The 142147-nt window shown below is 48.4% G+C and overlaps 3 protein-coding genes and 2 long non-coding RNA genes across 16 annotated transcripts; 2 read left to right on the plus strand and 3 right to left on the minus strand.

Moving 5' to 3' along the window:
* Nucleotides 1-24855: 24855 nt before the first annotated feature.
* Nucleotides 24856-32495, minus strand: LOC109494830. The gene is made up of 2 exons (XR_002738426.2): nucleotides 32358-32495; nucleotides 24856-25538 (listed from the first exon to the last, which is right to left on the minus strand). It is a non-coding gene; the product is annotated as an uncharacterized LOC109494830 (long non-coding RNA).
* Nucleotides 32408-42422, plus strand: CE2H19orf12 (chromosome E2 C19orf12 homolog). Of its 7 annotated transcripts, none has more exons than XM_023245112.2 (4): nucleotides 32605-32733; nucleotides 34358-34368; nucleotides 37804-37973; nucleotides 41358-42422. In XM_023245112.2, exons 3-4 carry the CDS (start codon nucleotides 37814-37816, stop codon nucleotides 41621-41623), a joined length of 426 nt encoding a protein of 141 aa, XP_023100880.1. In that variant the 5' UTR covers nucleotides 32605-32733; nucleotides 34358-34368; nucleotides 37804-37813; the 3' UTR covers nucleotides 41624-42422. The 7 variants fall into 7 exon arrangements, with proteins under 7 accessions (XP_023100878.1, XP_023100880.1, XP_023100879.1 ...); XM_023245111.2 differs by having other exon boundaries at nucleotides 32609-32733; nucleotides 34358-34614; XM_006941471.4 differs by lacking the exon at nucleotides 32605-32733 and adding an exon at nucleotides 32830-33059.
* A 2537-nt stretch (nucleotides 42423-44959) lies between these two features.
* PLEKHF1 (pleckstrin homology and FYVE domain containing 1) lies at nucleotides 44960-82486 on the minus strand. Of its 5 annotated transcripts, XR_442052.5 has the most exons (3): nucleotides 69470-69659; nucleotides 61088-62161; nucleotides 44960-47060 (listed from the first exon to the last, which is right to left on the minus strand). XR_442052.5 is itself a non-coding variant. In XM_006941475.5 (2 exons), the coding sequence occupies exon 2, from the start codon at nucleotides 62142-62144 to the stop codon at nucleotides 61302-61304; it is 843 nt and encodes a 280-aa protein (XP_006941537.3). In that variant the 5' UTR covers nucleotides 62145-62161; nucleotides 82214-82486; the 3' UTR covers nucleotides 60515-61301. The 5 variants fall into 5 exon arrangements, 4 of the variants coding, with proteins under 4 accessions (XP_006941537.3, XP_006941538.3, XP_006941539.3 ...); XM_006941475.5 differs by lacking the exons at nucleotides 44960-47060; nucleotides 69470-69659 and adding an exon at nucleotides 82214-82486 and having other exon boundaries at nucleotides 60515-62161; XM_006941476.5 differs by lacking the exons at nucleotides 44960-47060; nucleotides 69470-69659 and adding an exon at nucleotides 70135-70157 and having other exon boundaries at nucleotides 60515-62161.
* A 15244-nt stretch (nucleotides 82487-97730) lies between these two features.
* On the plus strand, nucleotides 97731-103429 carry LOC123382257. Its single transcript, XR_006590357.1, has 3 exons — nucleotides 97731-98246; nucleotides 99949-100260; nucleotides 100978-103429. It is a non-coding gene; the product is annotated as an uncharacterized LOC123382257 (long non-coding RNA).
* Nucleotides 103351-112783, minus strand: POP4 (POP4 homolog, ribonuclease P/MRP subunit). Of its 2 annotated transcripts, XM_003997960.4 has the most exons (7): nucleotides 112587-112783; nucleotides 110536-110588; nucleotides 108475-108698; nucleotides 106973-107050; nucleotides 106745-106806; nucleotides 105037-105138; nucleotides 103351-103879 (listed from the first exon to the last, which is right to left on the minus strand). In XM_003997960.4, exons 1-7 carry the CDS (start codon nucleotides 112591-112593, stop codon nucleotides 103743-103745), a joined length of 663 nt encoding a protein of 220 aa, XP_003998009.1. In that variant the 5' UTR covers nucleotides 112594-112783; the 3' UTR covers nucleotides 103351-103742. The 2 variants fall into 2 exon arrangements, with proteins under 2 accessions (XP_003998009.1, XP_019675228.1); XM_019819669.3 differs by lacking the exon at nucleotides 110536-110588 and having other exon boundaries at nucleotides 112587-112782.
* Between the last annotated feature and the right edge of the window lie 29364 nt (nucleotides 112784-142147).

Consider the following 142147-nt stretch of genomic DNA (forward strand, 5'->3'; position numbering starts at 1 on the left):
TTCTGATAGTGTTCAAATGACTTCAGGGACAAGGACTGCCCAGAGGGGAGCAGAGTAAGTCAGTTATGAGAAGCTTCTTCGCTGTTAGCTGAAACAGCCTGGGGACCCTCACAGGGGGCACTCTGGCCTTGCTGCCAGGGACTGGGGGGAGGGGTGGGCAAGAGAAGGGAAGTGGGTGGGGAGGGACTGCATCCCTCCAGGCCTCCTTGGTGATATGAGTCCCTCTGAATTCATTTTCTAGGGCTGACATGATGAAGTGCCACAGGCTGGGTGACTTACACAACAGAAATTTATTTGCTCACACTTCGGCAGGAGAAAAGTCCAAGACTGGGTGTTGGCAGCCTTGGTTTCTACTAAGATCTCTCTCCTTGGCGTGGAGATGACTAGTGTCTTCATACAGTCATCCCCTTGTCTGTGCCTGTGTCCTGATCTCTTCTCGTAAGGATGCTGGTCATACTGCATTCTGGCCCCGCAATGACCCCATTTACATGTAATTAGCTCTTACAAGACTCTATCCCCCAATACAGTCATGTTCTGAGGTCCTGGGGGCTAGGACTCCAGCACATGAATTTTGGACGGGGTGCAACTCAGCCCATAGCACTCTCTAAGCCGGTCCAGGGTATGGACTTGTCCAGAGAGGGTGGTCCCTGCCACCAGGAACGCCCAGCCTGTGCGGTTAGTGTTCTTGTAGAACCTCAGCCCGCTCTCAGCCATGTTACCCCATGCAGCTGCTCCCTCAACGTGTCCTCATCAGTTGGAGGGACTGGGTCCTCTCCTAGTGAATCTGCAGTGCTCGTGTTTCTGTCCCCAGAGCACCAGGCAGCATTCTTGACTCCACCCTCTTCCCCCCTCCCAGTCAGCCTCTGTGTCTGTGACGCTGCCTTCTCTGTCCCATCAGGATCTGTCCTGGGCCCCTGACAGGCACTGCTCACTGCCAGCCCCGCCCTCTCTGCTGTTCAGTCCAGCACTGGGCACCCGGACTCAGGCTTCTGCCGGGCATTGTCTTCTCCCCTGACTGTCTCCTCCTCTGCCTGCCAGCCCAGGATGCCCTGCTTCCAGGACCCCTGTGAGCCAGGACCCCCTGTCAGGACCACAGCCCCAGGTCCACCTGGGGCGGGTGAGAGCCGGGTATCGGATTCCCCAGGACAAAGGCCCCCACAGTCCCCACCAGTGACCGAAGGAGTCCCCACACTGAGCACTGTGGAAGGAGGGCTCTGCTTTGATGCAACATTTGTTGGCTTTTTAATTTTTTTTTTTTTTTTTTTTTTTAGTGTTCAAGCTGTCAAAAAAGTATGTTTGCCGAGTCTGCATGTTTGTTTTGGATTGTTGTCCCCTAGAACAACATGGAAGGGGGTGGAAGTGCCTGTTCTGCACAAGCAGGAGGGTGGGCAGGGACGACTGCCCTGGCTGTGTTCCTGGAGGCAAGCACCTGGGCTTGAGGGACCGGGCAGCCCAAAGCTCACCCCCCAGCCCTGCTGTCTGGGCCTCACGACCAGGGTGTGATGCGTGGGGGCAGAGTGGAGCCTGGCAGTGTCCCCCCTGAAACCCACCGAGCCTCCCGCAGGCAGAGCTGGGTCTTGGTGGTGGCGCCTCCCCACTGCTCTTGCTTTCTGGCTGTTCTGCTTGCACCTACTCCCCTACTCTCTGTGGCAGCTGGGCTTAAGTGACACATTGTGTCATCAATTGTAAAAGAGACCATTGCCGATACCAGATTTGAGAGAATAAAAGAAAGAAAACCAGGTGCACGTTGATCCTAAGATGCACTGTGATTCCAGCATGTTTGAGGGTGGGAGAAAGAAATCTGGTAACCATCTCTTTGCTCAACACACACTGGCTGCCGAGGGTCTTGTGGCCTCACCCACCCCCAAAAGCCCAGGAGGGGAACGAGAGGCAGACGGATAGTCCCAAACTGGGGAAACGGCCAGACCTGCAGAGGCCACAGCCCCCAGGCCCTGTGCCCATGCTGGAGGGGACTGAGCTGCTGGGAGGAGGGCAGGCCTTCTGGGATAGTGGCTCCACGCTGGGTCCTTCAGCTCCTGTGAGGTGCAGCAGCCCCAGGGTCCATGAGGTCCCTGCCTTCCGTTCCTGATCCTTTTGAATAGGAGGGGATTTTAACGTCGGGTCCCTGCAGCAGGACAGCTACGCTAGTGGGTGTGAGGATGGCCAGGCAAACAGAGGAAAGCCAGGACATGTGGGAAACATGGTGACAGGGTAGAGCTCTTGCCCCAGGCCTGCCTGAAGCCAGTACTCCCCCCTGCGCTTTTTATTAACAGGAGCTAATATGTTTCTTTTATTGCTTTAATGTCAGTTTCACTTGGGCTTTCTAACTTGTAACAGAAAGCAATCCCACCCATGTACTGGAGTTGGATTCCCTTCTACCTTCCAGATGCCCTTCCTGAGTTTACTGCAATCTTCTGCCTCAGTTTCCCCATCTGCGAAATGGGGATGATGGCAGTGCGTCTGTCATAAGGTTGTTGTGGTAATTTCATGAGTTAATACTTGGGAAGGGTCTGGAAGAGTGCCAGGGCATAGTAATTGCTGCATAAATGGGTGTGATTACTGCTGCTGGTATGATCATTTCAGTGCCTCCAGGCTGCCTGTGACTCAGCCCCAGACAGCCTACGTCTGCTGACGTCTGCCGCGGGCCACACCTCCGGAACCACGATATAGAGAAACCTCTGAACTAGTGCTGGTTTAAATTCCCAATAATTTATCAAGAATCGAGAGCCAGATTTCCTCTGGGAAATACTGGTTCTTAGGTTTACAAAGTGTCTTGGTTGTAAATACCCATAAAAATGACACTTTGTTGGGCCATATTTATTCCTAAGCTGGTCAAAAGATATTAGCACATCTGACTGTGTAAATCTGCCAGCCCCTGAATTCCTGCATGGCTCTCAGCATGCCCTCCAATCTGGGCACGAGAAAGCAGGACGTCCCAGCCAGGGCTGAGGACCCTGCGTAATGGGGGCGGGGGGGGGGGGGAGGGGAGGGGCACTTACCTGGTGGCTGAGTCACGCAGGCAGAAATAGGGCAAGCTATGGCCTGGTCAGGGCAGACCTTTGCACGGAGTGGTCCCTGGGGCCAGGAGAGCCACAGTGAGAGGCCAGCTGGGTCTGACTGCCTGAGGGGGACTGGAATGGCTGGAAGGAGCCAGGCTTCTGATTGTAGCTGAGAATGAGCCCATGGGAACAGTTATAGGAGCACCTTTTGAGAAGCAGCCCAGAAGGTCCTAGTGTTCTGACCGTGACTGCCTTTCATTCCCCCACATGTTTTACCTCTAAAGACACTCTTTCTGTCTCTCAGATGCTGCCTCCATGGACAGTGCCCCTCCAGGCCTTTGCCTAGGCTGTGCCCAGTGCCTCGAATGCCCCCCTCTCCCCACCTATCCTGACTGTATTTACAGGTGGGATTCAACCCACGCCCTCCTCTCTGATCTGCTGTAGCAATAGTGACGCCACCCAGCGATTTCTTCTTTCTTGTACACAAGAACAAACACAGTCTCCTCCGAGGCAGAGCCTGGGCTGGAAATCTCTTGGCCCTCTGAGCACCTAGGACAGAGCTGGCACACAGCCTGTCACCTGGTCAGCGTGTCCCTGATGGTGAAAACCGACACGACAGTAATTGTCACTATTTTCTGCCTGCCCCACATTGAACTGTTGCTGGCTATGGGGTGGTTATACTCATTTTGGAGATGCAGAAACAGGCTCAGAGAGACTAAGCGGCCAGCTAGCGACTAGCAGAGCTGGGACTGAAATGTGGGCCACAGTCCCATCCAGCCTGGTATCTTCCTCTGTGGCTGTGTGCAAAGGGAGAAAACAGAGGAAATCGTTCCCGAAGTGACTCGGGTAATTCAGAGAGGGAGGGCTGCTGTTTAGGAAAACGGGGTTCGGCTGCTGACTTCAATCCTCTGTTTGAGTGTAGACATGGCTCCTGACATTGTGGCCAATTTCTAGATATTGATTTCTGCCTTGGGAAATACTGCGTTGTATGAAATGCAGAAATCTTACAGGCATCTGTAAGCAGCAACTGACACAGGTGAATGTACACAGTTGGCATTCAATAAAGACTTGTACATGGTATCAATTAGCGAATGACACCAAGGCCCACCGCTCCACGTGGCCTGCGTGAAAACAATTCTCAGCCTCGTATAAAGTGCCCTATAAGGGCATCTGTCTCTGGGAGGGCAGCAGGGTTTTTAAGTGCAAGAAAGAGATCAAAACAAGAACGGTGTTAAGGGCAGCGTTTGGGTGGCCTGGGGAGAGGGCAGGGCTACTTGGACACCAGGTTTCATAGATAAGGAGCCCAGCGAGAGCCATCGGAAGAGCCTGGCCCTGCCCATTTCTGTGAAAGCCTCACCTTCCCAGGTAAGCACTGCCCACTCTCGTTTGCCAGATTGCTGATAAATCATGAGTTCTTCCTCACACATAGACACTCTCTGCGTTTTTATTCCAAACATTTAACTTGCAGAGTTGACAGAAAGGCTATAGATTTCCCCCCAAATATCCATTTGCCTTGCCATTTATCTACTTCGATCTGAAATACAGAACATGATGGGTGCCCTAGGTAAATCAAGCATTTCCTGTCTTCCGAAATGGGTTTGCAAACGCTTATTTCATGCCATTACCATTTTTCTGTTTCTAACAGTAAATCAAAAAAGTATCGCCCATTCATCCACTTTAAAAGTAATGCCTTTCTTATGCGTGATTACACATACCCAGTGGAGATCTGTGTGTGTGCACTGTAAATCTACTCCTTTAAAAGGTTTCCCCGTAAGTACACTAGTGACATAAATTGGTGTAGAGCAAATTTATTTATTTAATGGGTTTATTCTTTTAACTGGTCTGATAACCATTACTGTTCACTGTTTGGTTTGGGGGGAGGAGGGAGTTCTTATTAATGTATCTGATTTATTTCCATGGCAGATATTTATGGAAAAGGGCTCCCCTGGAAATGAGGGTGAGTGTAATTTATTGGTTTAGGAGGGTTATTCTTAACTGGCCCTCAGGCAACCCACATGGTGTTCATAGAAATCAGGAGAGTCTCTTAAAGTAATTGAAGAAGGAGATGCTGCAGACCACTGGGAGAGAATTTCGGAAGGCTGTTTTCGGACAAAAGTTTTCCTAAATGCTAAAATAAAGGAGCACAAGTCATAAAACCTGAGATGATTAAAAAAAAAAAAAAAAGGAAGGAAGAAAAGAAGAGGAGAGAGAAAAACAGAGAGAGAGAGAGAGAAAAGAGAAGTGTCTCAATAATAACATCCCCAAAATGTTTTGGCAAATTGAAGAGAAAAGAGAATCTGCTAATCAGGCCCGTGTAAACTTGCTCGCTTTTGTAAATCTTGTTTGTAGCTCCTGATGGTGTTGGAGTGAAAGCAGACAGGCCCAGCTGGTGGAGGCGAGGGAGAGAAAAGCTGAATTTTTAGCAGATCAGGTTTATTTTTAGGCATTTAAGAGTATCTTTAGCTTCCCAATAAATGAGTCCATCAGAAGGCCGTATATGAAATAATCAAAATGTAAAAGTATGGAACAAAAATCTGAGGGCCCCCTGACTACGATGTGTACTACAGGACCTCTCCGGCCCGGCAAGGATGAGGACAGCCAGCTTCCTGCCCCCTAGCCAGGCTGCCCGACCTTGCCTGCAGGTGGCTGCAGGGGCTCATGGGCCCTAGGCATGCTGTCCTCTAACACCTGCTCTTTCTGCGTCCTTGCTCAAGGGCCAGTGAGCCTGGATGGAAGACCAGAGAACAGTGACCTTCTAGGAACCGAGAGCCTGGTTCGTGGGGGACGGGGCTGAGAGCTGCGTGAGTGACCGTGGTCTAGAGCTTGCCTGGGAGGGAGCGGACAAGGCTGGGCCATCAGGAATGAGCCTTTCTGGATAGGGAAGAGGGGCGAGTCTCAGAGAATCTTTGGAATCCGAAAAGAATCTGAGGTCCTGAGGTCCTGCCCAGCAGAGGCCCTGAGGCGGATGATCAGAGGTAACCCATTTGCTGGGCCCACATATTGAGTCAGCCCATCTGTTCATGCAGAACTGGGAGGCATATCAGAGCCTCCATTTCTTCTGGAACCTCCTTGGAACACAGCACGGTGCCAGACGCTGGGCAAAGCAAGCTGGCCTGGTCCTCACAGCTTTTTATTTGGTAACACTGACAATCCTTTATACGAGAAATCAATATGTAAGCACATGATGGGCCCTGTGCTGGCTTTGGCAGCAACACCTTTTTCAAACCACGCTTCGCTCCTGCCCCCAAAGTGGGCTCCATGTCTGGGGTAGACGAACAGCCCGACAGTGGCAAGGTGGGAACGTCTGTGACACAAGCCGGCCTCTGTCAAGTGCTGGGGAGGCCAGAACACTTCTTGGCAACATTCATCCAAACTTTTCTCTGTGACCTTGGGGCCAGGCACATGGTAGGTGTTTTTGTGACAGGCAGACCCAGTGAGGCGGGCAGGGCGCCGGGTGCCGAGGGTCATCCCTGCCCCACAGATGTGCAAAAAGGGACATGCTGAGAGCTATGTGTGTCCTCCTGCAGAGCAGCCTCGGCCCAGCCGTCCAGCCTCGCCCCGGGGACCACAGCCACTGCTGGTGAGGCCAGGCTCCATGTTGCTTCCAGGTGGCCCTGGAGGAGACGTGGTGCCCTCGTCCATGCAGTTTGGGCCCTGGGTGTGCACTGCTGCTGAGCGAGTTACGTTCCGTAAATGTGTGCATCAAAACACCAGATGGGTTACAATTACCAATAATAAAAAGGGAGACATTGTTAGGGTCCCCGTTCCTTCCCAGGGCCTGACCAGAAACTGCTTTCAAGCCTGCCGGGAAGCCCGGGATGATCAGATTCTTTCCTAAAGTCAGAGACTTAACGAGATTCCCAGGGTCCTGCCCTGTCCTGCTGAGGATTTAAAGGGGATGTTCTGGGTAAGAAGTAACAAACTACCAACTGGATGACTCTGCAGTGGTTTATTGTTTGTTTGCTTTAAATTATCTACTTTCTTGTATGAGCAACAATGTTGAAAATGAGTGGTATTTGCTCTTTGGACAGTCTCAGAGGCGCCCTGCCCAGCTTCTGCCTCTGGTTCCCCACGGGTGACAGGTCTGGGCGCCCTGTCTGCTCCAGGAGCCCTCGTCAGGGGATCAGCAGAGGACCAGAGAGCCCTGCAAGAGAGACCCAGCGGAGGTCCCAGGCTGCCCCAGAATGCCCCAGAAGCTCCTCCATGCTCTGTGCCTTTGCTCTGGCTGTTCCCTCTGCCCAGCCCTCTTCCCCAGTCCTTGCATGTCTCCTTGTCACAGATGTCACCTCTTCAGGGAGGTCTTGGACCGCCTGCTCCAAAGTGCCCTGCTTTCCAACCTCTCACCTTGCTTTATTTTTCTTGTGCCTGTGTTGTTATCTGAATTGTCCTCTTTGTCATCCACCTCTGTCAATGAGAACGTGGGCTCTGTGACAGCAGTGACCTCTCTCTGTGTCTACTGCTCAGATCAATGGCGAGAACAGGGCCCGACGCCCACAGCAGGAGCCCTGGTAGGTGTCTGCAGAACGAGAAGAATGAAGGAAAGACGTGCTGCAGACATCGGCCTTGCCGAGCACATGGCTGAGACAGGGAGCTGGGGCTCCTGGCCGCAGGACCCTGGACAGTTATGCAGCTGACCGCCCATATCTTGTCCTCACCCCTGCAGATGCGGATCTAGTTCACTGAGGTATAAGTGTTGGCTGGAGCGTGAGTTTTAAAACTTAGTGTTTTCATTGTGCTTGGCTTCATTCTCCAGTTTTCTGGGTCTCAGAGGCCAGGCCAGAGCTGTGCAGATCTCTCTCCTGCTCTGAGTCTTGGCGGGGGCTGCCAGCCCCTGCTTTCCTGGCCAGCCGCTGCTCGTCTTTCTTCTCTATCCCTTCCCCTAAGGGAGCGTGTTCCCTGCCCGGCACGGCTCGTTCGAGCACCCCAGTTTTCCTTTCCATCTTTCTCCACTCTCAGCCCCTGCCTCTTGTGTGCAGCCCACCCCCGGCCACAGTGGAGGCTTGGAGGAGGCAGGGGTCCCATCCACGAGAGGGGAGGACCCCATGATTTGAGCCGCAGCTGAGGCACCACGAGAACAGCTTCAGGGCAGAAGTGAGGCCCTGGATCGGGCTGGCCCTGCAACAAGCCTCCGCCATGGGCTGGCTTTTTGATTATCCTGGACGGGAATTTCCTTCCACGCTGACGGACGCGTGCCTCCCCGCAGCTGTGTTCTGTGCAGACATCTTTACCCGTGGACACAGAGCTTGGGTGGTCTTTGGCCATTCCTCAGGGAAGAGGAGCCCCTCCTCCACAGACGTGTGGAGTTATTCAGTGCCCGAGAATTCTGGTGTCACCCACTTTGGCCGATGGCCTTGATCACATACCCTCGGGGCCTCGCCACACTGTGTGCATGGCAGTAACGATGTCCATGAGAACCATGTGGGCAGCCAAGGAAAGAGGGTCCAGGGACCCCATGACAACAGAAGGGTGTGTGTGGGCCGGTGTGAGGAGGAGTTGGGGCCCACTGAGCCCTCTGGTCCGGGAGCCTTCCCGTGCTGCACCCCACTGCATTTGTCAGCCGGGTTATCAAAGTGGCCCCGGGGGAGGCAAATGTGACAGAGATGCCAACAATTAGGTTTGTAAGCTCCCTGTGTCAATTTGCTCTGAAAGCAGTGAGTACATCTTTGTCAGGGTAGGCCTCATCTTCACACTCCGAAGCTGTGGAGGGTAAGCATTTTAAGCCGCAAATATCGTTATTCATAATAGGTTGGCAAATATTTTCAGATTAAGCTAAGTGCCAAACTCTGGAATTATGACAGTGAATCCTTCAGCTTTCCGTGATCATTCTTCTTGCCCTGGTCTTAGGCTGGGAGGCCCCCAGAGCAGGCGCTGTCCTTAGGGGCTGTGCAGTCTGACCTCCCCACCCCCGTAGCAGGAATCTCCTCACCCTCTTCCTCCCCCAGACGGCGTCTGTGTGTGCTCTTGGACACCTCTCGGGGAGGGCCATTCATACCTTCAAAGGCAGAATGCATTCCACAGCTGGCCTGTTCTAACTCTCAGAAGATGCTTCGGGTTACGTAACCCAACCTACAGATCTTGTGTTTAACTATACCGATGGCATGCGTCTGTGTGTCACCAAAACCCCTCCTCACGTGTTTGCCAGGATTCAGAAGAGAAGAAAGGGTGACCCCTGCTCATGAGAAGCTCATCTCCATTGTTGTGGAAGTAGACAGAGCACACACGGCTCTCGGGTCACACAAAAGCGGGGAACAGAAGGGCTGAGCGAGTTCGGGGGAAAGAAGCGGGGACGCTGAGGCTGGCCACGAAGGATGGACACAGCATGAATCTGCAGAGTCGGGGGGGTGGGGGGTGGCTTGCAACCACAGGACCCTCCCCACAGAGGAGGACAGCCAGGGTGGAATGTGCTTACGCGGCAACATAGGTTGTGGGGAGACGGTTGGGGTAAACGTATTGAACTAAGAGCCTGTGAAGGCAAGGCCTTACCACAGTAATCCACTGCTGCTCTCTTCTGGGGGTGCCTCTGCGCAGCTCCCCACCGTCCCGCTGCCTTCCACCTCTTGGGCCTCTCCCTGACCAGACCTCTGATGTGGGGCATGCTCCAGGGCGGGAGCCTCCACAACAGAAGGCCACCCCCACCTGCTACCCTCCATGGACCCCAGCCCAGAGCAGACTCTGTCTTCCCTAGGGCTCCAGCTGAGACCTGGGAGACATTCCTGATGCCCCTTCTCTTCTGTCCCCGCATGCAAACTGTCATCAAGTGGGTCCATCAGTACAGCATGTGCCCCATACCCTGTCTGCCCCCCTCCCCACCTGGCTGTCACTCTGCTCCATCGTTCATGGAGTTGGAACCCCAGTTAGCTTCCTGTCTTAGCTCAGGCTGCCATACAAACAGACCACAGAGTGGCCGGCTTAAGCAACAGGCATGTATTTTCTCACAGTTCTGGAGGCTGGAAGCTACAGACGAGGGTGCTAGCATGGTCGGGTTCTGGTGAGAGCTCTCTTCCTGGTTCACACTCTGCCTTCTCCCTGTCCTCAGACGGCAGAGGGAGGCAGAGGGAGGCAGAGGGAGGGCCAGCACAGTGGCTCTCTTCTGATAAGGGCACTAATCCCATCATGAGGGGCCCAACCCTGTGACCTCATCGAATCCCAATCACCTCCCAAGGGCCCCACCTCCTAATACCATCACATTGGGCATTAGGGCTTCAACATATGAATTGGGGTGAGGGGAGGTACAGACAATCATTCAGGCCCTGACACCTCCCCCCAGCCTCCTTTACTCCCCTAGTCCCTGCTCCTCACATGGGGCCCTGTTTCAAAGTCAATCTGATCAGCTTTCTTGCAGGCCCCAACCTGCCCCCACAACCCGCCTAGTGGCCTGCTGTAGCATCTAGAACAAAGCCCCATGACCTAGTGGGCCCAGAAGGCCCTGCAGGCCCAGCCTGCCCCCTGCCCCACCCCAGCTGCTCCCGTCTCCCCTTTACCCTCAGGACGTGGAGGCACAGAGTGTTTAAGGGACTTGCCATAGTCATGCAGCTGCGGTAACAGAAATGCTGAAAACATGAATGTTGGGGCCCTGATTTTTTCTGCCCTCCCTTGTTCCCCTGTCCCCGACTCCCAAGCCATGACAGCCAGCCCTTGACCCCATTACTCACGCATGGCCTCTGCAGGCTTACTGCCCTGCCTCCCCAGCCAGCTTCTACTTCTTCTGGGCACTTCCCCTACCTCTTTCCCCACCATCGAAAGCTATCTCCTGTGTCCATTTCCTTTAGGACCATATGACACAGGCACCTAATCAAATAAATAAACACTCTGGGCTAATGGGCTGTTAGGAGCGAGTGGGTGACTGGGCTACCCCACCAGGTCACTCTTGTCTTTAACTGGGACTGTGGGGGTTACTTGGTCTCAGTGAAGGACTAGAACAATGGTGGGGTTTGGGGTAATTCATCAGACCCAACTGAGTGGTGGTATGTGATCAAAGGGTATTCCGCTGGCAAATCCTTGTAGTCTAAAGTCGATCTTGGTTACTTAAAGCAAAATAATGAAAGGAGACCTTCTTTGCCCTTAAATGAAAGTATATACTAGGAAAGATGGTCTAATGAGAGGGCTGGGCTTTGTCTCAATACACCCAAGTCCCCAGTGAGGCTCTGAGAGGCAGGGCCGAGCAGCAGAGCAGCCCCTCTGGCGGGACACCTTGGAGTCTAGACCTGGAGGGAATTGACTGCGTTGCAGGCAGGCACCTGTCGGGAGGGAACGGGTGGGGAAAACCAGGCAGGTGGGGGTAAAACTGGCCTAGTTAATGACTCAGCGCAGCAACTAGCTGTGTGACTGTGGGAAGTCGTCTCCCCATCTCAGCTTCATTTTCACCTCTGACAAAGAGTGAGGGGTGGCTGCCAGAGGAGACTTCCTGTCCATGCTCAAGGACTCCCGAAGAGCGATCCCCCAGATCTAAGCTAACTAGCTAAGTAAGCCTGCCCTTGAGGGTGTTCTGTAACAGGTGCACAGTGGAACAGGAACTGCAGGGCTCTGGGTGAAAGGACTTTTCAGCCACCTGTTTGGCAGCACAGCATAAAAATGAAAGGGGAGGCCAGTTGGGAGGGGCATGGCTAGCCCTGGGGCACAGAGGAGGGCAGCCCCAGAGCCCATGTGGCTCTGTAAAGTTTGCAGTCGCCTTAGCTCTCATGCCCAGGACTATTTCTAGTATCAGTGATGCCCATGGATGTGCATCAGAAGCAGTTAAACGTCCTGTTACCTGGAAGTCTCCTCGCTCGAAAAGCAAGGACGAAGGTCTGGCTTCTCAGGCAAGTCTGTGTCCAGAAAAAAGGATACTGGCCACACAGAGGAGAGGATCCTGGTTTGTGAGATGGTTATTTTCTTGCTACCCAAGGGGAACTTAACCCTGTGCAAATAAACCCTGGGCTCACGTGTGGGGTGCTGAGTATGAGGGGGTTAGTCACATGGAATGACTGGGGTGCCTGCAGGAGGAGGAGCAAGCACCCCAATCCCACCTAGGTGCGCTGAGCTCAGTACCTGCAGGCGCAGCAGAGGAAGCCACCCCGGGGAGGAGCCAAGAGGACACAGCCATGGGTGCAATCTTGGGTCAAAAGGTGGAGGACACCAGAGTGTCCTGAGCACAGAAGCTGGCAGGGACTGCCATGGAGTGGGTGTGGGAAGAAAGATGGGGGCCTGTGACTACCTCAGTTCCCCGCAGTCCTCTCAGAGTGACGACCTCAGCAGGTGGCTAGGCTCCAGGAAAAGGAACATGGAGGATGGGGAGGGGCAGGGGGCCTGGGATGGAGGTGTAGATAAGAAGGCAGCCATTGGTGGGGCTGAAGGGACCCTGGATTGCCCCTCAGAGGGGGTCTGTAGGTCCCCCTACAGTGGGCCAAGGTGATGCCAACATACTATCCCCTATAAAGAACCCCCAGCAGGTGGGAAAGGGAAGTTCAGCATCAAGGGGCTGAAGGCCGTACTTGGTAAAATGCAGTCATTTTACTTCTTCCATCAGTGAAATGCAGTGCCACAGAGAAGTGCCCATAGACATAAAGCTCACAGCCCAGAGCTGGCAAAATCACAGGAAATGGTGGCCATGATTACTGTCTCCAATTTCAAGTGCTGATTCAGCTTAAAAAGAAATATTCCATTTTCTTAAGACTTATTTTTTTTTAAGTTTACTTATTTTGAGACAGAGAGAGTGCACATGTGCAGGCACACACAAACAAGGGAGGGGCAGAGAGAGGGGAAGAGAGAGAATCCCAAGCAGGCTCCATGCTGTCAGCACAGAGCCAGACACGGGGCTCAAACTCACAAGCAGCAGATCATGACCTGAGCCAAGATCGAGAGTCAGACGCTCAACCGACTGAGCCACCGAAGCGCCCTGAGACTTATTTGTTTAGAGCAGTTTTAGGTTTACGACAAAAGTGAATGAAGGTGCAGAGGTTTCCCATTTACCCCACCCCCACCCCCCCATCCCAACACTTGCACAGCCTCCTTCCTTATCAACACCCCCCACCAGAGTGGTGCATTTGTTACTAGTAATGAACCTGCACCGACACATCATCATAGTTTCTGGCTCACTCTGGGTGCTGCACACTCAGTAGGTTCTGACAAGTGTATAAGGACCTGCCTCTATTATTATGGTGTCACACAAGGCATGTCTACTGTCCTCAAAATGCCCTGTGCTCCATCTAGTAATCCCTCCTTTACTCCCTTTTAAAAATCACTTTTTGAAAGACCCCAACCTTCACTTAACACTCATGTTTTTAAATGTTTAATTACTTGAGAGAGAGAGAAAGAGAGAGGGAGAGAGAGAATCACAAGCAGAATCACGTGGGGCTCAAACTCATGACCTGTGAGATCATATCCGGAGCCGAGATCAAGAGTAGGACGCTTAACCAACTGAGACACCCAGGTGCTCCTTAACATGCATTGTTTTGACTGTTAAGGATTGAGGAACTACCAGGAACCAGGTAGGACGATTTTGAGTACATGGTTAGAACAATTTAATCAGAGAAGCTGCTGGTCTTTCACAAATGTCTCTCTCTCCCTCTCTCTCTCCTCCAGCAGACCTCACAGGGTCCCTGATTGCATAGAACTAGGAAACCTGGTGAATGGCAAGCTTCCTAGAAATTTCTAAGAAAAGTCTCTGCTGCTCCACAACCCCGTGGCTCAGGCAGCTCGGAGAGCGTGCAGGGGCCTCCTTAGCCCCGTAGCCACAGTGACACAGTGCAAGGGAAGCAGAAACCCTCGGAGTCCACATACACACAAATCACTCAAACTTCGTTTTCTTGCCGACACCAGAATTTCTCCCTGCCCAGCGTGGCAGCATCTTGGTCTGACTCTAGCATGTTTTAAACTTCCATCAATAAAACGGAGATGGGATGCAAATCGTCTATGAAATGGGGTTGAAAATCCTGACAGAGACCAAGGATTTCATGAAATTGATGAAAATAGTGTTGGAGAGTTTCTGGGATCATGTGGAAAGCCCTGCGCCTCTGGCCAAGTTAGATCAGATAAGGATCAAAAGAAAGAAAATCGACAAAAATGTTGACGTGATAGGAGTTCAAAGGAGGATGATTCGAATATCAAATACTTGGAGCCTCACATGGTTTTAGAAGAATGATATTTTTGTGATCACCCTGTGGAAGTTGTAAGTAAAGGATGCCAGAGCATGTCATGTACTTTTGGCAGAAAACCACTCTCCCCCTAAAAATAAGACAGTCATAAATAATATCAAAGTTATAAATGAAATGTTATGAAATAAACAAAATAAAACATAAATACTATAAATAAAAAAATAGTCGATCCATCCTTTGTCCTAAGATTTAGAGCATAGCGGTCATAATAACCTAGAATTTAGTTTAGTAAAATATTGAAAACAAACTTCTTGTCAATAGTTGATAGGTTCAATTTTGTAGACAATAACCAAATCATATTTGTACCCATTTTAAGTGGATTCTGTTTGGGGCTTTTTGTTCTAAGAGCATAAAGATGTCCTAAGGAGTCGAATGTATTGTTTGTTTTAGTTGTTGATTTTAATGAAACTGATAATTCATGACTGATAAGATTGGTAATTATAATTATTAATGTATTTATTTCTAACTTTTATTTTGAGATGATCTCAAACTTACATAAAAGTTGCAGAAATAGAAAGAAGATTCCTGTATATCTATCCCTCAGATTCTCCAAATGTTTCATGTTACTATACTTTGTCTTATCATTTTCTTAATTGACAGGTAGAAATATAGATGTATAATTTCTTTCCTGAAACACTTGGGAATAAGTTGCAGATGCACTTCCCTTTTTTTCTTAAGTATTTCTGTGTATATTTTCTAAAAACAAAAACATTGTTTTATATAACCACAGTTCAATTATCAAAATCAGGAAATAACCACTGATATAATAGTGTTGTCTAATCTACAGATATTGTTCAAATTTCACCATAAGTTGCTCTTCTGACCCTGTGAGAACCTACTTCACACAGGCAACTTGGCTGATGTCTTGGGAGAAGTTCCAAGGAGATGGAAATCCATTCATGTATTCTCCCATCCAACCAACCAACCAACCAACATTTACTGACCCCTTGCCATGTGCCAGGGACTATGCAGGGGCTGGAAACCAGAAAGAAATCCTACATAGATGCTTAAAAATGACTTTATTAAACTAAGAATCTAAATGTCATGAATAAGATAGCACCTCAGTACCCTCTGTCACAATACAGTCTGAAAAGTACAATGGTGCTCCGTTATAACATTAGGCCAAATGGACCTGGTAAACAGCAAGTGGCAAGCATTGGATGCCCTAGTAAGAAAACACTTGCATGCCAAGGGTAGAAAGGGAACCCTAGAAATATTCAGGGGATGCCATGTTGATGAGGTTTTTAGAGGTCTCACTGGCCTGGGACATGGCAGGATTGTTGTATCATCTCCTACTAAGAAAGAAGCACAGTACTTGGTTTACCCCTGGGACTCTAGGAACAGCACACTTGGTAATATTTCTCCAGATTCATTACTCAGATGACTTGGAAGACTACCAGTTTTGAGGGAGTCCAGAGCAAGAGAGGGCTCTACAGCAATCTGCTCTTCTGCTCAGGTTGTATGACTAGAGGAACCAATGGTGATAGACTCAGTATCCTCTATGATGGAGAAGGGTTCCATGTTGAGTCTCTGGCAAGCCCCAGTGGGAGAGTCACAGTGTAGACCTTCAGCATTCTGGAGTAAGACCATTCCTTCTGCTGCAGAGAACTACTCATACTTTAAGAACCAGCTCCTGTTGTGCAACTGGGTCTGGTAGAGACTTAGTGCCTACTAATCAGAGAGCAGTGACTGTGCTGTTGGACTAACCATAATGAGTTGGGCATTGTCAGACTCAACAAGTCATTGATTGGAAGGGCACAATAGTGATCCATCATGCAATGAAAATTGTGTATTCAGGATCAGGTCCACTCAAGGAAGTCCAATAGAAACATGTAAATTGTGTGAACAGGTGGCTTAGACCCTTAGATCATCTGTCTCTGATGCAATGACACTTCTCCTTTAGCTCACACTTAGAGCCAGTTATGGTCTGAATGCTTGTGTTCCCCCCAAGTTCATACATTGAATTCCTAACACTAAACGTGGTGGTATTAGTAATGGGGACCTTGGGAGGCCATGAGGATACAGCCCTCATAAGTGGGACTAGTCCTCTTATAAAAGAGACCCCAGAGAGCTCCCTAGCCCTTTCTACCACATAAGGACACAGGGAGAAGTTGACACTCTGCAACCCAGAAGAAGACGGTCACAGGACACCGAACCTGCTGGTGCCATGATCTTGGACTTCCCAGACTCCTGAACTGTGAGAAATAAATGTTTATTGTTTATAAGCTACCTGGTTCCTTATGTTCTGTTATAGCAGCCCAAAAGGACTAAGATATGACCTTCTGGGCTTATGGTGGGGTGGTAAGAAGCCTTACAAATGACATATATAGTCGATTAACACATAATTTGTATGTTATATATATTATAAACTATGTTCTTACAATAAAGAACATATGTGCCTATGTCCCCCTGACTCAGGAGGAGAAAACTTGGATCTGGCTTACAGACAGACTGGTTCAACATGTGGATGTTAAGTAAAAAACTATTGCCCTCAGGCTGGGACAAGGATAGCCCTCACTTTGTGTGAAAAATGTATTGATAGTGAAGAAAAATGTTAACTATAATATTTAAAGGGTCAAAATTAATGTAAAAAAATCCATGATGAGTAAAATACCAAAAACCTTTTTTTTTGGGGGGGGGGAGACAGAGGGAGAGAAAGAACACATACGCTTGAGCGAGCACAGGAGGAACAGAGGGAGAGGATGAGAGAGAAAATCTTAAGCAAGATCCATACCCAGGGCAGAGCCCAATGAGGGGCTCGATCTCACGACTATAAGATCATGACCTGAGCTGAAACTGAGAGTGGGACACTTAACTGACTGAGCCATCTAGGCGCCTCCCCAAATACCAAAATTTGAAATAAACAGAGGATCAGTAACAGTACTGTGCTGGGCTATATTGGAGCTTGAGGCAAAAGGAAAAATCAGTGATACTAATCTATGGAAATGGGCACCAGTGTACCAATCTTTGGCCTTATTTTAAGGCTCCACCCATCCCAGAGAGCATCTTGTGCAGAGGAAGCACTCAGCATCTAGGTAGATAAGGTGATTCACTCTATGGATCCATTATCAGCCAACCCACTGTTTGGACAATAAATAATTTCATGAATGGCATGGCAATGGTGGCAAAGATCAGGCTATATGTGGGCCCAACATAATGTGTTTCCTTTTATTAAGGGTGATCTGGCTACTGCCACTGCTGACTCTTACCTGTCAGCAACATAAACCAATACTGGGTGCTCAGTATGACACGATTTGTTAAGGAGACCAGGACACTGGTAAGAAGTTAATTATGTCAGATTCTTTCTGCCCTAGGGGAGACAGTGATTAGTCCTTGCCAGAGTCAACACTTATTCTAGATATGGATTTCCTTCCCTGCCATAGTGCCTTCACCAGCATAACCATCCAAGGACTTACAGATGCCTGGTTTATTGGCATGGGATTCAAACATTGCCTCAAGCCTAGGGATCTGTTTTACAGTAAAGGGAGTAGACAATGGACTCATGACCAAAAGATTCATCCAGAAACAGTTGGCCTAATAGAAAGTCAGAATGGCCTATTGCAAGGCTGTGAAGGGGAAAACCTGGGACAGCACCCTGTGTAGGTGGGGTGCTATCCTTTAGCATATGTGCTAAACTCCATGTTGGTCCTATGTTCCCAATAGCTGAAATCCATGAGTCGGGAACCAAGGGGTGGGGGTTAGAGTGGCTTCTCTTACCATCACTCTCAGTGACTGACTTGAGAACTCTGTGCTTCTTGTCCCCACAACCTTGGGTTGTGCTCTGGCAAATAAGCAGTCTTGGTTCTTGGTGAGGGAAGAGGGAGTGGAGGGCAGTCTCTCCCACTAGGGGACATTGCAAATGTCACTGAGTTTAAAGCATAACTACCACCTGGTCACCCTGGGTTTCTCATGTAAGTGGGCCAGAGGCAAAAACAAAAGGGGTGGGCAGGCAGAAGCTAGGACAACTAGATTTCCACATGCAAAAAACTGAAGAGGGACCCTCTACCTCACACCATTCATAAAAATCAACTCAAAATTGATCAATGACCTGCATGTAAGAGCTAAAACCATAAATGTCTCAAAAGAAAACATAGGGGTAAATCTTCATGACCTTGGATATGGCAATGGGTTCTTAGATTATGACACCAAAGCCATGAGCAGCACAAGGAAAAATAAATCGGACTTCATCAAAATTTAAAAGGTGTGCATCAAAGGACATTCTCAAGAAAGTGAAAAAATAATCTAGAGAATGGAAAAGATATTTGCAAATCATACATCTAATAAGAGTTTAATATCCAGAATATAGTTGACTCTTGAACAATGCAGGACTTGGGGCGCTGACCTCCACACAGTGGAAAATGCATGTATAATTTGTGACTCCCCCAGAACTTAACTACTAGTAGCCTACTGTTGACGGGAAGCCTTACCAATGACAAATACAATTAACCCATAAATTGTATGTATGTTATATATATTATATACTATGTTCTTACAATAAAGTAGGCTAGAGAAAAGAAAACAATATTAAGAAAGTTATAAGGAAGAGAAACTACATTCATAGTACTGTACTGTATTTATCAAAAACAAAAAAATCCACATGGAAGTGGACCCACACAGTTCAAAAGTGTATTTTGCTTTTTTTTCAAGTTTATTTATTTTCAGGGAAAGCGTGTATACATGAGTGGGGGGAGGGGCAGAGAGAGGGAGAGTGAGGATCCCAAGCAGGCTCTGCACTGTCAGTGCAGAGCCCAACACAGGGCTTGACCTCACAAACAGTGAGATCATGACCTGAGCCAAAACCAAGACTCCGGCGCTTAATGGACTGAGCTACCCAGGAAGCCCCAAAACTGTGTTCTCAAGGGTCACCTGTATATAAAGAACCCCTACAACTCAACAACAGAAAGACAAACAACTCAGTTGAAAAACAGGCAAAGAACTTAATAGATATGTCTCTAAATGAGACCTACAAATGACCAAAAACACACGAAAGTTGTCCAACACCACCAGTCATGAAAGAAATGCAAACCATAACAAGATACTGCTTGACACCCATTGGAAACGCTACTAGAAAAGAAAAGAACAAGTGTTGGTGAGGATGTGGAGACATTAGACCCCTTGTGGTGGGAATGTAGAATGACACAGCGGCTGTGGGAAACAGCAGTATGGTGGTTCCTCAAAAAATTAAAATTAGAGTCACCAGCGATTCCATTCCCAGGTATATATCCAAAAGAACTGAAAACAGGGACTCAAACAAATACTTGGAAGCCAATGTTCTCTGCAGCACAATTCACAATAGCCAAAAGGTGGGAACAACAGAAGGGTCCCTCAACAGATACATGAATAAACAAAATGTAGGGCAGACATACAATGGGATATTATTCAACCATAAAAGGGAATGAAATTCTAATACATGCTACCACATAGATGAACCTTGAAAGCACTATGCTGAGTAAAGTAAGCCAGGAAGTAGATTAGGCCAACAGGGGCTGGGAGAGGGGGAATAAGGAATTATTGCTTAATGGGTACAGGGTTTCTGTTTGGGCGATAAAAAAAAAAAAAAAAAAAAGTTCTGGAAATAGAGAGTAGTGATGGTTGTACAATATTGTGAACATAATACCACTGAATTGTATATTTAAAAATAAGTTTGGGGGGCACCTGGGTGGCTCGGTTCAGCATCTGACTCTTGATTATGGCTCAGGTCATGATACCAGGGTCGTGGGATCCAGCCCTGTGTAGGGCTTCTCGTTGGGAGTGGAACCTGCTTAAGAGTCTCTTTCTCCTTCTGTCCCTGTTGTGCATGTGCACTCTCTCTCTCAAAAAAAGCAAATGTTGTGCTGTATTTACCACCACAACAATAAAAGGTAGTGATTATGATGGATGGGAAGTCAAGTCCTGATTATTATGAAGGACAGAGGTGTTGCTTCACAGTGAGGGAGGGCCAGGTATGTCTCATCTCAGGGGATTCACATAGGCACCTCTTGGTGAATGTGTGTTCCGCAGTAAAGATAAATGGACAGTTGTAGCAACCATGGGCTAAAAAGAGCAACTAAGGATTTAGGATGCTCCGGGGTGGAGGTCTGGTCACCTCGCCTGGCATATAATTTAGACAAGTTCAAGTGCTGGCCAAGAGAGCAGAAATCTAGAATGGTTGGTATTAGTATGCGAGATGATGAATATCAACTGTGGCTCCAGGGCCATCTACAGGAAGGATTTCGGCTGGTCTCTGCCTTGAGGATGTGGCAACAGATTGGATTTAATGCAGGTGTGAGTGGACCTGAGGGGGACAAGGGTGGACTGTATCAGACATGCCTTATGCACTGCCTGTCCCATATCCCCTTGGCCTCAACTCTGCAGCCAGCTGTGGTTGTGGTGAACGATTTCACGCAAGCCTCAGCTTACCTTGCCCTGATCGCACCTTGCCTTAAGTGCGTTTTTTGCTTGTGGCCCCAGGGTTTCTCTAATGCCGTGGCATGGGATGGCAGAAAGAGCCCTTTCAGCATGCACCATACACGATACACATGCAGCCTGGAAGTGCAGGAGATTAACATTCATAGAAACCCTGGGCGGGGGATGGGGTCTGGGAGGTGGGGGAAGGCAGAGAATTCTGGGAGGCCTGCTCAGAAGTCTGCACAGGGCTGAGCCCTGGCTGCCTACAGCAATGACCCGCCAGCCTTGATAATGCATCCTTGCATCCACTTTCTCTCCTCCCCTTTTGTCATTTTCTCCCCTTCCTTCTCCCCATTCCTGGGATAGCTTCTCAAAGAAGCCATCCTTGTTTCAGGACTTTTCTCAGGCTCTGCTTTTAGGGAAGGACCTAGGTTAAGACAGTGTCTCCCAATTCCAACTTCCCCTGGAAAAGCACTAAAGTAGACAAGTGGAATTTCTGTCTGTGTCAGGCTAAAAAGGATATGAACACAAAGTACTTAAGATGCTTGTTTATCACACAGACCTGGGTTCTGTAGCCTGCAGCCAGTCAGGAAATTCTATGTAATCACAGGGTGTGCAAATTTATCAAAATGGGCATATAGAGAATAACTCCATCGTAGCAAAATGGTGAAGATATAAGTCGTTGTTGCTGTCACAGTTCCCACAAGTGAAAGGCTTCGTCCATTGGATTAAAGTCCGGAGCTTCTTGAGCGGTCTGCAGCGCCAATGGTTTCTGGATTTCCTGATCTCTAGCTCCCCCTCGTGGTATCTTCAATTCATGTTCTGAGCTTAGCTGTGAAGCCTAAAATTTGGCTTCCACAAAAACTATTAGTGGAAATTTGTTGCAGGAGAGACTTCTTTTATTGCTGTTTCTCCAAGGAGTTTGTTCCTCCAGCAAATAACTGTTGCGTGTCCATGTGGTCTGTAGAGCATGAGATATCCGTTGAAAATGTACCACCTTTCCACAGATGAACAGTGAAGGAGGGTGTTAAACCCGTGTCCAAACAGGTGTGTGCAGGGGAGACAGATGCCACTGTTTGCTTCAATCCCAAATCAGAATTCATCATCCAACCTGGCTCCAGAACAGATATGGGGAGCATATGCTCTCTTTATAGTGTGCCCACAATCTATTTTAGTGCATCAGTGCAGGGTGATATGAACTGTCCTAAATGTCTTATAAAATAAAAAGACAACTTTGCCTTAATCGAGGCTTAGCAGCTTTAAATTTAGTTGGGTTAAGACTTCAGCACACTCCAGTGGGGCTGATTCTCATACACTTTGGGTAATTCGTATGCATGAGAAGACATTATCATTTTTGGTGCAGTTCTGAAAGGAAGTATTAAGGGCGAGAATTTGATTTTAAGTGATGGGAAGAAAAAAAAAGGTGTGAATTTAGCTCCAGACTCTGCAGAGGATGAAAGATGTTATATTTCTGTTTGAGACGTTGCAAATCATTCCAGAATGCCCTCTGAACTTCTCGCTCAGTCCACCTGTCCACAAAATGGCTGGGATTCATTCAATTGTGCTACCTCTCTGATAAACAGTCTTTTGATAATAGACAATCTTAAAAAAAAAACCCTAAAATCACTGCATGGACAGCAAATTGTTCTGCAAAGTGATGGTGTTTATATAATACACCAAAAGACCTTTTTAAAAAGTACTCAAGATTTGTCAGTTTTCTCAAGATGATATTTTCTTTGTTTTAATCAGATCAGGGGTCTTGTGGGCATGTATGCATATTTATGTATAGCTAGAATTAAAAAATTGCCATTTAAAAACCCATAAAAATTGACTAGGACACTTGTGACTTGTAAGAGGAAGGGGGTGTTGCATATTTCATTATGGGAATACAATAAACTGTTACGTATAACAGCTGTGCTTCACTTAGAAGAAAGGTAGGCAGCAATACTAAAAATGTGACCATGTGAAAGGCAAGGTGTTAGTTTGGAGCTTTAGACCCCCAACTGCTGATACATGGCATGGATCTACATGGCTATGGACAGGGTAGTCCAGGAAGAGAGTGGGAACACACTGAGGCCGGTCCATCGGGAAGAGGGCAGCAAGATGGGGAGAGCCTGGCTGGGCCCCAGAAACTTTCAAGAACCGGGGTGTCTCGGTATTCTCTCTCAGGCTATTTGATGGCTGATGCTGTCACATCTATCCCTCTCTGGTTACTATAAACCTTAAAGTCTGGGACACCAACATTTTGTGTTGGAGATGCTTTGAGAAGGTCCTGGGAAGATCTGAAGTTCCCGTTCATTCAGGCCAGGCAGGCTGAGTAGAGAGAGTCTTCTGAAGCAGAAGCTGAGACAGAGGGCTGAAAGAGGAACCAGGAAGACACAGGCTCCTGGGGCTCCCCCTCTGTTTTCCCCACCCCTCTCTGGCAATCTTTAGGATTCTGTGTTGACATTCCACTGTAAGTGGACTGAGAACTTCAATAACTTTTGTTTATTAACATGAATAATGACTTCCATTAAACCTGAAATACTTGGAGACATCAACAAGGCTGATAACTATTAAATAATAATTATTTTAAAAAATTTTCTTTAATGTTTATTTTTGAGAGAGTGAGACAGAGTATGAGTGAGGGAGGGGCAGAGACACAAAATCCGAAGCAGGCTCCAGGCTCTGAACTGTCAGCACAGAGCCTGATGAGGGGCTTGAACTCACAGACCGCAAGACCATGACTTGAGCTTAACTGACTAAGCCACCCAGGCGCCCCTAAACAATAATTATTAGTGATAATCACTAGTGAATGCCAAGTACATACTAGTCATCTTTTAGGTGGTGAAGAAACAGGGGTAAATAAGGCATAGTAAGTTCCTCTCCTGTGGATCTCACATTCCAGGAGGGAGAGCATCGGGCAAATGAGGGGTGCCCCATGCTCTCAAGAGTCTATCTTATCCAGGCTGTTTTTCTACTGAAAGGTTTGGCTTGCAGCCACCTCATTCCAAAGCATGGGTCATTGCAGATTTCTGATTCCCGACCAAGGTGGACAGACTCCCCTAGCTCAGGCCTTGGTGTCCTTCCTGGATCCCCTAACTGACAGCACTACCTACAGTCCCCTCTATAGCATCGCAACACTAAGTGCCATCCATTTGTCTCCTTGTGTCTTCCCTCTCCAGGACCTCAGGGACCCATGATGAAGAATCGCATCTCTATTGACTACTGCTCTATTCCCCCATCTGGAAAGGGGGCTGGCACCGACAGAGTGCTGAATCCATGTTGGCAGATGGTTGGTTTGGCTGCAACATGGGATACCATTAACAGTAACTGGCCACTGAATTTGCATTGACTAGAAAGAACATAAGAAATGGTGGCTTTAGCCATGTGGTACTCTCCTCCGGACCTTAAAAAAAAACCCTGCCAAATAATATTAATGGTAACCATTTGTGATAACCGGTCTCCAAGACAGTTCTCAATGACCCTCATGTATTGTAGTCACACCTTTGCGGAGCTCCCTGCCGTGCTGACGAATGCTGGGCTGCACCCACGCACAGGAAATTGAGGAAGTGACCAAAGCTAGATCATAAAGATAGGTGGCTCCTGCTTCGTGTCTTGGATCATTTGCTCTGGAAGAAGTCCACTGCTTAGCGGTGAGGATGCTCAGGCAGCCCTGTGGAGCAGCCGAGGTGTCAAGGAACTGAGGCCCCCTTGCCGAGAGCCATGTAAGTGTGTTCTGGTGGAAGCCCATCCTCCAGCCCCAGTCAAGCCTTCAAATGACTGCAGTCTCAGGACAGAGCCCAGGCTAGAACTGCCCAACTAAAGCATGTCCAAATTCTTGACCCACAGAAACCGTAGATTAGACCTTCACTGTTGTCTGAGGCCACTAAGTTTTGAAGTAACCTGTTATGCAGCAATAATCACAGACAAGGCGAAGTTGGAGCTGTTCCTTAATCCAACTGCTGACATTTCCTTGGTCTGATACACATTTTAGAAAAGGAGCTTCAGAAAATGTTACATTGTTAAAAGTTGCAACCTTAGGGGTGTGCTTACTTTGCAAATGCAACTTGAGAGATGCCCCTTAACCTCCAGCTCCTTGCCAGGACATTGCTACCCCTGAGCCCCTCCTACATAGATTCTGGAGCTTTCACTGCAAGAAAAGCAGGCTAACAAAGTGAGAGCCTTGGCCGTCTAGTTTATTCCCACAACCAAGGTGGACAGCAAGAGTTGGCTATCTGGCTCAGAGGAAGCGAAGCTGGGATCTGGCTGGGAGGAGACCTTTCCTTTGCACACTGTGCGTCCTGCTCGGGGCTGAATTATCTCAATAATAAAGGAAAGGAAGACTTCATGCTATGTAAATAAACCCCAAATTCGGCCATTATTCATTTTTATTGAAATGGCATGCAAATTACTTAAACTTAGCAGAAAGCAGCCCGGTGAAAACAAGGGGCATCGGGGGCCGGTGACATTCGTTGCAAATCCACACACGACGTTCCACTAGCCCTTAATTACTTGCCCGTGCACACCGGCGGGGCTGCGCCCTTTGTCTCGCTCGTTTTGCTGGCGGTGCTAGCGACTGGGACTCCCTCCCCCGCCCGGAGCAGATGGGCCCAGGGCCTTTGTTTTCCGGGTGAAGCAACGCGGCCGCCGCGCAAGCCTGGCCTCCGGGGCTGCCTGAGCAGGGGTTCCCGCAAGCCCGGCCCCCCGGGACTGCCGAGCAGGGGTCCCCGCTGAGGTCTCTGCGCTCTCTGCGCTCCCTGCGCCGTGGCCTTCCCCTGATTGCCGCATTATTGGAAGCCTCTTTGCTCCCATTGTGTGGGCGCTGTAATCTCTGAGGTTCCTGGAGTTATTTTGAGGAGCTTACTTGAGAGCAATCCCTTGGCTCGCTCAGATCACTCTCCACGCTGCCGGCTCTGGCAGAGCGGCCACCATGCGCGGGCCTCTGATCCCCAGGACTGGCCTGGTGTGCCGCAGGCCCTGCTGCCCACCGACCTGGGCTGGCTCCTGCCTGGGGCTCCGCTAGCAAAGCTGATGGCGACTGAAAAAGAAAATTCTGCAGTGAGGATTTCGACCAAGGGAGGGGCAGCAAGTACTTAAGCCCGGACACCTGCTGGAAGCTGGGAGGTGGCCGAAGGAGGGGGCCCCTGATAGAAAGGGCTATTGGGGGGTACTGGGTGTCCTCTCCACATCACTGAATTCCTGACCCACGGAAATTGCCAGAGATGATACAGGTTTATCTCCCCCAACCTTCACCCAGAAGTCCCCGTTATCAGGGCCTGAGTACTGAGGTGAACAGAGCATCATTAACTGCGCTCCTCCTCCCTCACCCCCCTCCAGTGGATAAGCATCCATGGGATCAGAGGGTATCTGCTTTCATAGCAGAGAAGCGGTTTGCGGAAAGGAATGTATGCCAATGGGATCCCTTTTTCCACTGGTTTCCATCCTGAAGTCAGGCACATGCTCCCCCAAGGCAACTGAAATTTTGCAGTGGATGGCCAGCTGTGGGTTAGGAATGGGGATAGGGAGAAGCTGAGACCCCAGGTAGTGCCAGTGCTGCTGTGAATTCCAAGGCACCCCTCTTTTGGGAGCTCCAGCTATGGGATTATTTTCGTGTTGGAGAATTCCAGGGCCATTCTCCTCTCTGACTCTCCATATTCATAACTTCTCTGTTTTACCCCCCTCAGCCTCTCCCTGCCTTCCAAGGCACTCAGCACCTTCTGCAGCGGTAGCCTCCATCCTGTCCCTGCCATGAGAACAGAGGCCTAGAGGCCAGGAAGTTTGGGGTTTTGTGCTGATTCTGTGAGTAACAGTGTAACCATGGAGAGTCCTTTCCCCTCTCTATTTCTTGGGGAGCCTAAGAAATCATCTGGAGACCAGGGTGCCTAGAAGCTTTGAACTCTCTTTAAAGGCTGTGACGGGGGGGCCTCCACTTTTCCCAGGGCCCAGGAGATGTCCCCCACATCAGTAGTTCTGGACTCTAAGCTGAGAGTGTGTTTCACCAGGGACGTGTGGAAATGGTGGCTAAGTCTCAGAGCTGGTTCTCATAGGGCTGGAGTGCTGTGGGTAGGTATTTGGGAACTTTTCATGGTCCTTAAATCCTTCCATTGTGGAGAGGTCCACTGGGCTTAAAGTTAGATTTAATGTCCAAGATTTGAGGACCATACTTTTCCTGGAGGCTGTGACTTCCTGGCAGCTAAGATCATTGTGGTGGAATCAATGAACATGCTTCCAGATCCTGGCTTGGCCTCCAACAGCTGGGAGTCTGAGGCCAGTGAAGTAACCAGGAAAAAGTCCTGCCTCCCCCTCGCCTCCGCTCTTCTCCCCTCTGGGCTGCCATCCGAAATAGGATATTACTTAACTGAACTGTGCTTGAAGCTTCAAGGTCTCTATTGTATTCTAACATTATTTACTCCTTCTCAAACTATTGTTTATTGGGTTCATTTAATTCAAGGGCTCTAGGTATTTCTTCAGCAGTAATGAAAAAAAAATCAGTGCTAGGCACTGAATGGTGTGCCTACCCCTGCCCCCGCCCCCACCCCCAATTCATGTTGAAGCCTGAAACCCCAGTGTGACTGTCTTTGGGGAGGAGCCTATAAGGAGGTAATTAAGGTTCAGTGAGGTCTTAAGGGTGGAGCCCTGATGTGATAGGATTAGTGTTCTCATAAGAAGAGACATCAGAGACTTGGATCCCCGCTCCCTGCCACAAACACAAAGAAGAGGCCATCGCCAAGGTGGAAGGCCTGCAAACCAAAAGATCTCTGAATGAAACCTGCCTTCCCAGCACCCTGATCTTGGGCTCACAGGCTCCAGAACTGTGGGGCATGTCGTGTAAGTCCTCCAGTCTTCGGTGACTTGATACGGCAGTCTGAGCAGACTAAAGCATGTGTGGATACAACAATGTATCTGACATGTTGAAGAAACTCTGTGTACTAGAAACTGACAACAGACACACAAACGCCAGGGGTCACTTAGTCACAGTCTGTACTGCAGCAAAACAACCTCCCCAAACCCTCCAAACCATCCACATTCTGCCACGGAACAAAAGCCCAAACACATCAACGTTTAAAACAAAACCCAAAAAACAACTAAAGCGGCATTAAAGTAAAAACTACTGGGGAGAAAGAATTTCCATCCTATGAGCAATTTGAAATAAAAACTTCAGACTCATAATAGTGACTCTACCATCATTTTCTGTAATAAAACATCTATTATAACAGATATGGCAATACAATAAAAGTCCTATTGTTCCGGAAACTGTATTATAACTGAAACAGGATAATTATAGAAATACTTGCATGAGAATTGCATGTTCAACAGAACCATTGAAAATCACTCTTCTCACACTGAAAATAAGTCTTCTAGGTACAGAGAACTCTTCAGTGAGATCTGAAATAGAAGGCAACGTGGCCTTTTTTTTTTTTTTTTCAAATCTTTTATAGCAGCATAACCTTCCAAAGCCCCCTCAGGGCCATCTGTAACATGTCTCCAAGGGCCCACCTGGCTCTGAGTTCCACACTTTATTTGGAAAACTAAAATCCGATGGTAGATTTTGAAGTAGGGCATCTCTCTATTCTTTCCACAGACAGATTTTAGGGTGAATCTCAGTTCTATCAAGTTCATTTTGTAAATTCTAACTTAGAATTTCTAGCTTCTAGAGCAGCGGACCCCTGGAACATTCTGCAGAGATCCAATCGTTTTTTGAAGGCATTGCTGGCACTGCGGCTCTCCCAGCCTTGTGGTTGACACGGGGGCTCTTGGCTCTGTTCCTCCTGAAGTCCTCACAGCAGCCCTTTGGTGTTGAGAGCAAGGATTCTTCTCATTTAGTAGCTGAGGAACCTGGGAACTGTCTGGATGGGAGCAGGGGCAGGGGATTTGTCTGGAAACTGCATTTGCACCGTAAGCACGCTGTTTTTCCTTAGCTTGCCTATTTATTTGATGTGGCTTTGGGGAAACTGACAAAAATTACAGAGGAGTAGGAGGCCAGAGGGCCTGTGAGCCATCCCTTGTCACCTGACTACTGACTTCTGATGCTCCCTCCCCATAACTTGGCACTTGCAGGGCTGGAAACTGGAGGAAATTCACAGAACCATGATGGTGGCTGAGGGACCAAGGGAGTGTGCAGGGAGGAAATAACAACAACAACAACAACAACAACAACAACACATACTCAGCACCATGGCAAATAAGTAGACAGGTGCTGAGTGATGACTGAAGGCACATGATAGCCATCTACAGATATCTGAAGGATGTAAACACCAAGGAAGAAGATGAATTAATTATTTAGAGGCACAGTGATGAAGCTCTGGACCAGCTCCGTTACCAGCCCCCAAACCACCTTGCCCACAACAGTCCTTTCAGAATTAAGCTCCCCCAAGACCAAAGACAGGCAGCTTGATGGTCCCTCTGCACACAGCAACTGTGATACAAGGCATGGGCCGAGGCTCCTACTTTCATTGTGCCAGCATGTACCATGTGTGTACTCAGATGCTTATCATCACGGCTGCCATTTGTTGAATACCTGGTGTTTTGCACTGAATTGTGTCACCCCGAAGACTTTGTAGTCCTACCCCCGAAACTTGTAAATGTGACCTTATTTGAAAATAGAGTCTTTGAAGATGTCATCAAGTTCAGATGAGATCTTTAGGGTGGGCCTTTAATCCAATATGAAGAGGGAAGTTGGGGCACAGGCACAGACACACAGGGAGAATGCCACGTGATGACAGATGCAGGGCACAACTGCAAACCCACGAATGCCGAGGGCTGACAGCCACACCAGAAGCTGGGAAGAGGCCACGAGTGATGTCCCCCACAGACTTCAGAGGGAGCTTGGACCTGCCCACACGTTGGACTGCTCTCCGAAACGGAGACAATAAATTTCCGTTTTAAGACACCCACTTTGTGGTGCTTTGTTATAGGGCCCTACCTGCTACAGCAGTGTGATGAATATTTCCCATATGAAAGGAATGGCTTGCATCTTAGGGAGAAGGCTGGGGGCAAGGGATACCCCCTCCATCCCAAGGGCCAAGGAAGGAAGGGTGCCCTAGGCCCACCATATGGGGTTGGAATCCCTCCTGACCCAAAACCCTGGCTCTATGGTTGCAAGTCTGGATCAAGATCCCTGGGAATCCCTAAGCACAAGACTATGGCACCTCCTTAGAGGTAATCTAAAATAGAAAGAAGGCTCAGTTGGTGGAACATGTGACTCTTGATCTCGGGGTTGAGTTCAAGCTCCATGTTGGGTGTAGAGATCACTTAAAAAACATGAGAAATAAAAATTAAAAATGAATAAAAAACAAAAAGAACACTGTAAGATTTTAGTGTTCAAAATGACATCAAGTTTACTCATATGCTTTGATTAAGAGGTTGCAGGGGTTTATGTGTGTGTGACCTGTATATGGAATTGTCCAGCTCTGGGTCTGGGTTTTTTTTATCCTGAAAAAGCCATAAAAGGTAGGAGCTAGCTAACTCAAACTCTAGAAAAGTTGGGGTGGGGGGAAAGGTGCTGACTTCAGGGGGCCCCATGGCCCTCAGGCTGCACTCCTTCACACCCATCCCTTGCCCTCTACCCCATTTTAGATGGACCTTGCACCTTGCACCTTCCTCAAGCCCAGAGAGTCCTCCTGGGGATCGTGTCTCCCTTTGGCCCCTGATTCAGGATCTCTGACTCTCTGGCCTAGGGACATTTCTCCCACCCCTCAGTGGTCATGGAGACAGCCCAGCAACCTTGGGGAGCCAAAGATGCTAAGTTAACATTTGGTGAATGTGTGGATCATAGTCTGAAGCCGGCTTTATGAATGCAGACCAGCATGCTTTGGGATTCTTGCACCCTTCTGGAAAATGGTGGATTGCGAAGGCATGGGGTGGAATCAGATTTCCTGCCTCTCTGGGCACATGAGGCTCACATTTGGGACTCTGGAGATGTTTTTCACGAGAATAATCTTGATCCCTATACATTTCTTCCTTTACTCTTCAGTAGTATCCTATGGGACAGGGACTATCATTGTTGTCATTTCCCAAATGAGGAAACTGAGGCATAGAGAAGTTGAATGACTTTCCCAAGGTCACCCAGCCAGATCTTAGGACTGTAAGCATTATGAGAGCACTATCTGTATGCTGGGACAGGGCACAGTCACCATGATGGTGACCCTGCTGTTCACCTCCTTCACAGGGCCGACTCTACAGGAGGCCCAGATGACACTATGAGACTGTGGAATCATCTGTTACATTTATGGGCTTCTGTGTGTGCACCCACTCATATCAGAATGAAGGTGCCAGGTTGCTGATAGGTGCAAAGTTTGCGGGACTTCTTACAGTTCACCTTCTCTTCTCAAGAGGGTCCTGACCTTGAAGTTTCTTTCCCTTCCAGCATCTTTCCTGCCTACCAGTACTCCCCTTACCACCTCTGGGGAAGGAGTCAGCAGCCCAATTCTTTAATGAGCCACCAGAGGGAGCTGCCTGCAGAGAAACTAGAGAATCTCCCCCAGGTCGGGGCCTGGAGATGATTGAGCTATTCTTAGCCTCAGTTAACTTTCATTGTTGAATGTCACCCAAACTCAACAAAAGCTCCTACTCAGAAATGGATGGGGTTATTGCACTGTGGCCAGGGAACCCTGGTTAATGCTCAAGGCCCTTTCTCACAGGAGGACAGAAGGGAAACGGAAGTAACAAAAATGATGATAGATGATAGTTATAGAGTACAAAGTTTCAATTCTGCAAGATAAATACATGCTAGGAATCCATGCAGCATACTGCCTACAGCTGATAATATTGTATCATACACTAAATGTATACTAAAGAGGGTAAATCTTACGTTAAGTGTTCTCAACACTCTCTCTCTCTCTCTCTCTCTCTCTCTCTCTCTCTCTCACACACACACACACACACGATAATAGTAATAATAGAGTGGGAAAAAACTTCTGAAGTGATTAATATGTTTATGGTATAGATTGTGATGATGGTCTCACAGGTATATGCTTATCCCCCAACTCATTGGCTTATATACCTTAATACGTACAGCTTTTTTAAGTCAGCAAATATATATACCTTTTTTTTTAAACACCTTATTGGGGCATGTATATACTATAGTATATATGTCTGTTTAAATATATGGTACATATATATATATATATATATATGCATATGTGTTTATATCTGTGTGTGTACATACATGGTATTTATATGTGTATATATGCGTGTATATATGTGGTATATACATATGTGTGTACTTTCCCACTCAAAAGAGGAAAAAGAAGAAAAGGAAACAAGATGACTGGTGGTGTAAAAGAGGCCCATCCTCCGGGTGTCTACAGTACCCTGGAAAGCCAGGCTAAGTGCTGGGTTCAGCAAGGTCTTCGAGCCAGGTGGACCCAGGTTAGAGTCTGAACCCTGACACACCCTACCTGGGTGGCCTTGGGCAGACGGACCTCTCCATACCCGGCTTCTCCTATCTGTAATATGGCAGTGGCAACCATGCCTAGGTGACAGGACTACTGCCAGGATTAAGTGGTATAGTCCACGGAAAGCCACCAGAGCCTTTTTCAGATTTGAAATGGTTCAGGCCAGTCCTTGTGAGCCCGTGTGTAGGAGGACGGGGGTGGGGGAGGGGGTGGGGGGAATCTCCTCGATACTCTCCCGAAAGTATCCCCTGCACCCCCTCCCCACCTCTGCCCCCTCCCAACAGTCTCCCCAACCTCAGCTTTGTCCTGGAAGCTGGACGTTCCCCTTCCCTTGGAACCCTGGGAGTAAAGCCAGCGCTTAGCCTTTCAACCCCCCAGACCCAGAGGCGTCTGGTGCCAGCACTGGCCTCCAGCTTATGTTGGACTTTGGCCCATACATTCACCGAACATTAATTTAGTACCTTTGGCTTCCCGTGGTTGCTGGGCTTCCCGTGGTTCCCATGATCGCTGAGGGGAGGGAGGATAGTCCCTAGGCCTGAGGGTCAGAGATCCTGAATCAAAGGTCAAAGGGAAAGAGGATCCCAGGAGGCCTTTCCGGGCTTGAGGGAGTTGCAAGGTGCCAAGCGCATCTAAAACGTGTGCGGGCTGGGGTAGAGGACAGGGGATGGACGCGCTGGAGCGCAGCTTGGGGACCACGGTGACTTCAGCCTGCACGGCCCAGCCTGACGGAGGCCTGGGCCCGGAGGAGGAGGAGGAGGGGCGCCGCCTGCTCCCTCGGGCTCCGCGGCGAGCCTGGGCCCGGCCGGCTGCGGGAGCGCGGCGCTACGCGGCGCCGGGGTGAGTGGCGGCCGGAAGGCCCCCCGTGCGGGCGAGCCGGAAGGCGGGAGGGCGGAGCCGGGGCCGCCGCGGGTGCCGGGGGACGCTCGGCGGCGCGGGACTCGGGTCGCGCGGGTCTGGGGCTCCCGGCGGCAACGCGGGCGGCGGGCCGCCTCCCAGCGGGGGGAAGGGCCTCCGTGCGCCGGCGTCGCGCGGGGTGAGGCCGGGCGCCCAGGAGGTGGGGCCGGGAGGCCTGCGGGCTGCCGGGCCTAGCCTGTCACGTTGCTAGGGTATTCATTTTCCATATGAAGACACTGAGGCACGGAGAGGCTGACGTCACATCAGAAGTAAGCAGTAGCAGCAGAGCTGGGTTTAGAACCCGGGCTGCCAGACTGGGGGCGGGGGGGGGGGGGGGGGGGCTCGTACGCAGCGGTGCGCCACGCAGTGACCCGGGTTTGTGTGTGACCTCCTCAGTTACCCACGTGTATGTGTCCTCCTCAGTAACCCGGTGGGTGGGTATCACCCTCCTCAGTGTCCCAGGTGCGTGGGCGGGGGGGTCAGGACGGAGTCCTAGTTAGGATACCAGGTGAGTCAGCACGCCTGGACTCGCCCTATGGGGACCGTTTAGAGATGACCCGAATGGATGTCAATGATTTAGGAGGGGCGAATTAGTTTGGTGAGGACAGGTGGCTTCTTTAGCCTTGAAAAAAGGAAACAGACTTTGAGAGGCTGCACAGCGGCCTGTTCATGGGCCAGGTAGGTAGGTAGGTAAGGTCACTCTGCCCGGGCCTGTGACAGAGAGAAGGCAGTACCTGCTTTGCTCTGACCTCCGTGGTACAAGAAGATAGGCCAGGGCGGCTTGCTCTTTTGATGTTTGTTTTTCTTTTTTCTTTTTTTTTAAGTTTATTTATTTATTTTGAGAGAGAAAGAGCATGAGCGGTGGAGGGGAAGAGGGAAAGGGTGCGTCAGAGAATCCCAAGCAGGCTCCGCACTGACAGTGTGAAGCCCCATTGGGGGCTGGAACTCAGGAACCGCCAGATCATGACCCGAGCCGAAGTCAAGAGCTGGATGCTTGCCCACCGAGCCACCCAGGCGCCCTGCTCTTTCTATTTTTTACGAGAAATTTGAAATCAGATGTATGTGAAATCAGATCTCTTAATACTGGCAACCAGCTGAGTTTTTAAAAAGCCCATGGGCGGGGTGCCTGGGTGGCTCAGTCGGTTAAGCGGCCGACTTCGGCTCAGGTCATGATCTCGCGGTTCGTGGGTTCAAGCCCCACGTCAGGCTCTGGGCTGATGGCTCAGAGCCTGGAGCCTGTTTCGGATTCTGTGTCTCCCTCTCTCTGACCCTCCCCCATTCATGCTCTGTCTCTCTCTGTCTCAAAAATAAATAAACGTTAAAAAAAAAATAAAAAAAAAAAAGTCTATGAGCTAATCTGACAATGCTGGTGGGATCCAGGAGTAACCCTGGCCCCAGGGCATACAGAGGTGGGAAGACCAGGTTTACAGGAGCCAGTGCATACAGTGGAAGTTGATGACTTCCAACAGACGAGTAGAAAGTACTGAAGATTGCAGGTGAGCAAGATCTCTGTTTGAGTCCTTAGGGGCTTGCTTTTCTAATTTTTTGTTTTTTGTTTTTTAAACAGGGTGCATGGAGGTCTGTGTTAGCGCTGAAGCCCTCCTCTCTCTCCTGTCTCACAATCTGGTCCGTCTCAAAAAGCCGCGCTGCAGTCTCAGGGATGGGCTCATCTCCCTCTTTCCCAGAACCTTGCTGTAATCAGCAGACCAGCCTGGTGCGTGGAGAAAACCAGGGCTGCAAGTTGGCATTTGCCTTCCCTGTGGCTGGCAGATGGGCTTTCTGTGACCAGAACCTGTTTTGTGGACAAATCTGATTCTGAAATAGGTGTGATATGGGAGGGGAGGCCCCATTCCCACCCTCTGAGGTCTGTCCCCATCAGAGTACTCTTCCTCCCTCCTCCCTCCTCCCTCCTTCCTCGCTTCCCTGTTGCTTACAGACAAAGGCAAGCTTGGAGTGGGAGAAGGAGCAGGACTGCTTCCTCCCTCAATCTGGCAAGCCTGGAGAAGTCAGGAGGCTGAGCTTTTTAGCAAGGACTCAGGAGATGGGGTTACAAACCTTTCTTCCACAAGAGTCTATTGATGCTCTAGCTTCTAAAATGATTCCTGCAAGGAAATTAAGCCAGCTTTCTCTTGGATTGAGGCAGCCACAGTGCCACTGCTTTCTGTGGTGTAGAGCTATTGAGCCCAGCCAGAGTTGGGCCACTTCTTCCCCTGCCCTCCCACACACCGTGACACCTGCTGGTCCTCCAGTTCTGCAGAGCCCTGGGCCTGTGCCTTGTGCTGGTCTGCCTGGGCAAAGTGGAAGTTGAGAACAGCACTTGCACAATGATGCCTTATGAGCCCCTGTGGGTTTATATAAAGTCAATCAGAGCAGGTCGGAAGCTAGGGTTTTTTTGATGGACAATAGAGCGTGATGTGGCTGTTTCCTGCCTCCTTTACATGCGTTTTCTTGCTGTGCATAAACGGTTTTGAGAGTGCACATCATAATGCTGCAGAAAACCTGTTTTAGGAGTGGTGTCTGGGCAGAGTGCACTGGCCAGGAGGCCAGCCTTGCAGACCACCCTTGGGGTCTTCATGTGCCCGGAAATGGGAAGCTCACTGCAGCTTCCAGAGGGGCTTTCCTAGGACAGGAGCTTTGTCTCCCTTTCCCCAGCATAATTGACTGATAAAAAGCTAGATATAAACCAGATATAAAGTATACAATGATTAGATGTTCTACAGGAGGGTTTTTAGCTTTTTGAAAGGCTTGACCATGAAATTAAATGCCTTTGGTTATCAATATTTGAAATAAATGAGCATTTGAAATAAAACTCATTTTGTTTTCATAGCTTCACAGGACCATGGCTACTGGGTGAATCAAGTCCCACCCTCCATCCCCTCATGTTTTAGTGACTTCTCCTGTGTGCAGTCCCTTAGCTCTTGTAATGTTATTTTACTCTTGTGACACTTGTGAGTGGACAAGTCTTGACCCTCAAGTGGGCTGCCTTCCAGGGAGGAGAAGGCAGCATGTACTCTGTGAGAGGCTGCCAGTAGTGAGCAAAGGTGCCTGGAAGCTGGGAGGTACCTTGATGGGTCCAGGACACATGCAGCCAAAGCAGGAACGGGCATCCTGACTTCTCCTCCAGTCCCTCGAGCGGCCCTTCAGGGCCTGCCCCTCATTGCCCCTATACCCCACTTGGTCAAACAGACCCATTCGGGGGATGCTTGTTTGCAGTTTCTGAACTTGAGGACTAAGTAAGAGATGTCAGATGTCCCGGGTCACGCTCTCTTAGGGTCTTGCTGTCCAAAGTGGGGTTAGAAGGCCAGCTGGAGGCTTGTTCGAAATGCACAATCTCAGCCCACTCCTACTGGCTGTACTTAGCAGGGTCGTCAGTGGTTCCTGTGCACTGAGGAGAATCACTGATCTCAAGAATATTGCAGTGACCAGAGCACAGGAGACTTCTTACCTCTCTGGGGACTGCACAGAAGTTCTGAAACCTGACTGTGGTGATCCAGCAGGCCCACAGACTTCGTTCTAAGGGCTCAAATTGCTCTCCCAGGGTTGGGAGGGTAATTTTACATTAGAGGCTGGTTCTGGATTATCCTTGGGTCAAAAAGAAGATGTAACCAAAAGATATTGAGCAACAGGGTCTGCCCCAAACTTTGCAAGTTCCTTTAGCAACATTCCTTTAGCAAATGTGTCAGCCCTGAGTGAAAACGGGAGTGATGGAAAGGAAGTGCCCACTGAGTCTTGCGTCCAGCTGAAGCAGGAAGGAGAAGCACCAGCTCGGGCCGCTTTGATTTTAGCCCCCAGCCCAGGCGGGTGGCCCATCAGTGTAGTGGCTCTCCATTCACGCCCACCCTGGGTCAGAGCCCACCCTGCCCTTGCCCTGCCTGCCTGCCGGTTTCCCCCAGTATGGCAAACAATTTCCTGACCTCAGAGAAGTTTTCTAAGGTCATTGTTCCAAAGGCCCATCTGTCTCTGTCCAAACATATGCAACCCCCTGGAATTCTTTGGTTTATTTTATTCTCCGATTGTTTCATATTACCATGTCATCCTGTCTCTGTCTTTGATACCCCACATGCAGAACCGGATTGGGTTTAGGAGTGGTGTGTGTCAGTAACAGAATGTCCATTTGTTTATTTATCTTTTACATTTTATTTATTTTTAAGAGAGAGAGAGAGAGAGAGAGGGGCACAGCACAAGTGGGGGAGGGGCAGAGAGAGAGGGAGACACAGAATCGGAAACAGGCTCCAAGCTGTCAGCACAGAGCCCGATGCGGGGCTCGAACTCACAAACCATGAGATCATGACCTGAGCCCAAGTCAGACGCTTAACCAACTGAGCCACCCAGGCGCCCCCAGAATGTCCATTTAGAGCCATCATGTCTGAGGGCCTGCAGTATTCCAGACTCACACTGGCTACTTTGCATCCATTCTACTTATACCTTTCAAGAATCCAGCTTGTAGGTGGTTTGTCTCCATATTACAGGTGAGGAATGTGACGGTCTGCTCAGGGTCATGCAGCGGGCAAGTGCGGGCACAAGGCCGGTGTGGTCTCACAGCCCAACGCTTTCCCCTTTACTGGCTTGGCATGAGCTCAGTTGCACTGTCACACAAAAGAGGACTCGAGGCCAGGACTTTCTGCACCCTGCCAGGCTTTGCACACTGGGGATGCCTGAGCCAGCAGGACGGTCGCTGATGCAAGAGAGGTCAGTCTTGCCTCACTTGTGGTGAACCAGTAGAGCCTGCAGTTGGGGTTGCTCCTTAATCTGTCCTAAGTCAGAAGTTAAGCAGAGAGAAAAGAAGACCTTTCACCCATTCTGCCGATTCTGTTTGCTTGTTAACTAAATGCTACCCTGCTTTGTCTGTGACAACTTTTCACGTGACAGAGTGCTGTCGGTCGTGCGTATGGTGGAGCTACTGTTCTCTACTGAAAAATGAGGACTCTTCCTCAAAACTCTAGGGAGAGTAACATTTGGGTGGAAATACACTGACACCCATTGAAAGTCTCCCTCTGAAATGCTTCCTTTGAGGCTTGCCGAGATGCCCGTCGTGGTAGGAGACATCATGAAGCTGCTCTGCTCCATTTCCGAGGAGAGGAAAATGAAGGCGGCCGTCAAGCACTCTGGGAGGGGCGCCCTGGTCACAGGGGCCGTGGCCTTCGTCGGGGGCCTGGTTGGAGGCCCACCCGGACTAGCTGTTGGTAAGCGTGAATCCCTTGCAGGGGCAGCCAGCCTGGTGGGTGTTGTGAAAAAGGCCTTTGAGACCACGGAGACCTCATAAAGGTCTCTGTCCTGTGTGAGATGTTCAGTCAAGTTGCTTCTGTGAAATGATCTCTGTGTACATAATGTATCCTATTGAAAACGCAGCTTCTGAGTGTGAATGTGTCAGAAGTGCAGGGTGTTCTTGGAAATGGCATGTGTCATGCAGACCTGGGGGATGCCTCTCCCCGCAGGGGTGTGTCCTAGAGTCCGAGGATATCGGGGTGTCCTGGGTCCCTTGGATAGTCTCCTAACCCCGTCACCATTGCATATCACTGCAGAAGGGAACCAGGGAGGAGGCTGGGATTTGCTGAGCACCTGCTAGGAGCACATGCTGTCTGGCCATTTTACATAAGCCCATTCAGAGAGACTGCCCCATTCTGAAAGCAAACAATCTAATGCAGAAACAGCAATAAACTATGCTAGAGTGGCCATCCCTGCCCCTTTCTTTTGCCACCTGCTTCTATTTGAGAGCCAGTTTCTGGCAATGAATGGAGGTTTGGCTGATTTTCCCATCATTCCTTGGAGATAGGATGAGGTTGCTTCCTTTGGCTTAGGAATAGGAAGGAAGAATTCCTGTGTGGCCTGAACCGTGGGCTAGGGTGGCATTAGTGAGCTGGCTGCTGTGTGGGCCTGACTTGAGGAGGGGCTGGATTATGCCTCCCTTGAGGTGCCTCAGATGGACCCTGAAACATAGGGGCATTGGCTAAAGACATGGTCTGCTGCACTGGGCTCAGTGAATACTTAACTGAATGCCTGCCTTGTGCTGGGGAGGCTGTGCTGGGGACATCGGAGAGCTCAGAGTCTGGTGGAAATCCTGTCTGTACATGAGTATAGGCTGGAGAGGTGACTGTGTGTCTGCCAGGTTGGCTTCTGTTTCCCAGCTCCCCAGCATGGCTTCCTGCTCTGTTCTGCCTTTCTATAGCAGGATGGGCATATCCGAGGACATTTCATGAAGCTGAGATCACACTGGGGAGTAAATCAGCATGTGTGTGCCCCTAGACCTTCCACATGTACATTTCCCTTTCCAAACTGTGAATTAGTGAGTCCTGACTTCAGCTTCTCACCATCCAAGAAGCAGCCAGTGAGGGCGGAGACCAGGCCATTGCCTCTTTCCTCAGCGACATTCTGTATCTTTGTCCCACCCCATCTAGTGCACTCAGGGGCGGTCTTGATAGGATCGTTTATCATATAGCTGTTCTCAGATGCCATTGTGGGAGCATATATTTTATTCGGATTATGTAAAAGCTGGTGGAGAACAGGATGTCTGCAAAGAGAACCCGGGGGATTCGCTACTTGCAGCCCCCTTGCAGCTCGTGGGCGGGAGTATCATTTTACCCAGAAAACAAAGGAATTTTCTCTTCTCCAAAGAGTTAGTAATTTGCTGGTCGATATTCCTGGCGACTTTTTGCATTAAGTGCTGCTCTAAATCAAATATTGATGTTCTCATAAAGGTTTAGTGCAGATGTGTGCAACTCTTGTCGACTCTAAGCACTTCACGGGTGTCATGGGGAAAAGTTCAGTAAAACTTGTAAATTACTGATTTTCCCTCCCCAGAATCCTCCCTGCCTTAGGAGCAGAAGGGGAGCCTGCCCAGGGGCAGTGCTGAGGCTCCAGGACTCGATGTTGGCCTGGTCTCTGTCTCAGGGGAGGGTGTGCTTCTTGAGAGGGTGCAGGTTTACGGGCGGGCGTGTGTGTAGGGTCCAGCCTACATATGGGTCCTCCCTGGCCCGGGGCTGTGTTCTTTCAGATAAACCTCTTATTTGGGAGCAGTAGTAGATGTACAGAGAAGTTGGCAGGACCATGCAGAGAATTCCTGTATATCCCTCACCCAGTTTCTGTTCCCCTAACGTTAACGTCTTGGATTACAATGATACGTTTGTCAAAACTAAGAAGCCAACACTGATACCTATTAGCTATTCTCCAGACTTTATTTGGATTTTGGCAGTTTTTGCATTAATGAACTTTTCCTGTCCCCAAATCCAGCTCAAGATATCACACTGCATTTAATCCTCATGTCTCCTTAGTCTCCCCTGGTCTGTGACAGTTTCTCAGACTTTGCTTGTCTTTCACAGCCTGGGTAGCTTTGAGGAATATTGGTCAGGTATTTGTAGAATGCCTCTCTGTTTGGGTCTGCCTGATGACTTTCTCGTGATTAGCCTGGGGTTATGGACCATGGAAGGAGGTGGTGTGCCTATTTATTTCATAGTGTCATTTCAGGGACACGTGACACCCACAGGGCCTCCCTGGTGACACCCACCTTGCTCACCTGGTTAAGGTGGTATTTGCCAGGTTTCTCCGCTGTGAAGTTACCGTTTCCCATTTCCATGCTCTGCTCTACTCGTTGGAAGAGAGTTGTCATGTCCAGCTAGCTGGGCTGCATATTTTAAATACCTGATCATTGATATTTGAAAATCATGGGACCTTTTGAAGATACAAATCTAGCATTCTGTGCAGTACCAATGGGTTGGCAAGGGGTAGCCACGGCCCATTTAGACAGGGAAACAGCTCCCTGTCACCCACAGGCTCACCCAGCCTTCCTCATTCCTCTCAGCCCCCTGCCTGGCCCCTGAAGGCACTAGGGTTTGAGACCTCTGCCCCAGGGTGCCTTTCTGTAACAAACCTGCTTCCACTTGATTAGACAGGACTTTCCGTTGACATAAGGAAATCAAGTCCCCAAATCGTGCGCCTTAAATTTGATCATAAATTTACATTTAAAAACACTGATTATGCCCTTTTGGGGCCGCTGAAAAAGAAATAGTTGAGTAAGTTAAATCTGATATTTATCATCATACAACTCTGAAGGGGTTGCATTAAAAATAGTTGTTTCAAGAGTAAAGGTCTCCTTATCTGTCCCTAGGGTCCTTTAAGCACATGATTTCACTAGAAATTTCCAAAGTTCAGGGGCAAAGAGCATATTAGACACTCAATGGAGAAAACTCTGCCTCACCACTGAGATAATTCTCCTTGAAAATGCACTTGATCCCAGCTCTCTCCTTTCAGATGAGAGAGATTTTTGTGGGAAGCATGGGAGCCTTTGGCCCCTGGAAAAGATTGTAGTTAGCACAGCTATGAGGTGGGAGACGCTTCGTGCAGAGCTTAAGGAAGGGCATGCTTGGGTGTCAATTATACGGACCCAAATGGACTGAAGACCACATAAACCTCTGCCCCCCGCACTGTGGGGTAGAGCGGGCACAGAGCCGAGCCCGTTCTGGCCCTCCCTGAATGTGCCTACTCGTCATGGTGGTGGACGTGCTCTCTGCAAGAACCTGAGACCGTCATTTACGATTACGGCCCAACTAATTAAGCCTTCCCTTGTTTTCTAGGGGGGGCCGTCGGGGGTCTATTAGGTGCATGGATGACAAGCGGACAGTTTAAGCCAATTCCTCAGATCCTAATGGAGCTGCCACCCACTGAGCAGCAAAAGCTCTTTAATCAAGTCACCGCCATCGTCAGGCACCTGGAGTGGATGGACGCCGTGCAGCTGACCACGCTGGTCATGGGCAGTGAGGCCCTGCAGCAGCAGCTGCTGGCGATGCTGGTGAACTATGTCACCAAGGAGCTCCAGGCCGAAGTTCAGTACGATGACTAGGTCGTTCCTCCTGGGACGCAGGGGTCTCGTGTACGTGATTCAGACCCACAGAAGGGGACAGGGGGTTTGGGAAAGCCCCACATCATCAGTGTGTTACCTTGCGTGGAATGAAAGCTGCTGGAGAGGTTACTGCGGCGCGGTATCATGCTCTGGAGATTATTTATGAAGACGTCGTGTTTTGGGGTCGTGTGCGCTAATATGCACTGACCGCCCTGTGGCTGGAGGGCTGGTGAAGAGCGACATCAGTGACAGCTTTCCGGGTCCACTGTTACTCACGAGGCAGTGTGGCGGAAGGCCCTTGTGTTCCACCTCCCCACCTGTGAAGGAGTCCTGTCCTAAGCACCTGTTAGAGGACGCCTGTCCTAAGCACCTGTTACGGGACCTGTTTCTCCCCTGGGGCCCTGGGTCTCAGGACCTGGGAGCTGGCCCGTGAGGGAATCACATTTCCTTCATGTGCCCCTTCCCTGGCCAGTGACTTCCAAGTGTCCCTTCCATGGAGGGGCGGTCGGCATGTTGAGTGAAGCCACAACATCAAGGCCCCCAGCCCTTCTCCCACGTGGCATACCTGGGCTCTCACCGTCCCAGGGGCTTACTTTCCCCATCTGAAAAGTCGTGGTAGTTCTTGAGGTTTGCTTTTCAAATTAAGTACTTTCAGTAAAAAGTGTTGCTCTTTCTGAATTGATAGAATCTAGGAAATGCGTCCACCCTAAATTCTCCCTTAATACTATATTCACTTTGTTTTCGGAACCGTAACTTGACTAGGTGTTATCAAATTGCAATAAATGTTTTCTGAACAGGCCTCTTCTCACATATTTTGTGTAAAGCATTTCTAACACCCAGAGTCGTACACCTGGAGTGCAAGGGAATGCTGGATTTGTGGCTCTAAAGGATGACAGAAGCCTCCCAAGTCCAGTGCCTGAGACCCAGTTTTCCAGGTTTCCTGCTTCAGCCTCCCTGTGTGCCATGTGTGCACCCTGCCCTGAGCCTCCCCTACTCCCCTGGCACCTGCAGAATGCCCCTTAGGTCTCCAGGCCCTGGGCAGGACAGCAACTTGGGGCTCTCTCTGATGGGAAACGGCACGGGCCTCCCTGGGGGTACAGAGGAGGCCCTCCTGCTAAGGAGAACCAGTGTTCCAGCTCTTCCGTTGGTGTAAAGGAAACTTCAGGGTGAATTAGAACCCACGCTGATTAAGGAAGGATTGAGCCTTTATCTCACAGAAAAGGTGCTCTTTAGCTGGCCTCAGCTAATACAAGTTAGGTGCCCTGGCACAGGCCACACCCCTGGAACTGATTAAGTCACTGGTCATTGATGTGCTGTTTGAGTTAATGGGGTGCAGGTAGGGCGCCATTTGGATGGTTCTTCTAACTCATAGAGGGTGATTGGGAAGTTGGGGGAAGGCTCACCCATGCATTACTTATGTTTTGGGTGGGCCTGACTCTCCCAGGCCCAGGGGACACAGGGGTCCTAGGTAAGAAGCCCTATACTGATGTCCACTGAAGTGCCCCTCTGGCCTGCCTGCCTTGATTCCTTGGAAAAACACTGGCCCAAGTGTTGGGTGACCAATTATGGGTCAGATGGAGCAGGCCTTGCTGAATGAAGTCACCCTTGACTAGCCGGGTTCTGGAGTGACCCATACTGGACTTTGGGCCCAAGAGGGCAGACCAGACCTTGAGTCCTGTCTTCCATAGGAAGTAAAAGCACTTTCCCTTCAGGATTTCCTTTCGGCTCCTATGGTGTTAGTATTCTTATTTCTGTGTCTTCTATGAAAAAAATCTTCATTTATTTATTTTTCAATAGGTAACACCAGCCTGGTACAAAACTTAGAAGACGTCAGACAGTACAAATGTAAAAGCAAGCCTTCCTCTTGCAGGGACCCCTGTTTCAGTCCTCTCCCCAGAGTATTCCTTAACTCTGTTTTTAAACAGTCTTTGAAAACCATTCATTTCCTTTTATTTGTTAGTGTTTGCTGATGAAAGCTTAGAAAAATCCAGAAAAGGATGATGTTTTACCGCCTAGATTATCACTCTTTGTTTTTTAATGTTTGTTTATTTTGAGAGAGAGAGAGAGAGAGAGAGAGAGAGAGAGAGAGAGAATCCCAAGCAGGCTCTGAGGTGTCAGCACAGAGCCTGATACGGGGCTCAATCGCAGGAACCCATGAGATCATGACCTGAGCTAAAATTAAGAGTCAGATGCTCATGGGGTGCCTGGGTGGCCAGTTAGTTAAGCGTTCGACTTCAGCTCAGGTCATGATCTCACAGTCTGTGAGTTTGAGCCTCGTGTTGGGCTCTGTGCTGATGGTTTAGAGCCTGGAGCTGCTTCAGATTCTGTGTCTCCCTCTCTCTCTGACCCTCCCCTGCTCACGCTCTGTCTCTCTCTCCTGCAAAAATAAATAAACATTAAAAAAAAAATTCAGACACTCAACTGACTGAGCCACCCAGGCACCCCTCAGAATATCACCCTTAACAAATTTGGTGTGTTTCATGCAAACCTTTTAATGCTATCTGTGCATATTTCCACCATATTTGCGTTCTTACTGTTAAGGCCTCTTTGAACACTTTTACCAATTAACATTAAGTAACATTTGTGATATAGTTTAAAATTCCTTGTAAATATGTAATGGCTGTATAACATTCCATCACACTTAACCATATCCCTGGTATGGTTTCCATTGCTGCAGTGAACATTTTTGTGTTAACATTCGTTTCATATTTTACATTACGATAGTCTTTCAGATATATTCCTCAAAGTGAAATTAGTGTATTAAAAAGTATGCAATAGGGGCGCCTAAGTGGCTCTGGCAGTTGAGTGTCCAACTCTTGATTTTGGCTCAGGTTGTGATCCTAGGGTTGTGGGACTGAGCTCTGCATCTGGCTCTGCACGGAGCGTGGAGCCTGCTTGGGATTCTCTCTCTCTCTCTCTCTCTCTGCCCCTCCCCTGCTTGTTCATCCACACTCTCTCTCCAAAAAAACAATTTTAAGTATGCAATATATTTTTTTACGTTTTACATTTTATTTATTTTTGAGACAGAAAGATGGAGACAGAGTACTAGCAGGGGAGGGGCAGAGAGAGAGGGAGACACAGAATCCGAAGCAAGCTCCAGGCTCCGAGCTTTCAGCACACAGCCCGACATGGGGCTCGAACTCATGGACCGTGATATCATGACCTGAGCCAAAGTCAGACACTCAACAGACTGAACCACCCAGGCACCCCAGTATGCAATATTTTTTAAAGCTGTTATATTCTGTCAAAATTCTTTCTAGATAGTCAGTATTAATAATCTGCTTTCCCCACAACAGGGTTTGGGGGTGCACATCTCACTGTATCCTCACCCAGAAATAGGATGATAAGTGTCTTAAACTTTATTTGTTGAGTGATTACTGACATCTTGGCTTGATTAGTTTTTCTTTGATAGTGGGGTTGACAAGGCTGGGGTGACCTCCTGATGGCCGTCTTCCCAGGTGGTGTTGAAAGCCCCCGGGTCCTACGGCCTGAGCAGAGGGCTGGCAATGGGCTGGCCCCCTGTGGCTGGCAGGGCAGTAGCTGGCTGGGCGGTGGCAGCGGGGTGGCCAGGAAACACTAGGGGGCTGCCAGCAGGGTAAGGAGGCAGCTGAGGAAGAAGCCTTGCTGGTGGTGGGGGGGACCCAGTAATTATAAAAAGAAACCATCTGTTCTGGGCCGGTTATTAACCTGCTTTGGGTGTTGACATGACAGCGCCGGGCAAGATTTTTCACAGGCAGATGGTGTATTTTTAGCTAGAATGAACTTTTTTATTTTTCTGTTTTTTTATTTTATTTATTTTTTTTGAGATGTCTGGCTTGGAAGTAAACACGACTGGGGTGTGTTGCAATGCATGGTGGGGAGGCTGTCAGGAATGGGGCTGGAGGTTTGGAAGGAAGCAATTCTCTCCCCATTAGTTATTGAGAGGTGCCATCTAGTGGTCAAGTATGCGCATCCTCTGTCAGTTTCCCTCCCAGCCTTCTTGGGTTACCTGAGGGGCCAGGACGTGGCTCCACCAGGATGCCTGTTATTGAGTTCCCCTTGGGAGGGCGGCTAGGGTCTTCCTGAGGTTTTAATAAGCCATGAACAGAACATCAGCCATGTCTCCTGCAATCTTTTTGCATAGAAACCAGAATGTGTCTCAATCCTGAACAATCAACATATGGCAATTAAGAAATGCCAGGATTCATCTAAACCACACAGGGAAAGGGGGCTGACTGATGCGTTTTCAGTTTGTTGGAGGAGGTAAATGGCTTTATTAACCGGAGGAGGCTTCTTGGACTATTTGATAACGGTGGGTCAGGAGGTGAAGCTAGAGCTGGCCAGTTGGATTGTAGCCTCAGGGCAGCTGTGGGTATCCCAAGTCCTGGCACACAGAAGGAGCCAAAAAGTGTTTCTTTAAACTACAGAGGTGATGGCTACTTACTTAATTTGTATGAGTTTTAAGGGAAGGACTTCACTCATTCTCATTTGCAAAGCAAATGCCAGGGTAATAGCTTCTGTTACATAACAATTAATTGGTAAAAATAAATACAAATGATCAAACTCAGAACTGGCAGGGCTGCAGGAAGACACACACACACACACACACACACACACACACACACACAGAGTGCTGGAGGAAATACTTGGTGATACAGTCTTTTGGGAGAGTGATTTGAAGAAAAAAAGTCACAGGAACCATAAAATTGTATACACTTTCCAGCCAACAAATTTCACTTCAGGGAAAACATTACAATAAAATAATTCAAATGGAAAAAGGATAAAGATATTCATAGCACTGCTGTTTATGGCAGCAGGAGAAAAGGGAACCAGCCCCAGTGCTGAGCAACAGGGACATAGTCAAACTGCATATGTGGGCAATATAATGGAATACTAATAGCCAATTTTAATAAGTAGTAAATGGGGATGGGTATATGAAATTCGCTAGAACTTCTCCATACACATTGTTTACCTTACAGCCATTTCACCCTTCCATGCTTGGGGGGAATAAAGAAAAAGACAAATTCTAACGGGTGCTGGTGACCCTCCAGGCTTCCAAAGCGGTGAGGGCATGGTTCAGAAGAAGCAGTGTGCAGCAGACAAGAGGCCCTGCGTTGTGGGCATCTTGTGCCCACGGGCGTTCTAGTGTTACAAAGTGTGAGTGCTTTACCTGTCCCTAAGCCGCACAAGGACCAGCCTGGTCCCCAGCTCCCTGGGGCTGCCTCCTGGGCTGGACTCGAGGCGGAGTCTTCAGGAGCGTGCTCCGGGCCCTACCTCCTCAGAGGCATGGCCCCACTGTAACATGAACTCCTTGAGCTCCACCCCACGCACGTGGGACTTGTACCCACGGACTCTGGCAGGAAGGTCAGCCATGCTGGGAACCATTTTGGATGTGGGGTCTTCTCTCTAGTGTCTCGACAACAGAATCTAACACAAGCCACAAATGTGAGCCACATTTCTAAAAAGCAAGAAGAAACAGATGAAATTCACTTAATAATGTAACTTAACCAAATAGACCAAACATTATCAACTTGTAATTGATATAAATGATTATTGAGATATTTTCCTTCCTTTAAAATATTAAGTCTTTGAAACCTGGTGTATAGTTTTTATACTTATAGCACATTTCCTTTCTGACTAGCCACATGTCAAGCCACATGTGGCCAGTGGCTACTGTATCAGGCATCACAACTCTCTAAAATACATAATAGAAAATGTAAAGACGAAAGATTTTTCTTTTCCACTTGGGTTGCCAGTGACATGGACATCTCCCTGCAAAGGGCCGGGAACCTCTTTCTGTCCCTTCTCTGTTCTGAAGTTCAGGATCTGGGCTTGTTTGAGGTCCTTGTTAGAGGTCAAGAGCAGGTTGGATGGTGTTGTGGGCTGAATTGTGTGCTCCCCAAATTCATAGGCTGGAGCCCTAACCCCCAATGTGATAGCATTTAGAGGTGGGGCCTTTGGAAGGTAATCAGGGTTAGATGAGACCATGGCCGGGACACCCATGATGGGATTAGTGCCCTTATGAGAAGAGACATCAGAGACCTCACTCACTATCTCTCTGTGAAGACACAGTGGAAAGACAGCTGTCTGCAAGCCAAGAGTTCTCACCAGAATGCAGCCACACTGACACTGTCATCTTGGGCTTCCAGCTTCTGGACAGTGAGCAATAAATGTCCATTGTTTACATTAAGTACAAGCCCATTGTTGATGAGTGCCCAGTCTTTGCTACTTTGTTGTGGCAGCCCAAGGCCACTGAGACAGATGGGGCACTGGAAGGTTGAGGACTTGCTGGTAACTCCCTCCTCACCCTCTCTAATTAGATTTAGGGGCAAGGGCATTTTCTCTCTGTATCTTGGGATAACAAGCTGGTCTTGTGTGTGGCTAAAGACCTTCTCCCTGGATGAACCTGACCATCCTCAGCAAGAGGGCTGCTTGCTGCAGCCACTAACAACCAGCCTTGTCCAGGGGCACCTGGGTGGCTCAGTCACTTAAGCGTGCAATTCTCAATGTTGGCTCAGATCATGATCTCATGGGTGTGGGATCAAGCCCCACAACAGGCTCTGCACTGCTTTGGATTCTCTCTCTTGCCCTCTGCCGTCTGCTCACTCTCTCTCAAAATAAATAAATAAAACTTAAAAAAAAAAAAAAAGACCCAGACTTGTCCTTCCACCCTGGTACAGGCAGCCCTCAGAGGCCTTGGATCCCTCCACTCTTCCCACACCCCTCCCAACCCCTGCCCCCGCACCTGCCTAAAGAACACCTGAACACAGACTGGTCTTACTTTTGGTTCATCATCGCTAAGCTCAGGGAGGTGGCCCACTTCCGCTCCTGCTAACCTCTTCTCCCAGCTCCCACCCCTCCCCCTCTGCCTTCTCTGCAGTGTGACATGGTGCCTGTTTCACTACAGAAAGGGAAGTGTTGGGGAGAGAACGTTCACTGCCCACACATCTCCTTGCCCTTGACTTGCGCCAGCCCCTCCTCTGGGCACCCCTCTCCCTCTGGAGGCTGCTGCTCCAGTCTTTCTTCTCCTTCCCCTTCATCACCATTTCCCACTCTGTGCAGGGTTTTGCCCATAAGCATGTACACATGCATTTCTTCCATACTAAAAAACAACAAAAATTTCAACAAGGGTACCAGGACAATTCCATGGGGAAAAACTGTCTTTTCAACAGATGGTTCTGGGGCAACTGTATAAAAAATGAAGGTGGGCAGTCCCCCATTGATACCATATAAAAAATTAACTCAAAATAGATATTTCTTAAATAAAAACATGGGAATAACTCTTTATGATCTTGTATGAGTCAATGGTTTCTTAGACATGACACAAAAACAACAAATGACAAAAAGAAATTGATAAATGGGACTTCATCAAGATTAAAAACTTTTGTATTTCAAAGGACACCATCAAGAAAGTGAAAAAAAATAACACAGGATGGGAGAAAATAATTACAAATCATGTATCTGATAAGGGACTAGTATCTAGAATATATAAAGAGCCCTTGGAACTCGAAAACAAAGAGACAAACAACCCAATTAAAAAATGTGCAAAGGATTTGAATAGACATTTCTCCAAAAAAGATATCCAGATGGCCAATAAGCACATGAGAAGGTGCTCAACATCATTAGTCATCAAAACAACAATGAGATGCCACTTCTCCCCTACTCTGATGGCTAAAAGAAAAAAGGCAATAACAAGTGTTGATGAGATCGGGAAGAAATTGGAACATTTATATATTGCTGGTGGGAACATAAAATGGTGCAGCCACTTTGGACAACAGTTTGGCAGTTCCCCAAAATATTAAACATAGAGTTACCATATGACCCAGCAATTCTACTCCTAGGTATATACCCCAGAGAACTGAAAACATGTCCACACAAAAACCTGTATGTGAATGTCCATTAGCAGCATTATTCATAAGAATCAAAAAGGGTTAACAACCTAGGTGTCTGTCAGCTGATGAATGGATACACAAAATGCGGTATGTACATTGTCTGAAACATGCGATGGGATGTTATTCAGCAATAAAAAGGAATTATATATCGATACATGCTACAACAGGGATGAACATGGGAAGATGCGAAGTGGGAGAAGCCAGTTGCAAAAGACCACATATTGTACGATTCCACTTGTGTGGAATGTCCAGAATAGAGACTGAAGGCAAATGGGTGGTTGTTAGGGGCCGGGGGAGGGGAGAACAGGCAGTGAACACTCGTGGGTGTGGGGTTCCACTCTGGCGTGGTGAAAATCTCCTGGAATTAGATAGTGGGAACGGGTGCACAATCTTGTGAATATACTAGCAATCAGTGAACGGCAAACTTTAAAGGGCAGATAGATTTTATGGGGTGTGAATTATATCCCAATAAAGCTGTTTAAAAAGCACCTCTGGGAGTGGCTGGGTGGCTCAGTCGGTTAAGCGACCAAATTCGGCTCAGGTCATGATCTCACGGTTTGTGGGTTCGAGCCCCGCGTCAGGCCCTGTGCCGACAGCTTGGAGCCTGGAGCCTGCTTCTGATTCTGTGTCTCCCCCTCTCTCTCTCTGCCCCTCCCCCACTTGCGCTCTATCTCTCAAAAATGAATAAACATGAACATATATATATATATACACATACATAAAGCACCTCTTCCATCTCTAGCCACTGCGGCGTTTCTCTTCCCCTTTGCAATGGAATTCTTCAGATGACTTCACCAGTTTGGCTCTGTTCTCCGGGTGCTTTCCAGCGGGCCTCTGCTCCTACCACCCCACTAAATGTTCTCCTGTCACAGCAGCCACATTGTAGGCGACCACTTCACGTGACATCCACGTTACTGAACACAGGCTGGCTCTTGGTCCTCATGCCACCCGATGACCCCCGTGGGCAGCGTCTGGCACGGCTGGGCCCCCTGCCGGCTGCCGCGCTCTCCAGGCCCTCCTCCGGCCTGGCCGGCTGCTCCCCAATCTCCACCTCCACCTCCGCGGTTCTGGCCTCCAGTCTGTCCTGTGGGGTTGTCCACGTGTGCAACAGCGTTTGTCAGCCCAGACTCTCGCCTGCGCTCTAGTCCTTCCCCTACAACTTTGCATTCAGTCTCCAACTTTACATGCCGAAACTGAGCTCCTGATACCCACACTCTCCACTCAGAAACCACGACAGACAACCACCACTGGTTGGTGGTTGGCCCCCAGCCTTCTCTGTCTCAGAAAGCAGGAGCTTCACGCTTGCAGCTGCACTGACCTCTTTCTCTCACACCCTGTATCCAATGCACTGGCAGATTCTGTCGGTCCCACCTGCAAATATATCGGTATTTAATGTCTTAGCACCTCTGCACGGAGCCTGGTGCCAGCCATCATCACCTCCCACCTCCTTAGTGGCTCTCAGGTTGCCCTCCTGGCCCCCGTGAGTCCAGTCTGTGGCAGCCAGTGGTCCTGCTAAAAGGTGAGTCAGGTGTGCTTCTCTGCTGAAACACCTCCCATGACTCCTGTTATGTCGCTCCATGCAAAGCCAAAGTCCTTACGATGCCTCCAGGGCCCTGCTCCGTCTCCCCAGCTTTGGACATCTCCAGCAGCTCTCCCCTTCTCTCTCTCTGCCAGCCACACCGGCCTCCTCCGTGCTCCTCCACCAGCCTGGGGACATCTCCACCCCAGGGCGTTTGCACTTGTTGCTTCCTCTGCCCGGGATGTTCTTCTCCCAAATATCTGCCTTACTTCCTTCAGGTCTTGACCCAAGTACACCTTTTCAGTGACGCCTTGTCTGGCCACTCGATCTGAAATTGTAGCCACCCAGCTCTCACCGTCCCCCTCTCTGTGTTGTTGTTATCTGTACACTCAATCCTTCTCAGATATTCCATTATTACAGGATCTACATCAAGGAGAAGGGTGTTGAGATTATCTCTTCAGAAACCAAATGAAAAAAGGCTCGTTAACAGAGCTGAACTAACAAGGGGCAGGCCGAGTGCCTCCACAGTGCACCCCTCTTGGTTGGGAATATTCCTAGTGCTGGAAAAGACCCCAGAGGTATGAAAGAGTATAATATATTTTCCAGTTGTGCTTGTGGTCTGTCTCTCTACACGAGTGTGAGCTCTGCGAGCGGAAGGATACAGCTCCACAGCTGTATCCCCAGTGCTATAGGTACTCAAGGGGCTCTTGTTGAATGAATGAATAAAAATAACACCGATGGGCTTCCTTGGGGTTTCATTTTCCATCTCATGTGCAGTCCCAACACCAGCACCACCTCAGTCTCCCACACCGGCTTCTCTTGAGCACAAGGAAAGGCCACATCCCACGAGCCCTCTGAGGTGAGCTCCGGAGTCAGGCTGCATTCCAGGTGACTCCCCAGAGTCGCTGCAGTGAGAGAGCCCTACAGAACGCAGTGCTGGTGAGGCTGGTGAGGTGTGGAGCGTCTGCAGCCCACATCTGGGGGGTGCAAACCGGCTCAACCACTGCAGGGGACAGCCGGGCAGCATGTGCTAAAGCTGCATGTACGTATGTCCCGTGGCCCAGCACTGCCACCCCAATCATACCCTTGACAGAAATGAGAGCTTCGTCCACCAAAGACGTCTACGGAATGGGCATGGCCCCTTTTTTCGTGACGACCTGGAACTGTAAACAACCCAAACGCCCATCCACGGTAGAGAGGACATACGGTTGTGGAGGGCCCACCAGATAGAATATTCCACCACAATGCAAAACACCAAGTACAGACAGATGCTTACCACAACATGGAGAGTCCTACAGACAGAATTTGAGCAAAGAAGTCTGAACAACAACAACAAAAACTTAGACTATGATTCTATCTATATGAAGTTTAAAAAAAAAAAACAGGGGAAAACTTACGTGAACACCAGTCCCTCGGAGGCAGGGACTCTTGGAAGAATCTGAGGGAGGCTTCTGGGTGCTGGAGATGCTCTGTATCTTGACCTTGGTGCTGCTCATGTGGGCCACCCGTGTGTGTGTGTGTGTGTGTGTGTGTGTGTGTGTTTGTGTGTAGTCTGAGCTGAACACTTAAGATTTGCGCACTTTACTGGATATAGCTTAGACTTCGATAAAAAACCCAAATGTCCCAGCGGGTACCCCAGGTGGCCAACTGGCCCCACTTCTGAACTTCATGTCCTGCCCCATGCTAATTTCCTCCTTGTACTGCTCTGAAGACATATCGATTTTCCTAACTGCTTACTCCTTGACCTTTGGAGAGGAGATCGATGTTCAACATACCCTGGACCGAACAGTGGAGGACATGGTACTCTCAGAAAGTACATCCTTGCTGAGCTCAGTGTCTCTGCGTCATTGTTGTCCTAACTTGACGGGGACTGGACGGGCTTTGTTTCCCCAAATCAGGTTTGCATCTGAATTATGTTTGTTCCTCAGAGTTTTGACTCATGTGATAATCAGCTTGTGAGACATTGAGGCTGCCTGAGTGAGATGTCGCTTTGTCTGTGACTTGAATAAAGGAAACAATCACTGTGTCCATTGTGCTTTTGAATGCTCTGTTTTCATATCTTGGAGCTGTTCATCATTGGGTGGGTTTCTCCCTAATTGAATTGAAATCTGCACACTGTCTTTGCCACAGCCTCATTGTGGGATGAATATGGGCCCCATTCCCTTTCCCTGGGCCCTCCTGAGAGCCGGGCTGCCACTCCCTGCCACGTGACTCAGGGCCACTCCTCTCTGTGCAGATGGGAGACATGGATATGGACCCTCACAGCCCTCAGTATGTCCCCTTAGGCTTCCCAATTGTGCTGGTTGTCCAGACCTGGGTCGTGTGCCCACTCCTAGAGCCAGGATGTGGATGGCTCAGCTGTACTAAAGCCCATGGCCAAAAGTAAGGAAGAAGGCTTCCCCAGGGGTGTGTGAGAAACACGCCTGTGACCGCCTTTATTCTCATGGCCCTATCACACTCACAACACTTCTGACAGCACATGTGGGGATTCTCCCCCACACTGAGAGATTCCCCACAACCAGCTAGGTGTCCTACAATTCAATTCAGTTCTGACCTTATCCCCCTGGAGTTAGTGCAAATGCCACGGACAAGACTGCCCCCACTTCCGACGCCGATCACAAGTCCCAGGGTGTCACCTGGGTCAGGGTTCCCATGACCCCCCTCCTTGGGTTTGATAATTTGCCAAAACAGCTCACAGGACTCGGTGAAAAACATTTACTGGTTTACTATAAAGGATATGATAAAGGACACAGATGACCAGCCAGGTGAAGAGATGTGTAGGGCAAGTACATGGTAAGGGGTGTGGACCTTCCCCCTTCCCCAGCGCACCTCCTTTCCAGCAGTTCTACGTGTTCACCAGCCCAGAGTCTCTCTGAACCCATACTTCCGGGTGTTTTATGGAACCATCATCGTGACTGATCATTAACTCAGTTTCTGGTCCTTCTCCCCTTCCTGGAGAATGAGGAGTGGGACCGAAAGTTCCAAGCTTCTAATCATGGCTTGGTCTTGTCCACTAAGTACTGCATTAGGACATAAGGCACTCCTGTCACCTGGGAAATTCCAAGGTATTCAGGAGCTCTGTGCCAGGAATTGGGAGTAGAGACCAATATATACAATTGTATTACTTCACTCCAGGAAACACCAGAGTGTGAGCACCCGAAGGAGAAACGTGTGCACAGGTGAGCCATGGGCGCCCACCACCCCATGAACCCACTGCAGCAGCAGGGGGCAAGGAGCTGTGAGCAGGCCAGTGTTTCAAGGTGAGGACACAAGTGCAGAACAGAAGATGTGGGGAGCCTGGGCCTGTCTTGGGGGTGATGACTGCATCCCAGCCCCCGCCCAGACTCCCTCTCACTGAGCTCCTTTGCCTTGACTCCACTCTTTCAGACCAGCTCCAGCCCAAGCCTGGGGAAAGAGATTAGCAAGTGGCTGGCTTGGGCCAAGGCTGAGAGGGTTCATCTACTTCCTGGGTGGGGGTGGGGACCCCAGGAGGCTTGGTTGGAATACAAAGGAAGGCATTTTGGCATTTTAAGAATGTTGGCAATTTGCAAACCGCATAAAGTTTCCTTTTGTACACACAAAGGAAAACTTGTGGGGTGTGTGTGTGTGTGTGTGTGTGTGGTTCCAGAATCCTGAAACCCTGGGTTTCTACAGCTCTGGGTGTTGCTGTGGGCACCCAGGGGTCCTGTTAAGCCCAGCTGTGCAGAGAAAGAATGGGCAGCACCAGCACGGCTTCAGGCACCCGACTCCTCTCCCTCCCAACTTGGAGCCACAGTGGGCAGAAACCGTTCTCCGGAAAGTCTGTTCTTTGGGGTCAAAACATTTGGCCGGACCCCCTGAAGTGACACTCCAGGGATTGAAATTTCCCCTTGTTTTTGCCCAGAAATATCTGGCTTGGTCTTCGCCCACCCCTCTTCTCTCCCTCCCTGCCTGCCCGCCTGCCTTTCTGTTTTCTGCATTGGAACATTTCAGTCAGAGCTGGGCTCTGTGGTGGTGAAGGGAGCTGGCAGGAGACAGGACTCTGGGAGGGACATGGGACAATGCTCTGGCCACAGCCTCTCGTCTGGCACTGACTCTGACTCATGTCAGGGGTGCACCTGCCCCCTGGGGCCTCAGATTCCCTGCCCAAACAGTGAAGGAAACATGAGCTGCTCCTGAGAGCCTCCCTGGGTTTTCACTCTCCTTGTGTGACACCCTCCCCGCAACCGTCCTTACTCCCTATTCCTCCCTTGCACACTGCTCCAAAAGCTAGTCTGAGGCTTTGACATGGGGAGTCTGGGAAACTAGGAGGGAGGCTGAGAGGGGTGGAAGGTGTGTGTGTGTGCACGTACGTGTGTGCACAGGGCTCCCTCTCTGCTGGGATAAAGACTATCTTGTGGGGTCTGGCCCATGCCCCTCTGTGGTCTTGCCTGAACTACTCCCCCCAGGGCCCTAAAGGAGCTCCTTCGGTGCCCCCCGTGCACCACAGCCTCCCTCAGTTTGGGCCCGGCTTGCCTGGAAAGGTACAAGAGTGGGGGGACAGGAAAGGGAAGGGTCAGGAGACCCCCCAGTGTCTGTCTCAAAGGCCTGGGTGCAGGCACCAGTGGAGACAGGATTAGTTGGTTAGGGGAAGCCAGTGGAGTCAGTTTCGGACACAGGGGCTCTGAGGCCCCAGTGACCCCAGCATCTTGCCATCATCCTCCATGAGCTAGGGGAAGTCTCAAGGCCACCTTCAAAGAAAGGCATCTGCAGAACTCTGCCGAGAATGTGAGGGCTGTAGGTGAATGGTGAATGAGTGGTCCCCCTGCCCTCAAGCAGCCTGGACTCCAAGGCCAGCTTTGGTGGGCACAGGCCTACTCAGACACCTCGTGACAGGTGGAAGGTGGGAGCCACAGCAGAGGCTGCAGGTGCTCTGGGAGCGCGGATGGGACAGTCAATGCTGCCCTGGGACAACCAGGAAGGCTGCAGAGCAGAGGTGGCAGCAGCACTGGGGTCCACAGGGAAGCCCAAATTCACAGACAAAGGCAGATGCTGGGTTCAGAGTCGGCAAAGCCAGAGAAGAGAAGCCTGGGGTCTGGCTCTGTTGGGTTTGGTGACGCAGAATTCCTCCTGTGGCTCGTGGACCCAGCCCCAACATCTGAAATCCCGGCACAGGTCTCTGAACTTGCTCAGGGCTAAGGCAGAGCATACGTGTCGAGGGGGTGGGCCCCTTCGTGGGCTCCCTCCCCTGGGTGCAGAAACAGGCAGGAAGACAGCCCAGAGCCTGCTGGTGCCAGGTGTGAAAAGCCCGACTCAGAGGCGGCCTCTCCCCTGCCCATAGCTCTCAGGAGGGTTACTTCCTGCAAGGCCGGGACAGAGGCAGGCCAGCAGAAGTGGCTGCCTCAGTTTGCAAGAATGGCCTACGAACTCCAGGATCCTGGCTGAGAACTGCGTCAGCCTTGCAGTCACTCCTAGTCTGCCCGGTAGCCGAGTCCAGCAGTGGCCCTGATGTCCCCTGCATCCTCTTTCTAGCTGAGTCCTCAAGAACAGGCTGAGGCAGGGGAGAGGCCCGGCCAGCTGAAATCCTCTGATGCCAGCCTGAATGATGTCCCCCTGCATACTGGTCTTAACATCACGTCTGCAGAAAGCTCTGCCTGGAAGGGGGTGGAAAGGAACTTCCTGCCCCTGCTGACAGGGCAAAGGTCAGTGTTTGGGGGGAAGTGCTGGTCCCCAACCCTCCAGAAAGAAGCCAGGGCCAACAATTCTCATCCAGCACCTTGATTGGAGGCTCCAGAGGTGAGGCTCAATGAGCATTTCATTATCATCCCTTCTGCCCCACCTTCAACCCCATTTCTTACTTGATTCATTTATTTAACCAACAAATGTTCAGTGCCAGGGACAGGAGGGCAGTTAATAAAAACGACCCAGAGTTCCAGTCCTAATGGAGATTACCATCCTTTCTGATAAAGTCATGACTTCCTTGAGGCTCAACCAAACACCACCTTCTCCAGGAAGCCCTCCCTGATCACACAGCTGTTCTGGGAGCTCTGGCTCCTGGCTTTGTCTATCCTTCTCTCAGGACTCAGGACACATCCCCTTCAGACTCAGGATGGCCTTATGTAACCTGGCTCTGCCTTCCTGAGACTGATGCTGATAGATGGCTTACTGAGAGATGGCTCTCAGAAAGTGGCACGTGCTGCCACCACCAGCACCAGTACCACTGCCCCCACCATCATCAAGGAGGGATAAGATTCCTCCGGTCCTGTCAACCCCCTGCCTGACTCCCTGCTTCTGGCAATTTGCCCAGTACCCATGCAGGTGGGCCCTATTTAAGAAGACTCAGCACCTAAAAATCCCAATAGTCAAAACTTCCAGGGAGGGGTCACTGGCTTACTGCCCGCAGAGGCCTCCCTCAGTATCCTCAGAGTCCTTCGGGAGCGCCGCATCCCTGCCCAGGGGCAGGTCAAACTCTAAAGGGCCTGCCTGTCAGTCAGTCCCCAAATGCCATGAGGTCACTGCTGAGACTCCACTTTCCACCTGGAGCGACTTCTGTCAGGGCTGATGCCACAAGGGCGCTTCAGGCAATGCTGAGGTGGTGGGGGGCTCCAGTGCCCCTCATAGGCATGGGCCTGGTCCTCAGAACCTCCCCTGGCCCATCTCCATCTCCCAGGAGGAGGGGCGAGAGAGGCCCCTCCCCGGGCTGAACGATCAGCCTCTGGCAGGCACTCCGAGTCCACGCGCAGCTGGGAGGAAGGATTCCCAGGCGGTAGACGGGAGCACTTGGCTGGCAGGACAGCCGGTTCCCGTGCCCTTGCCAGGCCTTGTAAGCGAAGCCCCAGGAGAGAGGGAAGGCTGGGACGTAGGCCCAGCAGACCGAGTCCTGCGGCCAGACCTCAAGCTTCATTCTGGGGAAAGGGAACATTGTGAAGAGCAGAGGTATCGATTCAGCCTGAGGACTCCTGACCTCCTGCATGTGTGGGGGTGGAGTGGTAGCCAAGGGCGAGGGTCAGTTGTGTGGCCTTGGCTTGGGGCAACTCCAGAGCTTTTCAGGACCGCACCTGTTGGGGAGGCAGGTGAGAGAACGCAGAACCCAGCAGCCTGGTGGACAGCAAGCCCCTTTTCAGAACAGCCTGGGGCGGGGGTGGCTGGAGGCAGGGCCTGGCCTGACCCTTGACCCAAGCCAGGCTGACAAGGTTGTCTCTGGAGGGGAGCAGACGTAAAAGAGTGAGAGATGGGGTCTCTTGAGGCATCCCCTTCTCTTCTTGGGCCCAGATCTTTTCTGAGAGGCCCTGCTTCCTCCCAACACATTCCCCTTTGTGCTTTAGTGGCCAGGGGCACTGGTCATCACTGGACCTCACTGGCCCAGGGCAAAGTCCAGCCCATGGCATTTATTTAGCTTCCTGATGCACCATCTGCAGTCATCCAGAACATCTTATAGAACAGGGGAGGGGCCGGCTCTTTAGGAAGAGATGGAGACAGCCAAGGCCAGCTGTCTGCCACCCACCACCACAGGCAGATGAAGCCTCAGTGGAACCTAGTTCCTTGTCTCAGGGATCCTAGGGGTCTGGGGGGCTGTACAGCCCCTCTCTCTGCCTCAGCCATCTGCACACAGCTGTCAGGGCAAGCTCTTGAAAGCCAAGAGCAGACGTGCTGCCCTGCTGAAGGTTCCAGTGGCTCTCGGCACATCCGAGCTGGTCCTGCCACCTCTCTGGCCTCAATCCAGCCATGCTGATCCAGAACACATGGACTCCTCTCCTCCTCAGGGCCTTTGCACTTGTCATTCCCTCTGACTGGAACACCATCTCCCCAGATGGCATTGCTGACTCTCTCACCAATCACAGGGAGCTTGCCTCTGTGGCGTGCTGCCCTCCACCTGCCCACTATGTCATACCTCAGTCCCTGTCCCATCACAGCACATACTAGGACCTACAGCACCAGTTTCTGTGCCTGTCTCCTCCGCCAGAGGAGAAACCTTAAGAGTGGGGACCTTGTGTTACTCACAGCTGTGTCCTCAGCACCTGGCGTGGCACAGAGCAATGAATCTGCATGAATGAAAGCCCTCCAAAGGTTGCTGGCCACTCGAGCCCTTGGGCCCTTACAGGCTGTACCTAACACCTTGGGGCTCAAGGAAGCAGCCACCCTCTCCCAGTCCTGGGTGGGGGGAGGTACAAGGAGAGCAGGTCTAAGGGTCCCAGGTTGAGGGACAAGGCACCACTTGCCCAGCCCTGGTGAGGAAGGCATGGACCTTGGTTACCTGCCCTGCAAGCCTGGGTCTTGTGCTCTGTGCCCCCGTGTCAGGCACCTGTAGAGAAGGCTGGCAGTGCCCAGGATCCATTGCAGACATCCTTCCTGTCCAAGTGAATGCTGCCCCTTCTGCTTCTACTCCCCTCTACCAGGCAAGGGAGGCTCCAGGAGAGTGCGGCTATGATGGAGAGGCCAGTGGCTGGAGCTGGGCACTCCCCGCCCCAGCACCAGCTCTGGGGTGAAGGGATGGGGCTGCCTGGCCTGGCTGTGAGAGGGTATCTGATCTGTCTTCAGGAAGTTGTCTCTCATCCTGTGATGTGTCCTGCCCTGAGCCCTCCGCCCAGGCAGAACCAACCTGGACTAGTTTGTGTGGTTCAGGGAGACCAAGGGCTTGAAAACCAACACGTTCTCGGAAGTACCTCTGACCCTCTCCCACCTGCTCCCTCTGCCTGCACAGAAAGGCCATAGGCAGGCCCCGGTGCCTCACACTTTACCTCTTCTATCCTCCCTCACTGGACTGGAGGCTTGCCGTCCCTGGGATCCAGCGACCTGCCAAATCAGAGGTGGCATTCTAACCAGACCCTCAGGATTCTATTTGCACGTGAGGATTTGAGAACTGGCAGAGGGCAATTCTTCACCTAGGGCCTGGAGCCCAGATAATGGGGTTGAGACCTCCGATCCTGGCCAGAGCCCACTGTGCCATGAGGGCTAGGGGATGCTTTCCTTCCCCCAGAGTCACTACTTCTAGCTGACAGTGATCTTCCCCTCTTCTGCCACAGGGCAGAAGCAAATGCAGGAGACCATCAAAGGACCCATGACCCTATGGCCAGCTGCAGGCCAGGCATCAGGAGGCTGGCCTTCAAGCTCCAGTCCCAACACACTCGCTCTGAGCAAGGACAGTCGCTGCACTTGGGGCTCTCCCACTCAGTGACACGACCCCCAGGAGCAGGCCAGGCAGGAGGCCGCATGGGAGAGCTTTGAGCCTGGAAGGCCCAGGCAGAGCTGGACAAGTGGCTCCGTGTTTACTCACTGTCCATCCACTTAGATGACTCACACCAAGTGAGCAGGGCTACAGGTGCTGGGCCATGGTTAGAGTACCCAGATGGATGGCGAGGTTTCCTTGGGAACCAGCCAAGAACACATCCACGTGATGTGAATGTCTGACCCCACTATGCTGCCAGTGTTCCCAGGAACACCCAGCGTGGTACACAATTGTTGACATTTGCCACCCAGCATGGTTTCAGCCCCTCACAAGCCATGTCTGAAGCAAAATCCTCCTGAACTTTTTGACCACGCAAGTCCATAAACGTTCTTTTTATTGTTAAATCAGTCTGGGTAGGGTTTCTGTCACTTGCAGTGAAGAGTCCTAACAGAAAACGCTGCCTTCCCCAGCCACAGGGAGAGAGGAGGGCTGGACTGAGAGGCATCAGACTCTTGGACAGCTGGACAGAGGTGAGATGGGGCCAGAGGCCTGGGCAGACTGCCCTGGACCCCCAGGAGTCAGGCTGCACCAAGCCTGGTGGGTACTCGGAGCATGGCTCTCTTGCCTGGCTCAAGGTGAGCCCACATGCCTGGCCTGACAAGGCCCAGCCACCCAGGCCGGTGGGCCTCAGCAAGGTGCACGAGCAGACCGTGGTTTCTAGGGCTCCCAGTCTTCCCTGGGGGTGTGCTTGTCCTAGGGCCAGGTGCTGTGGTGCACGTCCTCAGAGAACAGGGGACCTCGCTCCAGTCCTACCTTCCCTCTGGTCCTGACAGGTACCCAGGATTGTCTAGTTCAAGGGGTCATCTGGGGCTACAGCTCATAGGGCTGAGAAATAAATTTGTTCCCAAGAGGCCGAAGTGTTTGGGTTTGCTAACTGGAAAGAGAATTACCTGAAGTGGAGCAGAAGGCTGCCAACGTCCAGCCCAAAGGCACTGGGGGCCGAGAGAGAAAGAGCCATTCCCACTGTGCCTGCCACCCACGGGGCAGGGTCCTGGGGGCTGCTGGGCAGTCCGGGAACTCTGTTCTCTCGGGAGCATGGGCAGTGGAGTCTGACTGGATGCAGAGGGGACCCGGGAGGCCCTCCCGCACAGCTGCAGATTCGGGTCAGCTGTGGAAGGATGACCAGGAGACCCCGGAGGCGTAGAACTCCACGTGGCTGGGCCAGTCACTGTCCCCACTGCCCTCCTTGTCCTCGTCAGAGTCATCATCGTCCCCGCTGGATGCTCCGCAGATGGCCCCAGCCAGGTAGGCCGGCTGCGGGGGGGACCCCACACTCTGCTCCTCCTCCTCCTCCTCCTTCCGCTTCTGGGCGGCCAGCTCGCGATAGCAGAGGCTGCAGACGCGCAGGGGCTTGGGCGACAGGCGCGGCAGGAGGAAGCGCTCTCGGGAGCACTCGGCACAGACCACGAAGCCGCACTTGCGGCAGTGGTGGCGCCGCGTGAGGGCCGAGAAGCGCGTCTGCGTGCAGCGCATGCAGATGTCCGTGGCCTTGTCGGGGATCCAGGGCGCCGCGTGCTCCGTGCTGGGCTGGCGGCCCGTGGCCAGCAGCTGCCGCCGGACGCACTCCTCGATGTGGCTGATCCACTCCTGGCGCTCCGTGGTGGAGGCGGCCGACACCACGAAGGACTTCTTGGCCGTCTTGATCATCCAGCGGTTCTTGGCCTGCAGGGTCTCGGGCAGCGGCTCCAGCGTCACCTCCTCCAGCGGAATGATGTGCTGGCTGCGGTACTTGCGCTTGTTGAGCACGATGCTGCCGTACACCAGGATGTCATTGAAGAGGAAGAAGATGCGCGGTTTGGCCTTCTTGCGGCACTCCTTGGTCAGCACACCCTCGCCCAGCAGCACCCGGCCTGGCAGGGCCAGGGGCTGCCCGGATGCCCCGAAGCAGCTCTCGACCGCGGCGATGCGCTGGCTGTTGATCTCCGTGTTGGCCAGGTAATCCACCATCTTCTCTGGCAGCCTGGCTGTGGGAGGAGCAGCAGGTGAGGGAGGCATCAGTTTGGTCTGCACAGCCGGGGGTAAGCGGGGAGCGGAGGTGGGGGGCAGGGGAGGGGTGGTGGGACCACACTGCCCACCCCGCCAACTCACTGAACCCACCCAGCCAGACAAGCCACTCATTACCCTACTGCGACCCAGAGGGCCTAGACGGCCACCCAACCAAACAAACTCGGTGTCCCAGAAGCCAACTCTTAGCTATGGAGAGATGAAGGAGGATTCCCCCGTGAGGGGCATGAGGAAGTCGGCTGGGGATGGGACGTGTGGCTGCGCCAGGCTACCACTGTGGGCAGTAGGGGCTCGATTCCCTGGGGGGCCTTGGGATACAGGGTAGAACGCGTCTCAGCGCTGACCACCCCAGTTGAGCCCCAACTCCCATCAGGGGCTTCCAGGGGCACCGAGGACCTGGCACGTTGGGCCTGCCCCAGGTGGAAGGGCACAGGTGCATGTACCAGGACACCAAGTGCCAGGCCATGGGGGTCTGCATACCTAACCCACCACTGACTCCCCCATCCATCAAGCCAAACCATCACAGACCTGCAACCCACTCACACAGCCTGTGAGCTCAGTGGTCACCACTGCCATCATCACAGGTACCATGTGCTGAGTGCTTTCTGCACGTCAAGCATGAACATCTTATTTAATCCTCACACCAATCCTAGGAGGTAGAATCCCACATTGACAGGAGGGAAAGTGAGGCTCTGTGAGTAAGTAGGGGGCCCAGAGCTTGTACCCCGGGAGACAGTGCCTTCCTCTGTGGAGTGTGACGCCCACTCTGTCCTCCCCTGCCAAGCACAAAATGTCAGTGGCCCAGGTCTCATGCAGGCCCCCTGTGCTCTGTCCACACATACTCCCCTGATCCTCCAGACTCATGGCTTTGAAGACCACCCAAACACTACTGACTCCCCAGGTCAAGCCTCCGGTCCTGGTTTCTCTCTGAGCTGTGGGTGTCCACCTGCTCACGTGATTTCTCACCCGCTCATCTAAGAAAAGGTCCTCGAATTCAACATGCCCAACACAAACCCAGCTTTTTCCTCCAGCTTTTCTTCTTTTCCATAAACAGAACCATTCACCCAAATCTAGGACTCATCCTTGAATTTCCTCTTTCCTGTACCTCCAACATTCAGCCCATAAGCAAGCTCCGCCATTTTTCTCTCTCACACTGAGCCAGAGGCTGCCTGCTTCTCACCACACAGCTACCCCGTTGAATCTGCAGCAAGGCGCTATCATGCCTGCCTAAGATAGGCTCTCCCATGCTGGCTCCCTCCTGTGACTCCCTCCTGAGACCTCTCAGCTCTTATCTCCCTTCAGAAGGGTCTCTGACAACCCCAGCTCAGGTAGCTTCTCCCCAGACCCAGGACAAGGTTGGCAAACTATGGCCTGAGGGCCAAGTCTGGCCCATGGCCTGTTTTTGTACATAAAGTTTTATTGGAACATGGCCACTCTCATTCATTTACAATTGTCTGTGGCTGCTTTCATGCTGCAAAGGCAGGGATGACTAGTGGTGACAGAGACCATAGGCCGTAAGGCCTAAAATATTTACTCTCTGGCCCTTTACAGAAAAAGTTTGCTGACCCTTTCTCGAAGATGTTACCCTGTTTTGTTTTTTTTTTTTTACAGGACTTATTAGGACTTTATATTTTCTTGTCTATCTATCACTTGCTTATGTGTTTTCTATTTTCCTCACTCAGTTGTAAGCTGCATGAGAGTAGGAGCCTTTTCTTGTTTGCTACAGTATCCCCAGTGCTTGGAACAGTGCTAAGTGTTTTGTAACTCGCTAGTGAACGAAGGAACCTTTCCGAAGCTCCCAGACACCCACCGTGCATGAGTTAGCTCTTACTTCTGAAGAGGAAGCAGGTAACAGCTGATGTCACTGCCAGCACCATGTGTACAGGCACACACAGCATGACCCTGGCCAAGCTGATCACACGTGTGGTATTTCTGGGTCACCACAGTGCAGTTCTGTATGTCAGACCGCTCGTGGGAAGCTAGAGCAGGGCCCCGTATGGGGGTCGGACACACTGCACAAGAGGGGTGCTCGGCCCCCTGAGTCACATACCACGTGCCCCCTTCAGACCACAAGGCATCCTGAGAAGCGCTGCCCACACCACCTTACGAAAGAACAACTATTTTTAGGTTGCTAATCTTGGCTGTGTGTTGCAAACCTAGCTGATTATTGGTGACAGCCTGGGGCTCTCCTGCCAGGACTGATTACTGGGTCCCTGCTGTGGATAGCCTGGCGAAATTCCAGAGGCCACCCTCCAGCCCTTGGGCTGCATGCTGGGACCCTGGGATGGGCTGGATGATGGCTGCACCGGAAGAGCTCAGAGCTCAGTAGAAAGAGACCACCAATGTAGTGCCTGCAGTGGAGTGCCTGCAGTGCCTGCAGTGGAGTGTGCCTGCAGTGGAGACAAGAGAGATGTCTAGCAGCAGGGGAACAACAGCAGGGGAACGGGTCCAATAGCCAGGTCTGCTCATACAAGGGAATACTGTTGGCTGTAACTATGACTCAGCCAATCTATGTGGGTCAACATCAAACGGTGAGTGGAAAAAGCAACCTGCTGACTGGTGTGTGACACTATATATGCAGACATCACACAGCATTTCAAAAGTGTTCAAGATCTAGATCTCTGAATAAAGAGGGACAGGATGGAACTTCACACTCATGAGGGTGGCTTCTATTTAAAAAAAAAAGCCCCGAAACCCCAAGCAATAACAAGTGTTGGCAAGGATGCAGAGAAATTGAAACCCTGGCACACTGTTGCTGGAAATATAAGTTGGTGGAGCACTAAGGAAAAGAGGATGGAGGTTCTTCGAGAAATTAAAAATAGAAATACCATATGATCCAGGAATCCCATTCCTGGGTGTATAGCAGAACAACTGAAAGCAGGGTCTCCAAGTGGTATTCACAAGAGTCAAGAGGTAGAAATGTCCATCGATGGGTGGACAAAATGTGCAACAGAAGACTGTTCTGCCACAGAAAGGAAGGAAATCCTGCTATAACATGGATGAACCTTGGAGACATTTATGCTCAGTGAAATAAGCCAGTCACAAATATACAGCATGGCTCCACTTACATGAGGCACTTCCAAGTAGTAAAATTCATAGAGACAGAAAGTAGAAAAGTGGTTGCCCAGAGTTGTTATTTAATGGGTGTAGAGTTTGTTTTGCAAGACGAAAAGAATCCTGGAGATGTTTCACAACAATGGAAATACACTTAATTCCACTGAACTGTACACTTAAAAATGTCGAGGTTTAAAAAAAAAATGATAAACCCAAACCAAAGTCAGCAGAAAGTGGCCTGGGGAAGGGTGACCTGGATGTGACCAGGAATGGGGGGGATCAAGTCGGACTGCACCTTTATCTATGATATTTTCTTTCTTTTATTTAGAAAAAGCAGCAGCAATGTGATAAAATCACAATACCAGCCAGTTCTGAGAAGTGGGAAGATGAGCTTCTTTTTCTTTCTCTAAATGTAAGGTCCTCAAAAAGAAAAGAGGTCAGGACAGTGTCTGCTTCAGGAGCTCTGAGCTTACTGGCTGGGAACTCTGGCCTGCAGCGCATGCAGTGGGTCACCAGGCGGGGCCTCCCCTGACCACACAGCGTCAGGGTCCAGGGACACAGGAGATGCCAGGAGCCCTGAGCAAAGAGTGCTACCTGTTTCCTCCAAGCACACCTGTGTGTCAGGCTGCCTGGCAGAACTGGATGAAAACCCAATCTTACCACCACAGACTGAGGCTTAACACGTTTGGCAGCTGAAGCAGACAGACTTTGTGCCGGGACAGAAGACAGCAGATGGCCCCCACCTGGCTCTGTGGGGTTTGGTGAGCTCTAAGGGGCCAGCCTGCCCAGGTCCCCACTCTGACCTGGCACTACCCAGGTGGGAGGCATGGAGGAAGTAAAGGGCAGCACCCAGGGAGGGGAGAGGTTCAGGCAGGGGAGGGCCTACAACTCTGTCTCCTTGTCCCTTGTAGGGGCACCAGGATGCCCCATGCAAGACTCCCATACTGCTCGTCCCCAGCCGTTGATCTATAGACCCTCTCCAGGCCCTCGTGGCCCCTGTTCAGCTGCTGGCAGCAAAATGTGGCCCAGGAAGTGTGGGGGTGTTTGTGAAAGGGACTTGGGCCCTGAGCTGATCCCACACACTGACTGGAGCATCCAGAAGGCTCACATGCCCTTCTCCTCCATGAGCCTATAGTGGGTCCCAGGTTGGGTGAGGGGCTGGGCAGACAACATTCTCCTGGGGTTCTCTCCATATCTGCCCTCCCTTCCCACAAATGTAATGTCACACCCTGGTTTGACATGGCCTGGACATTTTTCTTGGTAAATATGGCAGCCCTTCACCCAAGCAGATGGGGAATCTTTCTTTTTACCGTTCTCACCAAAGAAGTGAATCTCTCTCCTTTAGGACAGGGGAGGGGAGAGCTGACCCCATTCCTCTTGGGACTAGCCTGCCTCCAGACAGCCTCTGGCACTGGGATAGTGCCTGTGCAGCCTCCGCTGTGGTACCCAGCACCCAGGGTGCTGACAGAGGGGGGACATTCCTGGAGGGTTGGTCAGTATCTGACAGCAGGGAAATTAATAGACCTGGTTTTGTTGTTGTTGTTTGCTTGTTTGTTTGTTTTTTTTTGGAAGGTTTGGGAGGGTGCCAGGCTCCTGGGCTGGCCCTCTTGAACACAAGTGATCCCACCACCTGAGCTGGGCTGAAGGTGCTCAGTGAGCACCGGGGTCTGGGGAACCATGCTCCAAGTGTTGCTGGATGGCCAGGGTTCTGTGCATGACGGACGAGGTGTCTGTCAAACCTACCTCAAGTCTGACCCATTGCCGGCTTTTCTAAATAAAAGTCATTGGAACATGACAACAGAGGCTGGTTGCAAAGCCTAAAATATTTACATTTGGCCCTTTATAGAAAAAGTTTGCAGACCCCTGATCTATACTACCCCATACTGTCAAATGCATAATACAACTCCTCCAGGGATGCACCTGACACGGGGCTGTGTCCTGAGGGAACTTGTTCTCTCCTCTCTTCCACTCAGAAACAGCCTTTGTGTTTTGAGAGAGATGTCTGGGGCCCCACCCTGGGAACCCTGGAAAACAGGACCTAGGAGGGACACTAGCTCCACCCTTCTGTTAGAGTTACAGTTGGGGACACTGCTTATAAGAGAGGGAGGAACCTGGCCAAGATCACAGAGAGGGGGAATAAGGATACTAGCCCTTTGGACTATCCTTTGGCTTCTGACTGGGGCCAGGCTGATTCATCACCAGCTCCTCTTCCCTCCAGCCCCAACCAGGCCCATTGGGCTTCCACACCTACTTGATTTCACCTTCCAAATATTTACTGTAAGTCTGACCATGTGCCAGACACAGTCCTACTGTGTTTTGCACCAGGTTACAGCAAGGAACTAGGGACAGGCCCTTCAGTAACAGACTTCCTGGTGGGGCAGCCAGACTAGTAAGTAAATCAACAGGTAATTTCTGACTGTGAGTGCTAAGTGCCATGAAGAAAAAGAGGATCTGCCTGGCACAGCAGGGGTGGGGGTGGGGGTGAGGCAAGGTCTGGTGAGGAAGTGACCTGGCACCAACCTTAATACTGTGAAAGAGTCAGTCATGCAAAGGCTAAGGAAAGAATGTTCTGGGCCTTGGGAATAGCTCAAGAATCTGACCCATGGAGGCTGTAGAGGAAGGAGAGAGAGGTAAGACGTAAGGTCAAAGGGACCAGCAGAAGCCAGTCCTGAAGGTCGAGAGGCCAAAATGAGGGTCTGAATTTTTCTCCAAGTACACTGAGGAGAGTGCCATGATCCAAATGTCCTCTCCTTCCAGAGGGGGCCACCCCTCAGCCTTGTCCAGCCCTGTGCTTCCCTGAGGCCCTTCTCCATGAAAAAAATAGTAATAAGGAAAATAAACCGGAGGCACCATTAACTAAGAGCTTACAGCTCACCACGTACAAAAGTAAGCACATTATAAGTATTATCTCACTTAATCCTCACAAAAGCCCCACTGGGGAAAGTATCACCTCCATCATCAAAATTACTGCCCAACGGCTCAGCTCCAAAAACAACCATGAGCTGCGGAAGGCTGTTGTTGTTGACCGAAGACAGAACCAGAAATCCTGAAGTCCAGAGCGCAGGGCTCCTCTCCAAATGCCTGATTCCCTGCGTACACTCCAGCTCCAACCCAGGGATCCCTTGGGGTGGTGTAGGCAGGTCCCTTAAGCTCAGCTGGACTGCCTCACCTCCTGTCTTGGGGCTGACGGGTGCAGGGACACAGGCTGAAGTTAGAGTCATCTCTTGGCCAGCACAGACCCCAGTGGAAATTATGTGCCCAGGAACACCCCAGTACTAAGTGGAAACTGTGTGCCAAGAATGACCCCAGCAAGGATCGTCCCCTCCTTGCTGGCTTTTGACCCTCTGGGGTGAGATAACAGCTTTGCTCAAATTGCAAATGATATTTTCCTTGGACTGTGGAGATAAAGTTTCAGAGTGACTCTGAACCTTGGAACCTTGAGAACCTTCATTTTCCCACCTGCAAAGAGGGCTGATGACACCACTCCCCTGCCTAACTCTTCCGTGTCGGGGAGAGAGAGAGGGAAAGAGATTCCAGTTCATTCCAGGTTGGGACTATCTCTATGGGCCTGCCTCGGTGACTTCCTCTGTGAAATGGGAGATTAAGCCCCGCCATTTCCTTTGACAACTCCTGCCAAAAGTCACAAATTCCAACGCTTCAGGGTTCAGATTGTTCCTCAGTGAGAGAGGCCAGAGAGGACCTAGGCCACTTGGAAAACACTGCCACCGCCCCCACCCCCACCTCCCCAGTCCACTGGGGCAGTTGTCTTGGTCCACTTGTGCAGACCCCGAAAACCGGGACCAAGGAGTGAGACCACGACGATGGCGTCAGGCCAGGTCTCTCAGAACCATCACGGGAAAACTGGCGTGCAGAGATCCCTGTCGCCCAGGGGGCAGATCCGGGGGCGCCTCCGTCGCCCGTCGTGCATTCCCGGGGATCTTGCTTTGACTGCCCAGCTCTCTTACCTGCGCTCACCCCTCTCTCCCTGGAGACTCCACCCCGCGTCCAGCACCCCCAACCAGCAGTAAGCTCCCTTCTCCGCGCCTCCGAGCAGGGCGCCTCTACTCGTGTCAGAGTCCGAGATGGCCCTGGCTGCGCTCCCGCCCGGCCAGAGAGCCCCGGAGCCACCTGGACAGGACGGCCCGGGGAGACTGGAGGCGGCGGGCACACTGCTCTCCTGCACCGCGCGCCCCGGCCAGCCCGGGGGCACTTACCTCCTCCGTCTGGTCCCCGCGCGCCTGCACCCTGCCCAGCGCCCTTCTGCGAACCCTCTCTCCGGCGCTGCTTTCCGCTCCGGGTCTGGGTGCCCCTGCCCCCTCCCGCGGCCTGCACTACGGCCGGCCCACTCCAGTCAGACACGCCCCCCACCGCGGCTCCGCCAATCGGAGCCCGGGCGCGCGGGCGGGGGCGGAACCTGGACGCCCCAAGCTCAGAGCCCAAGTGCGGAGGAAGTGTGCGCGGGCGGGGTGTCCCAAGTTAGAATCGGCCGGACCTGCATGAAATTACTTTTCGGAATCTCTCAGGGCTGGTTCTCCAGTCTAAATCCCCCAGTGGCCTGCGACCAGTTTCCCCTGCCGAACGCAACACCGCAGCTCCGCACCCTAGCTGCTCGCATCCCGCTGTGGACGCGTCTTCGCTGCGGGCCCCCCGAACAGTAGGAGGAGGAAGGGAGGCGGTGGAATTATTGTGCCGTGTGCTGCCTCTGGCTGGCTTCCCTGCTGCTAGCTGACACAGTCATCTGCTCTCAGCCACCGGAAATTAATAATCATAATATTAAAAATCAGCATTTAATCTATTTTAAATTTTAAACTTTTTTTTATAGTGGAAACTTGCAAACATACATTGATTGAGTCCAGTTTAATGGGATCCAGGTACTCACCACCCGCTCCGACATTTCCAGCAGGGACCTCCCCACCCAGGCCATCGCGTGCCTTCTAGGACCCTGGACTGAAATTCCCAGCCTCACCACTCCAGGAGGTCCGTCTCAGACTTCCTCTGGTACCCTCCCTGCACTCCCATCTCACACTGGCTTCTTCCTGTTCCTCAAAACCCCAAGACTGTTCCCACCGCCAAGGCTGTTAGACCACTTCTGGGCCTTTGCACTTCCCTTGCCTCCAGATCTTCGCATGGCTGCATTTTTGGCATTCAAGTCTCAGCTCAAACTGCCATGTCCTCAGAGGCTTCCCTGGCCACCCAGAGCAGCTTCCTGCCTCCACTCCATCACCCTCAACTACCTCACCCAGTTTTATTACTTTGTAAAGTATTTCTCCAGCCCGAAGGCATCTTATTAGATCACTTGTTTACGTGTTCATGGCTGGTCTCCCTCACCTAGGCTGAGCCTCATGGGCTGGACTATACTCCTCTCATTCATTCCTTTGTCTCCAGAGCTGAGATCAGAATTCAGCACTTAGTAGAAACACAGTAAATGTCTGTGGGTCAGATGCAGTTTGTCTTGCCAAATAGGGCAGACCCTGGGCACTTGGGAGAGGAGCTGGCTCAGGCCCATGCAGGATCTGCGGGCCAGGACCGAGGCAAGAGACAGCAGCAGGAGCCAGAGTGGATCTCTGCCTGGAGGCTGGAGCTCGGAGGCAGGAGCTGAGTGGCGGTGACCTGGTGACCTGCTCTCCTGGGTGGTGTGGGCGGAGCCTGTGAGGTGAGAATGTGCCTCTCCAAGCCCAAGAGGAGTGAGGCCAGGACTTGGACTAAGAAAGGAAGGGGATGAGGCAGGGGAGGAGAAGGGACGGAGAGGCCTGGAGAAAGAAGAGGGTGGAGGTGGTAGGCAAGTGAGGGGGCCACCGATTGTGGCCTTGGAGAGCCCACATCCCCACCTCTATCACCTTCTCTGCTATTACCTCCTCAGCAAGGACAGTGTTTACTGAGCATCTGACAGAAGCTATGGCCTCATAAACGTACTTAAACATAAAATGCATTGCCAACATTTCATATTGAGAGATTTCATATAAAAATCAGGATTTTGACCTTCTAAATCAGAGGATTTGAAAACACTGGTCCCCCATCTCACTGTGGAACTGTCCCCTTTAGATTGCGCACATGACCCCATTCACTACAGTCCCCACCTCTCTCTGTGGTTCCCCTCTTGCCCTACTTTACCCATTTATGTGCCTCTGGTTGAATAAGCACTTGAATTGATGAGTCCTGGTGGTATAGCCAGGCCTCCATACAGTACAGAGGAGGAGACAAGGCCCACCCACCAGAGGCTGACTTATAACCAGAGAGGTCGGTTGGGACTTTGAGACACTGGAAAATGCCATCCCAAATGTATGCACTGCTGGTTGCCAGGGGGTAGTGGTGCTGGAGGGGGACTTCGAGCAGAACCTTCAAGGCCAGGTTCCATGGGTGCTACAGCACCAGGTCCCCCACATCCTAGCAAGAGGGGCCTCTTGGGGAAGATAGGCCCTGCCTGGCGTGAGGTAGCCATGGGAAGGGAGCTGGATAGCCTTTGAAGGCAGGGCTTTCTGGTTTGAGACAGCACCCTGGCACCCAGCACTGCGCCTGGCATGGAGCACGTGTCCAGGAAGGGACACCTTTCCCTGGTTCTACAAAACCAGAGGGAGGAGGCACACCCCGTAGGTCCTGCGGCTGGGAGACCCCAGCTAGCCTTGTCACAGTGCTGGTCCAGGGCCCACTGGGGCCTCAGTCTCCTGGTCTGTCCTTCCTTCCAGCATTGACATTGTGTGGATTTGGGTGGAGCTCTGGGAAATCCCCTGGAGGCGGCACAGACTCTGACCAGCTAGTCTTCCACCCCTTCCCAACTGGGACCAGCTGTGGGTGGAGAGGACCTTGGGTGGAGGGCTGTGCTCCTCCAAATACGAGGAAAAACTCGTGACTCAGGGAAAGGCAGAAGTTGACTCAGCCAAGCCACAAGCTGTGGAAAAAATGAGGTCTCCCTGAGGCTTTTTTTGCTCCTCGGGTAAGAAGCCCTTTCTGAGGGAAAGCTGGCTTCCAGACTTCAGGAACCAGGCTTTCAGGAAACTGCCAAGGCTTATGATTTTCAAGTTAGCAGTTCCGGCAATCACCTCAGTGGAAAACACCAGGCATTTATCTTGGATCTTCTTCTCAAGTTTGTCTAAGTGCCAAGCACTGTGTGCTAAATACTTCATACTTCATATTATCTTATCTGTCCTTAGGCTGGACCTGTCATTCCCCACTTTGAGCCTAAGAAAGTGAGGCAGACACAAAGCATTTAGGGCAAAGTATCAAGACCAACAGAAATGTTGCAGCAAGAGAGGGAAGCAAATGGGGCTAAGTATTAACAGGTGAGGCCTCTAAGTCAGAGGTCGGCAGGCTTTTTCTGTACAGTCAAATAGTGAATATTTTAGTCTCTGTGAGCCAGGATCCCTGGCTGCTGTTCAGCTCTGCTGTTGCACAGTGAGAGCAGCCCTGGACGGTGCTCAGGCCCGTGGGCAAACTTGACCTAGGGACCCTAACGTTTGCTGTCCTATCAGGTTATGAAACATTATTCTCCTTTTGATTTTCTTTAAAAAAAACTTTTTTAATGTTTATTTTTGAGAGAGAAAGTGCTAGCAAGCACAAGCTGGAGAGGGGCAGAGAGAGAGAGGGAGACAGAGGATCTGAAGCGGGCGCTGCGCTGAGAGTAGAGAGCCCATGTGGGGCTCGAACTCAAGAACTGGAGATCATGACCCGAGCTGAGGTGGATGCTCAAGCTACTGAGCCATGCAGGTGCCCTTCTGTTTTTTATTTTCTTTTTAGCTACTTAAAAATATAAAAGCTCATAGGTCATGCAAAAACAGGCCACAGATTGGAGTTTGCTGACCCCTGACTTACAGATGTTCATCATACCTTTCTTCTTATGGTTTGAAACTATTCAAACCAGTGGGGCACCTGGGTGGCTCAGTCTGTTCAGCTCAGGTCATAATCTCACAGTTCGTGGGTTTGAGTGTCACATCGGGCTCTGGGCTGACAGCTGGGAACCTGGAGCCTGCTTTGGGTTCTGTGTCTCCCTCTCACTCTCCCTCCCTCTCTCTCTCTCTCTCTCAATCTCTGCCCCTCCCAACTTGTGCTCTCCCCCTGTCTCAAAAATAAAGAAAGAAACATTAAAAAAAAAAAAAAAAAGAAAATATTCAAAACCAAAAGTTGAGAAAACAAGAAGAAAAAGGAAACAGTGGTTGTCCTACTTACAATGGGCAGGTCATGAACTCGACTTCAAATTGGTTTGATTCCCATGATTCTGCATGCTGCTTTCTTTATCAGTAATACACATAATGCACCCAAGGCAGAGTCTCAAAGCCGTGGAAATGTGGGACATTTGGGAAAGATTTCTATTTGAATGGTTATGGAGATTGATTTTAAAGGAGGTGATCTTGAGAGGTTTGGAAACTGATTTCACAAGAAAATCTCTCCAGATTGCTGGATTTAGGATTGCTGAAGTATTGGATTTGAAACCACAAAAGAGCGGTGGCTTCCTCTCCCCCACACCCCTGCCTCTGCAGCGTCAATATTTATCCCTTTCTGTGTGTGTGTTTGCCCAGGTTTGACAAGTCTGCACGTCCTTATGTTTGCGGGCATTATTGTGCCTGCTTCCCATCCTGCGTGTCCCCATGAGGCTCTGACCAGGCCAAAGGCAAAAATGAGAAAAATGAGAAGAGAAACATAATCCCTTGAAAAATGCTTCAGGTGGATGAAATAAATGCTGCATCTAAAGACAACATTCAGAATGATCTAGACACACCTAGTTTCTAGAATAGGGTAAAGCGAGAGGCCTCTGACAGCACTAGTTTGACAAAGTTACCTCTGGGTCATTTATTCATTCAGCAAACAGTCATTGGACACTGTGCCACTGCCAAGCAGTGGAGCCAGAGATGGACACAGCACTGCCTTTGCCCTTGGGAGACTCAGAGCTGAGCAGGGGGCAGACCTGTGAAAACATCTATCTGTGAGGAGCGAGAACCGTTCACCCAGTGCAGAGGACAGAGGTCATCGCAGGTGAGAACTGTCGTAGTTGGATAACACAGCTTGGAGCACAGTTTTGGCACCAAAAAGTCAGCCTTTGGGGCCTGACTGGCAAAGAACTCTTCATCTGCTGCATTTAAGGCAAGAATGGGAATTTTAGGGAAGGAACTTGCAAGCTAGAGAGAGACAAAGGCCCAGCATGTGGTGTGGGGGAGGGCCAGGGGAGGCTTTCCAGCTGAGAAATGGGGCTGGGGCAGCCAGGAAAGGCTTCAAAGGATGGGGATGGCTGATATTGCACTTGAATTACTTGCTGAGCTGCCTGAGATGCCCCACATTTTTGGCCATTCCCCTTTAAAGCTTCATGAAATCCATAGCTTTGCCGGGAATGCAAATCGTTATATCCAACTTGCATGGTGGGCAATGTGGCAACATCTATCACACTGAGAAAGGCACAGATCCTTTTGTCCAGCTGATCCACTCCCAGAAATTTATTCTTACACATTATTGTATGTTTGCAGAAGGATATATGCTCATATTTATTCATAGCAGCTTTGCTTATGGTGGGGAAATAATGGGCCGGCCCAAATATCCATCTACAGGGGGCTAGTTAAGTAAATTATGGCACATCCATACAATGGCAGGGCTTACCACAGGCAAAGGGAAGAAGGCAGGTCCGTATGTCCTGATGTGGAAGAATTTCCAAGATCTGTTGAGCAAAAAAATAAGGTGCAAAAAAGTGTGTGTGTGTGTGTGTGTGTGTGTGTGTGTGTGTGTGACCGCCTGCATGTGTGTGAAAATTATTGCTGGCAGAATTCACGAGAAACTGGTCAGAGTGGTTGCCTCTGGAAGGGCAAATGGGTGGCATGGACCCATGGGAGGGGGACTCACATTTTATACCCTCGTTTGGTTCCCTCCCACATTGGGAAGATGCACCTGTGTAACCAGCAGATATTGTGGAAATGACAGTGTGTGACTTACTCTCTTGGATCACTCGCTCTCCCTAGTCATGAGGATGGCCAAGCAGCCATGTGGAGAAGCCGTGCCGTGAGAGACTGAGGCCCTCCTGCCAACACCAGCACCAGTTTGCCAGCCACGTGAGAGATTGTCCAGTCCCTGGGAAGCCCTGAGGTGGCTGCAGCCTAGAATGACACTTTAACTGCAACCTTCTGAATGACCTTGAGGCATAACCATCCAGGGAAGCCCCTCCCCAACTCCTGACCCGCAGAAACTACATGAGATACTAAACGTTTATTATTTCAAGCCACCCAATTTTGAGATAATTTGTTATGCAGCAACAGATCACTTATCCATCTTTTTATTTCTTCCAGACTTTGTACCTTTTGCATTTGTGCATATCCAAATAGTGGTGATTGATGATGATAATCATAATCATAACCTAGTATACACCATGGACTGTGCGTGCAATAATTCAGGAATATTACCACTGGTGGATATGGGGTGAAGCGGTGGAAAGCAGTGCAGGGCAATGATCCCTGGACTAAGTAGGGCTCCCCATGAGTGGTCAAAGAAGAAGACGAGGAGCCTGACTTCCACGTGTGTGTGTGTGTGTGTGGGGGGGGAGGGTGGTACCTGTGCAGGGCACAAACAGCCCTTAGGTGCAAAGGTTTCATACTAGCTGCCTGCAGGTTCACAGGCCCTTTCCGTTTGGTCAGCACATTGAATGTTAAAATCTGAACTTGATACCCACCAGAATTGCTAAAATTATAGACGGTGACAATGTCAAGTGTTGGCAAAGATATAGAGCAAGTGTGTTCTGGAGGGAGTATAAATTGATATAACCACTTTGGAAAACCATCTGGCAGAGTCTACTGAGCTCAACATAGGCCGTCCCATGGCCTAGAAATGCTGCTCCTAAGTGTATATCCAAGAGAAATGAGGGCATGTGTCCACCAAAGTAAATGTGTAAGAATGTTAGAAAAAATGTTATTTATAATAGCAAATTAAACGAAGCCAAGGAGGGGTTCATTGAAACCTCTGATCTCTAACCAATCAGTCAGGAGCACAGGGGACAGCCTGTACTTGTGCCTGATGTCTGCAGTGGGAGGGGTGGTCTTGCGGGACTGAGCTCTCACACTGTGGGATCTGATGCTGAGGGGTCATGGTGGACTGCTTTTCTCAATTCACTCCTTCCATGCCAAGGCCCTACTTCCTGTGGGCTGTTCCCAGCCAATGTCTGTGTGTGCAGGGTGCTCGTACTGGTCCGTGCCTGTGAGATGTGGGACCCTGGGCAATGTCTTAGCTGGGGCTGACATAATGGGTTATAGACAGGGGAGCTTAAACAGTAAAAATTGATTTCTGACCCTCCTGGAGGCTGGAAGTCTGAGATTGGGCACCAGCACAGTTAACCTCTGGTGAGGCTTCTAAGTTGTAGACGGTCTTTTCCTTGTGTCCTCACACGAGAGAGAGAGAGAGAGAGAGAGAGAGAGAGAGAGAGAGAAAGCTCGCTTGCTTTCTGGCCTCTTCTCATAAGGGCCGGAAGCCCATTCCTGAGGGCCCCGCCCTTGTGGCCTGTGTACCTCCCGGAGGGCCAAATCCCATCCCACTGGGATTAGGTGCCCACATAGGAATTTTAGAGGGGACACACTCAGTTCCCCACAGGCGGCCTTGGCTCAGAGATTCCCCACTGGCCTGGCCCACACTCTCCTGGAACTGCTCTGTGGTTTGACACTCTCTACCCAGCTCTTCCCACTCCCTCTCTTTCCAGGTGTCCCAGGGCAGAGTAGCCCACAGGCTCTCACCACCTTTTCTGGAAACCTCTTCTTTATCCTTCACCGGTCTTCTCTCCAGTTCATGTGCTTGCATGTCTGCTCTTGCCCCCCTGTCTGCTTCCTGGAAGGATGTATGGGTGGTACTCCCAGCACCTGAGACCCCAGCCTCCAGAGGTCCTGCCTCTGCTCTGCCCTCCCTTTACCCCCTGTTTCCCAAACCCTCAGCTCTCTCCTCCTTTCCTGCTGAGGTGACTGAAGAGCTTTGATTCATCCACTCTTCACATCTTAGGGAAGTTTTCTATTTCTTGTTTTATTATTATTATTTTTTTAAATTTATTTTTAACGTTTATTTATTTTTGAGACAGAGAGAGACAGCGCATGAATGGGGGAGGGTCAGAGAGAGGGAGACACAGAATCTGAAACAGGCTCCAGGCTCTGAGCTGTCAGCACAGAGCCCGACATGGGGCTCGAACTCACGGACTGCGAGATCATGACCTGAGCCGAAGTAGGCCACTCAACCGACTGAGCCACCCAGGCGCCCCTCTATTTCTTGTTTTAATTAAAAACTAAGAAAAAAAATTTTTTTAGTTTTTAATTAATTTATTTCTTAATGTTTATTTTTGAGAGAGAGAGAGAGAGAGAGAGAGAGGCAGAAAGAGAGGGAGACACAGAATCCGAATCAGGCTCCAGGCTCTGAGCTGTCAGCCCAGAGCCCAATGCAGGGCTTGAGCCCACGAGCCGTGAGATCATGACCTGAGCTGAAGTTGGACACTCAACCAACTGAGCCACCCAGGTGCCTCTTTATTTATTTACTTTTTAATTTTAATATTATTTTTAATTGAGATATTGTTGACATTGAACATTAGTTTAATTTCAGGTATACAATAGAGTGATTCCATATTTGTATATACTGTGATCACCACAATAAGTCCTGCTTGTTTCTTTTTGCTTTTGTTGCCTTTGCTTTTCGTGTCAGAAACAAAAAATCATCAGTAAGACCGATGTCAAGGAACTTAGCACCTGTGTCCTTCTAGGACTTTGGTGGTTTTAGGTCTCATGTTCAAGTCCTTAAGGCATTTTGAGTTAATTTTTATACATAGTGTAAGGTAGTGGTCCAGCTTCATTCTTTTGCATGTGGCTGTCTGGTTTGCCTACGTCATTTATTAAAGAGACTGTCTTTTCCTCGTTGCATGTTCGCAGCTCCTTTGTTGTAAATTAATTGGCCATATATGTGTGGGTTTATTGCTGCACTCTCGATTCTGTTCCACCTACCTATGTGTCTGTTTTTATGCCAATACTATACTCCTTTGATGACTATAGCTTTGTATAGTTTGAGATGCGGGAGTGTGATGCCCAGGCTTTGTTCTTTCTCGAGATTGCGTTGGCCAATGGAAGTTTTCTTGAAACAGAAAACTCATCATCTCTTCCATGATGCATTCTACTCCTGTTTCTTGAGACAAACTCCAGCAGCATCTTCAAAAATGCTTCATCAAACCTCCCTGCTTAGACTCCATAAAGAGGATAGGAAGGACAGTGTTGTTAACAAATGGTGCTGGAATAACTAGACGTCCATATGTAAAAAAATGAACCTCCAGGTAGATCTCATGTTTTATACAAAAATGTACTAACGATGGGTTGGTGACCTAAATGTAAGACGTCCAAGTATAATAGTTTTAGAAGAAAACATTGGGAAAAACCTTTGGGCTTGGGTCAAGCAAAGAGTCCTTAGATAGACACCAAAAGCATGATCCAGAAAGGAAAAAAAAGGAAAAATTGGACTTTATCAAAATTAAGCTTTTGTTCTGTGAGATACACTTTTAAAAGAAAAAGAAAAGCCACAGGCTAGGGGCATATATTTGCAAATCACATACCTGACAAACAGATGTTTATTCAGAATATGTAAAGAATTCCCAAAACTGAACAAAAAGGAAATAAACTGTTCAATTTAAAAATGGTCAACATATTCCAGTAGGTGATTTACCAAAGAAGATATATGGATGGCAAGTAAGCACGTAGGAAACGATCAGTATCATTAGACATTAGGGAAATGCAAATTAAAATTATAATGAGATACCACTGCACACCTATTTGAATGGCTATAGAAACCAAACCAAAACAAAAAGTGATAATACCAGGTGCTGGTGAGGATGTAGATCAACTGAGACTCTCACACACTGCAAAATGGTACAACCATTTGAGAAACGGTCGGACGATGTCTGAAGAAGCTGAACATACTCTAACCATATGGCTCAGAAACCTCACTTGTACTTACTCAGGGGAAATAAAGACTTTTGTTCACACCAAACCTGTTCACAAATGCATATAACAGCTTTATTCATAAAAACCAAAAATTGGAAATGGTCCAAATGTCCTTCAAGCGCTGAATGGATGAACAAAGTGCGGTATATTCATACAGTGAAATGAAAAGGAACTCAGTCCTAATAAGGAACAAACCACTACAGACCCAGTAACAAGGATGGAGCTCAAATGCGTTAAGTTAGAAGAATCCCAGACTCAGAAGTTCCATACTGCATGTTCCAATTTAAATGGCATTCTGAAAAGGCGAAACTGTAAGATGGAAAACATACCAGCATCGTTTCAGGTCAAGTGTGGGGTTACTACACAGGAGCAAAATGAGGGTAATTTTGGGGTGATGGAAATGCTGGTGTATTCTGCTCGTGCTAATGGTTCCACAGCACACATTCGCCAAAACACGTGGAACTGTACACTAAAAGAATGTGGATTTTACAAGTGAAAACAAATAGTTACATAGTCTGTAATTTAGAATCTCCTAGCACGTAGAGTATTTCCTACATTTGTTCTTCACATGGTTGCCAATTACACTGGAATTTGTGTGTGTTTCAAAAGCTTAATGTATTAGATTTAAGAAAAATGGCAAAGTCTGGGAGTTGGGGTTTGGTGGCCATCTAGGTAGGAAAGAAAATCATGCTGGAATAGACACTTGTCCAAAGAAGACATCCAGATGGCTAACAGACACGTGAAAAAATGCTCCACATCATGCATCATCAGGGACATAAATATCAAAACCACAATGAGATACCACCTCACGCCTGTCAGAATGGCTAACATTAACAACTCAGGCAACAACAGATATTGGTAAGGATGTGGAGAAAGAGGAACCCTTTTGCACTGCTGGTGGGAATGCAAACTGGTGCAGCCACTCTGGAAAACAGTACGGAGGTTCCTCAAAAAATTAAAAATACAACTACCCTATGACCCAGCAACTGTACTACTAGGTATTTATCCAAGGGATACAGGTATGCTGTTTCAAAGGGGCACATGCACCCCAATGTTTATAGCAGCACTATCAACACTAACCAAAGTATGGAAAGAACCCCAATGTCCACCGATGGATGAATGGATAAAGAAGATGTGGCGTATATATATATACAATGGGGTATTACTCAGCAATAAAAAAGAATGAGATCTTGCCATTTGCAACTACGTGGATGGAACTAGAGAGTATTAGGCTAAGTGAAATTAGAGAAAGACAAATATATGACTTCACTCATATGTAGAATTTAAGATACAAAACAGATGAACATAAGGGAAGGGAAGCAAAAATAATATAAAAACAGGGAGGGGGACAAAACAGAAGAAGCTCTTAAATATAGAGAACAAACTGAGGGGTGCTGGAGGGGTTGTGGGGGGACAGATGAGCTAAATGGGCAAGAGGCATTAAGGAAGACACTTGTTCGGATGAGCCCTGGGTGTTATATGTAGAGATGAATCACTGCTTTCTATTCTGAAATCATTATTGCACTGTATGCTGACTAACTTGGAAGTAGATTTAAAAAATAAAATAAAAAATAATTAAACTAAAAAAAAAAGAAGAAAATCATGCTGGAAAACTTGCAAGTTACCTATTGTTAGAGAGCAGTAAAAAAAAAAATAAGAAAGCACGCTCAATTTTCCATTGTCAGGAACTCTTTCCCTAAATGCATTAGGTAAAGGTCTTTCTTGCATTCTGCTAGGAATTCTTTAGCTATTTCCTGACTGGGAGGCCAAGGTCAGAACTTCCCCTCCCCTTTCCAAAGCCAACAAGAGGGAATTTCCCAAGAGTCCCAGTTTCCCTCACCCACACCTTAATAAGCAGAGCTCTGAATAAATAAAATAAATCAGCAAAATCAAAGACATAACAACAATAACAACAACAAAACGCAAGACCTCTCACACCAAATGAAATAAAATACAGCTAGAAAGAAACAAACAAAACAAAACCAATCTAGGCATCAAAACAGCCTTACAAAGGCCCTGGGGAAAATATCACGCCAAAAATCTTTCTAAAGGGGCAACTGGAGTTAAGAGAAACAATATTTCTGAAATGAGCCTAGTTCTTACTGTTGCCCTGACCCCTAACTCCACCCCTGACGCTGCAGGGGGCAGAAAGGGGAGAAGACAGAATCCTACGGGGACAGCTCAGTAACACCTTCCAATCAGAGACAAATAGACGGAGGTCAGGAGTGGCCTTGGGAAGAGACATGGAAATTATTAGTGGTTTTCATGTCCCCATGGTCTCCAGGGTCTTATGGAGGCAGGTCAAACCACCTGGCCTTTGTTTTGATTTTTGCTGGCTGGGGAGCACAGCTAGACACAGGAGACAGAACATCATGTCACCATTTCTCTAATTTGTCGAACCACAAATTCCAAAGGGATTCAGGAAATGGATGGCTTCTTCTGGGTTTGACAAAATGTAGGAATGTCTTCTCACCTAGAGTCGAACTGTTCTTTGAATTCCTTTGATTGCGATGAAAAAAACAACTCTAGACCCCAGAGGCAAAAACCGTTCCTATTTCCCATCAAAGTCACTACTAAGCTGTACCTGGGACCCACGTGCCCTTCTCCTGCCCGTGTATTGATGGGGGGTATCTCATCATCCCAACTGCTTTGTGATCCAGAGTAGGCATTGTCTATTTGGTACCCAGGGGGTTTGTCTGGAGCCTATGGCCAGGTGCCTGCAGGAACTATGGGGCAACCAAATGTCTACTGACCCCTCCCCTAAGCCCCCTCTCGCCAGGCTGTCAGCTCACAGGGCTGTCCTGGAAGTCTGGTATTACTAGAAGAAAGTACAGAGAACTTGAAACAGCCAGCACGTAAGGGCCCTTTAAAGAGTATATGTGAGTGTACATGTGTGTTAACAAAACTTTAAAATACTTACTGTAAAACAAACAACAGCTCTCCCCCCCCCCCCCAAATTGCAACAAAAACTCCCAAATGCTTCATCAAATTAAGTCTCAAGGTTTAAAAAAGCAAACAAAACAGCACTCAAAGGCTTACCTTGAATCCCTCCCTCCTCCTATCCTCCTCCAGCCAGCCACTTTGATCTCTTTTGGCTGATTTGTCTCCACCACGCAGGCTTTTCAAAGCGTTATAGTTAGTCTCAGCTGGGGGGCTGGGGGTTCCTCAGCACCTTGAGCCCAGGGCACTGTGTGTGTGAGGTCAAAGACTGAATCTGCAGCTTCTCCGTGGGAGAGAACAGCCAGCTCAGAGCATGTGGATTAGTGCATCAGAGGCGTTCCAAGGCAAGCACATAGCAGCTCTCTGCGCTGTGACCAGGGAGTGGTTTTGGAGTATCTATTTCCTGTTTAAGAAGGTGGGTCCCTTCTGGTTTTCATTCTCTGGTATTAAGACTGCCCTGAACCCCCTGTATCCTTCCCCCACCCCTCCCTGAAAGGAGCACTGGTCACATGGGCCTCTGGCTACTGTCAGTGTCAATTAGGGACAGGGTTTCACCTGGCCAGAGTGTTTGTCTGGAGTCCAAACTTTCTTGCTCAATTTACATTTTTTCCTGAATTCATCATGTAAAGCATAGAGCAGACTTTCCCAATGGGCAGTACTGCATCTAACTGAAACCCGGAGTGTATTTATTTGCCTTTGGTTTGGAATATTTCCCAGTTCTGAGCCCAGAAGGCAGTTTTCCTTACAAGGTCATTGCATACAGTTGAGCAGGTTGTTCACTGCACAAAGTGCTCAGCAGAGATGAAAGAGAGCCAAAATCTAACCTTCACTCTACTTGCCAAGCTGTGCCCAGTCCAGAGGGGGCACCTTCTTTAAGTTGTCAGTCTAGAAAGGGAACCTGGAGATGATGGAGATTCTTTTTCGATCCACTATCGACAATACAACCCCCGTTGAATTATTATAGGATCTCTCATCACATAAACCAACCCTTGATGCTTCTGTGGGAAGGTCAGTTTCCTGGGTCTCTTGGAGAACTGGGAGATGTTCTCCATGAGATTCATGCTTAAAATCCATAGTTCTCAATTGTGGGCAATTTTGCTCCCCAGGGAGATTGCACAATGTCTGGAGACATTTTTGGTTCCACAACTTGGGGTACTCCTGGCTTCTAGTGGGTGGTAACCAGGGATGCTGCTAAATGGCCTACAATGCACAGGACAGCCCCCATAACAAAAAATCCTACAGCCCAAACGTCAACAGTGCCACTGTTGAGAAACTCTATCCGAAATGAACATAGCAAAACCACCAACTCAAGCAGATTGTCCCGTTGCAGTTCTGCCGAGTGCCTGGCTCATTACCATTGACACGATGGCAACCTGGCAACCATCATGATGACTGCATCTATGTTTCTTGTTTGTTCCTGCCCAGCTCTTGGGAAGGCCTCACCTCACTGTCGGGGCCTTGGGCTGCGTCCTTTCTCAGGTTAGAGTACAGCGGATGAGTCTGGCCCTTCCTTACTTCCATCCCCGCAGGGGTCAGTGAGGCCCTCCAGGGAAGGGGAGCCCCGGGGCAGGGGCTGCAGGGTTCAGGGGCCTCCACCCTGCTGGGCTCCTCCCCCTGTATCCAGGTTTGGGCAGTCAGGGAAAGCTGTGGTTTCTACACATACTTGTGGCCCCCAAAGCTGCTCCTCCCTGAGCCCTCAGAGGCTTTGAAGCTCAAAGGTCAGATTCTGGATTGGGGAGTGGTTCTTTGCCATTAGCGTCAGCATCCGTTCTTTCTCAATGCGCAGGCTTCCGGCTTCCTGCCTACAGGTGGTCTGTCTTTCGTGTCTGCATTTTTGCTGTTTCCTGGAACACTCTTCCCTGTGACTTTCACCTGGGAAATCCAGTCTTCAGGCCTTAGGCTGAGTGTCCCCCCAACTGCAAGGCGCCCCTGGCCCCCAGATTGAGGTGGAGGAACGGCTACTCTTCTTTAATACTCCACAGCGCCCCCTGCTGGGCCCTGTTCCTGCTCTGTCGCTCAGCATCCTGAGTCCTTCTGTGACTCTGCCTCCCTAGAGACTAAGGGGCCTGAGGACAAGGGCCTTGGGCTCAGTGCCCATGTGCACACGCACAGTGGTTGCTCAATACTTGTTTTGTTGATTTGAGTTTCCCCTTAGAAGCACAGCTAGAGTTAGGTTCTGAGGCCAACTGCCTCCGGTTTCAGCCACACTTGCTACATGCAGAAGCTGTTCTCTGTAAGAGGGGTCTCTTTGGACTCTGGCATCACAGTTGCATTTGTAAGAGCTTGTGTGTGTCTGCTGTTTATGGGACCGGTTTCCCTTTAGGTTTTCTGATGGAGAAAGAAACCTAACATCTATACCTCAGTTCATTACACGTGCAGGGGGTCCTTGTTAACTGAGGACAACGACTCTCAAAAATCCCTGAAAGCGAATCAACTCACAATCAGAAAATAAAAAGGAAAAAAAAAGTGACTTGACCTTCAAAAATGAAATAAAGTTGTGAGAGTGTTTATCTTCCATTTAACAAAACATAGGATACCCTTGCAACTGCCTGAACATTCTCAGAGTGAACAAAGCTTGAATCATGTTGGTTTGGAGAAGCATATGCTTTCAGACACAATGTCTGATCGCTCAGCAAGATATCCTTCACTTAATGTTTGACTCTTCCTTCTTGGTCATAAGAGTCAGTTCTGCAAAAACATTTAATTATTTTATCAATTTTCTTAACCCATCAAAATTCAAATCATTCTCTTTTGAAGCACCTGTCATTAGCCTAACTGATGTTCTCCAAATGTTATCTATTATGTTTTTTCTTGACGAATTGTTCATTTTATCAAAATGAGAAGTTAAAAAAATTTTTTTAAATGCTTGTTTACTTATTTTGAGAAAGAGAGATCACCAGCATTGGAGGGCAGAGAGAGGGAGAGAGAATCCCAAGCAGGTTCTGAGCTGTCAGCACAGAGCCTGATGTGAGGCTCTAACTCATGAACTGTGAGATCATAACCTGAGCTGAGATCAAAGGTCAGGTGCTTAACCGACTGAGCCACCAGGTGCCTGAAGACATTTTTTTAAAAAGAATTTTGCCTTGAATTTTAGTTTTTTAAGTTTATTTATTTATTTTGAGAAAGAGAGAGAGAGAGAACAGTGAGGGGAAGAGAGAGAGAGGGAGAGAGAGAATCCCAAGGAGGCTCAGTACTGACAGCGCAGAGCCTGATTCAGGGCTCAAACTCACAAACCATGGGATCATGACTGAGCTGAAATCAAGATTCAGATGTTTAATCTACTGAGCCACTCAGGTGCCCCTTGAATTCTGTTTTTTAATGGTAATATCATTACATCCACCCCTCATATCATTAGTGTTTGCTACACAATCTTTAGGCACACAAATATTGCCAAAACAATCTTTTTCCATTGCTTTAATTTAATTTTTTTTCCTAGCATGAAAAGATACAGTGAATTTCTCATCTAAAATCCACCTTCTTTGTCCCTAGTCTCTGCCCTGGTACCACAGTGCACAGTATCAAGGAGAAAAGACTCTTCCTAAATCCATCCATCTTCAGGGGAGTCCTGAACAGATCTTGTGGCCTTAGAGGTCACGTAAGTGACCTCTAACTTGCACGTCTGAGTTTGGGGCTCCTTAAAAATGCTATTTCAGTGGGATCATCGTAAGGCATGGGCAGCTTTCAGTTAACAATAGTAATACCTTTGAACACTTGCTGGGCATTTTCTATGTGTTCAGCAGTGTGCTCAGTGCTCTTGTCCATAGTTCACTCGAGCCTGGAAATATCCCAAGAAAGTTAGTTCCACTATCAACCTCATATTCAGTCTCATTTTGCACGTGAGATAAGTGAGGCTCAGAGAGTTCAAAGGACTTTCCCAAGCCACCCTCCTGGAAAGTGGCAGAACTGACACTCTAATCCAGGGCTGTCTGGCTCTAAAGCTCTTGCTCTTGGCTATTTATGTGTATGAATGAGCCCTTGCCTTACCTGGGTCTGCCTCTGCTTCCTTCTGGCTGCGTCCTGTATTAGCATTCATGTTCCTTTGTACAGAAGCTGGTCCTAGGGATTCCTGTGTTTGACTCTCTAATCCCTAGGTCTTCCAATTTTGCCTTCAACCTTGTTAGTGTAACCCAGATGTAACTGAGGTCCCACGTGGCTCAGTGTGTGTGTGTGTGTGTGTGTGTGTGTGTGTGTGTGGCAGTCAAAGAAAGATGGAACCACATCCACAAAGTACTTTAGAGAACTTCTAAATCTAGGGTCAGACTCTTGAGGACATGTCGCAAGAGAAAACACATTCTTACGGTTCAGCAAATGTTCAAAACTCCTCTCCATCACCGCTGATTTCCACCTCCTAGTAGACAGTGGCACCTCTCCAAGATTCCTTTCCTTCCCCACTCTGGTCTCCTGGCCCTCCCAATTCTCCCTGACACACAGCCAGGCAGCTGTCTGTTCCTTTTCTTCCTCATCTTTTCCCATCTCAGCTTTTTATTATGTGGACCAGCTTCACTTCTCTGGTGTCTTTAGTTTTCTGTTTTCCTTTGTCTATTGTCCAGGTCCAGCACATCCAGTCGTAGGTCAGCGTATGACTCAGAAAGCGAGAATCCTTTCCCCTGGGAAGTTACAGAGAGAGAGAAAGGGGAGAAAGAGAGAGAGATTTAGGAGGCCGAAAATGTGTTTAGTCTCTGTAGCGTGCGTGAGATGCGTTGAGCTGCCCTGGGGGTGAGAACGATGGCATGTAGCTTCTGGCAGGAGAAGAGAAAGTATCTCAAAGCCACATTTCCTTGCATCTTGCCCCCTGGCTTCTCCATTGAAACATTCTCTTCCCTGTGCACAGGGACCCATTTATTTTGAAAGATGCTACCGTCCGCCCTGCCTGGTGGGCCAGCCAGGGCCTCTACCGTTGGAGCAGGTGTGTGGGGGGGACGGGCGCTCAGCCCCGATGGCTGCCCTGACAGCTAGAATCGGCGTTTTCATCTTCTCCAAGCAGCAAAGCTCCCCTCCTGCCTGCAGACTTTTTATAATGGCAATAAGACAACTCTGGGGAAGATCATCTTGTATTAACTCCGGGGAGTAATCATCTAATCACATTCCAGGCTGATTTGAGGCACTCATCTGGACCAAATGCCTCCCCACACCCCGGGAGCGGCTTTATGAGGCAGCAGCCAGGCCCCATCGAGCCTTATTGCTTAATTAAAAACAAATTCCTGAGTAATTTATTTTTTTGTTTTTTATTATTTTTTTATTTTTTGTCTTCCCATAAAACCGTCAGCCACACAAAGGGTGAGGGAGAAGCCCAGGAGTTGGGAGAGGAAGCTGAGATTTATGGCTTGGCTGCTGTGCTGGCCACCTTGCCACTTGCTCGGGATTGACATTAAGTGAGAAACCATCTTGTGTGGCTGGACGCTGCCGGGTTCTTAGAGAGTGAGGGGGTACAGCACACAGGCCCACGGGCAGGACACCTGGGGTTTTTAAGTGATGTCAACCCTCAACCCCCAACCTGGGGTATTGGTACAGCTTCTCTGGGCTGTGCTAGACCCTCCAAAAGGCCACCACCTAATTGGGGCCTTAATCTACCTGTCTAGGGCTGTTGGAGAGGCCAAGTAGTGCCACCCGGCCCCTGCTTTGGACCCTGTGAAGAAACGTACAATCTGCACCCTAGGATTCCCACTATTCCCAAGAGGAGTGTGGTCTTGGTTTCCTCGCCTGAACTTGAGGGACAGATCTCCCCTGCATCACAAGGTGATGAGGGGATCAGAGCAGATAGTGGCATCAGAGAAGCTGAGAAGCTGACAGTTCCCTCTCGCTTGCAGGGGATGGGAATGTGGTATTGGTGCACTTTCGGCTTCAGACCAGGAGACAAGAGTCCCAGCTTCCCAGGAGAGGCTGCAAGAAGGGAGGCATCCTCTGCCCCTTTGTATCAGGATTCACAGCGGGGGCAGAGCCTCGGGGAGAGCCAGCAAAAAGGAATGTGTGTGCTCGTGTGTGAGAGAGTGCAGTTGGCAGGTGTGTGTGTGTGTGTGTGGGGGGGGGGGGGACGGCGTCAGTGTGTGTCTGCAGAGGCCCAAGGATCTCCTGTGCCAGCGTATTTGTCACATACCCTGGGGCCAAGCTGCGGTTCAAATCCCAGCTTCACTCGGGCAAGTGGCTTAACCTCTCTTGGCCTCAATTTTCTTATCTGCAGCATGGAATGATAGCATTGATCTAATCAGGTTGTTGTGAGGATGAAATTACTTAATATGTGCAAAGCGCTCAAAATAGTGCCTGGCAAGGGCTTCCTAAGCATTCGTACACCTGTGAGCACGTGCACGTGACTTCTTAAAAATTTCATACATATAAACTTCTTCAACTCAGTTCACGTTTTCCCATAGACTTTAACTTCAAAAATTAGGGGTGAGCCTTCTAGAAATAATTTTGTGCCTATGATAAACCCAAATCACCAAGAAACAGTGGCCGATCCTTACATGACAAGTCATGATTTCAGCAGGAATGGGTGTGGCTTATATTAGGGTACAAACCGGGGGTAAATTGGGCTTAGAACTGAAAAGAAAACAGAGTTATTTTGCCTATTACAATTCTGATCACCTAAACACTGCCTCTGAAGTCACAGCTTCTACAGGGGAGCTGAGCCTCAAATGCGCTTCTTCTCACTTTCCTCTCCTCCCACATCCATCAACACCTCAGAAATAAGAGCCAAGTGGCCAAAATGAGCTCTGGGAAGATTGCAATTAGGAGTGGAGATCTTGAGCCACTTCAAATGAGGGAGGCTTTCCTGGGAAATGTAAGGGTCATCCATTAGCATCTGCAGAAAAACATTCCTGAGAAGACAGTCTGCAAGAAGCTGCCACCTCAGAAGGGAAGGCGTGCCTGTTGACCACAGTGGGCACCCAAGGGGCCCACAATGGGGGCCCCAGAGAGTGACTATCACCAAAGGCAGGCCTCTTGCTTTCCTTCTCTGAGAAGCTGCAGGGCTCGGTGGTGGCCTAGAATACCCTGATGGATTTGTGGGGGTTTGTGGGGAAAGCAGTGGCCCCAGAGCCAGTCTTCTGGGGTCCAAATCCCTGCCCTTTCATCTTGCCAGCTGTAGGCCTCTTCTCAGGGCTCCTTGGTGAATTTGGAGGTTGAGCGTTGCCTCAAGGGGGTTTTGCTAGGATTCGAGGTTACTTGTAGAGCGCGTGGTAGAGGCCTAATCATGTGAGTTCTGCAGCAGACACCGTTGATACGCTGCCCACATCGGACAGGTCAAAGCCCAACAGCCAGCCTCTGCATCTGTTTACCTGGGGGCTTTCTCCAAAGCTCCAGAACTCACCTGTGTCCACCAACAGAGCTGTCCAGCCATGCCAGAGAATCAACCTGCTAGGATGGACCCTCACCAGCCGGCCTTGGTGAATAAATGCCCCCACTTCCTCTCCCTTCAGTGGGCTACTCCGAGATGGGCTCCCCTCTCTTCCTCTGGTGAGAGATCCAGCTCAGTGCCCTGTAGCTGCAGCTTGCCTGACAGCACACTCTTTGTTGGCTCCCTTCCCTTTTGTCTCACCCCATTTCGCTCCCTCCCCCCCATCCTGCCCCATTGCCAGTGTTTATCTTCACCTCCCAAAGAAATTACTTGCATTGTTTCTGGCCTTTACCTGGATGAACCCAAATGCAGACAGTTCCTCCCCCTGGCCTTACCCTTCTCCTCCTAGCTGCTGGACTGGCAAAGACTTGACATAGCAGTCATGTCGTCACCCCAAGCCCAGCCTTCTCACTGAAGCCAAGTACATCAGACTGCCTATGTTTACACAGCTTTATCTATGATTTTTGCCTGCCTGGAAACCTTTTTCCCTTCTGGCAGCAATACTTGTTTTCTTGGGGAACTATACCCTTCTCTCTCTCCATCCCTTTGATTCAGGGGGTACTGAGCCCAGTCTTGGCTCCCAAGATAGACATGAGATGTGAGTCTGGCCGGTCAGAGCACAATGTTCTCTAGTCATAGTGGTTTGGGGATGTACGCATGATCCAGGCTAGGCCGATGAGAACCCAACTCATGTCCTTTGCTTTGCTAATGGGAAAGAGATATCCTCGCACTGGGAGGTTCAGGCTGGTCACATGTGAACCAAATACTTCCCACCATCAGTTGGCAGGAGGCTGAGTGACAGCAAGGCTGACACAGAAGAGAATATAACTGAGGAGGAGAAAGGTTAGATTTCTGACAATGCCTTTGGATCCTTGAAACCAGCCATGTCTGAAGTTACAATTGCCCCCATCCTTTCCAGTCATATTCCAGGGTATTGGGTACAAACCAATACCTGCCCCCACCCCCACACACCATTTTTTATTAGGCCAATTTTGAGTTTGGTTTCTGCACTTCCAACTGATTAATACAGTTGATGCTTGAACAATGCAGAAATTAGGGGCACTGACCACATGCAGTTGAAAATCTGTATGTAGCTTTTGATTTCTCCAAAACTTAACTACCAATAGCCTGTTGACTGAAAGTCTTATAGATAACATAGTTGATTGACACCGATTTTGCATGGTATATGTATGATACACTGTAGTCTGACAATAAAGTAAGCTAGGGAAAAGTACACGTTATTAAGAAAACATGAGGAAGAGAAAATACATTTATAGCACAATGCCATATTTATGGAAAAAAAATCCAAATGTAAGTGGATCCATACCGGTCAAACCCATGTTGGTCAAGGGTCAATCGTACAGAATTCAATCCTGCTTAGCTTTCTGATTGGGAGGAGAGAATGTGACACCTTGATTGAGACTGTGTATCTATATCTGTGGGATGTAGGTTCTTCATGGGCAAAGTTGGTTTAAAACCATCTAAGGGTTGCCTGAGGAAGAAGTGTGTCCACAACATTTATCAGTTAAGATGTTTTCAGCCCTAAGTAGCAGAAACTCAAACCTAAATTGGCTTACCAAGAAGGAATTTTATCTCATATAGCAGGAAGTCAAGAAGTAAAAAAATTAGCAGGGTTCTTCACTCAAGAATTTGGCCATACCCTCAAGGATCCTGGTTATCTCCATTCCTCTGCCATGGGTTCTTCAGGGTGGGATCTTTCCCTCAGACTGGCTTCTGGTCTCAAGATGGCAGCTGAGTTCCAGGCTTCCGACCTCCAAATAGCACCGTCTAGAGAAAGAAAAAGGATTTATGGGCTGTCTTTCTATCCTTGCCTAGAAACAAAGAAACTGCTCCCTTACCACCAGTAAAATTGTGTAACAGGATAAATTAGATCACACCACTGTAAGAAGAAGATCTCAATGTCTCTCAGTGACTTTTTTTTTAAATGTTTATTTATTTTTTAGAGAGAGACAGAGCGTGAGCAGGGGAGGGCACAGAGAGAGAGAGAGGGAGACACAGAATCCAAAGCAGGCTTCAGGCTCTGGGCTGTCAGCACAGAGCCTGATGTGGGGCTTGAACCCACAGACCATGAGATCATGACCTAAGCCAAAGTCAGATGCTTAACTGACTGAGCCACCCAGGCGCCCCTTTATATCTTAGTGACTTTAAAGGACAGAAGTTTATTTTTCATGTATGCTACATGCCTTAGCAGGTCAGTAAAGGGGCTCTTGCTAAACTCACTCAGGAACCCAGGCTGAGGCATCAGCTGCCATCTTGGATGTTGTAGGTGATTGTGCCAAAGGGAAGGAGGTCTGGAGGGTCTCATACCCGCAGGTAAACACTCTAGCTTAGAAGTGACACACATGACTTCCGCTTATAACTCATCGGCTAGGGTTGGTTTTATGGCCTCACTTGACCACAGGGAGACCAGGAAATAAATATTCCCCTGCCCAAAGTGGGGAGAACTGGAAATACTGGGCAGACAGCTCTAATAATCACAACAACTGCTCTCATGGGCTAGGATGAGACCACATGCCCATTTCTACACCAACGCCTGGCCAGCAGAGCAGGATGACCATGGTTGGCTTAAACCAGTTGTTTAGGTGGGTCATGGATGCTGGCCAGTCAACACAAAGGCCTCTACAACCTGTGACTGCTGCTGTAACTAGTGAGATACACATTGTGAGCATATTTTCATTGGCATAAGATGGGGGAAGGGGCTGTAGGGAAGATGGCTGTAGCCTGCATGATTTGTGTCCTGATGGGGCTGAGTCTAGTCCAGGCTTTCTACGAGGGCTAAAGCTACTTCCAAAAGGCACTTGGGTGCCTGGCTTCAGTTTCCCGCTGATGGTGCCTGGGGTGACTGTGGGAGTCCCCACCGGCAGGGGGTACAAGGCTGTTCCTGACACAGGTCCTAAGTGTCATGCCTGAGCTCACCAGGATGTTCCAGAGCAGGCGGCTCAGGGGTCGCTTCTGTCAGGGATCCATCGGGGGAGCAGAGCCACTAGGACATTATATGTCCTAAAGGATTTGTTACAGGGAACAAATCCTTCCCTGACCTTATCCCATCGTGGGAGCCAGTTAAACAGTCTACATGAAGCTATTACTTCTGTGTCTGGTCCTGGGACCCACAGCCGAGGGGCAGGTGATTGGGAAGGGAATGGATGTGACGGGGAGGACACAAGGACAACCTGGCTCTGTGTGAACCTCTCCCTGTCTCCCGGCCTCTGATTTCACCCATGAGGAGGGACCGACACCCTTCGTCATGGCCCAGAGCCAGAAAAGCTGAAGGAGGACCCAGCAGGGGCTGGAGGTGCTGTGGGCCTGGCTGCTTGGCTGCTGCCCACACCAGTCAGATGAGCCAGAAGGTCTGCTCAATGTGAGCAGCAACCACACCCTAAACCCTGCCTGACCTCCAGAGCCCCGAGAAGGAGCCAGCCGCCACTGCACTTCCACCTCCCAAATCTCAGGCAGTGTCCGTGGGGCCCACCCTTGCTAACTGGGAACTGTGCATGGAAGGGAATGCTGGGAAGTGTAGTTCCAGCTCATGCAAGTTGCCATGACACCAATCCATCCTAAGAACCCTTTGGTACCTTGCAACTCTTCCCTCCTTCAAGAGCTCAATGAAGTGGACATTTGTTATTATTATTATTGTCATTATTATTGCCACTAACATTCATCCTCCCTTCTTTTATTTTTATTTTTTATTTATTTTTGAGGGAGAGAGAGAGGGAAAGAAAGAGAGAGAGAGACAAAGGGAGAGAGAGAAAGAATCCCAAGTAGGCTCCATGCTGGGCTTCATTTCACAAACCGAGAGATCATGACATGACCTGAAATCAAGAGTCAGGTGCTTAAGCCATCCGGGCGCCCCCATCCATCCTCCTTCTTTTAAAAGTAACACCTTGGTGTCTTTGGAGGAACGATCTCTTTCCCACAGTCCATCCACGTGTTGCTAGGACAGGAGTATTTGACCCAGGCTTGGCCAATCAGCCCCTTGGATGCTTTAGCCACAGTCTGATCAAATGGACAATTGAGGGTGAAGGAATTCTAGGTGCAGAAAGAAACATTTCTTTCTTTCCAGATAGACATCAGCTATACTGAGAGAGTGTGAGGCTTGTGCAACCACCTTCTTGCTGTAACAGGGAAGCCTGTCTGAGCAAGGAGGCAACACAGAGCAAAGACATAACAAGAGAAAAGGGGTCCTGAAGACATTGTTTCATCCTCTAGATCAAGCCATTCCTGAAGGCAGTTCTACTCTGACCCTTCAATTGTGAGGGCCAATAAATCCACCCCTGCTTTAACCAGTTTGCTTTTGGTTTTCCATTATTTATAACAAAAATAGTCTCAACTGATATACTTAATAGCCATAAGCAAAATCAGTGTCTCTTGGAGTGACAGCTCAGAGCCTTGTCTACATGGAACCACAATGGAGAAGAAATACCCACCACAGTGCTCCTGAGCCAGAGAAGATCATGGGCTTCTGCAGAGGGGTGGATGAAGCAGGGTAATGGAGCAAGAAACTAGGCTGGAGTCCAGCTCAAGCCTGACATTCTGTGGCACCTGGGGCATGCCCCCTCATTCCTCTGAGCATCATTTCCTTACTTATACCCTTATGTCAGGTGTTCATACAGAGCTCCGTAGAATAGACCCAATCTCATGCTCCATGCATCTACACAGCCCCATTTTTACAGATAGCTGAAAAAAAAAAACCCATAAGGAAATAAAATGACCTGACATATGTGTGATTTCCTTTGGTATTTTATTTTATTGGTTTTTTGACATAATTAAAAAAAATGATGATCACCACCTGCTATATTGACTGCAAGACTCATTAAAGTTGTTTGCAAATGACTTTTTGAAAATAGTCCCATGCACCTTTGGCAAGGCACGTTGAGACATGCTCCAGGCTGTGGATGGGTGACCAGTTAGGGATGTCAAGAGAAACCTCTTAGAAGCTCAGTCCACAGAGGTGGCCCCGAAATGACCACACCAGCCATGGGCACATTCACTGACTCACTTACTCATTCTCTAGACACCTACATTGAGCTGGCCTTTGTGCTGAGCCTGGGACTCAGGGGGATTTCTCTGAGTTCATGGTCAAGGAGACAGGTGTGTGTTTATAACACAGTATAGAAGGGGTGTGACAAACCTTGGCACCCAGTATCTGGGCTCTGGGCTGAGGGGCACCTGGCCCAGCCTTAGAGACAGGGGCCATGTGTTTGGGATGGCAGGGCACTGTGTTGGCAAAGCCCAAGCTCTCAGACTGGTTTGGAGCTAATGAACTATCCATTCAGTAACAGAAAAGTCAGGACAGAGCACATCTTAAATGAGACCTACTGTGTGCCTGGCCCTCTACATTTCTTACAACATGGCATAGATATTCCTGTTTTACAGAAAGGAAGCTCAGACTCCCAGAGGCCAACCGACTTGCCCAGGGCCATGCAGCTTGGAAGTGTCTGAGCTGGGATTTGAACCCAGATTTTCCTACCACTGATTAAACATATACAGACACCTGGGTCCCATCCCCAGGGATTCTGGTGTAATTTTAGGAGGTGAAGTCTGGGCTTTGGTACTATTTGGGAAGTGCACTATGTGGTTCTACTATGCAACCAGGATTGAGCAGCAAGAAGGGGGACCAACTGAGATAGGGTGGTCTGGGAAGGCCTCTCTGAGAAGGTGGTGTTTGGTTTGCTCCTCACCTCTGCAGGAGCTAAAAGAGCTGGGTATTAGACAAGAAAAACTGCCCTGGTTTACCTGGGACTGTGCTAAAACCTGGTGGCCCCAGGGAAACCCCACCTGGAGCTCTAGGACAGGAGGGAGCTTGGAGGTGGGCTGGAGGGAGGGCTCTGCGGGCCTCATAGGATTTTATAATGTGCAGGAGGCTGGGAGAAACGTTCCTTGGTCTCCCTGAGGGAAGGCCTAGGATATGTCACCCACTTGAGTTTCAGGGAGCAGTTGAGCCTTTGGGTCTGAGAAAAGAAGCTTCAAGAGAATGCCTCTGATTCGGGGACTGGAGTCTGAGCTGCCTGACTTCTGGGGGCCCATTAGCACTCTGTCTTCATTATTTAGGGCCATGACTTACCTGTTACTCAACCAAGCCAGAATGGGGCTGCCACCATAAACACCCCTGGAATGGGGCCCGGGCGGCTGGCAGGGCCTCCTCCGAGAAGCATCAGCCTCGGTGAGCGGACGGTAACTATCATTTACATTAATTAGGCAGCCAGATAATAGGGTGTTCAATAGTTATTGCAGTGTTTAAATTCTGCAGCAAACGCCGCTAGGAGCCAGGAGCTGGCAGGGGTTCCTGCCTTGCAAAAGAGAGACCTGTCCTCACCCTGGCAGACAATGGGGCTTGAAATTCAGGGGGAAAGGGAGCCTCCCTCAATCCTGATTTGGGGAGAGGGGCCCAGCCACAAGATCCAGCCCCAGCTGTGTGACCCGGGGTGAGTTGATCTCAGTGTCCTCGGCCAGCAAACTAGGGCTGACTTCTTGGGGATAGTCCAAGGTTCTACCAAGACTGTGGCCATGGAGGGGATAGCTTTGACAAGTGACAGGTCCCATGTGTTTGGGAGATGAGACCATACACCACTGGAACTCTGAGTTTTGTGGTGATGGCACACAGTAAACCTTGTCCATTGTGCTTTGTTCAGGACAGTTATTTACAGATGAGGACACTGAGGCACCGCGAGGTGGCTTGCCTAAGGTCACAGAGCCAAGCCAGGTAAGGACATCGGAGATGTGCCCACACCACTCTCCATCCCTGGCCTAGCTTTGCCATCTTCCTCCTCATTTATGACCACCCCAGGCTTCCTTCTTCCTCCCTCACCTGCCTGTTTGCCCACCTGCCCCCTCTGCTTTTCTCTGAGAAGACCTCAGCTGTTGTGCCCACCACCTTGGCCCTGTCAGCCTTTCCCCCAGCCCCGCCCTTTAAGAGGTGGGCCAAGCTCCGCTCAACCAGCTGAGCTTCAACCTTACGGGCCACTTGGCTGTAAGTGTGAGCTCTGGCGGAGACCTGGATGTCGGCTTGTGAACCCAAGATCTTGTTGATGGGGTGGCATGTGCACCCCTCAAACCTGTTCCCGTGTATTCCTGAGGCCGACACCCTGGTCCAGGCCACAGATGTTCCTCATGGGCCACGGCCTCCTTGCTGGTCTCCAGCCCTCACTCTGGCCCCTCCCTGGGCTGGCTTCCCATTGCCCTGCCCAGTGCCTCAGGTGCTAGCTGCTCATCTCTACTCTCCCCTCCCAGCCCTACTTCCCACCTCTAGTTCCCCTGTAGGAGGTCCCTTCCTGCCTAAAGCCAGCTCAGCTCTCTGGCCTCGCCTTAAGGTCAGGTCCCAAGAGAAGCCTGTTCCATCTCCAGACCTCTCAGGTGTCCCTGGCATGGACCCTGTGTCCCTCCCCCTCCCCCCCGCCCCTGCACTTGTGAGGCAGCCCTCAGCCCATGGGCACCCAAGGCGTTGGGCCCAGGTGGCATGTTTGGTCTCCCATGGGAAGGGAGCTGCGAGGACAGACCCTGCCCTCTCTGGAGGCCCCACTCACTGGGCTCGATGGTGCTCATTGCCTCTCCTGAACAGGGGGAGCTGGTTTGAGTTCAGGGTGGTGGTGTGCTAGTAACTGTTGGACGAGCCCTGATTCGTAGCGTGGTGTGAATACTCCCACAATGGCCTGTTTCGAGCTGCCAGCATGAGCGGAGAGGAAGGCAGAGATACACACACTGGCTCTCCTGAGCCCCTCCAGCACACCACTGGTTTAGGTCCTGTGTTACTAGGAACACCATCGCGGTCACACACGTTTTGGGGAGACGAAGAGCGACTAAGGACGCTTTTCCACCTCAGCCACTGCAAGGCAAAAGTCCACCGAACGGAGGGGCGGGGCACTGGGAGCTCTATCCCCGCCCCTCCCCCTGGCTTCTGGCAGGGGGTACAGCTTAATTCACATAGATTAAATGAATCTACCATAAGCACCACACTCCCTTATTCATGTCATTTGTGCTTGTAAATGAAGGTCAAGAGTAAGTTGGGTCTTGAACTTGGGTTTTCTGACTGTTATGCCAGGCTCTCCGGGCCGGGTTGCCCAGCACCAGCCACACCTGCCTCTACCTACACCCTAGGTCCAATGGGCACAGCTGGAAATGACAGAGAAAGTGCCTGCCCCACACAACGCATGTCACGGCTGTTCAGGGAGCGAAAGCCCATCTGGCTGGGCAGCTGGGAAGGGCAGGGCTGCGTGGCACCTGGGCACGGCCGCTGTCTGGGTGCCTGCTAGCACAAACTGGTGGGGTGGCCTCTGGGTCTCAGGACGCAATGCCGCTCTGCTGTGGAAAGCCACAGAGGAGGAGGCGTCCGTCTGGGCCAGATGGAGGTGTGGGGAGGCCTTCTGACACAGAAGGGCTGCCGTGTGCACCAGCCCCTATCCACCATTAGGGCCCCACCCTTGGCTCACTGTGTGTGTTTGGCCAGACAAGTATTTAACTGAACACTAATTATGAGGAAGGCAGCATTCTAGATTGCACACAGGTTACAATGGATATAATGGTGTACGAGACAGGCCAAGTCCTAGTGCTCATGGAGCTTACATTCTAGTGGAAGAAAATGACAATAAACAAGCAGGAAAGGTTACTGGGAAGTGCTGCATGCAGTGGGAGATGAGGTCACACTGCTAAGCGACCGGTGTGGGGGCCTCTGAGAGGGAGGCCAGCCGGTTGTGGAGAGCTGAATGTGGAAGAGGGAGCTGCCTTGTGGTTGCGGGCCCAGGGGAGGAGTCCCAGGCAGGAGGTACCAACGCTCTGAGTGGGACAGAGGTAAGTAGAAAAGGCACAGGGGCGGGACACTGTGGAGGTGGGAGAGGCAGGCTGGCTTAGGTCTTGGGGGGCCCCTCGACGACCCTGGTCAGAAGCTGGCTTTAATGCTAAGTGTACTGGGAAGTCACTTGTGGGCTTTGAGCAGAAGAGGCGGCCCCACTTAACAAAGGGTGCCTGGACTGTGGTGGGGCCACACGTGGAGGCAGGGAGGCCGCGAGGGGCTGTGGCTGTGAAGTGGTGGGTGGGTGGCTGAGAGCAGGAGCAGGTGGAGGGAGAGCCATCAGGACATCACGACAGATCAGAGAGGGGGCAGGTGTGAACACAAGGGAGGGGTCAAGGAGAGCTCCTGGGTTTCTGGCAGAGCTCCTGGGTTAACTGGAGACAGAGCCCATTCACCGAGGTGGGACTGAAGGGGGAGTGCACTCGGAGAAAGTCGATAATTCTTGTGCAGCCACGTCAGGTCAGGATGCCATTGCATATCCAGGTCAATGAACGGTGGCTTCCGTTCCCTCAACAACTGTTCACTGAGTACCCGTTCCAGGTCAGCGAGTGCTCCTAGATCACTGGGGATACACCAGCCATCAAAGCAGTCATTGTGAGTTCAAAGGAGCTCACACTCAAATTAGGGGAGGCAGACAATAAAGTTCTGGATTCCGGTCGAGAGTTGGGGGAAGCTAGGCTGCTGATAGGATCTTCTAAGCCGAGTGTGTTGGGAGATGTGGGTGAGACCGGCTATGGGGAAAGGTGGGAGGGAGTCCAAGGATGGAGTTCAGGGCGTTCTAACATTTAGAAGCTTGGAAGAGGAGGAGGATCCATGAAAGGGCAGAGAGGGAGTGGCCAGGAGGCAGGGGACCAGGGAGTGTGTGGACACAGAAGGGCTTCAGGAGGGAGGGACTGGTTAACCCAGTCAGGTGCCCTGAGAGGCCACGTGAGATGTGGAGAGGGGGACCGCACTCTGAACAATGTAGTTCACCTGAGTGAGACTGCTCAGTGGAGAAGTGGGGGCACAATGGGCACGCTCCCCGTTTCATCCTGTCTCACCCCACTCTACCCACCCAGCACAGCCTGTTGTACCCTGCCCTCGGCTGTCTGTCCCCTCTCATGTGATCCATGCAGTTACCTGGCATTTAGGTCCATCTTCCTCCCTGCCTCGCGCCCCCCAATCCCATCCAGGACTCACTCTAAAGGACCAGGCCAGCAAGCTTTGCCTGTGGAAGGTGCATGAAGGGCAGGCCAGGACACAGAATGATTGATTCCCACCTGGGGCCTTGCAGGTTCTGGGTCCCTGCTGGGGATGCCAGCTTTGCCACTCCTCTGTGCCGCCCGTCTCTGTGTCTGTCTACTTAGCAATGCTCGTCCTTCACAGCTCAGGAAAAATTACCAAGAATGTTATTGACTCTAATTTTAATTTGTCTAGCACTCTTGTTAATGATGTCTATTTAAGACATCCATTAAAGGCCCATGAGGTTAATTAAATGGACAATTCCAATACAGTTCTATTAGAACCCCCCCTATTAAATTAATATTATAGGCATTTAACAGATGTCTTAATTAGGCATTATAGCTAAGAAATGCAAACTAAATTAAAACGAAAGCCATTGTCCAGAAAGAAAGCTTTTTACCATAATTTATGGCTTTTTGGGGAATGTTCATGTTTACTCTTCAGAACCTGAGAGATCAGTCATTTGACAATCTTTTCCAGCATCCAGGAAACACCATCCTGAGAGTCCCAAATCTTAAATCACAGTCCAGACGCCAGAACTGGAAGAGACTTTAGACACCATCTGGAGTCCACGATCCTCAAACTTCAATGACTAGAGGAGCCGGCTGCGGTGTGGGGGAAACACGAAGCTGGAGTCTGCAGCCCAGGGGCTGGCTGCTTTAACATGTGTCCTGCTGACCCTCACACAGAAGTTCTAGGACCCCACCTCAGGAAATGCTGGTCCAGTCTCATGGCCCCATTTGCCAGGGGCTGACAGGGAGGCCTCCAGAGACTTCTGGACTGGGCGCATGGGTCAGTGGGATTCCACACCTTGCCCTGTGGATTAGAACTTCCCTAGTATCTCTCTCCTCCACTGAATTGGACAGAACCTGAGGCACCTCCTAGGGTTTGGGGCTGGTAGCCATAGCCCCGTGACCCCTTCCCCCCTTTCTTCCTGCTGGCCCGGAGCCTCGTGGGGAGGTGATTTCCTCAGTCCTCCATGACTCTCTGCAGGCCTATGTTCCCACTCTCCACATCCCACAGCTGCCTGGATCAAGCCTCCCCCTCCAGGGGTCCTCACTGTCCATCCTGCCACCTGTGCACATACGTCCTCCCCCACCAGACTGTGCCTGGCCCTGGTGTCAGGGTGAGGGAATCTGGCAACGGAGAGGCAGCTGGACCTAAGTTCCTGTACGAGCCAGTCATGGGACCCAGTGGTGATGGACTGGCTGGATGAGCTAGTGGTGCAAGTACCCTGAACAGGGGTGTGGCAGGCCGGGCCAGTGTGGGGGTTGGAGCCTGAGGGACTCCAGCTGGGGCCTCCTGTTCTGGTTGGGACAGCTCCGTGGCTATTATGTACTGAAGTACATCCCCACAAATTCCTGTCAAAGCCCTAACCCCCAATGTGACTGTACTTGGAAATAGAGCCTTAACTAAGGTGAAATGAGGTCATAAAGGTGGAGCCCTAACCCATAGGACTGGTGTCTAAGAAGAGAAAGACACCAGATTGCTCTCTCTCTTTTCCCGCAGGTATGCACAGAGGAAGGCCATGTGAGGACACAAGACGGTGGCCAAGGAGAAAGCTATCACCAGACATCAACTTGGACAGCAACTTATCTTGGACTTTCAGCCCCGAGAAAAGAATTTTTTGTTGTTGAAACTGTCCACCTGCAGTATTTTGTTAGGACGGCCCAAGCTAACACAGTGGCCATGACCCAGGCCACCCCTCACTTTCCCCTCCAGGTGTTTTGTCCCTTTCTTCCCCTGGAGAGGCTTTGGCCTGTCCTCTGTAGGCCTGTGCTATGGCCCCATCCTCCACAGAGTCGGCCCTGGGGAATGTAAAGGGCCCTAGGGTCTGCTCACTTTTTGGAGAATAGTGGGTCCCTGGGCTGATGTCTCCTGGCCCTGCAGCCCCCTGAGACCCAGGGAAGCACAAGTCTCTCCAGCACATGAAGGTTTATGCGTGAGGCGGGTTTAGCTGTGTCTCACACTGGCCTACACATTCAAGGCCTCAGCTTCACCAGGATCCTGCCCCCTGCACAGGGGAGATGGGAGGCTTGACCACAAAGTACCACACTGGCCTCCATGACAAACCTTGTGCCACAGCTGTGGGAGGATGGCCAGCCCTGGTCCACTTCCCTGGGCTTCAGGCCTTGTTCTGGGGAGCAGTTAGTGCAGCCTCATCAGGATGCTCACTTAGAGCCAGTGTCCTGCTGGGCCTGGGCCCTTCTCTGCCTAGGAGGATGTAATGGGCCTTAGGGCACAGGACCCAATGGCCCCCAGGTGGGCTGTGGGGACCACAGGGCATCCTAGAAACAGGCATGCACAGCAGCGGCTTCATGGCAGGTGAGTGTTCTTGTCAAGTGTCCTTGGGGAGAGGGGGAGAGAAGTCTACCAATTACACAGCCACTCACATGAGAACTTGAGTCTGCGCCAAATGAAAAACAGATTTCATGTGGCAAGTGGCACCAACAACTTTTCTGGAAAGCAACTGTGTATTTACACATTGGCCGCCTTTTACGTTACAGAGGGGAAGGCAAGAGCAATGTGCTTTAGGGGGTTATAGCACCTATGCTGTGACCAGAGTGGCACTTTCAGATGGTCAGAAGGACGAGCCACTTCATATGGGAAGCAGCCATTCCCTCAGTGGAAGCCCGGGCAATAAAGGGACCACGTACACGCTCAGAGCAGCGTCTTTTCGTCCCTGTGGTCAGAAGCATGGCTGTGCAGCCAGACCACGGGGTTCACACCAGCTCTGCTCTCTCAGGTGGTAAGGCCCTGGGCAGGCGAGCACGGAGTCTGAGCCTTTTGTGGCAAAACAAGGCTGTTAGCGCACAGGGCTCAGTCGCCGGGCCAGGCCGCCCGTCGGAAGTGGTGCTGGGGCCTGAAACCTGCCCCACAGGCAGCGATGGCCGCAAGGGGAGAGCATCCACACCACCTCAGGACCATCCTGATGAGCAAGGACACCACACAGACAGAAGCAGGCACCCTCTGAGCCTTTGGGGGGGTGGGGGGGGATGTAGTGGCACCGAGCAAGGTCTTCCTGCTCTCCCGTCATAAAGTCGGTGTTTACCTCTCCCTGGGGTGTCTCTCTCCTTCAGTGTGGAGGCCAAGTGGGACATATGACAAAGTTGCTTCTCCTGGAGTAAAGGAAGAGAAAGCTCATGGATTTGCTGCCAGTTTGTCACTAGGCATGTTTCTGGTTGGTTGGCAAAAGCCCACTTCTCAAAAGGAAAGGGGCCGTGGGTCCTTCTGAGCTCTGTGACGTTCCTAATACTGAACACTGGATGCTAGTCCACGCCCTGTCCTTGCTCATGCCTGCCTAGAAGGACGTCAGCTAGCGGCCTAGAGGCACACCGCCACACAGGGCTGGTCAGACAGAACAGCCAAGGCTTCAGGTAGCAGAATGGAACCAGGGGCTCAGCTGAGGTGGCACAGCTGGGGACTCAGGCTTGCCTGGTAGATCAGAGCTGCAGTCTTATTTCCCCTCAGCCTACCTTCCCTGGAGCCTAAGAGCCACAGGAATACAATGTTCTGTATACAGGTCCGAGCTCCCAGTACTGAAGAGCCATTAAAGTATACCCTGATGCAGCATGCTGCTTCCGTGTCCCATCCCAGTTCTAATCCCTAGAGTGAAATGAGTCCAAAGCCCCTCTGCGACGTCACCCCTCACTCTTCTGCTTCCCTGGAAAAGCAAGGGGAACTCCAGTTAGGTCAAGGAGTTCGACAGTGGGTGTGATGTAAAACAACATGTCAGATACACCGACTGACCCTGGGAATCGGGTGCCTGATGGCAGCTGTCTACGGGGTGAAAGTGAAGCCGCCACCCAGGCACAGCCTCCGGCTCACTTCCCTTCCAAACCAGCTGCATCGGAGGGACTGTTTCTTCCCAACAAGAGCCTATTAGTGCCGACTAATATTTTATTATTACATAAACAACGGATTCATCGCAGACCATTCAGGAAACACAGAAAAGTATGAAGAAGAAATAAAAATCTAATAATGCCACTAGTCAAGTCAACCCGTGGTAATCCTGGTGTTTTCTGCCAGTCTCTTCTCTCATGGGAGCAATACAAGTTCAAAATCACCTAGACATGGACATCCCTACATTCCCTGACTTCTTCGTTCATTGTGGTATGTTTTTTCCCGGATGATGAATTGTTCTTAACTCCAGTGTTAATGGGGTAGAGGTGGTCTATAACTAGAACCGGCCTGGCCATCTTTTCACCGAAAGGCGGGCACTCAGGTGTTTCCAGTCCTTGGGGTCACAAACAATTGCCTCCATAGCAAAGAGCTCACAGGTCAAATGTTCCTTTTGCTTTGAATTTCTTTGCAGATCGCTCACTTGACCGAAGCTGGAATTTGCTTCCATAAATGTAGGAAATAAAGCCATCAATTTCCACTGTGAACACACAGTTTAGCTTGGGGATAACTGGAAAACAAAGGAGAAAAAAGGATGAGAAAAAAAAAATCCTGACAGTAAGTTCACGTTTATGCAGCAACTATTCCTAAAATGTCTGTATTAGAAAGTAAGCTAAGGGGTGCCTGGGTGGCTTAGTCGGTTGAGGTCTGACTTCAGCTCAGGTCATGATCTCGCGGTCTGTGAGTTCGAGCCCCGCGTCGGGCTCTGTGCTGACAGTTCGGAGCCTGGAGCCTGCTTCGGATTCTGTGTCTCCCCTCTCTCTGCTCCTCCCCTGATCGCGATCTGTCTCTCTCTCTCAAAAATAATGAATAAACATTAAAAAAATAAAAAAAAAAGTAAGCTAATAAGAAATGGGAAACCCACAAAGGTTAGCAGTACCAGGATCACAGGGCATTATTCGGTCATGTGGCCAGTTTACTCAGACCGTAGATATAACTCAACACCCAATTTTCAGGGTCAAAGGCTCAAGCCAAATTCCCAGAAAAAGTGCTACAAATAGGTCTTCCCACATCACCTTAAGATGGACTCATGGCCTGTGCTCACTGGGGACACCTGTGCACCATTTTCTGAGGTTTAGAGTGAGAATACAAGGAAATGGAAGGCAGCAACAAGAAAAACCAAGCTCCAAAATTTAAGGAACCAAAACCTCCCACTGTGGTTCTGAAATCTCAGATTTGCGGGCAAGGAGTATAGAAATCTCGACAGACCAGTGGTGCACACCCATCTCTGTTACAACAGTGAGCTCTAGCACATCAAGTGGATGACCCAAAGGGTCACCAGAAAGGGAAAGATCTTGGAACACTCCAGAGACAGGCACCACCTTAGCTTCCCCCATTGTCTGCTTAGCCCCCTTCCTCTGAGAGGCAGCAGCCTTTGGGCAGGGTGGGGGGGGTCTCCATCATAGAAGTAGACTCAGGTGTCTGGAGGCAGACCCTACAGCCCTTCCTTCCATCGTATCAGGCCGAGGCTGCTGACTGGGTGCAGGGATGCCTCAGGGAGAGCCACGGGGGCAAGGATGCCCTCTGAAGGTGTGGACTGCATGGTCAGCAGGTATCTGTAATCTGTGCTGACGTGAGAGACCAAACGGACCCACTGAAGCCACTAGTAAAGGGCTGATGAAGCTGGGGAGGTCACAAACCACAACGCCCTGAGACACAGTTACGTACCTTTTAGGCGGTCTTCTTTGGTGATAATTTTGAAAACGTGCTTTGTTTCCTGTAGAAGGATTCCTGTAACACCCACGTAGGAGGGGCATTTGGATTTTGTGACTGCAAAAGAAAAGGGCATTTGAAGCCTTGGCCTCTGTGGTGCTGGGGGAGCCACAACCAGCTAGGCAGGGGGAAGTTCCTCAGCTCGACAGGGACCAAGCTGGATGAGAAGTCAAAGTCCCAATCCCTTGCCTGTGGCTTTGTAGCCTCTGGGTTGCTTTGCCAAGGTGTCCTTTGGAGGGCCTGCAGCCATGGGGGTCATGGGAAGGACTCTGGAGCCAAGAGGTCACATGTATGTCCGGCACCACCAAGACCCACAGGCTGCTGGGAAGGGGCCAAGTGTCACTGATGGAATCTGAAGGGACACCTGTCCATCATGGTCTTCCCACGACCTCCCAAACTCTGGCCAGAATGGAATCTTGCTACCGGCCATCGAGCAACGAGTAGGGTGAACTGCCCCCACAGGGAGCCAGCCCCTCACCTCTCCTGACCCATGCCCCAGTGTAGCCAGCGGACTGAGCGCTTGCTATGTGCCTGGCACTGTTTGAGGTAGATGCTAGGCACAGCAGTGAATAAGACTGTCCTAGGTTCTGTTCTCAGGGAGCTGATGTTCCAATGGTAGGAGGGGAATGTGTACCAAACCACAAAACTGTGTTTTGACAGCGGTAATTGCTATGAACAAAAAAAGAACAAGGTAATGGGGAGGAGGGTTTTAGTGATGGTAGACCCTCGGGGGAAGTGACATCTGAGTAGGGGCCTGAATAATGAGAAGCAGTCAGTCTGTGAACACACAGAATTCTGGGCAGGGAGAAGGGACAAATGCAAAGGCCCTGAGGCATGGCCAAGCTTGGTGTGGGAGAAGCAGAAATCAGGCCACTGTGGTTAGACCTGGTGTTCAATAAAGTCACAGGGGCCTTTCAGACCACAGTAAGGAAGTAGAAGAGAAACATGGTCTGATTTCTGGTATAAAACCTTCCCTCTGGCTGCCTGGTTGGGGGAGAAGTGTGTCAGCAGCTTCTACAGGAATCCAGGGGAGATGGTGGAGGCTTATATTTGGGGACTAGGACATGCTGATGGATGGAGGTGAGGGATTAAGAAAGAAGAAATGTGATCTTTCCCAGGCTTTTGGCCTGAACAGCCAGGGTAAACACTGGTACCATGAACAGAGATGGGGAACCCCAGGGAAAGGGCTGATTTATGGAGAGGCCTGGAGCTGTTTTGGATATGTGTAGCTTATGACACCCATGGACATGTGGGTGGCTACATCCAGTGGACAGGACAGCAGGATGAACAAAGATGTTCAGGGGAAGGTCTGCATTGGAGAGGACAACCTGGGAGCTGTAAGTCCATAGCTGACATTTAAAACCATGGGGAAGTGGATGAAAGGGACTTTCTGTTCAAGGCTGTGGGCAAGTGCCAGCAGCTGCTGTGCCCTCTGGGATAGTAGGTGGGGTCCTTGGGTGGAAAGGTACACAAAGACCATTTAGAGCGTGTCCAAAAAGTGGCCATAACTAGCTTAGGTAGCTAGTTGTCTCCCACTCTCAGTGTTGGTGGTCTGGAAATATCCACATGGCAAGGAGTGTGTCTAACCCTGTAGCACAGAGTTATGGTGCCACTGAGTGATGCCTTGGGCATTCGGGTGACCATATGATCTTAGGTAAGTTACCTGAAACAAGAGCCCCATGAAGATCTGCCTTTAACAGCTTGGCCTGAATCATCTGTGGCTGCCTAGGAGGTAAACAGAAGCCCTTAACATACACCATGATCAAGAGTTCTGAAAGGATCAAACAGGTCTACAAACATCTGTGGCCAACTGGCTCCTAAGGTTGCGTTTATAGTGATCATAAGACTTGGGTTTTGCCCCAAAGGGCAAGGCTTCAGAAATGCAACTCACGTGTCTGGCTTGAGACCACCGCACAGGTCCCGGATGTACTGTTTCCAGAGTTCATGTAGAGGGAGAAAAAGATTGTAACTGTGGAACCAAAGTCAGAAAGAAGTAAAAAGTTAGGTGACATGAGCTGGGCAATATAACATCGAGAGAACACAGAGCATGGCCTGATGCCAAGGATCCTGACCTGGGTCACTGGGGGCTGGGTGCAGATCCTAGTTCTACAGCAGATAACCTGACTAAAATCAAGTACCTTCACCTTTTGAACCTCAGTTTCCTCACTGCTAGAACCCTCTTGAGGCTAAGTGAGAAGAAGGTGTTGCCCTCCTTTGCCCCTCCACCCTTCTTGCTGGCTAGATACAGCCTTGACAGCTGGGGCTCAGACACCTTAGACCATGAGGCAACATCCACAGATGACAGAGCAGCCACGATGCACCCGGGGAGGCACTGCCTGGGTTTCTGCCACACCAGCCCAGGGTGGTGCTCACGCAGACTTCTTTTCATGAGAGAAACAAACTTTGATCTTGCTTAAGCCACTGCTACTTGAGGTCTTCTGTTACAAGAGCTGAACCCGGTAAGCCAGGAGTAAACAGGAGTTGCTGGCTGTCATGTACACCCCCATGGAAGGTAACAGGGGTCTGGAAGGTGACTGAGCAGGTGGTGGGACCAAAGGAAGGGAACAGGTAAGAGGACCTCAAAGGCTGTCCTCTGGGGTCATCAGTACTGGTCCTGTTACCTCATGGGGAGTCTGTTTACATGACACTATTGGTTAGAAAAGTGAGAACCTCAGGCTCACACTTGAAGTGGGCTCTATGGGTGCAGAAGCCAGCGAGGAAAACTGGGCAGGCAGCGGCCCCTTCCTCCACCCAAAGGCCAGCTCTTTTTGCAACAGGGGCCACGGACAAAGTGAATGACTTTGTTTTGTGGGATGTGGGAGGCTATCTGGCTACCGGTCTTGGCGTGAGAGTCTAAAACCAGTCCTAAGACGCACATATGCAGAACCGTGGCCAAGGAGAGATGCAGTGTCGGCTGGAGGGAGGAACACATCCTCCCACGGAGTGATGCGTCCCTTTCAGAAACTTCTACAACATGTGGGCAGCACATTCTTTGGCAATAAAACCCCAGTGGATGATTCTGTCTAGTACTATTAAAAGCTATAAAGAGTATATATTAAGAAATATCAGTTCCTCTTTTTCTAGGAAAGCTGAAAGACAAACAGCCTGTTGCCATGGGTAACAGACTCACTTATGGCACGAGTCTCATTAGTTAAGGCTAGGACGGAAGCCAAACACTAAAACAGCAAGAGCCTCACCGTGTCTCACTTTAAAAGCCAAGCCCAAACACGGTCTGAATTGGTAAAGGAACGCTGCCCCCTTGTGGCAGAAGTGGGAGAAGCTCCTACAGCTTAAGAGGAAAGGGGCTGCCAACGGCGCTGGGCTTCCCAAGTCCAGCCGAGACAGGGAAGATTAAGCTGCCCTACGTAGAAAGGCAGGAAAGACTTGGCGTACCTCTGCTGCTCTGGCTTAATGTCAAAGAGCCTCAGCTCCCTCCTCTGCCTGGCAGAGAGGCCTTTGGATTTTTTTTTCTTCTCTTTTCGCTTCCGGCGAGCAGAGTACTCCAGAACGACAGCCTTGCGTTGCAGGTGGTCCTCGCGGGCTTGCTGGCTCATGTGGGGCAAGCTGCGCTTCAGGAAGGCCCTCACGAAGGCCTCGGCCTGCTGGGCGCCCGGAAGCTGCACAGGGACAAGGTGGCACGGTGCCCACTGCTCTGGTTGGGACAGCCCTGGAACCCACACCCTCTTACACAGCACTGCAACCGCAGACGGGATGCCATCGCGGACCCATCTATCTGTCCACTGAGCCTCACACAGCCACTCATGTGCTGGATGTTAGCTCCCACAGCTGTTTAGATGCAAAAGTCACACTCAAATGCCAATTTGTGACTGCCACACAAAACAGCCACGTCAAAATTCGACTTCCTGCCCTACTTCTTAGAGGTTATTTTGAGGATAAAAAAACCAAAACCCCTTTATATGTGGAAGAAAAGACTTCTCTGACCCTTGGCAGGGAGAAAAGCTTGGGAAACGTATGACAACACTTAATCAGTCATGACCAGAGGAAGGCGAGTTCAGAGAACCAAGCTATGGCCTCAAAGGAAGTGATCTGACGCTTGGGAAGCTGGCACCACCTGCTGCTCCAGGGTGGGCCATGCCTTGGGGGGTAGGAATTTTGATACTGTACCCACGATGCAATCCTCTTTCCTCGGGTTTGGCCCCGTGGACACGTCATGGCTACTCACTAAGTCTGCTCCCGCACCACTTGGGGAAAGGAAGAGCCAATGCATCTCAGCCTCCTGTGCTCAACTTCTCCCACACAGAGCAGAACATCAATTCACTGTACTTAGCACAGGCTCTTAGGACCTCTGGGCAAAATAACTGTCATAACTACGCATAATTCTTGAAGGAACTCCAAACACCTCTGCCTCTTAAGCTGGGAGCTCCACCAATCTACTCCTCATTCAGGTGCCTCTGTCCTAGGTCTGCCACAGCCCCAGCGAGCACTGTCTACTGAGGCTTTGCCTCTTCGCTGGGCCATCTCCTGAACCCTGTTGCACTAACTGGGCTGCGAACACCCTGAAGCTCATGTGTCAATAATAAGCTCTCTCTTATGGAGGAGAAGAGGGGGCAAGGGGGGGGCATGAAGGTGTGATTCACCTCGTCCTCAAGGTAGCTCACAGTAAAAATGGCAGTTGGCTTCAGCTTTGCACCTTTAGATACTAACTAAAGACTCATGATCATCATCATTATTACTGTGAGAGGAAAATTATTTGCTTCTTTTAAATACCTAAGTAGTCCCTCTTCATGGAGAAGCCAGATAAAGGGATATCAATCTTTTAAAATCTTGGTTTCATGTTAACTCCCTCAACAGGAGTCACCAGTGGAGCTTCTGCCAAACTGACAAAGCATGTGTGCAGCATCCAAATATAATCCATATATTCCACTTATGAAACGTGATTTGCCTGCCCTCTTCAAGAGTAAAGGGGGCACATCGGGGCGCCTGGGTGGCTCAGTCAGTTGGGCGGCCGGCTTCGGCTCAGGTCATGATCTCACGGTCCGTGGGTTCGAGCCCCGCGTCGGGCTCTATGCTGACAGTTCAGAGCCTGGAGCCTGTTTCGGATTCTGTGTCTCCCTCTCTCTGACCCTCCCCCGTTCGTGCTCTGTCTCTGTCTCAAAAATAAATAAACGTTAAAAAAAAAAAAAGAGTAAAGGGGCACAGTGACAAAGTCAAATGATAGTGCTCACTTCGCCAAGTTTCAGGTGGGCATAGTCCAGTGACCTCGGCACAGTGAAAGATGACACAAGATTAAGAAGTCTTCGTTTACCAAACAAGATAAGAAGAGGCCAGCATATGGAAACAGGCCATCAGAACAACAGATCTTGGCTGAGCCTAACACATCTACTAGAAAGACGAGGAGTAAGATGTGGGAAAGGACATCTAAAGCAAGACTGGAGTACTAAGCCATTCTGTCATCACCTCTGTTGTTCCCAGACTTCCTGCCATGCACAGTACCTGAACATCGAACTCTTTTGCCTCTTTCTGAGAAAAGGCGTGGTAGATCACACCTGGGGGATTAAAGCAAACAAACAAATAAGAAATGATAATTCCTATTGGGTATGGCTATAAAGCAAAGACTTTTCTAACTATGAAAATAACTATGCTTACTTAGAGATAGAAGAAGATTGGGTGCTATAAAGAGCACAGCTTCAAAGCTTTCTTGGATGCCTCTTATTCCCCCCCACCCCCGACCACCCATCTGAGAAGTTCCGAAGGTGTGCTGTAGAACAGTGCTTCTCAACTGTTAATTTATGTAAGCATCTCTGGGATCTCATTAAAATGTAGACACTTGGGCCCCAATCCCAGATTCTGCATTTGTAACAAGTTTCAGATGCTACTGCAGTTCAGCAGACCACACTAGGAGCTTGGTTAGGAGCTTGAACAGTTGCTCTAGAAGTCTAATGAAGCAACTCATTTAAAAGTTATATGATAGAGGGGTGTCTGTGTGGCTCACTGGTTAAGCATCCGACTCTTGGTCTTGGTTTCAGCTCAGCTCATGGCCTCATGGTTCTTGAATTTGAGCCCCACGTTGGGTTCTGGAATGGCAGCGCAGAGCTTGCTTGGGATTCTCTCTCTCTCTCTCTCTCTCTCTCTCTCTCTCTCTCTCTCTCTCTCCCTCTGCTCCTCCCCTGCTCTCTCTCTCAAAATAAATAAACTTAAAAAAAAAAGTTATACACTAGAGAGTCCCAGGATGCAGATGGTAGGAAATATTACACTTTGTTGACTGTAAGATGTTAAAAAAAAGATTTTTCACATTTTAACATCTATGAAATTGGGATGTATCATACAATAGATGGTGTCCTAAACTGATAAAATACAGTAGGTCTTTATTCAAGCTCAAAATAGATATTGATCAATGTGGTTTTGACCTCTAAAAACTTCCACATTTCCTAATTTGCCTGAAGAATAAAAAGATGGCTGTAGGGACAGAGTACGGGTGTGAATGGAATAAGAATAAGACAAAGGCCTGGTTTAAGGGTCAAAAGACTAGAAAATATGGTTTACACAATGCTCTATCAATCTCACTCCAGGTCCCTTATGCTTCCTTGAGTACATATGAAAAAGCAAACCAATGTGTTATATGTTATGTTATATTATATTATATTATATTATATTATATTATATTATATTATATTCAGAGTCTGGCTCTCCCTCAGATGGAAGAATGGGAGTAAAACTTATTTCTAAAGAGCACCCCAGGAACGACTTTGCTTCAACTGTCACAGTTGTTTAGACATGAAAGTCTTTTCTGAAGCAATATACATAACGACTATCCAGCATTCATTACTTGCCATGTACCTGGTTAAAAGTTACACATATTTTCCCAACAATCCTCTAAAGTGGTTATTATTCCTATTATGCACATGAGAAAATTGCAGCTCATATAAGCTGAGACACGTAACTTGGTAACAGAGATAGGGAGTGGCACAGATCGAAATGAAAATACTGAGCCAAAGACCAGCTTTAATGGTGTCTACACTCCCCTGGGTGCTTGCTCCCCTCCTTGGCATCGCTATCCTTTGCTCAACTCCGAGTCCTGGGTTAGCGGTACCATTCCCCAGCATGCTCCCAACGCTTTCCACCTGACAAGGGTCGTTCACAGAACATCAGGAAGCCTGGGCAGATACCACTACCAGTACCTTACAGAAGGGGAAACCAGGTCGTAAAGAGTATCAGGGCCTTAACCACCGTCACCAAGTGGGAGGCAGTGGATAGAGAGGCGATGGCCCAGTCGGCGGTAAGGTCTTGGGCCCTCCTTTAACACCACACACCATTGAGCAGGCCCCTGTGGGGGACCTGCCGCCAGCTCTGCCATCAATACCTGGCTCAGACACCGAGCCAGGCCAACCGGGACTCTGGGCCTCAGTTTCACTTACGTAAGGCAGGACAATTCCCACACCAGTTCCGTTTGGACTTCGCAGTGACCCTGTTCACCCACTAGCACCAACTCCCCGACCACTTACATCCCACCCCACCCCAGTTTCGAGGCCCTGCACCCCGCTTACTCTTCATCCTCGGGCCGCTTCCGGTGCGCTCTGATGACGTTTCCTGCGGGCGTCGCTCACTCTTCTTCACTTTCTTCAGCAGCCCTCGGCCATCAGAACTTCTCTCGCCAAAGTTTGTGGTGGAGAGACTTCTTGTGCCCAAGCTCGCAAGGCACGCTAAATCGCCAGACGAACACGCTCCAACTCTGCTGGGATCGCAGGCGCGCAGGGCTGCTGTCAGATGGCGCCGCCCGTGACGTCACAGACGCGCGTCGACCTAAGCTAGCGCGTGCGCCTGGAAGCGGGCCCCGCTGCGGCGAGAGGTGCTGCTGGCCCTAAGGGTGTATCTCCCGTATGGAGGTTTTTCAGCTTGCGTATCCTATAGACGGAGGAAGGTCAGAAGCCGTGGGGTTGCGGTTAGGACTTGTGGACTGCTTGTGAAGAGCTGGAGTAGAGCGAGGCGAGCCAACTTGAAGAGGACCGCGGGGACGTTGGGGACCAGGGGAGGACGGCAATGGTGGGAATGAGGTCCGTTGGAGTCTTTAATCAGCGTTCTCTACAGATTAACCGAGGCGCTGAAGTTGGGATAGAAGGCTTAAGTTATAGTTTTGTCCTGCTGTGTGATCTCGCTTTAAGTCACTTCCCATTTCCAGGCTTCCTTTTCCCCAACACTTGTGAGTGGGCTGGGCTTGATAGTCTGAACGTTTTCTTGAGACGCTAGTGTCTGTCAGGAAGTTAAAAGGCAAGGAAGGATTCTTACTGCTCTGGAGAAGGGTCCAAGAATTGTGGCTTGGAAGCCCTGATGCAGACCTCTCAGAAGTGACCTGGTGTGCAGGCTGAATTTCTGCTGAGTGCTGGGCCTGAGCAATATGGTCCCTGTACTTTAAGTCCGTGAATTTCAACTTCGGGTGAGGTATAAAGTCCTTTTAAAGGAAAAGAAATTCTCAGGGAACCCGGAGAATTTATGTACACAGATCCTAGTTTGAGAAACATTGATTTGTTTTTGGATGGTTACCTTGTGCCATTTTGATCTTAAACCTAAAACTCAGGCCCTGAAATTCAGTGGCTTGACCTGGTGAGCCTGAACCTTATATATGTACATTACCATCAAAATGGAAACACAGCATTTAAACGTATTGCACTTGAAGATGCCTGAGAATAGTTAGGAGTTTATGGGACTAACTTTAAGAAACTATTCTTGGGGATCCATACCATATGAACTACTAAATGTGAATTTTAAAATAGTATCATGAGACACTCGAAGATAGTAAGAGCCAATTTCTGTGCTGTAGACTCAAGTGGGCCCTTTTGAGCAGGACCTTTGTGATTATGGAGATAAGGGAGAAGGCAGACTTCTGTCTTTGAGAGCTTCTTTTTAGGGGTGTTAGGATTATTTAGCTCCCAGTTGACCCATTCTCAAGTAGTCCAGTCATCCTTGGATGACTGCCAGTCTTCCATGGAATTCTGTGCTTGTGTTGGGATGAGCACTCTCAGAACTGCAGTTACTTCATAATTTCCTGATCACTAAATCTTTTTTAAAACAAACAAACAAACAAACAAACAAACAAACAAAAACAAACAGGGTTGCCTGGGTGGCTCAGTCGGTTAAGCCTCTGACTTTGGCTCAGGTCATGATCTGACGGTTTGTGGGTTCAAGCCCCACTTCGGGCTCTGTGCTGACAGCTCAGAGCCTGGAGCCTGCTTCAGATTCTGTGTCTCCCTCTCTCTCTCTACCCCTCCCCTGCTTGTGCTCTGTCTCTCAAAAATAAATAAACGTTAACAATTTTTTTTTTTAAAACCCACTTTATTATCCTCAGGAAATAATTGTTTATGTATGTAGAGTGACACCTGTCTGTACAGATGTTTATATTATTATGATTGTTGTTTGTAATAGCAAAACCTCAGAAACAACTCAATATTCAACAGTAGTGGATTAAATAAATGAAGCATGTGCTAACTAAGTAGGTTAATTAAATGCTTTATAATCACAGGGTAAGCTTCAAAAATTCAGATTCCTTAGTACCTCTAGAGATTCTTATTTAGTAGATGGGTCCCAAGAATCTGTATTAAAAAAATATTCCCAGGTGATTTTGTTGAGTAATTAGGTTTGGGAACTATAGTATGGTACGTTTATAGAACTTAATAATTAGAATACCACACAGCCATTAAACAGATTCCAATTTTAAAAAGGTTACAAAATATTAACACAAAACTAAATGTGTACACAAAAAGGATTGGAAAGACATACTGCTATACAGGAAGGTTTTTGTTTGTTTTTAAACATTTATTTAGAGGAGAGAGCGTGAGCAGGGGGAGAGTCAGGGAAAGAGAGAGGGAGAGAGAGAGAGAGAGAGAGAGAGAGAAAGAGAGAGAAAATCCCAAGCAGGCTCCCTGCTTTTAGTGCAGACCCTGACACGGGGCTTGCACCCAAGAACTGTGAGATCATGACCTGAGCTGAAATGAAGAGTCAGACACTTAACCGACTGAGCCACCCAGGTGCCCCTATACAGGAAGTTTTTCATGGCTGTATAAGTGAAAGTGAGCTTATGAGAGATTCTTGTCTATTTTCTAAATTTTATTCAAAGAAAATAAGACTTAAGTTTTTCTTTTTATAGCTATAAATGATAAACTCTCAAGCATGGCTACACCTGTGTTTTCCCACTGGTGGCTTTGTGAAGGTTCCATAGGAAGTCAATGAGAGCATCATTGCAAGTGATCTTCCATGCCCCACCCCCCCAAACAACTTGTGAAAGACTTCAAATATGCAGAAAAATGGAAAGAAGTCTACAATGAACATCCGTGTGCTTTTAAGTTCTACAGTTAGTATTTTGCTCTATTTATGCATGTTTCTTTTGATTGCTGCTTTAAGACATTCAAACTGTTAGGCTGAGCATTCAAGAAAAGTTTCATATTTAAGCTCAAAAGATTAAGCCTCAACTACCATTAAATAAGTGCATATCTATGAAAATTAGGACCTGCCTTATAAACAAACACCAATAAGGCATAGAGTGAGGTGATGCCTGTTAAAGCAGCTCCTGGCACAGACCACACAGTTTGAGATGACAGCCGTCATGATCTGCATTCTCATAAACCTGCATCAGCTGCAGGCACAGTCCCTGAAACTCAAGATTAAGAACTTCTCTGACTCTGCTTTGCCTTTGATCTGTATGCTAGCCCAAACGTGGCATATTGATTGATAAGGGGAGCTGGGAGTGTTGGTGGTGGGGGACCTGGACACAGTGGCACCAGCAATCATTCCTCAGGCTTAATAGTGCTGCAGGAGACTAGGCAGTAAGGTTCCACTGCTAACACTGGACATTCCTGCCAGGCAAGCCCTTTTCTGCTGGCAATTGGGTGCTCTGGCTACAAGAATCAAAGAGCTAATGCTTACAGGAGGATGATATATCAGTCCCTCTGGTCAAGAGATAGCACTGTGCTCCCAATTTAAGGCCAACCATTTAGAAATCTGAGCAGCAGGGACTATGACATTTAGTATGTGTGGCCAAATAACAGTTTCTGAAATCCAGGTTTCTCAACTTTTTCAAAATCCGAAAGTTATTCTTCAAGGCTACCTTGATCCTAGATCTCTGAAATGTAACATTATAGATTCTCCCAGTTCCCTGAAGAAGTTGCATTCTCAGCTGAACGACTGAGGAAAGCTTGGTTTGGGTTCTCATGATGGAGTGTCTGAGTGAAGAGGAGGGTCTTTGGAGGTCCTAAGAGATCTCCTTCACTGTATTTAAGGGGCAATTTCTGAGGCATTTGAAAGATTTGCGGGGAAATCACTGCAAGCTGCATGGAGCATGTGTGCATGCAGCCCACGCTTCCCCTCCCGTGTTCTCACCTGTGCTCGGTGTTGGGGAAGCAGCTCCAGGCCTAAGAGCTGTGTGTTTACATGTGTATGAGTCCATTCTGGTATAAAATAAGGGAAAGTGGATGGGAGAAAGGAGCTGATGCAAAATCACCTCAAACTGGAATTGGGGTAGGGTTAGAAAGCAAAGAGACCTGGTTTTTGTGGTATTTCAATCCCAAAGCCCTGCTGGATTTAGGGGACAGATTTCCCCTTTCAAAATATTTGAAGCCAGAGGGGGACCTGAAACTGTTTAAAAATCTGACTTAGTGAAGAGGTCAGGCCCTCAGCACAGCTGACTGACAGGAAAAGGTCAGAGAGAGATGGAAATACCTCTTAGTTTTCTTCAGTCTCCTCTGTTCTTTAATATGCAATGTACAGCTTAAAATTTGGAAAGCAATATATCTGCCATGCAAAGAAGTAGGAACTGTCATCCGTAATCAAGAGAACAGTCACCAGAACAGAGCCATAGATGACCCAGATGTTTGAATTGGAAGACAACTCTTTAAAATACTTTTATAATACTTTAAAACCTTTAAATGCTATTATAGGAGGAAGAGTCTGAGGTGGTAGCATAGGACGACCCTGAACTCACCTTTTCCATGGGCACACTGTATCTGTACCTACACAGAGAAGAGTTCTTCCTGAAGAAGTACTGAGGGCTGATTGAACAGCTGCTGCACAACAAAGGATGACACAGCAAATGGAGACACAGTAATGATGGGAAACCCACCCCTGAGGCTATGAACTATGATAGTGAGAGATAGCATGGAGGGACCCATGTGCAGATTTGCCTGATCTGGGGCATAGCAAAAAAAAAAAAAAAAGGGCAACTAGACTGTAAGTAAGGAAACCCATTTACTAACACTAGAGGGGCCACCAATGGTGGGGAGAACTACTGGAACTCTCTCTGGGGTTGGAGGCACAGGCAAGCACCATTGTTTATGTTTCCTCTCCATCTTGATAGCATGAATGGGAGCAGAGCCCAGGCATTCTGGCTGGCCTGCCACCTCAGTGAACCCTGACCCCTAGTCCACACTAGCTGCAGCCATTCCACCCAAAAGCCCTCCTGCCTGTGCTCTCCCCAGCTCTAGCTATCACACCAGGCTGGCTCTGGCCTGAAGCACCCTGAGGCTTGCTGACCCATGCCAGCTTCAGCTGCAGCTGTCCCATCAGGGCACCCTCTGCATGGAGGGCCTCAGCCTGTGCCCACCTCAGCTCCAGCCATGCCACCAGGGTGGTCCCAACCTGGAGCACCCCAGGACCACCTGGGCCATGCTTGTTTCAGTTTCAGTTGTTCTGCCAAGGTAGTCCCAGTATGGACCACCTTGAAACTCCCCAGCCCACATACTAGCTCCAGATTTTCTGCCAGGATGGCCCCATGCAGCATCACAGGACTACCGGACCTATGTCCACTCCCATCTCCAGCTGTCCTGCCAGGAGGACTCTGGTTCAGAGCACTCTGGGATCTTTAGGCCCATGCCCACCACAGCTCCAGCCATCTCACCAGGATGACCCTGGCACAAAGTGCTGTGGGACCTCCTAGCCTCTGCCTGCTCCAGCCCCAGCCAGCCAGCCAGCCAAAGTTGCCAGACACATGCAACCTATACGGGGGACATTCCTACTCAAGGTTACTCCTTCAAAACTAGGAGAGGTAGTTGTTTTTCTTAATTCACAGAAGCAAACACAAAAAAATCAAACAAAATGAGAAGACAGAGGAATATGCTCCAAATGAAAGAAAAAGACAAACCTTTAGAAAAAGAACTAAATGGCATGGAGATAAGCAATATACCTGATAAAGAGTTTAAAGTGATGGTCATAATGATGCTTACCAGACTGGAGAAGAGTGCATGAATTTAGTGAGGACTTCAACAAAGAGATAGACAATATCAAAAAGAATCAGAGTTGAAGAATACAATAATTGAAATGAAAAACACACTAGAGGAAATCAATAGTAAATTAAGGGATATAAAGAATGGATCAGTGATCTGGAAGACAGGATAGAGTACCCAAACAGCAGAAAGAAAAAAGAATTTTAAAAATGAAGATAGGTTAAGGGACTTCTGGGACAACATCAAGCATCCTAACATTCACATTACAAGGGTACCAGAAGGAGAAAAGAGAGAGAGAGAAAGGGACAGAATACTTATTTGAAGATTTAATAGTTGAAAACTTCTCTAACCTGGGGAATGAAACAGATATCTAGGTCCAGGAATCATAGCTTCAAACAGAATGAACCTAAGGAGGGTTTCACCATGACACATAATTAAAATGGCAAGAAGGAACAATAAAGAGAGAATCTTAAAAGCAGCAAGAGGAAAGCAAACAGTTATGTACAAGAGAACCCCATAAGGCTATCAGCTGACTTTTCAGCAGAAACTTGCAGGCAAGAAGGGAGTGGCATGATATATTCAAAGCGCTGATAGGAAAAAACCCTGCAACCAAGAATATTCTACCCAGTAAAGTTATCATTTGGAATTAAAGGCGTGATACAGAGTTCCCCAAACAGAAGTTAAAAGAGTTTATCACCACTAAACTAGTTTTGCAGAAATGTTAAAGAGACTTCTTTATGCAAAAAAGAAAAGGCCAGGAGTGCCTGGGTGGTTCAGTCGGTTAAGTGTCTGACTTCAGCTCAGATCATGATCTCATGATTCATGAGTTCAAGTCCCATGTTGGGCTCTGTGCTGACATCTCAGAGCCTGGAGCCTGGTTTGGATTCTGTGTCTCCCTCTCTCTGCCCCTCTCTGCCTCTTTCTCAAGAATAAAGAAACATTAAAAAATTTAAAAAAAAGAAAAGGTCATATGTAGAAATGAGAAAATTATGAAAGAAAAAACTTCACTGGTAAAAGCAAACACATAGTAAAGGTAGTAGATCAATCACTTAAAAAGCTAGTATGAAGGTTAAAAGACAAAGGTAGTAAAATCAATTATATATTAAAAAATTAAGAAATTCACAAAATAAAACGATGTAAAGTATGATATCATAACCTAAATAGTGGAGGGGGGAGTAAAACTGTAGTGCTTTTAGAATACATTTGAACTTAAGTGAGTGTCAGCTTATTACAGGCTGCTATATACTTATGATGTTATATATGAACCCATGATAACCACAAACCAAAAACCTATAATAGATATGCAAAAAATGAAGAGGAAACAAATCCAAACATAACACTAAAGTCATCAAACCACAAGAGAAAAGAGCAAGAAAAGAAAGGAACTAAGAAGAACTATAAAAACAATTACAAAACAATTAGCAAAATGGTAATAAGTACATGCCAATCAATAATTAAATGGACTAGATGCTCCAATCAAAAGACATAGGGTGATTGGATGGAGAGAGAAAGAAAGAAAACAAGAAAGAAAGAAAGAAAGAAAGAAAGAAAGAAAGAAAGAAAGAGAAAGAAAGAAAGAGAGAGAAAGAAAGAACGAATGAACGAAAGAAAGAAAGAAAGAAAGAAAGAAAGAAAGAAAGAAAGAAAAAAAACCAAGATCTATCTGTGTGCTGCCTACAAGAGACTCACTTCAGAACTAAAGACACAGATTGAAAGTGAAGGGATGGAAAAATACATTCCATGAAAATGGAAATCAAAAAAAGATGGGGGTAGCAATACTTATATCAGACTAAATAGACTTTAATAAAAACATTGCAACAAAAGACAAAAGGGCATTGCATAATGATAAAGGGTCCAATCTAACAAGAGGATATAACAATTGTAAATATCTATGCACCCAACAGGGAAATACCTAAGTACATAAAGCAAATATTAATAGAAATAAAGAGAAAAATTGACAGTTATACAATACTAGAAAAGGACTTCAACACCACCCCACTTCCATCAATGGATAGATTATCCAGACTGAAAATCAATAAGGAAGGAAACAGTGACTCTGGACAACACATTAGGTCAGATGAACTTAACAGATACATATAGAATATTTCATCCCAAAGCAGCAGCATACACATTCTTTTCAAGTGCACATGGAATGTTCTGTAGGATAGATCACATGTTAGCCCACAAAATAAGTCTCAATAAATTTAAGTAGATTAAAATCATATTAACTATATTTTCTGACCACAATGGCATAAAACTAGAGATCTATTATAAGGGGGGAAAAAAAAAAACCCGGAAGAACACAATCACGGGGAGGCTCAACAGCATGCTACTAAGCAACCAATGGGTCAGTGAAGAATCAAAGAGAAAATAAAAAAAATACCTGAGACAAATGAAAATGGAAACACAATAGTTCAAAAATCTTTGGTATACAGCAAAAGCAATTCTAAGAGGGAAGTTTATAGCAATATAGGCCTACCTCAAGAAACAAGAAAAATCTCAAACAATCTAACCTTACATCTAAAGGAACTAGAAAAAGAAGAACAAATAAAGGCAAAAGTCAGCAGAAGGAAGGCAAGAATAAAGATCAGAATGGAAATAAATGAAAAAATAACTGAAAAGATCAATAAAACTAAGAGCTAATTCTTTAAATAAACAAAATTGATAAACCTTTAGCCAGACTCAAGAAAGAAAAAAGAGAGAGGACTCAAATAAATAAAATCATAAATGAAAGAGGAAAAGTTACAATTGACACCACAGAAATACAAAGACTTATGACACTGCTTTGAAAAATTATATGTCAACAAATTGGACAACCTAGAAGTAATGGGTAACTAAAACACTCTTTCAAGACTGAATCAAGAAGAAATAGAAATTCTGAACAGATCCATCACCAGTACCAAGACTGAATTGATAATAAAAAAAATCTTCCAGCAAACAAAAGTCCAGGACCAGATGACTTCATAGGTGAATTCTACCAAATATTTAAAGAGTTAATAGCTATTTTTCTCAGACTATTCCAAAAAGTAGAAGAGGAAATAAAACTACCAAATTGATTCTAGGAGGCCAGAATTACCCTGATATCAAACCCAGATAAAGACACCACACACACACACACACACACACACACACACACACACACACACACTATAGGTCAATATCCCTGATGAACATAGATGCAAAAATCCTCAACAAAATATTAGCAAACTGAATTCAACAATACATTAAGAAGATCATCCATCACAAATAAGTGGGATTTATTCCAGGGATGCAAAAATGGTTCAACATCCACAACTCAATCACTGTGTGTGATACACCACATTAACAAAATGAAGGATAAAAATCATATGAACATCTCAATAGATGCAGAGAAAGCATTTGACAAAATTCAACACTTATTAGTGATAAAAACTTTCAACAAAGTGAATTTAGGGGGAACATACCTCAACATAATAAAGGGCACATATGACAAAGTAACAGCTAACATACTCAATGGTGAAAAGCTGAAAGATCTTCATCTAAGATCAGGAACAAGACAAGAATGTCCAGTCTTGCCACTTTTATCCAATATAGTACTGGAAGACTTAGCCATAACAATCAGACAACAAAAAGAAATAAAAGGAATCCAATTTGATAAGGAAGAAGTAAAATTATCACTTTTGCAGATGACATGATACTATATATAGGAAACTCTAAAGACTCCACCAAAAAACTATTAGATATAATAAATGATTTCAGTAAAGTTGCAGGATATAAAATTAATATACAGAAATCCGTGGCATTTCTATACACCAATAAGCCAGCAAAAAGAGAAAATTAAAAAAGCCTATTTATAATTGTATAAAAAAGAATAAAATATACCTAGGAATAAATTTAACTAAGGAGGTGAAAGGCCTTTGCTCTGAAAACTATAAGACTTTGAAAAAAGAAATTGAAGATGACACAAACAAATGGAAAGATATACCACACTCATGGATTGGAAGAATTACTATTGTTCAAATGTCCATACTACCCAAAGCAACCTAGAAATTCGATGTGATACTTATGAAAGTACCAGTAATATTTTTCACAGAACCAAAACAAATAATCTTAAAGTTTGTATGGAACCACAAAAGACTGTAAATACAGTCTTGAGACTGTAATCTTGAGAAAGAAGAACAGAGCTGAAGATGTCACAATCCCAGATTTCAACCTATATTACAAATCTACAGTAATGGAAACAATATGATACTGGTACAAAAATAGACCTACAAATCAATGGAACAGAATAGAGAGCCCAGAAATAAATCCACAGTTATATAGTCAATTAATGTACAACAAAGGAAACAAGAATATACAATGGAGGAAAGATAGTTCTTTTCAATAAACAGTGCTGGAAAAAGTGGATAGCTACATGCAAAAGAATGAAACCAGACCATTTTCTTATACCATAAACAAAAATAAACTCCAAATGGATTCAAGATCTAAATGTAAGACCTGAAACCTTAAAGGTCCTGAAAGAAAATATAGGCTGTAATCTTTTGGATATCAGCCATTGCAATATTTTTCTGGATCTATCTCTTTCAGGCAAGGGAAACAAAAACAAAAATAAACTATTGGGACTACATCAAACTAAAAAGCTTTTGCATAGCAAAGGAAACCATTAACAAAATGGAAAGACAACTTACTGAATGGGAGAAGATGTTTGCAAATGACGTATCTGATAAGGGATTAATACCCAAAATATATAAAGAACTCATACAACTCAACATCCAAAAAACAAATAATCCAATTAAAAATGGGAAGAGGACCTTACTAGGCATTTTTCCAAAGAATACATAAGGTAGCAAAAAGATGAGAAGATTCTCAACATCATTAATCATCAGACAAATGCAAATCAAAACCACAATGCAATATCACCTTACACTAGTCAGAATGGCTAGAATCAAAAGGACAAGAAATGACAAGTGGAGAAAACAGAACCTTCATGCATCGCTGGTGGGAATGAAAATTTTTGCACCCATTATGGAAAACCACTATGGGGTTTCCTCAAAAAATTAAAAATAGAGACACTATATGACACAGTAATTCTACTTCTGAGTGTTTACCTAAAGAAAATAAAAACACTAATTCCAAAAAAGATATACACATCCCTCTGCTTATTGCAACATTATTTACAATAGCTAAGATATGGAAGCAACCTAAGTATCCATCAGTAGATGAATGGATAAAGATGTTCAAGTTGACCTTTGAACAATGCAGGGGTTAGAGATGCTGACCCCCTCCACAGTAAAAAAAAAAAAAGAAAAAATCTGTACATAACTCTTCCCAACCCCAAAACCTGAATACTCAAGCCTTACTGATAACACAAACTGTCAATTAACACATATTTTATGTTACATGCATTATATACTGTATTCTTTTTTTTAAATTTTATTGTCTGTTTTATTCCAATTTTTAAAAATGCTGGTTGCAGCCCACTAAATTGATCTCAGAACCCACTAATACATCTTAATCCAGAGGATGAAAAACACTGGTCTAGAAACTGAAGAGCTCACAAGGAGACTCTCCTTTTTCTAAGCCTCTCAACTGACTCTGAGACTGGATCTCACTTCCTAGTCCTGAGGGTCACTTATCAACCAATTGACAAAAACTGACTAAGCAGTCACATATCTCTCACCTCCTGGAACTTCGTCCATCTGCCTCCTTTTCTGGCTACTTAGAATTCAGAATGACCAATCAGTCTTTTTTTTTTTTCCTTTTTTTTAAACATGAAATTTATTGTTAAATTGGTTTCCATAAAACACCCAGTGCTCATCCCAACAGGTGCCCTCCTCAATACCCCTCACCCACCCTCCCCTCCCTCTCACCCCCATCAACCCTCAGTTTGTAACTGTATTCTTATCATAAATTAAGCTAGAGAAAAGAAAATGTCATTTAAAAGTGTAAGGAATAGAAAATACATTTACAGTACTCTATTGTATTTATTGAAAAAAATCCATGTATAAAGGAACCCACACAGCTCAAATCTTATTATTCAAGGTTAACTATGTATACAATGGAATAGTAATCAGCTAATAATTAAATCTTATCATCCTCAACAACATGGGTGGACCTAGAGGTTATTAGGGTAAGTGAAATAGTCAAACAGAAAAAGGCAAATACCATATGATTTCACTTATATGTGGAATCTAAAAAGCAAAGAAAACAAAGGAAAAAAAAAACCAGAAACAAACTCATTAATACAGAGAACAAACTGATAGTTGCCAGAGAGGGTAGGTTGGGAGGATGGGCAAAATAGTGAAGGAATTAAAAGGTACAAACTTCCAGTTATAAAATAAATCACGAGGATGGAAAGTAGAGAGTAGGAAATACAGCTAATAATGTAATAACTTTGTATGGTTACAGATAGTGACTGCACTTATCATGGTGAATATTTTGTAACATATAGAATTGCTGAATCACCATGTTGTACACCCAAAGTTAATATCATATTGTATATCAACTATACTTCAATAAAAAATACTATTATAAATACATCGAATAACGTACAGGAGAAAAGGGCCAAAATGGGTGAAAAGAGGAGGAATTTCAGCAGAGAAATGCTATAGCTGAAACTGCTTTCAGTGCTTCCTTGTTATGGCAATGGCCTGCCTGTGCAAACTTAACCTTTTCATAACTACCGAGAATATATCCCCAGACCACACTTCCTTTTTAATCATCTATAAACAAATATTTATCTCCTGAGGGCTCTCTGGGCCCCTGCATTTTGCTTTTTAAATGAAAGTTACCATGGGGACTCTTACCCGCCCCTCCCCTCCCCAAAAGCCCCTGCTGCCCTGCTGGAGAGGAGCCAGGTCTAGGGAAGGGTTCTCTGTGTACTCTGGGCTCTGAGGGCCACATCCAAGAGCCTCAGACATCTGGAGAGCTAGGACGTGGAGCTTGCCAGCTGGAGAATGGCTCCAGGTCGAGGCCGGACTCTGAGTCATTGTCCATCTTCCCAGAAGCCAAAGTCAGACCTCAGTAATGAGGCTCCATTCCTGCTTGTCAGTAAAGAAACAGGGAGAACGGGCTCCATCTTATCCCCAGCGCTGGCCTGGGTGGGGACAGTAGCCTTCTTTGTGAGCTTGGAGGGGCCCCCATGTGTCACAGATCTCTGGAATCGACGGGGACACCCGGGAGCTATGAGGGTATCAATCGCAGATCCATCTCTAACACAGTCCTGGAGGCCTATCTGTCTTTGCTTTTGGAGCACTGATGGCTGTGAGGGAAGCCCCCACATCTGGCTCAGAGGCCAAGAGGAAGGAGGAGCCCATCTGCCACAGAGTTGGGCGGTGGGAGACAGGAGGCGGAGGTGGTCTGACGGGCCAATGACAGGGCATACTTCAGATTTTTGACAAAGGTTGAGTCAGCTGTGAAATCTGTTTTCCTATATAATGAGGTTCCGTGATGCCTGAAGATGAACTGGCTTTAATATTAATTCAGCCATTTGGGCTATGTCAGGTTATATTGACATTTATTATTTATTGGTTTACATTGGAGGTGTGTGGGGGGGGAAGGTTTTAGGATGATAGACATAAAAGCTGTCTTCGGCCCTCAGCTGGATATCCCAGGGTGTCACAAGATGGCAGCCTAACACAAGGATTGAATCCATGGCTGGCAGCCTCCTCCCACGTCTTGGAGTTATTTTTCCTCGCAGCCTGTCAAAAACCTGGTTTACCATCTACTTCAAAGAATTGCAGCCCTGGGTACTAAAAACCATGACCATCCAGGAGATGGGGTTATTTCTCTCTAAACAATGTAACTTGATCAACACTTTCCCTGCCAGAACGGATGGTTGCCGAGTTAAGTGGTTTCAACAAGATAGAGGTTAAAAGGAGAGAGAAATGATGAGACCCTGGGGAAGGAGGCGTGATCGTGGCTGACATTCAGAAATTGATGGCGCATCAATGAGGTGGAGGGAGAGGAGGCGAGGAGCAGAGCTGCCGGCTGGATCGTGGCTAGATTGCAGCCGGTTCCGGATGGGGCTGCTTGGAGGAAGGTGAGGGAATTTCCACTGCGGTGGGGTTTGTTTTTGGAGGTGCCCTTTTTCCCTTTTGCTATGAAATGATTTTCTGTCCAGTGACTTTGTTATTACCAGGGAGAGAGACACTCATAGCCACAGAGTAAATAATACAACATTGGGCAGTGATGGATAGACATGAGCTCATGAATTTCATGTAACAAGTGTCCTTTTCTGTGTTTATGGAGGTAGAAATCAAGACAAAGGGAGCTGAGGCTACTTAGCAAAATTGCTACCAATTAGGCTTTATTTATTTTTTGACATTGGACTCTCTCTGGTGACATTTATTTGTGACATCTGGGTGAGGAAGCTCTTGATGGTAGTTTTCCCTCCTCCTTATCAAGGGACAGCAAGTGCTTGTGGAGAGAGGAGGGAGGCGGAGAGGGCAGTGGAACCAGGCACTACTCCTTATTACAGGCTGCATGTGGGAATCGCTCGCACCCACTGCAGGGGGGCGGGGGGCACTTGTGTAGAGAGCATCTGTGAAGGGACGCCCGAGTGACTGAGTGTCTGCAATTGACTGAAAAGCACAGAGAGGGGCTGCCTCAGCAGCAGAAGAGGTGGCTTCCTGAACAGTGCGAGTCCAGGGGCACCATAAAATAACCCTGTCCTCCACCCCCAAAGGTATAGTAACAGGCATGCTCCTGCTCAGGGAACCACGGTGCTTGCAATTCCAATGGAGAATCATTCTTTCATGGGGAGTGTTGCTGTCTCCGGAGTTTTATTTTGAAATACAAATACTAATTGAGGGTGATAAATAAACTCTGCCATGTGAAAAGTGAGCCCCTCACCTGGCCCGCTGAGCCACAACTGAGTCAAGACAGGGGTGGGGGGATGGGGACAAGGGGAGGAGATAAAAAGCGACTTGGCTCATTTAACCCTTTTGCCTCCGCAATGAAAACCAGGACGTAGAATTTCATTTGACAGGGACAGAGTCCTGAGAGCTTGACTTATCTTGGTTGGGTGTAACTGGGGAGAAGTGAAATGTTTTCCTTCTTTATTATTTTCTAGCCTTCCTTCCACTGAGGATGTTGATAAAACTGTATGCAAAGACCACTAGAGGGGCAGGTGTGGGGAGCACTCCTGTGTCTGCCTCTTGTGTAAAGTGGGCCACTTTGCTTCACCCAGCTATGGCAGGCAGTAAATTCTGCTTGCCCCGAGGCTGATTGCTTTACCAGGCAATTGCCCCTCCCTCCTGGAGCTACATACACATGCTTTCCTTGAAAGCACAGAGCACAAATTTCTCATTGTGCTTGAAAGGTTATCTGTTATTAATGCAGAATCCCAAACAGAGAACCAGTCCTGAGGTATATGCGTGCTGCATTGGAGGCATATAAATTCATTCGGATGCCAAGGTGGACCTTCCTTTATTTTTCTTTCATTAGGTAATTGATCACTAGCATCGATCAGAAAAAAATTATGCCTTGTTGACCATATTCTCGGATAAAGATCAATGAAGTTAATTTTCAGTACATCAATTTCCACACCAGGCACTAATTGGAAGGGATAAAGCTGTGTGACGTGTCACTGGGTGTGACCCAGGACAGCCACACCCTCAAAGGGGGTCCAGGAAATTTGATTTTACCAACCTATAATAAAATGGGGAAATTGCACCTGGCAGATGGAGGTTTCAAGCTGTTCCAATCTTATAACATGAATACTATTTGATGCTCCCTGGGCATCCTTTCTGAGAAGGAAAAATGACAGAGCTGGTAGCAGCCCCTGTTCCTTGTACTGCAGATCTGAGCCTCTTCCTCCTTCCCCTCCAGCATACATCCCCCACCACCCCCAAGCCCATATCTTGCCACCCTTGTGGGAAAACTTTCTTTTGAGAGATGACAATTAACAATTGTGTCAAATGTATAGAAAGCCAGAAATCATCTACCAGCAAAGGCTTCTAGGGTCAGAGTATAACATATTGCCTTTTTGTAAATTGCCTTTTTAAAATGACATGTGTTTTGGTCTTCTGAAGGTGGGCCTGATTAATTGTTACCTTCATGGGAGATGTGGATGGTGTGAGAGAAGGTGCAGAGGCTTTGGACAGCTGGTCAGGAAGTGGATCAGAGAAGCATTGGTTCCAGGGTTCTGGGAATCTGGAGTGTCAGAGCCCCTGCTGCAGATGCCTGCATTGGCCTGTGATGGAGGAGGCAATGCAGAGGAGGAGCTGCCACAGAGGAAGGCCCAACTGAGTCACAGACTCTAGTCTAGTCTGGATTCTTATGCACTAAGCAGGAGAGGTTCCTTACCTACAACATCTCCTTACCTGTGGCTTCTTTACGGCACTTGCCTGATGTTGAATTGTAATGGCAGAGTGTCTTATGACTCCTGGGCATGGGGCACCTGAATGTTTCCTTTTTCCAACTGCCCATTTGACTTTAAAACAATTCAGGTGTTTTTCAGCACAAATTATTGTTAAAATAACCAAGTGCCATTTTTAGTGGGACCAAAAGGTCAAGAAATTAGGTTTAAATGAAATACAAGGAGAGGTGCCTGGGTGGCTCAGTGAGTTAAGCATCCAAGTTCAGCTCAGGTCATGATCTCATGGTTCGTGAGTTCAAGCCCTGCATTGGGCTCTGTGCTCACAGCTCAGAGCTTGGAGCCTGCTTTGGAATCTGTCTTCCAAATCTCTCTCTGCCCCTCTCCCCTTCTCTCTCTCTCAAAAATAAATAAATATTTTTAAAAATCTTTAATGAAATACAAAGAGAATATAGTCAGATGATTTGACTGATTTGACCATCAGAGTACATTGCGTTGTTGAGAGGAGTAAGGAGGGTATCTGCTTCCTTAAGATTTTAAAAATGGAATAACCAGCCACCTATTCTATCTAGATTATGTTGCTATTCCTCACCCAGTGTCAAGAGGATGAACTAGTTGGTGTTCAAGGTTCTCTTGGCTTGAGGACTTGAGGAGTCCATGAGTGTTGTATGATAAATTAGTAGGTGCATGTATGTCTTGGGAGCTTTGGGGGGGCAGGGCCCCAGAGATCCTGCTATGGGCTAAATTATGTGCCCTCCTCCTGCCCCGATTCATATGTTGAAGCTATAATCCTCAATGTAATAATATATAGAAATGGCACTATAGTCATCAGGTTTGGGTGAGATCATAAGTGTGAGGCTCTCATGATGGGATTAGCACCTTGTAAGAAGAGACACAAGAGAGCTTGCTCCCTTTCTTTTCACCATGTGATGACACAGTGAAAAGGCAGACATGGTCAAGTCAGGAAGAAGGTCCTCAACAGAACCCACAATTCTGGCCCCCTGATCTTGGACTTCCAGCCTCCAGACTGTGAGAAGATGAATTTTGTTTGTATAAGCTGCCAAGTCTGTGGTAATTTATTATGGCAGCTAGAGCAGACTAAAACACTGCCCAAGGAGGTTCAGACTGCTGTGTCTGCAGAGGGGCCTGATGATATGCATTAATAGGCTCTTTGTTACAGGTGGTGGGAAGTTTGTCTGCCCCCTCTGGGCAGTGGTCCTGAAGACTTCAGTGGACTGGCAGTCATAGGCTCTTCTCTAATTTTGGTGGGATGCTCCCAGTTTCTTCCCCCTTCTACTCTGTAGACTCTTACTTAACTCCTGCTAAGAAAAAAAAAAGATCAGAGGAGTTTAACTTTTTCCTTAAGAGATTTCTGTGTAACTTGGAAAAAAACCCCACAAAACAACCCAATAAATGACCCTTTATCAAAACACCCTCCTATGCTCCCAGGAACATTCTTCTATGTCTAAAGACATACGTAATTTTACTGTGCAAAAACAAGCAGGACAAAACCTGGAATTCAAGGGCCTCCTGTCAGGAGCTGTACCCCATTTGTCAGTTCACAAGTTGGCCTGCCAGTGTCATAGATGCTGGGTCAGATGCCAAGGGCTCCATTCTCACAAGCAGTCATGGTAGCCCATAATCAGCATTTTCCTGTGCTGGTTCAACTCAGTGGGTTGTGTTACAGGAGGGGAATCTTTAGGGTCTCTGAATTTTTGTATTGGGAAGTCAGCATTCCTGCCCTTCACTACAGAGGGAGAGCAAATCTATCTCTGTCTTTCAAGGCTATTCACTATATAAACATCCTTGAAAAGTAGTTCAGAACAAAGGCCACTGGTGCTTCTCTTCACAAGGTATGAAGAAATGTGAGACATCCATGAGGAACTGTCCCCCAACATCTCCATGACCCATGTCTGTCCTCACCCCTGCCTCACACTGCATGTCCAGTCATGACAAACCGCTTATCTCCTTGCCTCATGCGATGCTTGTTTGCAATGCTTTCTTCCTCCCCAGATGCTTCTTGCTCATCCTTTAAGGAATGAATGCACTGTCCCTAGGCTCAGTTAGAAGGCCCACCCTGGCAAGCTTTGCATGCCAGACCATTAATTCCTTGACAAAGAGTATAGGGTGTGGCATGCTCTTCCAGAGTGAAGAGCCCTTCCTTGGTTTCCCAAGACCATCTACAGTCATTGCCACTCTAAGGGATCCTGGGAAAATTCAGATGTGAGTGTGGCTCATCTTTGCATGTGAATCTTTCCTACCCTAGTTATCTGCAAGTGCCCTGAAGACAGAGCTCTTTGTTGGACACCTTGGCAGAGTAGCAGGCAGGTTTTTGGTACATGTTAAGTCCTCACTGATAAGTGGGCTCAGCAGGTGCAGTACTGGCCAAACACATGTGCTGCTGATCTGTGCTGCAGTGAGGTCCTTTTTGGGATACTGAGGTTGCCTGCTGGACACAATTCTCTGAAATTGTATTGACCTGCACACACTTTTGCAAGTAGCTATAGTCTTTGCAAGAAGCAGCCCTAAATCATACCAGATTTGTTGAGATCTGGGTTCAGATGTTTTCTGTTAATTAAAAGCTGCACTTTCTCATTTTGAACTATGGCAGAGAATTTCTTGGGGAAGGAAACATCTCTGTGTTCATGAGATTTCTCCCCTACAGAAGACAGAATCAAGTTAATCTTGATTTGCAAGTTAATGCAAATATTTATTGAGCATTTACAGTTTGTGGGGAAATTAGGAACATGGGAAGAGGGTGTTCATGACAATCTGGTCCATACTCTCTGGAAGTTTCTATCCAGCAGGATGAGATCATGGCATTGAATGAGAGCAAGTCTTGCAAATTTTAGACAAATAACCAGGAGACAAGGCTTATTTGCCTACATCTAGAAGTAGATCAATATTATTTATTGTATTGTATAACACATGACCCCAAAACTGATTGTCTTAAAAGAATATTTATTACTTCAGTGTCTGTGGGTCAGGAATTTGGGAGTGGGTTCACTGAGTTATGTCTTGGGGTTCCTCATCTTGCAGCCCAGATACCAGCCACAGATTCAGTCATCTGAAGGCCTGACTTGGGCTGGAGGGTCTGCTCCCAAGAATGGCTCATCCACATGGATGTGGGCAGGGGACCTTGGGTGTCTTTCCATTGGGCTGTTTGACTATCTTCACAAAATGGCAGCTGGCTTCCCCAGAGTCAATGACAAAGCAAGTGAGAAGCTGCAGTATCTTTTTTGATCTACCCTCCAAAGACATCACCATGTCTGCAATATGCAATTAGTTGCACAGGACAGTCCTCCTCAATGCGGGAGAGACAATACCAGGAGACAGGGGACCATTTTGGAGTCTGGCTACCAGGGTTGTCTCCTGCTAGCAAAGGGACCCAGGTGTAGAGAGCAAAGTGCCCAAATGTCTCTGTGTCTGTTCTTACTCCTGAACAAACTGATAGCCTCTGTGGGGACTACTTTTGGAACCTCTGCCTCAGGCCCCAGGCAGCAGTGGTAGCTCTGAGTCTGCCCTGGGGATGTTGCTAGTGACTGCCTGTGATCATGGATGCCTTTGTTTAAGAGAATTTTCCTGGCAGGGCAGTGGGGAAGGAGCAGGTGGCTGTGCACTGTCTCTGTCCTCTGAACTGGCCCCCATGAGATTGCTCTTTTTTCTCCACTTTGCACCTTCAGTACAGAAGCTTTCTCAGTCCTTCATCCAAGGGATGGTGGTTTACTTATCTCAAAAAGAAGACTTTGCACTGCTGACCTAGATTGGTCTCAGCAAGAGTAAGATGCATTTTCTCCCAGGACCCAGGCAGTCAGCCCCCAAATGAAGTTTATTTAATAAAGGAATTAGTTCCAGTTGAATTCTTGAGATGAAATTATGGGTTCATTTGAAGCAAAATTGAAGGGGCAGCAAACTCAAAGGTCAAGAAGAAGCTAATGAACACTGTTTTCTAAGCATATGGTGACGCACCATCTGAAAGATGCAGTTTCCAGAATGACATTTTCATTTTCCAGGCTTGTGGCTTACTGTATTTCTCCTTCTCATACATACCTTATGTAGGACTAAATTCTATCACAAATACACACATAGGCCATGGCTCTTTGTGTCCTGTTTCCATTCCTGGAGCAGGGCCCCCAGAGCTGATGTCTTGGAATGAGCCCCTTCAGATTTCCTGTAGGGAACACTAGCTGTTTGTGTCTACTGGCACGAGTCCCACCCCCCACCCTCCCATTCCTGAATAATTTGACTTCTTCTTCATTTTTAGCCCATGTGCATTCAGTGAAGGTGAGGCCATCCTGGGCTCAAACAGTCAGCACATTGAGTTCCCTTGGCCCTGGAGATTGGTTCCAAATGAGCATATGATCCAGGCCAGGTGGGTCAGAACCAGTACTCAACTCTGGAACTTTTGTAGAGCTGGTGACAAAATGGTGCTGCCATTAGCTAACAACCATATGTAGCTACCCATATGTCAGGAAACCTGGGAGTGTTCTGGAATGAGCTGCATCCAAATCCAGCTCCATAAATTCTGTTTTGGCTTCAACCAGTTTGGATTACCATGTTCTGTCAATATGATATACTTCTGCTTTGTGGAAATCAGGTAGTTGTACCTCTCCTATGTGGAATTTAATACTTCAGTACAGATACTATGGAGAGTGGATTTCCTTAGTGTCTTGTATATGTCACACAATTTGGGTCACCCGAAAGAGTCCTAAACTGTGGTTGTGAGCACTATGTACAGATGCCCACTACCTCATTGCATTTATGAGACTTTCTGCCATCACTCTGGGAGATAAGTCTCAGAGTTGCAGGCTTGGGCTGGTAGAAACAAATCTGAGGCTTTCTTTCCAGCTGTCATAGTTTGGCATGTGACCTGCCCATGTGTTGTCAATCTCTGGAGAGCAGTACATGGATTGCAGACTTTCTTTCTAATCTGCAGTCTTCATGCTTTGGCACCCATTCTTCCCTCCTTGTGGGGCTAAACCCTTCCCACTCCTTTTTAAAAAATTTTTTAAATTTTTATTTATTTTTGAGAGAGAGACAGAGACAGAGAGTGAGCAAAGGAGGGGCAGAGAGAGAGAGAGAATGAGCCACAGAATCTGAAGCAGGCTTCAGGCTCTGAGCTGTCAGCACAGAGCCTGATGTGGGGCTTGAACTTATGAACCATGAAATCATGACCTGAGCTGAAGTTGGATGCTTAACTGACTGGGCCACCCAGGCACCCCTACATCCTTCTCTCTGCTCATCTCCTAGGATCTTGCTCCATCAATTATTCTCCTTCCACATCTCAGCCTTTACCCGTCAACTGCCTTTTCTTCCTTAGACTATGCGCAGATTGAAGACTTGGACACTGAGCAGAAAGTGTCCCCTCCACCCTCAACACCTTGGTCTTGCCTTTCCTAGCTACTAATGTCCTTCCATTCTCAGCCAAGCTTCTTGAAAGTATGGCCTGTACCACTTCCGCCCATCTCATTCACTTACTCCCAGTTCAATTTTCTCTGGTAAAGGGGACCAGTTTTCCATATTGGCAAAACCAGTGAAACAAGCACATGCAAAGCCACTGCACAGGATGTACTCATAGCAGGGGTGGCATTGTGCCTGCATATGCCTTTCTGACATTGATGCCCAGGGCCTCTGGGACAAGGACACGTAGAGTCCTGCAGTTTCTCGAAACTCTACAAGCCCTGGGTTTTACAGCTTAATTCTCTGATGAGCTTTCTTCCATTTATGTCTTTCTTCTACTCCTCTATCATGGTCTCTTTTGCACGTACCCCACCCCATGGGTTTTATATTTAGTATACTGTCCTTACTCCATTACAAGTTTCCTCCAGTTGCACTTATGGTTTTAGTTACTAGCTCTATGTACGGTGCCTAAATATTTACCTCTGGTCCTAACCTCTCCCATGAATTGAGTGAGTTTCCAGGGAGAGGGAAGTCCATACAGAGCCCAGTGGTTTCCTTAAGATAAGGACTCTGTGTGGAGGATCCAGGGAGGCCAAAGTAGCTAAAATTTGCAGGCAGATACCAAGGCAGGGGGTGAAGAGAAAAGGATAGGAAGGGAGGGAGGGAGAGGGAAATGGAGAGGAGAGGAGAAGAGAGGAGAAGAGAGGAGAGGAGAGGAGAGGAGAGGAGAGGAGAGGAGAGGAGAGAGGACTTTGGAATTCTTCAGGTTCCACTCAAGTCTTCAACTGAGTACCAATCAGTGCATGCCTGTAAGGAAACCACTTGGGGCAATTGAAAGGGACCATGGGAAAGACGTAGGTAGAACAATCCCTGGAACTCACACACGGCTGGGATAAATCTTGTTCTCAATAGCAAAAGTGGAAAAATTTTGTAATACCCAGGACCCCAGGAAATATACTCTGTACTCCACAATTTACATGAAATGAACAAATTTCTTGAAAGACACAAATTACTAAAGCTTACTCAAGAAAAAAGTAGATAATCCAAATAGCCCAATATCTATTAAAGAAATTAATACCTTCCTGGGGCACCTGGGTGGCTCAGTCTGTTAAGTGTCTGACTTCAGCTCAAATCTTGATCTCCCGGTTCATGGGTTCAAGGCCCGTGTTGGGCTCTGTGCTGACAGCTCTGAACCTGGAGCCTGCTTTGGATTCTGTGTCTCTTTCTCTCATTGCCTCTCCCCTGCTCGTGTTCTGTCTCTCTTTCTCTTTCTCAAAAATAAAAATAAATGCAAATAAATACCTTCACAAAGGGGCACCAGGTTGATTCATCAATAGAGCATGTGACTCTGATCTTGGGGTCATGAGTTCAAGCCCCACATTGGGTGGGGAGCATACTAAAACAAAAACAACAACAAAAAACAAACCAGCGAAAAACTTTCCTTAAAGTAAACTCACCTGGTGGCTTTAGTGTAGAATTTCACCACTCATTTAGAGAAGAAATAATACCAATTCAATCCAAACCCTTCTAGAAAATTGAAGATGAGGGAACACTTCCTAATTCATTCTATGAGGCCAGAATTATCTTCAATTTCAAAACCAGAAAAAGACATTACAAGAAAAGAGGACTGAAAATTAAGATTTCTCATGAACATAGATGTGAATATTCTTAACAAAATTTTAGCAGATTGGTTTCAACCAAACATAAAGAATAAATCACAACCAAGTAGAGTTTATCCTAGGAATGCAAGAGTAGTTTAACATTTGAAAATAAATCAGTGTAGTTCATTTTTAACAGACTAAAATGTAATATCATATGATCATCTCAATGGACATAGAAAATGATTTGACAAAATCCAACATTTAAGCATGGTAAAAATTGTTTAAAAAATCATAAACTTGGTAAAAATACATGGTGAACAGGAATAGAACACAGTTTTGTCAACCTGATAAAGGGTTTCTGTGGAAAATCTGCTAATGGTGCAAGACAAAGTACTTTTCCATAAGATCAATAGCAAGACAGGTATGTCCATTCTTAGCTCTTCCATTCACTTGTATGCTGGAGATGGTAGTTAGTGCAATAAGGCATGAAAAGAAAAACAAAGCAAAACAGCATACAATTAGTAAAGGAAGAAGCTAAACCATGTTGTTTTAAAGTGTTTTTTTTTTGATGTTTATTTATTTTTGAAGGAGAGAGAGGCAGAGCATGAGTGGGGGAATTGCAGAGAAAGAGGGAGACACAGAATCCGAAGCAGGCTCCAGGCTCTGAGCTGTCAGCACAGAGCCCAATGTGGGGCTCTAACCCACGGACCGTGAGATCATGACCCAAGCTGAAGTCAGATGCCCAACCTACTGAGCCACCCAGGCGCCCCAGAAGCTAAACCATATTAACTTGCTGATAGCATCTACCTATGTAGAAAATTATAAGGAATTTACAAAAAACAGCTACAGAAATTATAAGTGAGTTTAGTAAGGTTGCAATAAAAAGATCAATATGAATAAGTACATTGCATTTCTTCATACTAGCAATAATGAGAAATTTAAATTTAAAATAATGCAATTTATGATAGCATTAAGAGTTTGAAATATATACAGATAAATTTGGCAAAATATGTGCAAGTCCTGTAGATTGGAATCGATAAGTCACTGCTGAGAGAAATTAGAGACTCACATAAATGAGGAGACATATACCATTTTCATGGATCACAAGACTCAATATTGTTAAGATGTCAATTCTCTTCAACTTTATTTATAAATTTAACATAATCCCAGTCAAAATCCCAGACGTTTTTTGTAGAGACTGACATGCTAATTAAAAAATTTATATGTAGGGACACCTGGGTGGCTCAATTAGTTAAGAATCTGACTCTTGATTTCAGCTCAGGTCATGATCTCATGATTCATGGGATCAAGCTCCACATAAGAGTCTGCAGTGATAGCACATTGGGAATCTCTCTCTCCTTTTCTCTCTGCTCCTCCCCAACTCATGTGCATGCTCCCTCTTTCTCTCAAAATAAATAAACATTAAAAAATTTATATATAAGTGCAACGGTCCTAGGTTAGCTAAAATAATTTTGAAAAAAAAAAAAGAACAAAGTTGGAAGACTTGCATTAACTGGACAGGGAGCAGGTAAGTGGCCAATTGTACTTGGGGTTTTATGGCCAGGCCTGGTTTGGCAAATCTTACACTCACATCTCATTGCCAAGGTTGAGTCACTTTGTGTTACAGACTGGATGTTGGCCCACCCTGATCCTCTTGGGTCACTTTCATTCATCACATGCACCTCTCCCCAAGCATCTGTGGGCTTTCGACTAATAGACCATACTTGCAGCCTTCTGTGGGATGTTCTTGAGCACCAGGGCCTCCTCTGAGCAGCCCATAAACATGACTGTCTGCTGTTAGGGAAGAAATGCCCAGAATCTTTGCTTTGAGGCAGGTCAGACTCTGAGGTGTATTTTATGTTTCAGAGCTTCCCAAGGGATCAGGTTGAATCTGGAACTTCACTGAGAATCAAACTCCTGATTGCCTTTTCCCTTCTCTGTCCTGCTTCCCCCCTACTCCCTTACTAGCTTCTTCAGCAGTACTTTTTCAACAAATCAATAGCACCCAAGAGAAGCAAGTGCTGGTGAGCATCTAGCTAGTTTCACAGGTCCTTATTGGCCTAACTTTGTCTTTTAGACACTTGGGTCTAGGCTTTCTTCTATGAAGAAAACTCCCCCTTTTGTCTCCACCAATGAGTGGCTCTGTTGAAATGTCTGCTTCCCTTCACTAGACTGGCTCTCCTGTGGTCAGAAGCTAAGCCATGTTCATCTGTGCATCCCCGGTGCTCATGCAGCCTGATGGCAGGCATACAGCAACTGCTGGATGATGTACTCTTCCTGAACTTCATGCTTCATGAGCTTCAGCTGCAAGGGTAGCATGAGGTATCATCCAAGGGTCTTTTTTTCTCTGCTGTCTCCCTGATGTGAAGAGTTGAGATATCCAAGAAGGTAGCTAGAGAGGGAAGTTGGACCCTGGCTGCTATTCTCAGTCCAGTTTTCTGAACTCCGGGCTTTGCACAAAAGTTTAAATCATCCCTGCCCCTCTACCCCCCCAGGCATTACAGCTCCCAAATTACACACTCTATTGCTCTGCAATTAAGCAATAATGCAATTAGAACTAATGCAGCAAAGATGATGATCTGTGGGGCTCGTTCATAAAAATGCTTCATTTAAATATTGAGCTCGTTGCAGAGAAAGAATAAACAGACATATTTCTTCTCTTTTTCTTCTTTTTTACATAAAAAGGAATTGGTCTCAAAACAGTTGTGGATTTTATTAGTCATCATGTCTGTTCAGCCTGTGGCTTTCTGCCTTGAGATGCATCAGAGGAGTCTCTCCCTTGTGGTATCCACTTTGCTCATCTCTGCCATGCAGTGGGGGTGGCTCTGCAGGCAGATCACGTCCTTGCAAATTGCGCAGCCCCTCTGATGCTTTGCCATGTTGTTTCCTGGGGACCTGATGAGATGACAGTCACCTCTTACCTTCCACTCTTCCCTCTCCTGGGTCAGTGTGCAGTGTGGAGTGAAATGGAAGCAGGCCACCAAAGCAGAGCTCTATCCTTGGAGCACAGGATTTCCATGGCAGTGGTCCCAGGATGGGCTTCCCCGACATTTCTTTGCAATATGGGGACCGTCAGCCCTTGGAAACTCCAGAGTGACCTGGCTTCCTGGCTCCCAAAGCAGGTGCAGCGATCATAATACAGACAGCACAGTAAATGCTTCACAAAGCACGATGTCTCACATGGTGAGATGGTGACCTTCCCACCTTTTTGATTAAAAGAGTCTTTCCTATCTGAGATGGTAATAATAATGGTTTTCCTGATATTCTTGCTCACTAGAATTAGGTTCCCAAATTATTTGTATTAGGTTGAACCACATGAAATTGAGAATATTCAGTTTTGATCTCTTTGACCTATAAACATGGCACATTTTCTGTAATTTGATCATTTTAACCAATAAAAATGGCCATTTCAGATGGCTTAATCTAATAATTTTACTAATGCACAAGGAACCAACCATCTGGGACCCAGTGGTATGGTGGAAAGACCTTCATGCTAGAGTCTAGAGTTGAGGTTGGTTTCTACCTTTTCCAGCAACCTTGGTACTTGATCTCACCTAGGTGAAGTTCAGCCCGTCTGCAGAGTGGATCTTATAGTCAATGTCCTCCTGGTCTCCAGAGTCATGTGGAATTATGGGTATTAAATTCCCTCTTAAAGGGGTAAAGTGCCCTGCATGTGTCAGGTTAATGGCCTGCAGTTGGGATGATTCTTAAGTATAATGATCAAACCTTTGGCTTGGGCTTTCTGGGAACAAACTGTTCCTTCTAGGGACCAGCTCTGGAGACTGGAAAAGGTAATTTGTGAGATACTAAATGCTGTATGTGCCATAGTGGCACCTCATCAACAGAACAATTGGGTTAAAAGTGCAAAAATCAGTCTGTCAGTTACTTTGTCTCCAGGAGGTTATGCAACCAGTTTGGATCTTTTAAAAAAAAGAAATTGACTTTAAGAAAAAAAACCTTGAAACTCAGTTTTCTTTTCTCAGGGTGGCTTAGAGACCATGTTATATTATAAAATGTTTTGAAATTCTGAGTAAGAATAATATCAAAAAGGAAAAAAGTATCATTCTTCAAGAAGACATTTCTAACTTTTAAATCTCTTAAAGTGATTTTATTTAATATTCTACCTACAAAAATCTCTACTAACCATATTCTTGTAAAGGACTTGATACAGTAGTAAATGATATTCCTATTGTAGACCTAGAGGAATCACAAGATTCTCAAATGACCCTGGGACCTCCAAGATCATGTGGTTCAGTCCTAGTCAGTCTTTGGAAATTGTGGATGTTGTTGGCTCTCTACCTATATCTGGTCACCCTTCTTACCTTAGTGTATGCCAGCTCCACTTCCAGCAGCCAGTACCTGCATCTCTCTGCCTCAGGGCTCCTTTGTCACTGGTTACAGCAAGCCAAAAGCTCCTGGGAACCATCAGGCAGAGTTGGTGTATAAATATCCCAGCTTCCTCACCCCTGGTTGGGATGGCTCAGGTGTGACTTGCCATCTCCCAGAGTTCCCTGATGGGATGGTTTTCAATTACCTATGGTGGGAATAAGCCTGATAACATACACTTTATGAGCTATCTCACTTTGTTTTAGACAAATTGAAATTTGCTTCTTCTCTTAGCAACCCTCAACTTCCCCTTGGAGAGCACAGTTGTTCCACCCTCAGTTTTTAGCTCTAGGGAGAGGTTATGACTCATACCCAGCCAATGAGAGTGCCACACCTGGCTACTGTGACTGGGTCTCAGGTTGGCACATAACCTAAGACAGACCACTGATAGGCAACCCCAGGAGCTTTATGGAGAAAGGTAGTCTCCTTCCACTGGTTGGTGAACTAGAGGATGTAAACCAAGAGCCATGGGAGTCACCACGGGGAGAGGGGCCTGTCCAGGACCCACATCAGCCAGAAGGAAAGCAGATTTGGGAGATGGAGGGAGTTGATACCTGGTAATGATGTTTGCACACTTGATCCAGCCATGCTTGCACTTTTCATCACATGAGCTATTTTTCCTATTACTTGTTACAGTTGTGACCACACTGCTGAACTGGGGAGGAGGTTTCTTTGGAGGTGTACACAGTTTCCTTCCCAGAAATTGCTTTCCAAATGGGGACTGTGGGCTTTTCTCAAGTGTGGGAATTGACAAGAGAACTCCTGGTTCCAGGGTCAGGCACACGAGTAAGGGTAAACTCCATCAGGTCTGCAAGATCATTGTGGGTCCCAACTCTGGGTTTGGCTGTATTGGGAAACTGCCCTGAGTGGCCCCTTCTGGAAGAGAGGTGTGCAGGGTTTGGACAGAAAGGCAGGGGATCACGGTGATATGAGATACTGAGTAACAGGTGTTAAGGCTGTGCTGCCCCTGCGGTGCCATCCCTGAATCACAGTGCCACGTGACTCTCCCTGGTCATTTTGGAGCCTCACAGCATCCAGTTGGTAGGGTCTCCAGTGAGGTTTAGTTGCTGCCCCAGGTGGACATGGCCCCACACCTCATGGGTGTTTCAGCCTGAGACCGTGGTGATCTCCTGACTGGCTGGTAAGAAGTTGGGGCTATGAAGGACAACATGGCCACAACCATGAAAAGCGGTTGAAATAGAAATGTCTGCTACTGGTGGCTGCTAAGTCCATGGACAGGGAAGGATAGAACAGACACAGATGGAGACTAGAGGTTGGGAGTGGGAGCATAAGGCACAAGTGTGGTACTCTGTGGGCTGGGAGCCCTTCCAAGTGAGGGAAGAAGACACTGGAGCTGTAGGGAAATGAAATTTACAAGAGGAAGGGCACCCAGGAACACTCCAGGGACTGAGTAAAGGGGGCAGAAGAAGCAGACCACTTTGACTTAGCCAGTTGATGCCTCTGTGTCAAAATTGCTATGATGAAATGTACAATCACTGTTTTTAATTAATCAGTGATGTCCCCATCACAATCACTGACAGATGATGGGAGGGTGAGGCTCAGGGCTGGGGTCTGATTTGATCTGATTTGATCATTACTTGGTGAAAGTAATTACTTGGCTGAAAGTTTAATGGCTTGGTTTGTAGGCTGTGCTAAATGTCCCTGTGTAAAAAAAAAGCCCATCAAAATGTCATTGACAACTCACTCCTTATCATATCCCAACCAGCAAGAAGGCTTCCTTGTAATCTTTGCTGTGTAGCAAAGTGGTTTCTCTTGTTGGTTGTGGGGAGGGATGGGCACTTACTTAGTGAGACTGAAGAGGGTCCTCCTTTGTTGATACTGTAGTGTCTGCTCCTCAAAGTATGGAGTGTGCACAGCAATGTCAACACCGCCTTGTTAGAAATACAGACTATTGGGCTTTACCCCAGATATGCACTTTAACAAGATCCTCCAGGGATTTGTATGCACAGAGAAGTGTGAGCAGCACTGATATCATGGATATCCATTATAGTATCTTCCCAGATCACAGTGGCACCCTCTTCCCTCACCAGCAGGAGGAGGTGGTGCTGGAAGCTATATTGGATAACATAACCCCAGCTCCTTGTCACATTTGATTGGATTAGGGCTAATCATCTGACCCAAGCTGGGCCAATCACAGCCTTTCCCTGGGAATTTGGATTAGGACTAGTTTGTGTGTGTGTGTGTGTGTGTGTGTG

Source organism: Felis catus, chromosome E2 (assembly GCF_018350175.1).
Source record: "Felis catus isolate Fca126 chromosome E2, F.catus_Fca126_mat1.0, whole genome shotgun sequence".
Lineage (NCBI taxonomy): Eukaryota > Metazoa > Chordata > Mammalia > Carnivora > Felidae > Felis > Felis catus.

What these genes read in the sequence shown, in the direction of transcription:
- CE2H19orf12 (XM_023245110.2), top strand. Translation starts at nt 32,561, where the DNA reads ATGGACGCGCTGGAGCGCAGCTTGGGGACCACGGTGACTTCAGCCTGC. An exon ending in CGGCGCTACGCGGCGCCGGG is followed by an intron (nt 32,734 to 37,803) that starts GTGAGTGGCGGC and finishes GCTTCCTTTGAG; the next exon opens with GCTTGCCGAGATGCCCGTCG. An exon ending in CCCACCCGGACTAGCTGTTG is followed by an intron (nt 37,974 to 41,357) that starts GTAAGCGTGAAT and finishes CTTGTTTTCTAG; the next exon opens with GGGGGGCCGTCGGGGGTCTA.
- PLEKHF1 (XM_006941475.5), bottom strand. Translation starts at nt 62,144, where the DNA reads ATGGTGGATTACCTGGCCAACACGGAGATCAACAGCCAGCGCATCGCC.
- POP4 (XM_003997960.4), bottom strand. An exon ending in CAAAAGAGTTCGATGTTCAG is followed by an intron (nt 108,699 to 110,535) that starts GTACTGTGCATG and finishes GTCCCTGTGCAG; the next exon opens with CTTCCGGGCGCCCAGCAGGC. An exon ending in TCATGGGGCTCTTGTTTCAG is followed by an intron (nt 105,139 to 106,744) that starts GTAACTTACCTA and finishes TTTCTTTTGCAG; the next exon opens with TCACAAAATCCAAATGCCCC.